This window comes from Sylvia atricapilla, chromosome 1 (genome assembly GCF_009819655.1).
Source record: "Sylvia atricapilla isolate bSylAtr1 chromosome 1, bSylAtr1.pri, whole genome shotgun sequence".
Taxonomy (NCBI): Eukaryota; Metazoa; Chordata; class Aves; order Passeriformes; family Sylviidae; genus Sylvia; species Sylvia atricapilla.
This window is the reverse complement of record NC_089140.1, coordinates 105,674,121-105,781,609: the sequence shown is the minus strand read 5'-3', so window position 1 is coordinate 105,781,609 and position 107,489 is coordinate 105,674,121. Positions and strand designations below refer to the sequence as shown.

At 43.6% G+C, this 107,489-nt stretch overlaps 1 protein-coding gene across 2 annotated transcripts; it reads right to left on the bottom strand.

The window, feature by feature from the left end:
- Window positions 1–8,783: 8,783 nt before the first annotated feature.
- On the bottom strand, window positions 8,784–80,745 carry CABLES1 (Cdk5 and Abl enzyme substrate 1). Of its 2 annotated transcripts, XM_066329851.1 has the most exons (10): window positions 79,728–80,745; window positions 46,517–46,588; window positions 44,164–44,256; window positions 37,462–37,539; window positions 27,479–27,578; window positions 25,797–25,953; window positions 24,897–25,000; window positions 14,725–14,831; window positions 13,561–13,768; window positions 8,784–11,936 (listed from the first exon to the last, which is right to left on the bottom strand). In XM_066329851.1, the coding sequence occupies exons 1-10, from the start codon at window positions 80,249–80,251 to the stop codon at window positions 11,796–11,798; spliced, it is 1,584 nt and encodes a 527-aa protein (XP_066185948.1). In that variant the 5' UTR covers window positions 80,252–80,745; the 3' UTR covers window positions 8,784–11,795. The 2 variants fall into 2 exon arrangements, with proteins under 2 accessions (XP_066185948.1, XP_066185955.1); XM_066329858.1 differs by lacking the exon at window positions 37,462–37,539.
- Window positions 80,746–107,489: the final 26,744 nt, after the last annotated feature.

The window sequence follows — 107,489 nt, the reverse complement described above, 5'->3', positions numbered from 1 at the left end:
TCTTGGCTTCCAGAGTAGGTGAGAGTAGCCAACTGGCATGATAAATTCTTGATTTGATGGTATACAAAGACTTTCTCTGTGCCCCTGCCAGGCAATGGGTGAAATCCCACAACTACACTCACAGATGTGACTGTGGGATGCCCTGTGACCGCTCCAACTTTTCTGCTTCCTGTTTGCCATCAGCAGTCCTGTACCTTTTGTTACTCTGGACAAACATCGCTTTGAGAAGGAGGAAAATTTGCACATTCATAGGTGAGGCTGGTGAAGACATGGTTGCTCTACCCTAAGACTCATGTTCATTCAAGCACTTGAGGGCCAGTAGAGCTTGGGAATCAATGGCCAGGCCCATTTTCCTGTGGGAGTTTGATCCCTGTTTACACTTAGACTTCAGATTTCTTTACCACTGCTGATGGGGAAAGCTGGTGCACCAACAAGTTTGTTGATGCTGGAGTTGCAGGCAACCAGTGCCTTGTGATACCGTGTAAGAACAGCATCTGCCTGGAGCAAGCTGGCTGGATAAAATAACCAGCACAACCCTTTAGAAACTGATAAGGAGAAGGGTTGTTGTTGTTTGGAGGAAATGGTTATTCAGATTGAAACTGGGTCATTAGGCAATGAAGATGGAAATGAAAAGTGGAGAGCTGGGAATGCTGTTTGCCATGCATAAGCACAGAAGTATCACTAATAACAGTTAGACTAACAAGAGGCTTGGAGTTTCTGCTAAAAGGCACCTGTTTCAGCCATGAAGTTGTTGTTAAGCAGAAATGTTTTGGAGATTTGCAGATGTCCACGTAAGGGCTCTGTGGCTGTAATTAGCACACATCACAAAAGCAGAAAGCATTCACTGACTGGAGTGGGAAATGCCTCGAGGCAGGTATTAGTCAGACCTTCCTTCCTTTGAAAGCTGTGGAGACCAAGCAAATCATCCCCTCTAGTCCTGGCTACAGACAGGAACCAAAAGGGAGTTTTGCTGTTTCTCTGTCTATCTTCTGTGACACCAAGGGATGATGAGCTTGGCTTCAAACATGGAAAACATCTGTTAAGGAGTCACTTCTCCTTTACTGATCACTTAGAAATTGGTCTGTTCTTTGCCTTCTCAGGGAAAAGGTCTCTGTGCCAATTACCACCACAAGTTCACAAATTAGCAAATTAAGTTCCTTCAGGTTTGGGCAGATAGAAGAAATTTTAATTGAGACCCTTCATGCTCATAAGTCTGCAACTCTGTGGGCAGTCCAATGCCAGGAAAAAGATTATCAGCATGTTGCCAAGGATGCTCAGCATGATCAGCCCTTACTGTGAGTTTCTCCATTTAAGATGAACGACAGAAATGACAACCCCATTTCAGTGCCAGTGGAGATCAAGCTGGAGGTACTGCTATTATGTGACTCTGCAGGCTCTGGCTGCCCTGGATCTCACCTGCCAGCACTTGAACAACCCGGTCTACTTGTGCAGGAAGCTTCAGCAGTTAGTCGAGAAGATCCCCATAGCTGTAGTGTAAGAGGCACAATAAATTTCAGCAGGCAGAAGCAAACGGCATCCAAATTCTTCTCTTCTCCATTCTGCTGCCGGCTGTCCCACTGCCAAAGCCTGAGATCTGCAAATCACTCCCATAATGGCCATTCAGAAAACATAGTTGAGCTTTCTTTCAAATGTTATGTTCCTTTCAGTTGAAGTTAATTGTTTTCCCTCATTTGGTGTCTCCAGTTATGGTCAAAGAATTAGGATGTAGGATAGACACAGAAGCTAAAAATTTCAGCAAGGCAGCTTTTATTTCTTTATTATAGTTGCCTGTTCATACTGTCTTCAGCATGGGTGCTCCTTGGTCTTATTATTGATGATGAATAAGAACAGACTGTGCAGAGACTAACACAGATGGCTGTAGCCTCAAGACTTGATGAGCTGTTACCAAAGAAAATAAATCTCTACTTTGAAGGAGAGCCTTACACAACAGAATTTCATGTGGTTCAGCTGTATTCAAAAGGGAATATTAAAATTGCTGAGCTAAGAATTGAATGGCTCCTGTTGTGAATAGCCGTCTGTATGGGTAAGTTGCTTACTGCAGTCTCTCAAATGGAAAAAACTCAACTATAGTGTTTTCTTTTGGGTTAAAACAAACAAACAAAACCATAAAACAAACCCTCTGTGATTCAGAAATGTTTGGAGAGAAGCAGTGTAGCTTACCAGAACAAATGCTGAATTGCAAAGGCAGTGCCGCTGAAAATTTTGACAGAGGAGCCCTTAACCTCCTGCTACAGAAATGTGTAAAAGTTGTAGAATAACTTCCCCTGTCCGCTCAAAATCCCTCTCATGTTTTTTTCACTCTTCTTGCTTCTGAAAACATGACACAAAGGCAGCATTCTGGTTCAAACTCCTCTTTGAAACCACAGAAAGTCAGTTTTAAAGGGGTATATACAGTGGAGAACAGCTGAGATGGCCATGTAACCTCTTGCTGCCAGCATCTGGGACTCCAACAGATTGTGGGAAAATGGGGAGAGTTTTTTAGACTAAAGGTAACTTGGGTCTAGTACCATGTTCTGCACTATGAGCTAATAAGCCAAATCTTTGAAACTGATGCAAATTAAATCTGATATATCAGTCATGTTCCTCCCTTCACTTTGTAAGGGCTTCAGGCTAGATACAGTTCCTGTAAACAGATGGCTGTGCTGATGGGAATGTCTTAGGCTGTGATTTCAGCTAGCAGTCCCTGCAACCCATCCAGTCCATGCAATCATTTAATACAAAAGTAAAGACTGGAAAGGTTTTGCCAGTGTTTGTGCTTCTTAAGGAAAGAAAAGAATGGAACAAGCTCTTCATCATGTTGGTCTCTCTGAGAGACTTCATGAACCCACTTCATGACAAATTCTTTCATGGGCTGGAGATTTGGCTCTCTTGCCTTAGTAGGAAGGTACCAAGTAGCCCGAAATATTTTTGACCACTCCAAAAATATGCTCCTGCCATAGAATTCTATCATTATTTTCCATGTAACAGTTTTAAAACAAACAATCAAACAAGACCGTGGCATGAGATTTCAGCTAGAGCATTCTTTAAGGTTTTGGAATTAAAGGAGGTGACTGGGGGGTGGTTGTAGAATGCATTAAATTTCTGTTTCTTCCTACTGGTTTCATCTTCTCCTGTATTCTGTAGTAGTCTTATATATATACCATAATTACAGTGATACTTTTACTTTGTTGCTACACTGTTAACTGCAAAAACAAACAAAAAAAATCATAGGAGGACAGTATTGCTATTGTACCAATCAGTGGGTTTAAAAGCTGCAATTCTGCTTGGTTTTACAGCTTTTAATGTATTTCTTTTTTTCCCCTAGGAATCCCATTGCTAGGCTTTAAGCTTGGTTGGTATTTGAAAAATCTCTTCACTGATTCACTGTCTTCTGTTCATGGACAGCAGCAACCCAGGTGTAGATTGTTTTGCATGTGCCTTGATGAGCTTCTCCAATGTCTGATCAGGCTTTTAGTAAAGGTGACTTCTCTAAGCTGTTTATGCTAATGAAACTGCAGAATGTCTCCAAGATCCCTACTACTTTCTCAAATCAGGTAGGTGTCATCAGATATGTCTCACATCTTTAAGAGGTGAATAACTTGGATGGTTAGCAAATGTAACATCACAGTGATTGTGGTTCTGTCCTATGTGCTCAGTTTTGCGGAGTTTGAATTCCTGCTGGTGAGGAATATTTTAGTTTTGCAGCCCTGTGGACTTGTAGACGTTTGTTCTTCCCTCCTTGTGACCCAAGGATCTGCTTTAGGTCAGAGACTGTAATTTCTTTCATATTTGTCTGCAATTATTGCACTGCCACCATCAATTAAATTCTCCAGATATTTTTCTTCCTGGTCTCCTGCAGCTTTAATCTGAAACTTTCCATTTTCCTGTCCATGGACACCATCACAGCCTGAACAGGGTCCAATTTTCCATTAATGGACACAGCAGGCTTTTAAAATAAATCAGACAAAGGGTGGAGTCTGCAGCTCCGGATGCACCATGTGAAAGAGTCAGCTGGACTCAACTCCCAGCACTGCATCAGCTTCTTTCTGTTTATCTTTGTACTTGTTGAAATAATAAAAGGTGAACAAAAAGGGGGAGGGGAAAGGAAAATAAGATGCCTAAACAGCAGCAGTCAAGAGAAGAGCACATAACAAGAAATAAAAGAGGAAATGGGATCTAGTTCCTAATCCATCTTCATGATCCATAATTTAAACTGTGATCTGAAAAGTCTTCCTTAGAAAGTACATCTGAATGCAATGCTTCCTATGGTTCACTGACTCATGCAGGTCTGACTTGGCATATTTCTCAGGTTCGAGGAAATGAGGAAATGTACTAGACGAAAAAAGGGAACTTTTTCATCATTTGTTCTTCTGTGTGGGTTGTTGTCTTAATTCACCTCCATTCTATACAGATACACAGGCTGCCCTGGTAGGCAGATGGCTGCTTGCAGAGTTTTGTGTTCAGAAAACATTACTGAACCTCTTGGGCTGTTGTGGGAAATAAGCACTTCGCAGTTCTGGTGTTGGTTTTTTGTGCACTGCCACCTTGGCCCGTGGAAACACCCCAGATGTTGATACCATAGTCTCTGCTGCTCATGGGAGGATGTTGCTCTGGAAGAAGGCATTAAATATTGAGCTTTCAAAAACATGCTGTGCTCTTGGAAGACCTGCATGTAAATGATGTAAGTGCCTTGGGGTTGCTAATTAAGCTGAAGTTAGTCTAGCTTTGGCTAGAAAAAATGTTCTCGACTAGAAGAAACTGACATTGTCACAACCTACTGATGCTTGGAGATGTGTTGGACTTTGTCCACATCAAATGTGTGAGTCTGTGCTTTGACGTTTTGCTGAAATACTTGTGTTCCAGGAGGAGCCCCAGTGCAGTCACTGCCTGGGTTGCATGATGGGAGGCCAGAGCTCAGATTAAGCCCTCTTCAAATAGCTCACCTCAGACCTTGAAGGCAAAAGGAAGGTTGCTAATAGTTGCATTTCAGTCATGCTGGTCATTCAGCACCCTCATTCAGGACCCTCACAGCTGGTGGAAGAGAGGCCAAGTTCTTAAGAGATGAAGATGATGCTGACAGTAATGATGATGATGATGAGTGGGTAGTCGCTGCTTCAGTTCTCCTTTCTTCTTCCTTTTCCTCTGGGGATGGTCACATGGACAATTGTGGTGATGATCTCTTTCTTCCCTTCTTGTCAGGGCTGTGGGTTCCTTTTCAAGGGAAGCTGAATGGGTGTGGGTGGGGGCACAGCCAGGTCTCATTCCAGCTTGGAACTAAGAGGCAACCAATGTATCCATGTGGGAACCAGGTGCACTGTGTGCTCTTGCCCTGCACTAAGGGCAGAATTGCATTTTTCCCGATTAAAAAGGACTGCATGAAGCAGTTTAATGGACAGATGTTAATTGCTTCACAGGCTGTGTTCTCAATCACAGATGCAGAGCAACGTGAAGAAGGTGTCTGGAATTCAGGCTTGTGGTTATGGATGTGCTGGCAAGTGAGGACGGATTGGGGAAATAACATGGTCTAGACCATTAGTTCAACTCAGATGGTAACAACTCAGTCATTTCTGACTGAGTGGGATGAGAGCAGTTCAGAAATAAAAGCATCTTATATGTCTTTTTAAAACTTCACAGCTAGTATTTCTTCACTGGGCTTTTACCTTTTTTAACAAAAATCCCACGCCAATATTCATGCTTCTTTGCTTGCCAACAAAAAACACCACTGGAAACCACAGCCTCCTGTTGTTCTCCGCATATTTATAATTTTGCCAGCCATTCCTCCTTCCCTCACGAAGCCTGTCAAGACTGTTCAGCTCTGCAATTCTTCTGAATCTATTCCTGGCTTTATCTTCCCTCCCCACCCAGAGTGGCTGTTTAGTTAAGAGCATGTTGAATTGTGAAGGGCCGGGGGAGGCCGTCACGAGTGTGCTGCTTCCCCAGCCAGTGACTGCCATGAGCATTCCTTGCAAAAAGGGAGCGAACCAGCATGAAAGTCTTGTGGTTACTGTTTGGTGAGCTTGCTCTTTTCTTAGCACTCTATAAATATGTTGAGATTTGCCATCTTGCCTCTTTTTTATTTTAATTTGGATGTATGTGATGATTGGAGAAATGCAAGAAAAGGAGAAAGCTGGACCTGTGCACTCCCAGGGATTCCTGATACACAAATAGATGGGAAGAAATCTAGGGACCAGAACAGGGTTCTTTTAGTCTTCTGGTCTGGGAGATTAAAAGCTGTGCCAGTCATTTCTGTGCTGCAAAACACTACCTTTGTCCTCTGTAAAAACTCAGCACTGTTTAGCCCTGTGGGCAACATAAATGGTACAGCAACAGGGGAAGAACAGGTGGCTTAAGTTAGTCTAGATGTCTCCAGACCCTTCCTTGCTAGAAGGCTTCAGCCTAAAGAAAAGATTAGTTAAAGCTCTGTCTAAGATCTAAGAGAAAATCCCAATATTCCTAAATTAATGAAAAGAATCCATTCCTGATAAACCAGTCTTGTTTTTGAACACGGGTGATTTAATACTGGTTTGTAAATAAACCCTTCTGCCTCTTCATCCTTTTGCTCTCCCAGTTAACTCTCAAGAGTAAAAACTCTCCAGCTATTAGTAAAGGAAAACAATGGAGAAGAGGGAAATTTGCCCTTTGGGTGGAAGAAGGGATAGAAGGGTATAAAGCCTCGCTCATGGATGCTGCTGCATTGAAAATGAGGGAAGTTTAGTTCTTGTGTCAGTGTTTCTGAAAACCTGACTTGCACAGCTTCTTCCCTGGTACTTGTACCCACTGATGTTAATCAAGACAACACTGCACTACACTTGGAAGCCCCTGGGAGAGGATTTGTTTTCTTGCCTCTACTTTCTCCTTTTAGTGTCTTGCTTAACTAAATTCCAGAACTTTGTTAAGGATTGTTGCTAAGGAGCACCATGCCCCAGAGTTCACTTAGGGGAAAGATTTCAGTTTCAAGTTAAATGGAATACTAACATGAATTCAAAAAATTATAAATTGGTCAGCAATGAAATCTGACTGCAAACTGGAAGACTTCTTCAGGTTTGAGGAATTAAGACCTGGAGCATCAGTCTGAACAGTGTAACAGAGGCAAGGGTCCTAGCTAGCTTATGATGTTTAGCAAGATTATGGAAAGGAGTGTAGGACAAGCTATATCCATGTGTAGGAAGGGCAATTTATACCAGCCAATATTTAGTTTGCTGCTCAAGTCAGCAGCAACTTCTTGGTCCACCCTTGCTTTGAAGGTGTGCAGGCCATCCAGGTTCACAGTTCTGGCTTTCCCAGTACCACGCTATAAGCACCACTTCTCCTACCTCTCTGTTGGTTCTGGTATTTGCTGGTGGGGCCTGGGCAGGGTGTGTGTTTGTTGGGTTTTTTCAGGGACTGAAGAGCTCTCCTCTGAGCTCATCTGGACCATCAGGTTCCAGGCTCAGGTGGGGGTCTCCAGCTGTTACAGGTTCACATGATGTCACAGGAAGTATCAGTTTAGGATTTCACAAAGGCCTTTTTGCTGCATACAACATTCTGTGAAAGGATTCACCTGATGGTTTTTTCCCTTTTTTTCCCCCCACTTTTCAGTACAGACTTTACAATGAGAGATGAACAATGAAGTTCAAATCTGCTTCCCACACTCTCCTCCACTCCCAAAGGTGTAACTTAGGACAGATTTCAGTCTCAGCCAGTGATGTTGGCATTGTTACTCCGATTGCTCAGTCTCTCGCCTCGCTCAACTACTTTTACCTTGTCTGTGTATTTTTACATGTTTATTGTGGGGCCTGGTGCCAAAATCCTTTAGCATCGTGGGAAGGTGCAATCCTCTCTTAGCAAACCACTCCTCACTGCTTCCACACAAGTCTCATGCTCTATATTTTAGAAGGCTGGAGCAATTAGCTGAGGTTGTGTCATTTAGATATATTACAAACTATCCCAAATAAGCCACTGAAAGTTACTAAGTAGTTTAAGAAAATGCCAAGTATTTTTCTGTATGTTTGCATGTTCTGAAGTCTGTGTAAATCATGGTAATGTTTGTATTGTCACAAATATGATTTCAAGTTGTGAGTCTCTGGAGTGATGGGTAAAGGTAGGGAGGCAAACCTTTCCCATAACTTTATTAACATGGAATGGAAATACGAGTAAATGGGTGTGTTTGGTCAGACCACCTAGACAGGCATTGGATTTAGGGGGTGTCATAGGTGTAAAAAACATAGCTTGAATGCAAACACATGGTGAGGATACATCTTCCCCAATTTGGCAATTTGGTGTGCAACACATGAACGTCCAAAACTTAATTTTCAGCCTCCAAAGACGAGCTGTTTGTGAGCTACAACCGGCAGGTGGGCTGGTTGTAAGCTTTACCACCACCTGGACAAAACCAAAGTCATGTATTCCGAATTCTCCTGTGAGCAAGGGTCATGAGATATGGGCAATGCTGAAGAGGCTGCCTGTGCCTCATCCTCTGGCATACTGACAGCTGGGACTCAAGAGACTCTGCTTCTGGAAGTTCCAGGTGCTGTCAATAAAGAAGGGCTTAAAATTCCAACAACTCCAAAACAATGGTCTGGGAAGGAGGTTATGATCTTGAATGGAGGAAAAATGTTTGAAGTGAGGGCTCTGCAGGGAGCTGAACACTAGGAGACGGCCAGGGTCCTTTGACAATCCCACCATCAGCTTGTTAATAAGCAGCTGTGTGTCCCAATGGGGAGACAAAACCAAACGCATTTCCACATACAGATGAGAGAAAACATAATTTTTACATACTGTCACTAGTAGAAAAAGAGTCTGTGTTTTTTCAGTTTTTTTAGAACTTTTATTCATTTTTTTAGAAAAGGAATAAACTCTGCATGGTAGAGTGTACGGTATATAATTTCAAAACAGAACAAGTTATATGGAATGGATTATTTTCCCAAACTACTTGAAGTTGAACCTAAAATCATTTGTAAATCAACACTCATTGCAATGTAAGACAGAGGAAAATAATTAACATGGGTTTTGTTTGGTACAGATTTTCTCTACCTCTTCAGCCTGAATTTTCCCAGGGTTGGGCAAAAAAGGGAGGCAAATCCTGCCCATTGTCCTAACTGTAATTGTACTGACCAAGCTTTGTGCTCTGAGATCTAGCAACATATGGCTTTATATACGTTCCTAAGTGAACAGTGCAACATCATCATCACCACCTTAAGTGTTTATTCCACATTCAAACTGTAACTGAACCTCACTCTTCTCCACCCCCAAAACAACAGTGGTAACAATGAAAAGCAGAAAGTCTCCAGCAATCAGATTTCATCCCAGAAATCTGTGTAAACTGTAGATCAGGGTTGGGTAGCAGCACAGAAGGCAAAAGATGTGACAGCTTGATTCAATAGCATCTCTAAAGACTACTGTAAGACTGTCATTCTTTAGTCTGCATCTTGCAATCACAAATTGCTTTTCCCTTGCAATGCTATAAAGCAATATAAGAAAAAAATCAGACTCAAAAGCAAAACGTAGAAGCCTTTGTGGAAAGGTAAAGCTTCTGCTTAGCCTTGAGTGGTCGCTATTAGAAAGAGATCTCTGCAATCAGAAACGGATTTTGAATGTATATACACAATTTGGGTGGAAAGGGACACGGCCAAGGGTGGAAGCCCTCCTAGCTGACCCACAGACTGTTTTGGATTGTAGGTCCACACTATACCCACTGCCTTTTTGGTCTGAAAAAACCTGCAAGGCAGCTCCAGGTGTGCTCCAGGCTCTTGGCTCCACTATTCCTTGGCTGTGTGGGGACCAGGAGAAGGAGGAAGAGGAGGAGGGAGTAAGAGTACTGTAAAGGGCTCCCCTCCCTTCACATTGCAGCTGGCTGAGTGACGTGTGGGTTGCAGCGACATGGGACGTTACACTGGGAAGGTTTAAGTGCACATTTTTCTCTTCATCCCCTCCTCCCCAATCCTGCTGGAATGTATCTATATCAGTAATCAGGTAAGTATTAATTAATAACTGTAAGCTAGCATAGTCACCCTCCCCTTTAGAATGGGGGGAGAGGACCAGCATCAAACCAATTCCCATTTGTCCCAACGTGTAACCTTTCCAGACCCTGTAGAGAAATTGTATGCAGGCTTTTTTCATACTAGAATTAAAAAGAGTCAAAGCTGGTAAAGAAACTGGATGTTTCCTGGCCTAACTGAAGGAAATAATAAAACTGATTAAAGTAAGAGTGAAAGAAAGTAAGCATTAGTGTGTTTGCATCCTCTGGTATGTCCCACTTCTCTATGTTCTGCTCACAGGCCCTTTCCATACTCTGAGCAAGCACTCCCAAACTTAGAGAGGTAAGGCTTCAGCTGGAATCTCACAGTTGAGACTATTATTTATTTTATAATTACCACAAATGTAATAACTTGACTTTAGCAGATCCATGTGGGGCACATTGAGGGGAAGGCTTGTTAAGTGAACCAGCACAGGGGAAGATTGGACAGGAGTGGAATCCCACATGGTAATGGCAATTAAACAATGTCCATCAGCATGACATTAGCTTAGTGTGGATATAGCATCAGGAGCTTGGATAAAGCCTTTAGGCTTTCTGGGTGTCCAGTCAGAACCAGGGAAGCTGCAAGAAGTTTTTCCATAAACTCCAGCACTGCAATGTCTAAAGGAACTGAATCTCAATGGGCACAGATTTTAGGTTTTGCACAGTCAATCCTAATTAAAACCTCAAAACTATAATGTCTGATGCCCCTGCTGTTGGAGCCTTAAGACACCCGTTATACTGCTGAGCCCTACTCTTTTTTTTTTTTTTAAATAAAACACTGTTTTAAGATTGAGCACAATAAATGTGCTTATTATGCACTCTAACATAGAGCACAGAAATACAACACTACAGAGTGCAAGTCTAACCATCTCCACAGTGGGAAAAGTGCGAAGGTTAAAAATATGCATGTGGCTTAACACAAGATATTTTTAAAAAACATGACATGGAAATCTTATACTAATGCTTTCCTCTTTACCACAAACATGGCTGAAAACTTAAGGTCAGTTGCTGATCCTTCTCTCGCAGTAGTAGTAGTAGTGTAATCCTTTCAAAGGTACAATGTTGGAAAGATCAGAGAATAAAAAAACCCAAGTGTCCAAAAATTATCCCATTTACCACTTTTCCAGTAGTTACGTTCTTCAAGAAGTAAACGTGTAAGGTCACCTTGATCTTCACCATCAGTAACTGATACACTTGGAAACAGCTAAGCCAACCACCTTGGACTGAGATCAGTTCGCTGTCGCACACGCACACACACACGGATACACACACAAATACCCCACAGGAAAAAGTGCACTTTCAATTGCTGATACAAAAATAGATTGGCACATTCTTTTTGACACAGTGAAGATATCTTCTTAAAAAGCTTTTTCACTTTAAGAAGTCCTCTTGGAATTTTGCAGCAGGTCTGTAGAAAAAGCGCTACAAGAATGCACTCAGTGGGCTTCCAGGGTTTGTGTGATGGAGAGAGGGGTGGTCATGGAGGCTGCCCTTCTAACTTTTACCTACTTTAATAGCTGTAGTCCCTACAGCTAGGGTCAGTTGCCACCCAGTTTCAGCACGTGAACTATTTACCAACAGCTCAGTCTTCACCTGCTTTGAGAAAGTAACGATACATAAATTCGTCAAAGCCAAGAGTCGATGCAGTATTTCCTGTAGCCAGAAAAACTGTTTTGGGGCGGGTTGGGGAGAGAGAGTGAAGTGTTAGGAGTCTGATTTTGCATTTCCAGTAGTAACTGCGGCTCGGGAGAGCCAAGCGGGAACAGTCGGGAGCCCCTTCCCCGCAGGGCAGCCAGCGCTAGGAGTTCTGCACCAGGCGTCTGTAGTGCGGCATCACCTCGTGCTCGGGAAGGTGGAGAGCAAACTCCAAGGCCACCAGCACCGGGAACTCGAAGGCGATCAGCTCTCGCCTGTTCAGCCGGAACTTCTCTTCCAGTTTCTGCAAACACAGCCCAGGGGGGAAAAAAAAAATTAAAAAAAAAAAAAAATAAAAAAATTAAAAAAAATGGAATGAGGGTTGGCCTTTCTAGAGCTTTCCCACAAATGACATTATTCAAAACACGCGTGCTGCTGTCATCTGTCATTAAACTTCTGTCCTGATTGACTTGCATGGCTCTCGGTTTAGGAAATCAGAGCTGTGTGAACTGGATGTACTGAATCCTTACTGTGAAGGCGAACTCACAGAGCTCAGCCAGCCATGCTATTTCTGACACGTTCGTCACTTCACTCATTCCACTGTGAGCAGACACATCTAATGATCACAGTGATTACCACTGCAGCAACAGGAAATTCCTGGCTTCATGCAAACATCACAATCACTTGTGTAATGGAAGACATGCATCTTGTAATTGTCCACAAATTTCCTGCACTGCTTGAAATCACTAGTTTTCCTTTCAGCATTAGACTGTGTTATAACGCCTTGTTGGGGAAATTATTTTGCCACAATTTGACCTTAATACCTCAGAGGCAGAAGGTGTCATAAGGAGTAATAGAAACTGCTATCCTCAGGGGATGAAATGGGTTTTATAGCTGTTCTGTGCTGTAATGTACTAAACCTCCCATATGCTCTGCTGTTTTCACTGGATTTGGATGCTACAAGTAGGCAACCAGTTGCTCAGTGATATTTTCCCCCTCATCCTCTTCTTAGGCTCTTCCTGGCTTGCTACTTCTCTGCACACAGGGTCTACTGCAAAGTTCAACATCTTATGGATGGACCAACACTTCAAGACAGCAAGAGAGGCCAGATCTTTCAATTCCCACTTGGCTGATGTTTGTGATTATTCAGAGGGCTTTCTAACAAACTGACTGTCAACCCAGCTCTGTCACTGTGGGAGGAGGGCATGAGTCCAGTCCTGCCCCCCATCCATGATCCTATGTCTCTTCCATTGAGTGAGCTGGTTGTAGCCACATACCAAGACACCAGCCTAACTTTCTGTAGCATTAAATCAGATTGCTACCTTGGTGCTTGCAGAAGATTATGGCATAACACCCTCATGTTACCTCCTTCATGTGAAGTGGGTAGAAGACCAAACATTTTACTCTACAAAAAAACATCTGGAGTGAGCTGTTCTAATGGGAACGCTTCCTTAGGTTTTCTTGCCCAAAACCTGAATTTGATGAAAGAAATACAAATGTCTATTGGACTCCACCTGAAATTAGTATCTGCATTTAACTCCCAAAGGAGAATCCTTACTGACACTCTTGAAAATTATAATTAATATAATTAAATAACATACATAATTAATGACATAATTAAAGACTAATTAAAAGCAAAATTAATTTCCTGAGGGTTCACCTGTTGCCCTGTATTGACGGCATAATGGTCAGATAAAACTCAGACCTCAGAGTATCTGACACCAGAGCCTTCTATGCCATCAAACAAGCTTCCTGCACCTCTGCAGGGATCACTACTATTTCCACAAAAATGTGTAACAAAAAGAGATATTTAGCTGGCTGTACAGCTGGAAGCCTAAAGGAGAGCATGTCCAGTGACAAACAGGCTTGCACAGACCACACACTGGCACTTCATGTAGATGGAACACTGGAGCCCTATGGATACGTACATCTATAAGATGCTTGACTTCATGTTTTCTGAGGTCACTGCCAATTTTGGCTGCTAAAAGAACACAAGCTCCAGCACAAAGCTTTCTATTCTGCTTGTTCAGCTTCCCCTTGAGAGCGAGCTTCTCAAAGTAGACAAAGGCCATGGCCACTGTGGGCTCTTCAAAACCACATTCTTCTTGAGCAAGCTTGCGCATTTCTCTCTTCAAGCTGAGTAAAGAGATCAGAGAAGAATGCTGTGAGATGAGTTTTAAAGCCTTTCTCATTTCACCCTGAGAGCCATGCTTTCAGATGTCTGAAAGCATGATCCTTTTGACTGTTTCCTGTCTCCTTTCCATTTCAGTAAGCAGATCCTGCTTAGTCAAATGGAAAGGAAAACATAATTTACTGGGCAGATATCTTGATGCTGTTTTGGGGGCACTTTTCATGGCACATTTTTACATCACCTCCCCCTCACTGCCCCCAACAGACAGTTGTGTCAAATTATAAAGGCAACCAAAAAAAGCTCCGACAATTTTAGCAGCAGTATTTTATCAGAGGTCCTACGCTGCATGCCATTTGTTCAGTAACAACATTTTGATTACTGGTGCTCTGTATGCAGCTTTTGCTGCTGGTTATGGTTGGTCAAATCCAAACTGACAGTTCTGTCCATGTACTGCAGCACTGTCTGGTTACAGAGCAGTGTGGCTCAGTGTCCTTCTGGTGACTAGGGTCAAATGAAATTATCATTACTTCAGTGGAGCAATATGTACACCAGAAACGGAGATGGAACATTACAACTTTGCTGTGAAGCCAACCACTCTTTCAGCTTCTGTCAAAAGTCAGCACTTCTCTTTCCCCAGTCTCTTTTTAAATTAAGTGCTATGAGCCTAGAGACTCTGTTGTGTTATTTTTCTGGGTATTTTAATACAGTGCATGCCCAGCTCTCAACCTCATCCCATTAGATGCTGTGTTTGACACCTGACCAGTGTGTGTCTCCAAATTCCTCCATCCTATTCACTCATCCCAGTAATCAAAGCAATCATCTGACTTAACTCTGCACCTCTGCTGGTCACTGCTCCTGGAAGATCAATAAGTGCTGTGCTTCCCCTCATGTACAGCAGGAATTGCACTGACATGTGAGACAGCTGCATCACGTAGCAGCCCTATTGAGCTTTGCAACATACCTCCTTATCTTACTGAGGGTTAGCTTGATGTGAGGGAACTTTTCCTTAAAGGTCTCATTCATGTCCTTCTTGAGATCTGATGGCTTCACGTAGTCTATGACAGTGGTCTGTAACACATGTCAAAAGAGAATTACTCTTTTAGTTTGTAACAAAGAAGATCACTTGACTCCCAGAAACAAGGAACACCAAACAAGTGCCAGTCAGTCCCAATGCTTTGAGCAGACAGGAAAATTAAGTCTGAATTAAGACAACTAATTATTTGTGACTATTTATGTGTGACAACTATTTATTTGTGACAAGTCACCTATTCAGCACAACCTTTGAACAACACATATCTCATCAGTATCCTCCAAGTATTGCTATGAGTGAGTTTAAGATAAATGTGGCTGGATGAAACCTACCTGAGAAGTCTTGTAAGATTTAAAAAAAAAATTCATCACAGTAACTGATATGATGACCAGATTTTGGTGCACAGCTCCATGTGGTTCTGAGACCCACTGTGAGTTTCTCTCTGATTGATTCTTTAAAGAAACCACTGGTACAAATGCCTGACTGCTGTAGCATACATTTATGATAAAACAAGTAATCAGCTTATATGGCAGGTCACTCACTAGAGTGGAAGGCAGTAATGCTGTGGTAAGTTAGGCAGTAAATGGACAAAAGAGTCAGGACAACATTCAGAGTGTACAATCTGTTTCCTTTGAGCTTCCTATTCCTTTTTGTTCCAACCTAAGGAATCTCCCCAAGTTGCAGAGGGTTCTCCTGGCCAACACAGCACCAGCATCTGTGGGTGCCCAGCACTTCTCTTGTTCCCTTAGTCTTTGTTCACGTAGCACTTTTCCAAATCATCTGTCACCATTCACCTGGCCAAAATCTATCAGTTCAACAACAAACCAACCTTTATTTTGGGAATGTCAATTCTCTCCCAGGCTTTGGCAGTTCTTCCCACTGGACAGAAGTGGAGAGGAGTCCCAGCTTGGGGATCTGGGGGAGAGCCCGGTCCCCAGGCATCCAGCTCCCTGCCAGCTTCAAGCGTGTAAGAGAGCAGCAGTGGATAGTGCAGTGCATTCACCTGCTCATAAAATAAGATCTACCTCCTAATTTCTGGTTTTGATTAATCTGTATTATTGCAAAGGGTTGTTAACACCAAACAACAAGAGGTGGAAAGAGACACGCAAAACCCTTGCTGCATGTTATACCTTTATAGAAGGTGGAGCTCTGCTGTAATATATCCTCATGGGAATTGAAATCAGCCAAAAAGACTGACTGAACATGCTTTCAGGCTTTTTTCCTATCATTAAAATAATATGTGGAATAGCTTGGGGAATACAAAGTGCAATGGCTCTAGAGAGAAAGCAGACAATTCCCTTCATCCAACCATGTTTTCTGATTCCAAAATAAGCATGAAAGAGAGTAAAACACACCTAACTTTTCCCGCACTTTATTTGGGAGATACACTACTGAATTGTTAGGAATTTAAAACAGAGCAGAGCATATGTTTCCCCTCAATAGTGTCCAGCAGTATTTGAGGCAAACATAACAGAGAGGAAAAACCCAGGTTTTTGCCACAGGGTGTTGTTGTGGTCATGCACGTGTTTTAAAACATGGCCTATTCTGCCACTTCAACGTCTTCAGCCACACCTGCTTCGCTGCATGTGTATGGATGAGTCTGACTGCAGGTTCAGGCAGACAGTGCAGTGCCCCTGAGGTTAAAAATTCATAAGCTGCCTTGATGGTGAAGCAGGCAATGTGCTGCCACACCTGAATAAAAGGAAGAGAGGAAAAGATGGAGGAGAAGCCTTGCCCTACCCAGGATCGGTGGGAAACCCTTCAATGGAATGTGTGGGCCTGCTTGGTTTTAACCCTGCTGAGGCTGGAAGGATGTATGTATGTACCATGCAGCTGTGGCTCTTCACTGCAGACAGCTTTTCACATGCCTCATCTCACTTGGCAGGGCTCAGAGATGAACCATGAAGCACCTCTAAAGAAGAAGAATGAAATTCTTAACAACTACCACTTTTCCTTTGTTTCCCTGGAATGTTGCAGCCTGCCTGCCTGCTCCTTGGTATTGTTGCCAAAAGATCATCAGCAAGCTGGGTGCTGCTAATATGCTGGGAGTTTAATGTATTAAAGGCTTCCTCTCAGTACTGCTACAAGAGGACCCTGAAACAAGCCACATCTAATTTAGACCACTGCTGTCTGCTACTCAGGGTATAGAAACATAGGTCCATGCTCTTGCCTACAGAGCCAAGAGACGCTGACCAGATACATCCTATTAAATGTAAAGGTGATTTTAGTTACTACCAGTATTTTTGGTTGTCTTGGGTAATCCTACAGAGTGAGTGAGCTCAATGTTACCATGCAAAGCTACCTGACATCTGATTTCATGCCTCACTAACAAACTTAACTGCCCACTGTTTGTTCTTCATTACCACAGAGCTCATAGTTTTATCTTAATTAACTTGCCTTCAGCTCTCTCCAGGTTATCTTTTCCTTGTGCTTATGTTCAGAACAGAAACCACTTCCCAACAGAAAGGGTACAGCAGTGGAGAGAGCCCCTCTCCATCCTCTGGGCTCAGCTAAAGGGCTGCACAGAAGTTGCTCCAGACAGCAAGTTTCAGCTGCTTTCTCTAACAAGTGGGTGTCAGGTGGCTCTGGGGGCCACTGTGCAGAAAGGGAGCAAGCCCTGGGCTCTGCCAGTCAGCAGCAGCAGCCCCCTGGGATGCACCTTTCCCCATGGCTGCTCTGCAGGCACAAACTTGTTTTACCTGGGACTTCTCCAGCCTGTTGGAGGTTTGCCAGAATTCAGCTAAATTCTATTTGGAAGGAGAAAAGCTCTTTTTAGAAATTTCATTTAAAGGAAAGTGCTCAGAGGCTTGAGACTAAGGAGACAGCTTAAAACTGAGAACAGTAAAGAGGTATGGTTATTTTTAAACACAGAGATTTGTCAATTCTGTCCTGTTGATAAGGATCTCCCCCTCTCCAACTCTGAATACTGCTGCTTCCTGCGAGACAACAGTCTCTACGGTACAAATCACAATAATGAAATCCAGATGAAAGCTGGTGTGTGCTGGTTTTGATTCATGTAACAGGATAACAGCAGCATGTTTGAACACACTGGCTCTAAGGCAGCTGTCTCGTCTTGTCAGTGCCATGCTGGAGAGCTCACCTAACTGCCCTTATTCTCAAGAAAAGGATTTATGCAAGGATTTTTTGGTTTTGTTGTTGTTCCTTGGTTTATTTTTTTTCCTTTATAGCTGCTGCAGGAGGTGGCCTTTGAGCAACAGGATGCTGCTTGTCCAGCTGGTACCTACAGAAATACACCCTGTGCATGCAGGACCCTGCCCAGCAGAGAGACAGGCAGAAAATATCCCTAACGAATAACTGTTCAGAGGTAGTTTAAAAGCAATGCTGGATTATCACCTGTTAAGTGATCAAATCAGAGCACTAATGAGGCTACATAGGAATCTTGGTCCCCAGCACTGATCCTGCCCGGGGTACCTGATGTGCCCTGCAAACAGCTTGCCACAGAGCAGCAACCCCCACTGCTGCCCCTGCCCACCAGTAAGGGAGTGGAGAAAAGCTCTGGGATGGTCCAGCAACCCAGAAGAACCATCTGGGATCTGACAGGGGAAGGCTTGGACACAACATCATCCTTCTCTGCCTGCTCCCTGCTCAGCATTTATGCTTTTCTTCTGTTTTAGGCCACTGCACTTGAGCCGTCTGTGTCTCCCACACGAAGCTGCCATGTGACAAAAAACACATGACTGTCTGTCCAGGACAATTCTGGTATTGCCTGGGTCAGGGCTCTATCAGTACTGATGCTCCAAATTTCATGAAGGGTTTTCAAATATTTCCCTAAAAGGATCACAGCTTTTCTCTATCCAAACATGCTTTCTTATACATAGTATTATTCCCTACCAGGCGGGTACTCTGTACTCCCAGAGCTGTCAGACACAGGAACAAGGCACTGGGAACTACTAAACTGCCTCTCTCATACTCTAATCTCCAATGTTTTTAACTTCTGTCATCCAGAACCGTCTGTCTTGTTTCTCACAGCTTATTTGCACGGAACACATTTCAGTTCAGCATTCAGCAATCCTCCTTCGAGGGCTCTGTTATGTTCTCTGTATACAAATCCGTGTATGTATATTTTACTTTGGTGATGGAAGCTGCACCAGGCAAATGAAAGCCTTGATATATGGTAGCTGACAGACGCCTGGACAGCATGACAAACGCTTCGGCCCAAGTCTCTACTATGCACACTTTTTGCATGGCTGGCAGTTTTGAACTTGGAGCTCAGCTCGTGTGTTATTCACAAGTGTTTTCGAGCAGCTGCTTTCTCATAGGAAAGCTGTATATATAGTTTCATAAATACGAGAGCAGAGAGAATGCCTGAAATGGTTAGAAAGACTGGCAGGATGAAATATTGTTGAAAATAAATCCTACTTTGGCATGCAACCAGTAAGAGATGATCTAGCCTTGGATGCTTTTATCTCTTAGCTTAAGAAGGATAAAATCAGAATAAAATAGGTGAATAAAACGAAAGACGTTTCTCTTCAGCTGCTGTTACTGTGTACCCCTGATAAATCTACTTCACAGAGAGCAGACAGAAGACTGATACCTGAAACAGACTTTTGGTAGGTCACTGACAAGTTCTCAGCCACCCAAGAAGTGGAAAGAAGTCAAAAAACTCTGCAGTCTCCGACTACTTTAATGCATCCCATAGGTGACCAGCTATCAACTGCCAGAAACCTAATTCATATACTTATGGCTTATGATGCATATGTATGGGAAATCCTGAGAGAGAAGAGACTTTAAACTGTGATGGGAAGTGAGAGTGATTCTGAATTATAAATAAAATTCTAAAAAAGGAAAAGATAAGACTAAAATAAGATGTTTCTGTTGTTACAAAGTTATTAACATTCAAGGACCTTAAACTGAAGGATTTTGAATTTCACAAGGCAAACAGTCTCAAAACTGCCTCTTTGTAAATAAGTACATGGATAGAAACCAGTTTATTTTATATTGTTAACACTCTGGAATGATTCTCATAATAGTTATTTATTGGAGTCTCAGCCAAATATAGCATCAAATGCAAAAAGCACAGGATTTATATATTATTATCTACCACTGCTGTCCTCCGCTCCCTGAGACTTTTGGGTACAAGGTCAGCAGCTGATAAAAAAGCAGTCTGGAGATACTTAATACACAGCTACAGAAGTGGCTCAAAGAATAGGGTGACAGCACTGAAGGACACTGGCTGTAGTGGAGTCTGCCTGACCTTGGTGCTCCTTGTGAAAGACAGAATGGGGCAATGACAGACCAGATGCATTATATCATCATGCAGGGCTTTTGTTAGACCAAAGGGCCGGGGCAGCAAGCAGTTCTAATTTTAAAATCTCACTGGAGGACAAACATTAAGTAACGCAGCCGGCTGTGCTCACCACTAACACAGCACCTGGCAAGTGCAGGCTGGCAGACAGGCACTGCAACAGCTCTGCAGACTTTTGTGACATGCTTCTTGTATTAGTGCTGTGGAGATGTCAACTTGTTTTTATATAATTAAACCAATGCACTGACATTGTAGTTCAGTACCCAAACCTAATTCCACGTGTATCCTTTGAGCACAGATGGATATTTCAGGGATGAGACTACAGAAGGGTCACTCAAAGTCAACGTGCTGCTGATCTGGGCTTTCCTTCTGGTGCTGCAAGTTTTGGCAGCACACAGTGACCAGCTAACATGCTCCTGCGTTCCTGTGTTACCAACAAGAGCAGGACTGCAGGATCAGCCTCAAGCCTGTTGAGAATGAGTTTTCTAGATCAGCACAGAAGGAATTTCTGCTGGAAAGAATGCAGAGAGACAGGGGGGCATTGATGAGTCTGTACATATGCTAGTCAACATTCGAGGAAAGGAATTAATGCTTAGTCTGGTAGATAAAGTTCCTGTTCTAGAGAGATTTAAGAATTTGCACGAATTCCTGTTTTAGCAGTATCAGCCAGGAAGACATCTGTTAACCATGACATGATGTTTCCCTTCCCCCCACCCCCCAGCATGAATTTTTTTCTATCTCTTACTGTTTATATTATGGCAGAGATTGCAGACTCTCCTACAAATACAACCCAAAATGAAATAATTTCTCCAGGGCAAACTAGAATTTAAATACAATTAATACAATTAATAGAAGCCATAGCGTTTGTTCTGGGAAAGCACTGAAGAATATTTTCAGAATTGTCCTGAGACAGGCAATTTGTGGGTATTACTTTAAGAAATGCAACAGGGAAGTGTATGCTCTGTTAAGCCTGGGACTTCACTACAAAAAAAACAAAACAAAACAAAATCAACAACAAACAACAATGAAAAAAACCCAAACAAAAAAACCCTACAACAACAACAACAGCAACAACACCACCCCCTGCCAAATAAACCCCAAACCAAAAAGAAAAAAAACAAACCAAACCACCACAAAACCAGACCAAACCAAAAGCATTTCTGTCTCCCAGAGCTAACCTCAAGGAGGAAGCTCAGCTCCTCCCTGAAAACAGCTGAGGACTTGCAGCTAACACTTCTCTCCAAGAGTCAGGGCTACTTCAGCTCAGTAAAATTAAGACTGTAAAGTCAATGTCAGTGATGATAAACTCAGGCTCCACAAAAAATGAGCATGTAGATCCTATTTGCATGCATTTCTGAGTAAAACCCAAGCCGGACCACACATTTTGTCTGTCTTACGCCTCAGGATAAAGCCTGCAGTGTTTACTGATGCAGCATTCACGCAGACCTCAACAGAGCTTTCCCAGCAGAGAAATCCTGCCCTGCAAAGCACAAGCCAGGCTCATGGGAGTAATATCAGTGAATGCAGCTCTATCCCGCAGGCAGTGACGCAGCCCAGCGTCCACTCCTCTTCCACACCTTCCCCCCATTAATTGCTCTGACATCCATAAAGGAGGGGTGAGGGGAATATCTACAGGCTTGCAGCTGTCAGGCATTAATGCTAAATCCTGGCCAAGGAACGAAACTTTAATTACAAGCTGCAGCTCTCCACACATAAAGCAGTGCTGGGTGCTGACATCAGAGCCGCTCCGAGCCGCTCCGGCACTTGCGAGAGGCGGCAATTCCAGCCACATTCCGCCCAGCACCGCGGCTGCTCCCGGCCTCTGCGGTCGTCTGGCAGAGCTCTGGCATGGCTGCAGGGGCTGTGCACGGTCAGGAAAAGCCCACAGGTCTCTCACTGGCTCCAGACTGCAATTTGCTTTAATTGCAATGTGCACCGATTTTTATATTTGGGGGCAGGAAGAGAATGATTTGAAATGATAAGCCTATTATGCTCTTGCTCACACTGATTTGAACTGCAGGGAGAGGGGGAGGGAATGCCAGTGGAGTCAGGAAAGTCTAAACCAGATGTGAATAAAGTCTCCTACACAGCCAATATTCAGCTCTATGCACAAGTCCTTGCCCAAACTGAAAAACCTCACGTAACTAACCTGCAAGCTCCCAGGACTCCAGCACTACTTTTTCTCCTTACTCTTGGCTGAAAGAAACACCAGCACCTTATAAAATCTTTCAGTTGAGCACTGATGAACAACCATCAGCCTCTCAGTTTCTTGCAAAGCCGTGCAGCTCCTGCACAGCATCACAGCCTTGCTGCTTTGGCAAAGCCCTGGCAAAGAGAGCTCCTGGCACCTGCCTGTGATCCCCCTCAATAAAAGAAACAGAGCACATAATGTCCTTCAACCCATCCTTAGATTAGTGCCTGCCTTCAGAAAGGGAGATGGGAGTCCCACAAGCCCTCAGGCAGTGCTGAAGGAATGATGTCTGGAAGGTAAATTCAGGGAAAAAAACCCAACTGTCAAATAAGACATTATTTCAGACACAGCAGTAATTAACCCCTAGGGAAAATGAAAAAGCAGGGAGATCCCTGTCAATGCAAATATATTCTAAATAAACAATGACATTGATTTTAACAACTGCCCTTAAAGTACATTTTTCACCTTTAGGGAATCTAGTCAAACCCCTTGTCAAATCCCCAGGCAACTCCTTTTTACAACAGAAGTACAAATATAAGACTTTGAAATGCTGTGGTCCACAAACATACAGAGAAAAATGGCACTGCATACCCACTCCTGGATGGAGAACTCCCTTTCAGGATGCCATCCTGGCTGCCCCATTTTGACTCATTTAACCATGTCCATGAGAATACCAAGTCAAAAAGGGATCAAAGGTGATTCTAGGGGACTTGTACTGCCTGGCAGACACTCACAGCCTGAGGAAGGTCACAAACACAGCCATGACTGCTAGAGCTATGTTCCCTTTGGATGTTAGCTAACAATGTCTTTCACCTTGAGAGAAGACAGTTCCCTGTCCATGACAGTAACCATATCAAAACCTGATAAATATTTTCCCACTCAGATGTAGCTGCTATAAAAGGCTGTCACTTTGTGGGTTGGCAGCTGAAAAATAACTCATCAACCCTTAAAGGAAAACTGGCAGCAAGTAAGCAGAGGGCATTCTGGACTTCCCATTTGAAATCTAGAATAAATACAGCCTCAGAACTCAGTTAAGTGGTAAATGCTCTGTCTGTGTGGGACAGACAGAACATTCCTGCTAGCAAGGAGATAATCTTCAATCCACATCAACATAGAGCTTATTTTGAAGAAGGAGGACCCAAGAGCCAAATTACCCCTGGGGTGGGGGGCAGATGAGAACATATAAAGGCTGTATCTTTACATACATTAGCAGTTTCTTAAATAATGTATTCTGTTCCAAACAAAACAAGACCATGGACAACACTTTAGACCTCTGTTGGGGGTTAGGTTTGGTCCTTTTTACTCTAAAGAATTTTTTCCTCATAAGTTACCAAGGAAACTAAGTGTTAGATACTTCAGACTACTTAACAAAAAACAAAGGGGTGGTCAAAACTTGGAGGGGGAGATGACACAAGTTTTGGGGCAGGTAAAGGACAGAGCTCGAGGCAGCTGGGCCCTCTGTCTTTCCAGCATTTTTGGGGAGAGAGGCCCCTGCTCTGCTGGGACACCCTGCCATCCCAGCTACCAGCCCGGGACTTCTCCACTGTTTCCAGCTTAGTGCTCTGAGGATCCTACAAAGGCACCAAGCCAAACTGCCCTGGGTTTTTGTGAAGCAAAGTCCTCGAGGTTCTTGGTACTGTTTTTGTTATTAATGCTGTAGTTGGTTTTGGGGATTTTTGTTGTTGTTGTTTGCTTTATTATACGTATTAATAAAGAACTGCTCTTTCTATTCCCAAATCTTTTGCCTAAAAGCTTTAACTGCAAATTTATAATTGGAAAAAAAAGGGGGAGGGGTGGTTTACATTCTCCATCCCAAGGGAACTCCAGCTTTTCCCTGGCAGATACCTGTCTTCCCAAACCAAGACAACATCAGTGTTTCAAATCCTATCATATCTGTAGATAGATAAGAGTAGTAGGTCACCACTTTGGGGAATAAAAAATCTTTTCCGTATTTCCTACTATTACTCTGGATGTAAAATCCAGACAGATACATGCTCACATGTGTATGACTGCACTGCAGCTTGCAACAGTCCTGCCAAAATAATCTACAGACTTGGAGCAATCAAAAAATTAGGCTACAGAAGTCTCTCACCACAGAAAGCATTTAGTCAGATCACAGACCATGGAACAGTTATGTGTCTGTATTGTTAAGGGTTTGGATATGGTGAGAAATATACAGACTCTTCTTGTAATTGCTGCAATTAAAGGAAGGACTACCCCATGATGAAATAAATACCTGGGAAACAAAGCTGTTCAGAGGAGTGAATGATTAGCATCAAAACACAGAGTAGCTTCATGACTTCAGAAAAACCCCAATGGGCATCCTGCTATTTTGTAATAGGTGCCAGTTTGAAGAAGTATAAATTTTCCTATGAATGCCAGAGAATGAGTGCATTGTTTGAACAAGCCTTTCATCTAAAGCATTTATGAAATACAGTGGTAATAAAAGTGTTTGCTTTTGTAATACCTCCATGAGTTTGTTGTAACATGTCTTGAGAAGAAACTGTCATTTAGAACAAAGCATTCCAAACAGCTCTTATTAGTAGATTAAAAATAATAAGAGTCTTCTTAAAATACAGCCAAACAAAACCTCAACCTTCAGGATTTTGTTACTGGAATTTCTCTGTCCTACAGAGAATCACTTACCATATATGAAGGAAATATTAAAACCCGCTTATGTTTGCCACACGGCCACTGGGGATCATCTAAAAGATTTGGGTCGTATTCAACAAAGTCTCCCAGGTCGCTACCTACAAAAGAACAGTTTAGATACAGAGTTCTGTAAGGAATACATTACATCACAAAATCTCTGGACTTAACAGAAGTGGCAAATGAGTTCACACATAATGCACAATATTATCTCCATTCAAGACTTTTTAAAGAGATTAAAAATTGCTCTAAGTCTTGACAACTCTAAGTATTTCTATACCAACATGATTTGCCAAGATACAGAGGACCCAGAGCTTAGGAATTACTTGGTAAATGTGAATTTAGGGCTTAGAAAACTGCAGAATTATATAAAGCTTCACAACTACTTTTATTCCCGGCAACAAGTTTTCATCTGTTCAAGCAGATGTTTTGATTTGTTTCATTTATCACGCCAAAATATTTTAAGCATATAGTGCTTTGGCTTATGTTTTGTGTCCGGTTTTGTAAACACAGCCCTTTCCAGCCTAACAAAGGTCACAAGTGGAATTTACACCTTCAGCTTATGACTACTGTGTTGCCACTGTAAATTTTCCATAGCAAAGGAAGGTAAGGACAAGCCTGATGCAGGAGGAACAAACAACGCTGATGACAGGAGGAGGCACGCTGGGTGCCATCAGGGCTGTCACTCCGACCAACGAGCTTGTTTATTTAACTTCCATCCTCCACAGGCAAGCTTTCTAAGCAAATATGGAATAAGCTGTGCTTCACCCACAACAGAAGACTGTGGTTTATTTAATTTAAGCTAATGGGGGGACTAAAACACATGTTAGTCCTTTGCAATAACTGCCTACCACCAGGGTATCCAAGAATATTAAAAGGAGCAACTTGGGAAGTTACCTGCATCAATGCTCCCCTGGGTGCTGTTAGCTCTTCCCAAAGAAAGGCTACGATGGCTTGCATTGCGAAATTGGGAGAAAGATGAGGTGGAATCTATCGTGTTCCTCCGAGTTCCCAGAGCATTGGTGGGAAATAAGAACTGTGTATAAGAAACAGTCTAAAAAAAAAAAAAAAAAAAAAAAAAAAGGTCAGAATGGACAGACAGTTACTTTCAGCCCAGCTTGGATGCAGTGGGATGCCTTTGGTGCATTCCAACTGGAAACAAGAGAAGCCAAATTAATGGAGGATTTTCTGGGTTTCATAGTTAGGCACAGACAAATAAAAACCAGTCACCTACAGCTGCAGTCAGTTTATCCATGCAGAAAAATGCTTTTGCAAAGGCACTAATTCTTCAGCAAAACAAACACACATACACACACAAGCTCGCTGTAATACACTGGATTTACAAAATCCTTTTCAAGGGTCAGATTTAAAAATATATCAGTTTGGTCAGTTTTTTTCCAGTGGGCCTTCTCTAGCACATTTCAGCAGCTTCTTTACTCAACTAGCATCATCTATATGGGTCCCTCAGCACACAGCTGCCAGAGGCAAATCACTTAAACATTGCTAAACTGAAGCACTTTCTCCGCTATTTTTCTTTCTCAGGACTTTCTCTGGCAGAGTCTTATTGCTGTAATAAGTGAGTGAGCTCCAATTCACAGCAATGGTTGTGGGAGATCATTTACTAACCCCCACCAACATAGACTAAGTGTGAATGAGTAACTTGTGACAAAATTATTTTTAGAGTGCACTGATTCTCTGCTTGTACCCCTGGCCAAGAAAAAGCCATGCCTTGCTTCTCGTTGGCTCATTTTCCAACAAAAACATTGCACTGAAGGAAAAAAAAAAACCTCTGAGTTTGAGACTCTAGACTGGTTTACGAGGAGGTCAGAACAGGTATCAAATAAAACATGTGAGCTTTCATTATTTATAAGCAGACAGATTGTCCTCAGGAATTTACAGCCTGTGGTCTGGCCTGACACCTGGTTAGGTGAGCACAACATGTGTAGCAGCATTGACCCAGGGCTTTTAAATCCACACATGACAGCAGACTGAGTAAAACTGAACTGTAGAAAGTAAATCAGGCTTTCAGGAAGAAATGTTTTCTTCTATGATTAGAACTGCCTTTCCTCTACATATTTCTTTAAAATTGATCACTTCCCTAAAGATTCATATTTTCTTATTCTATTCAAGTGAATGAGCTCCTGGAGTTTGAAAGACTCATCAGATCTGTGCCATTGTCTTCCTGCTCTCTGGAAAAACACTAAGCAAAATGTTACTAAATACAATTGAAAGCAAACAGAATTACAGCTACAACTCTCACCAGAAATTATTCTCAAGCTCCTGACAATATACCCTGCAGTAATACCTCCTGCTACAGTCAGGGGAAAGCTATGTAATTCAGTAATGCTTTACACACTCAGATATTGCCAGAGGCAAATTTCTTCAAGGATACAGAGTTGTCTGCGTTGACAGCTTGGACAGTCCTCCTGAATTTCTGCTAGGCTTATTTACAGTTGCACATACTGTGCTTTAATTACTCTGTTACACTGCACGTTACATTTGCACTTGTTATTAGTTAAGCCATTTTCTCCCCTTAGAAAATAAAATCTAAGGGAGTAGGAACTTAGAAGCATCCCCACCTTCCCATCTGCTCCGAGCTCCACACCTTCAAGACCAATTATCTCTTTCAGACACACTCCAGTAGAATGGCACTGGCGTCCACCATCCAGCTTCATATCCCTGGGAAGCAGAAAGAAGAGCAGAAGCAGCTCTTAATACATGTGGCTTTGTTCAACTTCCACCACCAAATGCTGAAATAAGGTGCAGCATCAGTCCAGACATGCCAATGCAAAGCACAGACCAGACAACCTTTCCTATGGCAAGCACCTGTGTTGTCTAAAACACTTTACAGTGAAAACCCCCACTTTGTTCAGAGTTGCAGCTCATACCCCAGCCTATGGTAAAGAGTAAGGTTTCCCCATCGCTGGGTACCTCTGACAGAACCTGGCACTGGGAAGGAACTGGAATTCATTCACACTTCAGGTGAGATACAATAATCCAGCCTCAACACTTGACTGCCAGGTATCCAGCAGAAATACACGTTCCCAGACCACATACCCACATTTCCCTAAGTGAAACAGAGAAAATTTCCTGTGGAAGGTTCCAGGAAGGATTCCTGCTCTTCCGAGATCATGGGAGAGTGGCCAAAGCCCAGTGACCATTCTGCTGGAGGCTGACAGGAGAAAGTCAGTTTTCCATGACCCTGGTATGGAAACTTGAGGATCTACTTTAGAAGGACTGACCCACCTGGCATCTTCCATTTGGAGATAAATGAGATGCCTGAGACAAGCAGGCTGTATCTCATGCCTTAGCCTCGTGATCAAAACGTGAGCAGAGGTAAAAAAGACTAGGAGCAAATCTGAGCTCCACAAATGACAGCTGCATAAAACTCCACAACATTTATCTTTTCCTGGCTGATTGTTGCTGGGATCCAAGTGTGTGCTCAAAAGTCTGTGGGGGAGAGATGCTGACATGGATGCCAGGAGAAGCCCTGCAGGCTCTTCACCCAGTTGCAGGCTGGGCTATCTCCTGCTGTGACATACAGTACAGCCTCCTTCCTTGTCTTTCCACTCCAACCTATCACACATTTTATTTCTCTGAAACATGGCTATCCTGAATCCCCAGTAAGTCATGTACCTCACTGCTGGAAAAACCCAACACATCTATCTTCTGGAAAACATACTTCAGTGACAAAGGGAAAGACTATCAAGTTTCTAATCCCAACAAAGTCCTCTTAGTTTCTTGATTGGAGTTCACTTAGCACAGTGTCACATTATCATACTTGTTTCCTGATATCATGTTACTGAGGGGTTGGACTAATAATTTTGTAAAAATAACTCTCTGTCAGAAGCATGGTATTAGCCTCTCTGCTCCTGTGCAGAAAGTGCTTAAGGGAACTACTTCTCACAGAGATAAATGCCAAATTGTAACTATTTCAGCACATCTTATGTATGAAACAAACACATAACCTGAAGAAGCCCCTAAATTCCAAAATGAAAACAAATATCTGAACTACCTGAAATCAGAACAGTGTAGTTTCTTCCCATTCAAGACCTTACAGACATAGAACAAGAAATAATGCTGTTACAACTCTGAAAACATGCCATGAAGAAATTTTTCCCTGTAATTAACAGACATGGATAGGTAATTCTGCCATTCATCAAATGGAAATCCATCAGCCTTTGAAGAGTCAGCAGCTTCAAAAAATAAAAAGCAGCTCTGAGGTCTGGAAAGAAATCTGTGCTTTTGAAGCAGGCTGCAGGGTGAGCTGGCAAGTGTGGGCAAACACAGGAATGATTCCTAGACATTAGCTGAAGATCGATGGATACTAATGCCTCCATTTCCCCCTCTTTCTGATGTTTCTAAGGAGGATTCTCCTTTCAGGACTCTGTGAACAACACTGCAGTAATTCTCCCTGTTTTGCAAAAGCTAGTTGGGGTGTTCCCCTTCTCCACATATGCTCTATATTTCTAGAAAGTATATGACTGCTTGTGTTGTAAAATGGAGTAATAAAGTGTTACTGTTTGGAGAGAAATCTGTCCATGAAACAGAGAATTAATCTCCCTCTCTTGAGGAAAATCTTTGCTAAACAATGTGCCGTTTCTTACGAGCATATAAATGGAAAGGCTCATCTTGGCTTATACACATCCTCTCTCTTGTAAAAGACCTTGCTTAACACCTCATAAGGAATTCCTAAGTAACTTTACTGTATCCTTTTTGAGTTCCTTATCAGTATGATAAACAGCAAGCTAATAAAAATTTTTGCATGAGAAGCCTTTATTTTTTTTTCCCTCACTCCTATTAAAGATGAAGAGCCCAAGAAGATCTTGGCAAAGCTATTGCTAGGAGAGCAGCCCAAAGGCTGCCAGAACATTGCTTGGGGGGACCCCAGCCAGCACAGCTGCTTCCTCCACACTGCACCAACATCCCAAGAATAACTAGGAGAGATCTGGGGGATGCTTTCCCTTAGACCTCTCCACGTGGGTGAGTCGTGCCTGGGGAAAGGTCAGGTCAGTTGTTTGGGTACAGCCACTCCATCAGTGTGGCCATCCACTGCCACCAGGTTTTCTAGGACACGTCCTTACATGGCACTAGAGTCAAGAGGTCTCACGAAGCAGGAGAACACAGAGGACAGGTACTTCACAGAAAAAGAAAATCAAGCTTTCACTGTGTTTAACTTATTTGAACTACTGATGGGACTGAGGAACGGCACAAACCAATATCCAGTAGAAAATGTGGCTCAGAAAATGCAGAGAAGGAACAACAGTCCTTGCCAAAGAGACACTTAAGTAAAGAAAACTTTCTTCCTCCTTTTCCTCAGTTTTGATTTTCCTGCTTTATTTCCAAAAGTGCTTTTTAAGAAACTTCAAGGAACTCAAGCAGACACCCAAAACCAAAAATAAACCATGGGAACTTAATTTTACTACCTTCACTTTATTTGAGCAGGGAAAGCTTGAGAAAATGAGAAGACAGGGGATAACATTTCCTTAGGAGGCAAAAAGCTAGATCCCAGTTTCTGACAAAGTTTGGGGAATAACCCTGATTTACATCAGTGACAAGCTCTAGATATTCAACTCATGGATACCATTTCTGGAAGACTGAACAGCATTAGAAACTACCCACAAAACTAAACATGTTGTCAGTTATCCATGACTGCAGAATGTTGGGGAATACATGGGGTCCAACCGGCCAGGCTCACAAACTGCAGGCTGAGATGCAGATTGAAATGCAGAGCTCTGGGCAGGAGCCTGAGAAGAGAGGCCATGGACTGCCAGCCTTTGGGATAACAGAGGGCATGATGGTGAGTGACAACACACAGGTGAATGGACAGGGAGAACACAGGAGAGCTGGGAATTGTGGCCTTTTGGGTAACAAGGGAGATGGAAACCAGTGAGCCGGCAAGGTGGATGGATGCAAAGAGGGGGCAGGAGCTGAAGACTTGGGAGGAAGAGGAGATTGCTGGAGACTGTGAGGGCATAAAAACCCAGGGGGACCTTGGCTGAAGATGCTCCTCAGAGGCACCAGCTTGGGCTGTTTCTATGTTACTGCTCTGTGAAAAAATGGGTTTATGGAATGAGACATCTGAGACTTTACCATGGGAAACCTGGTCTGAATGGAGTGTGTGAGGAGTCAAGAGGGGACCCATCGGGTCACTGGAGCCAACCATCAGGCAGTGGCTTCAATCCAGTGCTTCAATCCCGGCACTGGAAGTCTCTGGCACTGGAATGTGACCAGCAGTCTCCGGAGTAGTCAGACTGGTAGTCCTTAGCAAGAAAAAAAAAAAAGTGGAAGTTTCTCCATCTAACAGAGTTCACAGATTTTCTTGGAACCATACCAGGTGACATGGGATCCCAGATTTGTTGTCAGATGGTGAAAAGCTTTACTGAGCAGATAGATAAGGATCAAATCAAGCAATCTCATCATGTCTTTTATTAGCCAGGCCAGGATTAACAGAGTATAAATTGGATGCTGTTACCTTCAGAAATATAACACTTCTTTAACGAACCAAATGTTAGGCTTTGACATGATCTACAAAGTCCCATGCAACACTCCTGCTGGGCACTTGCTCTTTAAATGACAGTAACAGTTGAGCGCTCTAACCTGTGAATAATTTAAGAGTCCATGAAATATTAAACAGACTTCTAGATACATGAAAAAGCCTTCTGCTTATTGCAAAAAGGTATCTGATAATTGTTGTTTAGAGATGTCAGCCTTCTGTGCCTGCATTCTACGCTTAGCTATTCCTCCCCATTGCTAAGATTTATTCTAAAAGCAAAAGAGGTTCATGAGACGTCAAGAAAAGATGCCGCTCTCATCTATCAGTGTAAATAATTCCTACTTATCATCTCTGTTTATAGAGACAAGGACAATGACAGCTCTGGAAAAGATGCACTGCCAGTCAGACCAGCAGCAGATCTCCCACTGCCTGAGACTGCCTACTATAATTGATCAAGAGCTTTCAGATCCTAATGCCACTAGTGTTGCCAGAACAACTCCAGCTGCAATTTACAGGGAGAAGGAGCAAAAAACCTCCTGGAAAGATGGCTCTAATGGGCCAGCCTCCTTTTTTTCTCTCCAAAGATATTTAGCTGTCAGCATGCCAGCTCTTTTCCTGATGTTTTGCCCAACACAGAGTAGAAGTCCAAAGTTTAAACTTACTAGCTCTTGGAGATTTGTTGGTCAATTTTGATCTAAGGGAACAGGGCAACTCACAAGAATGAACAATGGTGGCGCTATAAAATTCATACATGAGATGATTAGTTTTGAAATGTCCTGTTGTGAGAAAAAAAACTTCTGATTTATATGGCTTTCTGTAAAGCTAATGTGAGCTTGGTTTCGTTTTTTGTTCAATTTGTGAGAAGCAGGGAAAAATTTGTGAGAAGCAGGGAAAATAGGCAATGGTAAAGAAATGCAGGAGTATTTCAAGTATTTCAGTTTCCCTGTTACAAGTGAAAACCAGATAGTTGTTCCTTCCCAGGTCTACAGAATGATAAATGCTCAGGAAAAGCACTCAAGATTGATGACTTAATCAAAGCTGCCTTGCATACAAAATCTGTTGGGGAAAAACAGCAAGAAACTTGGTAACAAATCTGAAGGATGTAACAGAGTATCCTGCTTTGCTGTCTGCTTATTGCTCCTATCCACATGGCAGTTTACATGCTCTCATTTCTCCTGTAAATATTGCCCTGTTTTCCACACTCACTAACCTGCCAAATAACTGATGGCAGCAAGAAAACCACACGAGTCCTTCCTTTCACCTCGTTTTGCATATGACTTTCTTACCCAGTTTAAATACTAAATATGAACAAAGATTGCAGAGTTTAGGTAAAGAAGGCTGTTGGACTAGTCCTGGATTAGTCCAGGTCTGTGGACTAATCAATCATTTTGATTAGATAGTATTTGGGGTGATAGTATTGAAAATCTCTTGCTCCTGGCATCACTGAACATATTATTGTTCTGGCCAGCATTTAGTTAAACTCGAAGTTAAATTCAGCAGTGAGTTATCTTTAGAAACTGGATGAAGCTGGTTAGCAGCATTTCTGAGAAGGACACAAATTCTTTTTATCTAATGATTTGCTGCTTTACTTCAGAAGAATGGTCTGTTTCCTGGGCTTCAATCCATTTGATTACTCATACTGCATTATTTCCTTTAGCTGGAGGCAAGTTTCGTCAGAAGAATACCTGTATTTTTGTCAAGACAGCAGTATTCAGCAGCTATGCCTGCTGCAGGTGACTTTCTAACCACTTTATGAATTCAGTGCCACAAAGAATAAAAGATCAGGTGAATTGGCCACCTTTATATGGATGTGCACTATCTGATGCTCTGAGTTTTCTGTCCTGTAGCTTATCACCTCCAGCCCTGCTGTCAGTCAGTCACTGCGAGCCCAGGTCTGAGTGCTCCATGTAAGACTAACCAGGCTGCAGTGCTGCATTTATGTCATACTGCCAGCTCTCCTCCTCCCTCAGGTCCCCCAGATTCATCTTCTGGACAGGATTTCACAGGAACTTGGAAGCTCTTAAAACAGTTCTTACAACATCACAAAAAGCATCATTGGAATAGGTATGATTTCATCTGTAGATGCTTTTGCCATTGATACAAACAAGCCTGAAAAGTGCCTTTTCCAAAACACGTTTTTAAATCATGAAGCATAATGGTGTGTGCCAAAGATAAAAAACAAAGCGCACATCAGAACTGGAAACCCAACTAACTGCAATACCTTTTATTCTTGGGGTGAAAAACAGTACCTTTTTCCTCCTTTATAACACCTCTAACAGTGACAGACAAACATTGAATTTTTTGATGGAGTACAGTAATGAGGACTGGATTGCTCTCACTTGGCTGCAAGCATATGCAGACCATTTTTTCAGGACACCACATCTTGCTGGCCACATGGAGCAACTTCGACAACATCTGTGAGCACTGCCAGAGTTGCACCATCCCCTTGGAAGAAGTGGATGGAGAAGTGGTGCCTAGAGAAGCTTCAAGAACAATGGAGAGTAGGCTCCCTTCTCCCCTGCCCAGGGTATCTGCTTTTTCCAGGGTAGGCAGAGCGGAACCTAGTTCTTCTCCATCCTGGCTGAGGCCACATGGTGGGTGCACAAGGCACCTTTACAACACATCACGCTGGGGAGTGGGATGGGCAGAAACCTTCAGGAACGTTCCCAGAGAGTCTGGCTCCTCTTCAGAGACTTGAGTGTCCAGAGCATGACCTGCCTAATGGCTAAAAGGATAATATCTGCTGTGTCTGATCCCTGTCTCCTGTCTCAAAGGGCTGAAATCCAATTCACCTCAAACCATCTGGAGCCTATCTCCAAATGAATAATTCCTTCAAGTCTTATTTAGTCCATCTGCAAATGGTTTCACTCTTTGGTTTGCCATGACACAAATCCCCTCTGAGGGCCCAGAGTGGTGAGCATGTGGGTGTACATGCCTGTGCTGAGGGTGTGTGTGCTAGGACAGCTACCTGCTGCTGACCTGAGGCATCTTCCCCTGTCCTGGAAGTGGAACAGTACCAAGGCTCAACTCCATTTGCTGGGAGCTTCCACAGTGATGACCAGCCTCTGACAGAGGAGGTGTGTGTCACAGCAGCTCAGGGGATATACAAGGTGCACCTCTGATAAAAATGGGAGGTTAACATCTCCATCCAATTTTCTGCCCACCTACAAAACTAGATGGGGATTCATGCTTATTTATGGCAAGGAAGATATGAAGGGGATACTGAGGCAGTTTCAACACCATTTATGAAGTAAATCTTATATCTTTTGGAATATTATATTTAAAGAAGAGCGAGCAACCCTTTATCCATTAAGGTTCCCAATGCATTGAAGAAAGAGAGTTAACCACACAACCCAAACCTGCAGTACTAGCACTTGCCTCTAACCTGTGTATCACACAATGACTTTCTATGTCATAAAGCCAAACATTCAGACAATCTTCCTCTGTGTCTATAAAATTAAGAACAGAGGAAATAACACTGCTACACGTATTTTCACATCACCACTTCACATCACCACCTTAGCTACCACTAAACCCTGCCTAGGGTCTGAAAACCTTGGGCTGTAACATCAAGAGATTCTGTGGGGCAAGGGATGCCAGCAGAAAATGTGCTCAGCATCTCCTTCAACTCCTGACTTGCAGTGAAGCTTTCCTTAAGTTGTTTCCACCTGCTATATCTGCTCTCACACTTGCTCTGCTGGCCTAGATAGTGGAAGAAAAGTAAGCTTTTAGGGAACTTATTCCAGGGGCACCTCAAACTTCATCCCCTCATGTACATCTACAGCTCTCTCCCCAGACCTCCACTTAAAAACATGGTTTGGAGGTTTTTAGGGAAGGTTCTTCCTGTTGCTGTTTGACCTCTTCATGGAGGACAGGCAAGTGAGGGTCACAGTCTAGAATCCACCTCTCACACCTCATTGGTGAAGGGTGAGGCTGCCCCATCTACGCAGGAGAGGTACTTAGGAGTTGTGACTTCAGAAAGTACCTTTTACCACCTTTTTATAACGGATCTGTTCCTGCAGACTGTATCTACTAGCACTGGTAGAGTACAGCTCTTCTGCACTGCCTCAAGTGCAATATGGGCTGGCAGCCTCCACAGAACAGCTGAGCCTGGACATTTCCTCACTGGCCACAGTGTCTGTGAGCTGGAGAAGCAGCAGCGACTCCACTCTGTGCTCCTCTCACAAGTTCTTCCTGCCTGCTCACTCATCCTACTCTCCCACTCCTGCTGGAGCTTTCTCCAATTCAAATTTCAGATGTGTCCATGGCTCTCTGTAACAGCCTGTTTCTGTTCATTAACTGTTCAGGGATATTTGCAGAACACAAAGCAGCTGGGACATCTTACTGGGGGACAGACATCAGCAATCCAGGGATTCAGAGAAAGCAAAGCTAAAAGATGCTGTCATTACAGCATACGAGTATCCAGTGTTTCTCCCCCTGCCTACTTCACACCCAAAATGTGCAAGTAAGCAATCACTGTGCAGCCTGAACAGAGGGGTTACAGTTTATGCTATACTGCCTCATCTGTTCTTTGCACCAGCTGTTCCTTGAAGGAGGTGCCACTGAATTGTTTCTCTCTTCCTCTGATGCTCTGGAAGAAAGACAGAGGGCACTTTTTAAAATCTTGGCATTTTAGCCAAGGAACAGGGTTGTATTATTGTGTACTGGCACTTGTTATCTTCTCATCCCATGCCCATGCTTCTTGCTGTGCAAGCACAGTACAAGACATGACATGCTGAAATAATATTTAGTTTTGCAGCTGGGCTCATTACTGCTGTAATTTAGAAGGTATAACCAGTCATCAGAATTTCAAAATATGTTCAACTTTCAATAAAGAGGCAATTTCCACAGGATGATGACCATAAAAGAATGACAGTGTACTCAAGAACAAAGAACAAATCTCCCAGTCTGTCAAGATTTTGCCTGATGTGTCATCACAGTTTAATTAAGGGAAAAAATTTACTGTAAGAGAGAGCAGACAGAGTCAACCCTCTGACAAAGGTGCTTCCTTTTCTTTGTGCATTAAAAATAATCTCCCTTTGTTTTGAATTACTGGCACACAAGGAGATTGTAACAAATCATTCTCCAGAACTAAATAGATGGCTGGAAAGTATGAGCCAAATTTGCCTTTTATAGAGTGGATAGATTTGACTGTACATGGTTTGTGGATCTTTCAAAGCCCCCTCAGTGTATCAACTGACTATTTCCCATGCATTTTGTGCTCTGCAGTCACTGAGTCAACCACAAGGACTTCTCAGGTCCCTGGCAAGTGGGCACAGTGGCCATGCTTTTCCCCCCTGTCCCAAGGTCACAGAGCTGCTGCCCACCAGCACTGCCAACCCCAGCCTTGCGCTGCCCCTCTGAAGGCACCCAGCTGGCCATCAGAGCCTGCCAGGCCACGTCTTCCAGCCAAATCCAGTTTCTTCCACTTCTGTGCTTTGAGTGGAAGAGCTAAAAGTTTTCTCAGTCTTTGGAGAATTACTTCATTCCAACTCCTTTTCTATCAGAGTTGCAGTGTCTCAGCATGTCAGGGGATGCGAGGCAGCTGCTATGAACCTGTGTAACATTATGGCCAAAGTAATGTTTTCACTGACTGAATGAGCTGACCAGTGACTAGAAGTATTAAACCAAAATGTATTCTGTTTAAATCCAAGTATTTCTTTATAGTTCTAGAAATCTAGATACAGTAGCACCATGTTTGCTTGGGAGAAAGAGAAAGCCAAGATGGCTTATACAACTGCAGTTGTGCTGTCTAAAGTATTTATTTTGTCAAAGATGAGTGAAACCAGAAGAAACAATAAAAAAGTGCATTTATTCAAGAACACTGATTTCATGGGGGTAGTTTTCTCCAGCTTCAAAATCAAAGATACCACAACACATATAAAGTGATGACTGAGAGCTGTAGTTGAAACCTGTTAATGGTCCACAAAGCAAATACACCTAAGAGCATTTATCTCTTCTCAGAGCAGACAAGTAAAAGCATTAACCTCCAACATGCTGTTGTCTGTTATCAGGTCTACATGCAGGCCCAGAAAGACTATGCAGTACACGTATAAATATACATACCCGACTTGGGTACAGTCTCGATATGGCAGCACTGAAAATATGCTACAGAAGGATCTTCTGCTGCTGATAAGGACTATTCTAAAATATAAAAGAAAATAAAAGAAATCAAAGACTAAAATTTAAAAATCCCACCACAATAAGCAAAGCAACCATTGATGTTACCGTTGAGGAATTTGCAATCTTAAAACCTCCATAACAGACGATTTCTCCGTCCTCTTTTACATCTCACAGATATTGTGCCACAGAGTCTTTACAGAAGTGCTGAAGCCCGTGCCGCAGCAAATGAGCAGTGAATGAGTAGCAGAGCCCCCTCTACAGGCTTTCTCAGAAGACTATTTTGAATATGTGACTTGGAATCCAGGACAGATGCTTTCCTAGTGAAAGAAGTCCACCCACAGAGGCACGGGAGCATTCTGTCAATGCACTACAATGGCTGAAACTCAACAGACAAACCCAACAGCAACCCAGGTGATACACACCAACAATTACAACTGATACACACTCCGGCTGATGGTTATGACCTTTCTTTGCTAAACAAAAGGACTCCCTTGATTGTCCACTTCTTGTTCCTGAAATAGGCTTCATCCATCAATCGGGCTAGGTTTGCTATTATCCTAAGCTTTCAGATCCTTTTGCCGTTTTCAAGCTTCCTCCTTGAGTCTTCTCCAGTTTTGCAACTTTCTCAGTCTCCAGGCATTATCCTTGACTTCAGAAGTTGCACATCTCCCAGTCTTACCTTTAAGATCAGTGTCTAGCCATGACACTCTGCCAGCTCCTGTGCTCAATAATCACATTAGCTCTCTTGGTTATGATGTTGCATTGACACTCTGGCATAACCGATCCCACAGCTCCCTGCCACATCTGTCTCAGTCACTGTCAGGGCTGAACCCCTCCTCCTCTAAGCATGGCTTGCCTTTGCTCCTCATAGGCAGTTAGCCAACATTTGGCTATGTGAAATCCTACATCATCTGCCTGCAGAGTGCTTATCTCAGAATCCAGGACACTCTTAGACCAAATGCCTTGTATTTCTAACCAGTCTCCAAATCTCTGCAACATCTGCAAAGTCACTGTGCGATACTGTCCTGGTTTTGGCTCAGATGGAGTTAATTTTCTTTAAATCAAATAGCTTGGAGCAACCTATCTGTTACACAGCCACACTGTTGCCTTCAGCTATCAGGCTCTGACATATTAAGCAACATCAAAACCACCTTGAAGTCAGGACCAATCTCCCATAAAACAGTAGAATGCCAGCAGCTAAGCTAAAGTTTTGGGAGATGCAGACTTGTAAAAAGCCAAGAGAAGCTTGGTCAAGAAGATATAAAATGCCAATAAGTAACTGCTTACAAATATACCCTTTTTCCTTATTACCTTTAGGACACTGAGAATTGTACCATTGTACAACTGACCATTCTTCCCTCTAAAGTTGGCTAACAGGCTGCACCATGTCAAATTCCTCTAAGATAGAGTAACAGCAATTTGTGATGTTTTCTGACCTGATTAGTGTTAGAATTTACTGATATTTAATCTCTCTAAAAATCTCCACTTGTGATGAAAATGCTAGGACCTACCACTACATTACCTGTCAGGGCTATTGCACTTCCTTACTCTGCTCTCCAATGTTGATTTTTCTGACATTGTGTCCCACAGGAGGGGGAGGATTTAACCTGAATTTTTTTCATCCTTTGTCCTGCACTGGTCAAAGCCATACAACAAACCCTAGCAAGCTATTTTGCTCTTTGTTGTCTGAAAACCAGCACATGCACCTATGAATCTCATACAGTTACACTGTTATTAGAACACTGTTTCCTTAAGGGACCAGCTTAGTCATCGTTCTTGGAAAAGGTTTAGCTCCCCAAGAGAGCTGCTGCACATAATCCTTGGAAAAATGCAGAATGATCAATTTTCCTTCTCCTGGATTACTCTGTCATAGCAATCCTGTTTTCCTCCTTAAAAGCCTGCTTGAAAGCAAAGAGGGATTTACCCCTTAATGAAGAAGGGTTTCTAATAATAAACACGCATACAGCTTTAGGAAGTTCTCCTGCAGCAGATGAAGCACAATTTCATTGCTGTCTGAATGCTGTAACACTCCTTACCTAAGGGAAATGTCTCAGATCCTACAAGATGGTCTCATGGTGTGGCAGTGAGTTACAGAGCAGGGAGGAATAATTTTTCCCATTTGAGAACAGCAATCCACAAGCAAAAAACCCTGGCATATGATTAATTTTGTGCTTGCCACTGCTTACTGCTGAATGGCTGCTACTCACAACAGCTTGCTTGTTCACTGGAAGCCTTGTTTGCTGATGTATGAAACTTGGCACAGGTTTCGAGGCTGACATCAGAAAGCATCTTTGAATTCGGAAAACCACAGTACCCACTAAGCATATTATCCCCCTCCCTCTGGTTGCTTCTGGAAATACAGCTCTTCCACCAACGCCCTGCACCTCCCTAAAAATACCACTCAACTCTTAATACTCAAAAGAAAAACAAACTGGTGCTTCCATGTCCACAAGCAGAGACAACAGTAGGAAGTCACCACAGAACTGTGTGTATCAGAAGGAATCAGACAAGAAAGGAAATAAAAAGCACCAGCCCAGCCTGTATTTTTTTCAGATTTCTTTCCCTTGGGACCCAAGTATTGCCTCTTTTTCCATTAACCAGCAGATCCTTTTCACACAAAGATCTCCCAGGCAGAGCATGAGAGGAGTCTACGGCCTCCACTGCCAGGATGCCACAAAACCTCATCTGCAAATCTGCTGAGGGAGAGTGATGCAAAACAGCTTTAGGAGCCGGACTGGAAAGGAAGCAGGGAAAGCAGTGGTCAGATACTCATCATGGAGGGATTTAAAATGGCCTTTTATGTATAGGTCTGATGACATGCATGGAGGCAAAAAAATCCAGGCAGCCTGCAATGGTCTGCTGGGGCAGAAAGTCCAAAAGGTTGCCACAAAGTATGCTTTGGAGAAGAAGTTGTGGTGGAAGTCCATTGCTGTACAAGAAAATCCAAAATTGTTTATGGGAGAAAAGTATTTTCCTGGTTTCAACTCTTCAGCAAAGAGTTGCCACCTAGACATGCTTAAAACCACTTCACAAATAGGTTTTCATTCTTTAATTCTCACATTTCCCCAAAAAGTTGTACTAATTACTATGGTTCAGGGCAACCATTGCATCATTTTGCAAGAGAATTCTGACAATGTGCAAAGGCTATAAAAGCTAATCTTCCAATTTCTTTATGAAGTGTATACTGCAAAAAACCCCTTATGAGCACAAAGCTCTCAACAGAATCAGTACTTTTCAAGACTTGAAGAATAATGCCTGCTTGTCCTAGCACCTGTCTAGGTTTGATTGTGTTTCACTAAAAGGCTGCCATCAGGCAATGTGATACACACATGATATATATCATCCATATGTGGAATACTGCAGCCTCTTTTCTCATTCCTGATTGATGATTTTTAACTGCCAAGGCTCTGCTGCCCTGAACACAAAGGTGAACACACAAACCATGGATGCTGTCAGGGCAGCAGCCCTTAATTTGGAGTTTCAGAAGTTTAAGAGTGATTAGAAGGTGGCTGAGAGTTATCATGAACTGTGGGGGTGCTGCTAGTCATCAACCTCAGTCTGCATGTGCGTGCAGTTAAGAGAGCAGCAAAAGAGACAGTGATTTCATGACGGTGTCTAGCCTTCACTTAGATGCGTTTGCTCACAAAAAACTGAGAAAGCAATGGCATGGGGGTGGGAGAGGAATGTTGTTTTACTGCTTTTTATACCGGGTATATATGATAACTCTAAAGCTGTTCTTGTCCCATTCTCACCAGTAACTGCTCAGCTGGCACAGGTTGCTGTTTCAGTGGCTTGTTTTTGCTAATCTTCTGCTTCAGTGTTTATGGAGGATATCACCAATAAACCTGCTGAGTAAAGTGGGTAAAACCATATTCTGATGGCTACCTGTGCTGCAACTACGTCAGGACTGACTTGTCTTTGGCTTTAAACGGGAAAAATTATTTTGTGCTGTTTTACAAGACTGCTTTGCTAACACAGTCTAGGAACCCTAATCTTCTAACTCCTTTAATCAGCAACGACCTAGAAATCCAAAGAAACCGGTTTATCCAGTGATCAGAACTATCAACAAGAAGCTTTACAAGGACTGGCTGATTAAGCTCCAGTCTGTGTATTTTTCTGTATGCTTTCTCTCTGTGCTAAATAGCTGAACTCCTATTTTAGCCACAGCAGGTCCTGCCTTGCTGCAGGACTGCCAAAGGCTGGACCCAGATCATTGCTGCTCAACACGTGTCATCCCTGAGGCTGAGAGGGGAAGAGCTGTCAGTGCCAGGACAAGGACACATCTCTTTACAGGTTGAGAGGTGCAAACGAGCAGCTAGTAGAGAGAGGAGCCCTGAGCTATTGCTCACACTAGGGTTTTCTTTGCTGTGACAGTCACAAGCCAGTGAAAAGTTTCTGAAAGTGCCCAGTCATCGAATTCACCACTCAAAAGTATGTTCAGGGTAGATGTTTGCAAAGCTGGGTTCCTCATCTTAAGTGAAAGACTGACATGCTGTGACAGAAGGGTCAGGGGTTTTGGAGGCAGCTCAGAGCCTGCATCCTGCACAACTATGCATGAGCCACCTGAGACAAGGAGCCCTAGGAGGGTTTTCTATCCACTGCCAACACCTCTGCTCCTCTGCGACACAGGCAACTGGGGAGGACATCAGCTTCAAAGATCTTAATGTACTCAGAAACACTGTTGATTTTAGGATGACTACATCCTAAAATACATGATCCACCTGTATTTCTAGAGGTCCTTTTCATCCAGAATGGCTATTAACACCAGTGACTACATCCAGATTCCTGGGAAAAACAAAGTCTGCAATCAAATTACTGCTAGGCATAGGGATGACACAAAATGGTAACTCTGCATTTTATTTTTAGCTATTATCATTGTGGCTCTACAAGCATAGAATGAAAGCTATTGCCAAAACTGTGTCTCTCATTCTTACTGTATTTGTGTTCTAGATAAAGAGATTTTTATTATGATTGTGGAAAGATTCTGGAAAACTGTGTCTGCTGACACAGATAAGAAGCCAGTTGAATAACAGAAGCTTCCTCACTGCTTTCTTAGCAAGAAAAATATTCAGTTATATTGTCAGACAAAATGACTGATCTTTGAATTAAGGTAAAATGTTGCATATATGTCACAAATACTTTTTGCAAAACATGGAGAAAGGAGTTTACAAATCAAAGATTTATTAATTCTTTTGCAGGTATTATTTCTATCAAGTTTATGTCTAGATTTTATATACACATCCCAGAAATTGTTCTCTGTGGAATTTGTCTAAAACCTTGTACGCATATTTTGCTGTAAGAAATTCCCAGAGCATATATCTACTTACGTACAAAATGGACTAAAATTAAAGGGCTGCTTTTCAGTGTTTGATTCCACTTGTACTTGTTATGAAGAAAATAATCAGCGGCTAGTCAGACAATAGTCAAGTCAACATTCTGCATGTGTCTGATACAAAAGTTGGGTCTAAAAGCTGTATCTAAATCTCTCAGGGCCACCTTGTACAACATTTATGTTGATTACTACCTTTCACTGCATTCAACTGTGTGAGAATAACAGTGAAGAAAACTTTTCTTGAGCCAAGCAACACCTATCAGAATTTAATTCATAAAACCTGTGGCTCAATGCAATGTTAGAATTTCTATTGATGTGGTTCCATGTCTGATGCAAATCAAAGGCTACAGGCACAAATCAGTCCATCAGAGCATACACGGTTCTCAGCCATAGCAGTTTTATGAGAACAGGCATGTGCAAGGGTCAATTCTCACTGGTATAGTTTAGTCTACATGCAACCTATTCATGTGGCCTAGTTCAAACCTACTCAGATTAGGAAGAACAAGAATAAAAAAATCATGAGGCACACAGAGAAACTGTCTTCAGAAAAATCAGAGAGGACAGGTATGTTCTTTGTAAGCAGGGAGGAGTCAGTTTCACTTCTGAGCTGGATATTCTACCACAATACAGAACCCATTTTGCTGGTGGATACACCTTCAGCTGATGGGAATACCATGCCTTTGTAGGAAGCCAGGTCTCAGCCAATGGCTGCTGTACAGGTCCCACCAGTGCCTATGGCTGTAACCTGGGCAGTCCCCATCCCAGTTCAGGGTGTGCTGCAGACACAGGTGCACCTCTCATACATCCCCTGGAAGCCTGTCTTCCCACATCTGCCATGGAAACTAGGATCCCATGCCTCCTCTTGCCAAAACCACCCTTGGCTGTACATTTACCAGCACGTTGTATCCACTAATAGATGTTGGCAGTATGCTTGAACCATTGCTAAACTTGGTCTAGGCAGGTTCAGCTGTGTGTCCCTCACACTTAGAACCTGACAACAGCCCTGAAGAAATGCACCCAGATGATGCCTAGTTTACTCCAACACCATCACAGATTTTCCTTTCATGCAGGTATTTGTATTGAAGAGACACAGGTCTTAAAATCTATGGGCTAGCACTTCCATTGACACGTACTTCCCTGGGGGACAGAGCATGTGCTGCAGCCTGCACCCTGACAGATTATTTGAAAGACACATATTGGGAGATATGTGGTGAGTGGCAATGGCTGTGTTCTTGCAGGGGGACGCTGATCCTGCCCCTTCCCTCACCTCCCATGAATTGCCCTTGCAGAGGTGGCCTTTGCATGCACAGTACCTGCCGTTTCTGGTATCGTGTTGCCGCATGTTCTTGATAAAATGAACCTTCTTAAAGTTCTTTGGTCTGGGTGATCCTGAGAGTGTCCGACATCTGAAAAATAAATCAGTTGCAAGGGAGGGGAGGGAGAAGAAAAAAAAAAAGACTCTCAGTTCCCTGCTGTACCGCCAAGAAGTCTACACAAAAGCAGGAAGGAAAGACGAGACAAATGATTCAAGTCACCCTGTGCTAGGAATCAGCAAGAACAATAAAGACAATAAGTCTGGAAACATGACAGCTCGAACAAAAAAAAAATATTTAAAATAATAGTAAGAAAAGGCAACATCCCCCTCCCTTCATGACAAAAAAAAAGCCACAAAAAAATCTCAGCAAAGTAAAACTTCCTGTAATCTGCCATGACAGCTTAGCCCAAGCTTTCAGAAAAAAAAATAAAAATTAAACCAAACTAAAACCTAGCAAACATGCAATTTTCCCCACTCGCACCAACACCCACACATTTGTATGCTCCTCAGCTATTGATTAAGGAGCCATTAAGGGAACTTCTTTCTTGTTTTAATTTTAGAAAGATTTAAAATCTCCTATTTGTAATGATAATTCCTATTTGATTTTAACACTAAATATTACTTTTCATGTTCCTGGCAATATACGAAACAACTGAAAATAAACTACCCCAGGAAAAAAATAATTGTTCTTCAAAACATTAAGCCTTAAATCTATTTTACATCTGAATGCGCTTTATAAATTGCAGCCACAGAAAGAAATTGCCAGAGGGAGGAGAGATGAGACAAACAGGAATATCCTCCCCCTGCCCTCCACCCGTGCTCTTTCTGATCAGCTGAAACCACAGAGCCTGTGAAAGCGCTCTCTGTCTCATCTCAGGGCTGTTTGTGGCCAGGCGAGGCAGAGCTCGCAGGCACTAGGGATGAGTCCTGTGCTCGCAGTGCGGCCCGGGCAGGACCGCGGCCCCTGCATCCTCTGTGGCACCTACAGGATCAGCATCCTCTGCCTGGGCATGGGACCAGCACAGTCCCTCAGTGCTAAGCTTACCTAACCCATCTTTTCCATCCTCTCCCCTGCACAGGCAGAGTTCAGCAGCTTCTCCAGCTCCAGAGGTCATTATGTTAGTCTGAAACCACAGACCACAGTGCCAGTCCCTACCACTGTACCCAAACACCATCGTGTTGCACAGGCACACCCTGAGAAAAGCACCCCATCACTGCCATTTCTGCCTTCCTCCTGCTAGTAAAGGCCTTGAGATTCCCTCACCCTCTGTTGCAATTAGCCTTGTTAGCTTCTTCACAGAAAAATGGCACCAAGAGAGACATTCCACCACCAATTCTGCAAATTAGCAAGTAAAAATACTGCCTGGCAAACCATACTTTGTTTGTATCTTTTACCAATTATACATATTTGAATCACTTATGGGAACACTTCATAAAGTGCTGGTAGGCATGCAATAGTAAGCTTTGTAAAAATAATCAAGCTTTGGTAATAAGCCAATTGGTAGAGCCTCTGCTATTCTTTGCTTCGAGGCAGGGAGAGACAGCCAATCTGCATGTGGATAAACAAGGCTATAGGCTAAACACCAATATAAACCAGCTGAATTACAGGTCCTAAGATAAAGAGGCAGTCAAACTTAGGTTGATGTCCTGCTGAACAGCTGACCTGGAAGCATTCCATGCACTGGTCAGATTACTGACCAGCCAGTTTCGGAACTGTTAAGCAGTTGCTCCATTTTCCATCACCCCAGAGGATCGCCTAGCGACTAACTGCTGTGGACCCCAGAGAGGGAAGCTGTGGTCTCCCAGATGCACAAATCAAACCACACTGAAGCTGCCAATATAATGAGGATGGGAGCAGATTTATTAGTGGGGTGGCAGTCACAAACCTACCAGCCAATGCGCAGACAGTAATGCTGGTAACCAAAATAAGATTGCATGTACTGAGAGAATAAACAGCAGAAATTTATTAAAAATAGTAGCCTTCAAAACCTTACTATATTAAAACATCTGTACATACTTTTTAAATGTACCACAGATGTTAGGATACTACTGACTAGGGGCTAGACATTCATTCTGATTACAACTAAACTTTTCAATTAAGCAAATCTGGCATTTTGATTCCTGACATTTTGTCTAAATACTCCTTTTTGTTTAATGACCTAAAGCCAAGGAACATGCAATTCACATCTGCCACCACCTCGCAGGGTGTGAGAAGTTTCAACACTTCTACTCACTATGAAGAATATCTGAATGTGAAGACCCAGCTACTTTTCAACATGAGAAGGGAAAGCAAGCCTCCCCATGCATGTGCTTTACAGACAAGAAGCCAGAGAGAGAGTAAATAAAATGACCTCCGCAGTGGGGCATTTTCCTCGATGTCCTCCAGAGTCTCCAGAGAAGATCGCTGGGAGATCAGCCGACGTCTGCAGAGAAAGCAGAACACAAAACATCACTGCTGATTAGAGGGCACAAGGAAGTCCTCAGAGCTGTTATTCAGTAAAGATCACAAACCACCCCTCACTAGCCAAGCTATACCTTTGGATATGAATCAATTTTGCTCTGCTCTGCTTATCTGAATCTATTTGACTCCACCCAAAACCAAACTTACTCCATACAAGCTGCTACAGCCAAGCAGAAGTTACAGCTTCGCAACAGCTCCTCCTCAGTTTGTGCTCCCCTTCCTTCAAGGGTTTAACACCCATCTAACACAGTCCCACATGTGCTGCAGTACAGCTGGCAATGCTACAAGCACAGAGCTTTGACAAAATAATGCAGACATAGATCCACAGAGACTGCCTGTCCTTCACACTGCTACAGTGGACACTTCTCTTTGCCCCTTGCACTTTCTACCAAGCAAGTGCCACTTGTTTCTCCATGATGCCCATCGCATCGCTCCTCTGAGGAGTGTCTAAAGTGAGATGAAAGATGATAGTGCCAGCAACACTGGTCATAAAGCAGCAGTTTAAACAGAAGCTCTGACCATCCCCATGAGCAGCACAGGTGAGCTAAGCTATTTTAAACCATTTTCCTATGTCTGAGTCACATTCTTCCTCCACCTTCAAAGAAATAGTTATGGAAATCTTAGCATTACAGGTTTTCTGGCTGTTCTAGCAGGCAGGGAAGATGCCACAGCACAGGCTTTGTTTCAGCAGCCATTGCTACTGCACAACCTCCAAACACCCTGACAGCAGCACAGAACAAGGACTGTGCCCAACCCTCTGAAAAACCACCATAAATACCAGAAATGAATGTGTAAGACACAGCCCACCCGCAGGCACATAAAGAGAAATTAGGCTGGCAATCATTGAAACCACTCTGTTGTCAATGGGCGTCAAAACAGCAGAGCTGTGGCACTGTGCCCCAGCACCCAGCTGGCAGGAGCTATGCCAGCACCCATCCATCCCCAGGGTGAGGCACAGAGCACCTCCCCAGTCGAGTATAAATGATAAAAGTCTTCAAAGACTATCACTGTTTTTTGTCCAATTCCCACTGAGCTGCCTTACTCCCTTGATCTGCATGCAAAGTTTCAAGAATGTAATGAGCACTCCTATATGCTTGGAAAGGTGCTCATTAATTTATTTCTGGGCTGTATTTTCACAATAAATTGTTTTCTCTGATGCCAGCATAAGCAGTTCCTAATCCTTCCTGCAATTCCCTTGCCCCTCCAGTTGTGCTGCTACAACTGTTCCTGCAGCCGTGCTGCAAATCTGATTACCAAAATGTTTTTCAGTTCAAAATAAACCTGAGGTTCAGTGATTCCATTTGTTATTAATTCAAACACCAAATTTCTATCACCGACCCACAGACAATGCATTTCATGACAATTTGTGCACACAGCTTTTTCTGCCCTTAGAAAATCACAGAAAACCCCTCAAACGATTTACAGATCAACTAAGTGTGAAGCATAATCCTCTTAGGAAAAATATGCAAACCTAAATCTTCTCAGGCTTTGTCTAAACTAGGATTTTAGAAGATCTGGTGCAAGATAGGATACACCTTCAAAATGCTAAAAACAAAAAGGTCTGCATTTCAGGATGTGCTGGCATAGACAAAGAAGAGACCAAACACGTGTCCCTGCACCCATGGGTGCTCCCATGGCTCCATCTGTAATCAGAGAGGACACAGGAATGCTCCTACTGGGAGAAATTCAGATCAGGAGGAGCTCCACCTTTTCCAGTTTCACTGATCCACAAGCAAAAGTTGGAAATTTCAACTACCAGCACCGCTGGTAGATGACATGGCAGAGGACAGCTGTTGGCTTTTTAATATTTCTTTACACATCATTAGCTTAGTAACACAAATAATGGCACGCTCCCATCTTGTGGTGTTACAACACCAAAAGACATACTTGGCATGTTGTTAGTCAAAGAGAGATAAGCAACGGTACAACCTTGCCACCTTCTTCATATTAAATTTATCAAATTAGTCATGCTGTATTTCCTGTAGGTGCCAGGTGCTTGAACAGCACCAGGTACATATTCCAGCTGCCAGTGAAGCCTTTTTCCAAGACTCTCTTTGCCCAAAGTTATGCACCATCCTCAACTTCATTGCCCACAGTTTGTCAGAGCCAGGTTTGAAGATCCTACATTTGCATCTGCCATGAAGGCAGATGTGCTGGGTGGCAGGACCACACACAACTGCATTTCACCAGCTGCTCATCCAGTTGCCTGCTGGAGTCCTCTGGCTTCCCTCGCTGGTCTCAACTTCTTAAACCCGGCACCATGGATGCTGCCTCCTGATTTTTGCTTGCTCACCTCAAATGCAACATAGACTGGATGGAAATCACCGCCTCCATCCCTCTTGGCATGAAAGACCTCACACTGATTTTCACCAGTACTGACTTTGGGTACCCTACATGCCAAGTGAATCAGCACAAAGGAGGGGGGGAAGCTCTTTGTTCACCCAGGCTTGGGAGAGGAGCACTGACATCTGAGCTCCCTCTCAGCTGGGGCATAATACAAGCATAACTCTGGATAAATCCATCCAGGAAGAAAGGAAGAAAACACATAAAAGGTACTGGCACAAGTAGCATTGAGAGCAAGGATAAACAGCCCAGCCCCCAACCCAGCTGAAAACTGCCACATCTTTCACCTCTCCCCAGAATTATTAGTTTTAATCACTTCAACTCCCAGCACTGTCAAAGGAGCACCGGAGGGGAGGATTTGGAACAACTCTGTTGAAATCAGTTCATACTGCCCAGGAATCACACCATCTTCTCACTGAAGAAGCTCAGCTGTAATGAAGGATGTGCAATTACTCCACTTTATCTTAAATCTTTATTTCAAGGCCTAATTAAGATGACCTAAATATCAGTATTTTATAAGCTTTCCACAGCTGGATATTATACTAGAAATGCCAACTAATGAATCTACCTGCTGTGAACAAAGTCACATCCTGTGCCACACACACAGGATAAAAAACAACTTTGAAAAAGCAAAGCTTTTGAAAAGATCTTCCTGGGAATATAAGAAAAATCAGTTTTTCATTGACTTCATTAAGAATTAATCACCTCAACTGGTGTTTAGTATTTAAATTAATCATCTTTCTCTCTTCAGGCAAGCAGCCAGGGTTTGTCTATACAACTCCTAAAAGGGTTATTTTTCAAAAATTGATTAACATGCTATAGCAGCTGGTATATGTAGACACTCGCACTGAAATAACCCAAACTGTTTTATATCACATATCACCATCATTCTGATGTAAAGCTGTGTTGATATCTATTTTGTATTTAAAAATGCCCTATTTCAATAATAATTATGGGAAAATTGTTCTATTGTGGAGGAAGAATATATGCAGAACAAAACAAAACAGCACTATGTGACTCACACAGCATTCAGGCTTTGGGATAAGTCTCTAAGCGATGCAATTTCAATATAAAATGCTTTAGAACTTTTGTGGAGCAAATGTCAGTCAACTAACACACAAAAATATAATTGCCCTTAAGAACCAAATAAGACGTTTCAATAAAAATGTTAATTTCTGCTAGTCCACAGAAAGCCTTAAAAAATTCCTCCTAGTTTAATCACCACATTCTAGGTATACCAAACTCACCCTCACTCTCCACAGCCAACGCACACAGAAAAAGGCAGTTCAGCACTGGAAAGATGATGACCTCCTTGTTCTAATGATGAGCCTCTATAGGGCAATGGTCACAGTCTCATGCAACTTACAGACTTGTTTTGTTTAAAAAACATATAGTATCACTTTCCCTTAAACATCTACCTAAAATATTTTTTGTCTTTTTCCTTGCTGATGGTTCCCTGTGCATGTCCCCAGAAATAACCAATACCCAGCAATCAAATTCCAAGTGCAGACCAAAGAAAGAAACTAAAGAGACATCTGATGCCATGGTATTTTAAACGGCTGTTTTCTAAGATACTCATGACCCTGCTTGCATAGTGGATTTATCTTTGACCAGCTGTCTGGATCTCTGTGGAAGTTGCTTAAAAAGCTAAAGTGTTGTCTTCATTTCCCCTCTCCAAAGTCAGATTAATACAGGGCTCAGTTGCAAAAATGAAATAAAATACAAGGACAAAAAAAAAAAAAAAAAAAAAAAAAAAAAAAAAAAAAAAAAAAGGGAACTAAATACAAGGAAAAATACAATAAGGCAAGTCTGTAATGAAAACAACAAATAGCCAAAGCAGCTAGACTGCAAATATATTCACTATAATCACCCCATCAATCAGTGGAATACTATCTTTGCTCTCAGCTGCTGCAAAATATTCAGCCCAGTTATGTTAAACATACAAAATGTTAAGCCACATAGACAGGAGGTGATAAAAAAAAAAAAAAAAAAAAAAAAGAGCTGCAATCAGAACACTGGATAAATTCATCCAGGAAGGAAGGAAGGAAGGAAGCCAATGATAATCCAAGAGATAAGGAAAAATAAATCCATGTGTAATGACTTTCTAGCACAGCTACAAAATCAGGAAGAAAAAGCTGCATTTTAAATACAACTAATTTCTGTGAAAGTTGGGGGTGTGATTTTCCCCCTGCTTCTCTTAGGATTACAAACCTGCAACAGCTGAAGCCAGCAGTGTGGGTGCTGCTGGCTCCCAGAACAAAAAATACCCTTTCAGGACAAGCTTCTTCACTTTATCTGGAACAACTGCATCCCTTCAGAGATGCAGTGACATGGGACACACAAGTGTTTATCATTTGAACACCTGCTGGGTGCATTAACTCTGATGGGAGAACTTGGGAGGACAAAGACATTTCCAGAGCCGAAGACTGCTGGCAGTTCCCATTTCCACTGGGCTACCTCTTCCCTTCAGGAGGAAGGTAAAACGGGCAAACCTCTGAGCTATTACCTTCTGCTCAAAGCTGTGTTTATACTAATGTGGCCTGGAAGCATCAGAAAAGCACAGGACTTCCTGACACTTTGAAAACGCTGGATTCTTTATTTCCACTGTGCCTTCATCACAAAAGATGTATCCTACACACAGAAACACTACCCCAGATAGGTGCAGAAGCAGAGTGAAAAGAAAGTAGCCATAAAACTTACAGTGATTGGGAATGAGATCAGGATTCCTGTCAGGATACCTCAGGGCCTGTCTAGAGGCGCAAGTGAAGGGTCTCCCTTTGCATCCATCCACCCCCTGAAAGGTGCCAGCTCCAGACTCAAAGAGGTCTTGCTCAAAAGCCACCCTGTCCTTTGCAAGCACTCCCTGAGGAGCTGCCAGAACATACTCTGGACTTGCAGTTCCCATAGGCCAATCCAGGGAAAGCATCACCTTGATCCTGTATGGGAGCAGCAACACTAGGGCTGGTTTTTTGGGCTTCATATTGTTCCTTCCAGCACCAAAACGGCTTGAACAGTAAAAGGAAAATAAGGAGACTATTCAGTGAGATCTAAGATCCAAGGCCTCCATGCAGTATGATGAAAAAATCTCCACTAAAAATAAACAAATAAATACATAAATATCTGTGTATATTATATATTACAATATTATGGCTACAAACATATCTTGCAGGCTAGTCTGAGTTTTGAGTAAGTTATCATTTGCCACTCTCTTCCCTAACTCATTTGGAACAGGACTTGGGTATGAACGTAAGTGCAGCTGCTGGCTCTCTTCCCCTTCCAGGGCCAGGGGACTGGTATAAGCAGAGCTGCCAGACACAGGCCATGTCCTGTCCCCAGCAGCTCCAGCCCCTTTGTCACTCCAGGGAAACTTCAATGCTACTTCTCTCCAACTCCTCCTCGGCCTGCCAGCGGAACACCTCTGCCCGGACTCCCAGGCTAAGCTGTGACAATTAATACACTCTTCTGAAATATTATACCAGACATCAGCTGTGAACGAATCCCCATTCACTTCCTGACCCCTGACTTCATGCCCCAGCATGAACCCAGATGAAAGACCCGCTAATGAGTCACCTCTCACCCTCCCTCTGAAGTTTTTACTGGGATTCTTATGTCCCAGCTCATTTTCTTCCTATCTTTTGCCAATATTACAGGAAGACAAACACAGGAAAAACAAACCCTGAGACTATTGAAAATTATTAAGGGAAATAGAATTTCCAGGAGCTACCCAAAGCAATATAAAGCCGGTTTTAATTGTGTGCTATCATAATTATGCAGCAGAGCCATTATCTGCAAAGAACATCAAACTCCATTTAGGACTTCCACACTGCTCAGTGTATTGTCAAGGCTGCCCACAACGGGAGTTCAAAGCATCTGGCACATGCTGAAAATGGGCTATTCTGTTAATTCAGCAACTCAACCCAAACACACAGAGAACATACTGAGAGCCCTCCACTTAGCTGTCACCTACGTGCAGGCAGGATGCCTGCACAGTCTAAGACCACAGCTTTCTGCAGTGGGCTGTGAAGAATGGCTCTGAAGCAGAGATCCTGAGTTAGCAGGACTCTCGACAACCTGCTTTCTTGGGAAAAGCACTGCAAGGAGACAGACCTTCAAATCTAGCGATAGCCAGGAGAATAATATCATGCCAAACATCTCCACAGTCTTGATCAAGCTTTTGGGCATAAGCAGGAAGATGGACAGAAACAAAGAGATGACAGGAGAGCTATGGCATGAACATGGCTCCATGCTACACATTCCTAAACCAGGGGTACCCCCTGCACTCAGTATTTCACCTACATTGTCATCCAACTCCTTCCCCAAGCCTTATCCTCCTACAATATCCAAGGCAGAGGCTCTGAAATACACAGTACTTGAACTGCTGCCTCTTGACCTGTCTGCATGTAACATCTCAACATGAACAACACTTACACTGCTGTCACAGAGGTAGGATGTAAGTAAGAATTAAGTAAGAATGAGATAAGAAGTTAAGAAACAATGAAGAAAATAAACACGACAATACTGAAGTATCCCACTGACCTTTCACAATGCAACACAATGCTCAGTTCACATATCATTATGTAGCTTTACACATGTGATCCTTCAAACAACACACAAAATTCTAGCCCAGCCCTGTCCCAATGCCTCAGAGGGATCATCTGGGCCTGATTAAATCAAATATAAAATCAAGATTACCAGCACTCCAAAGAGATAAGGAACTCTCACTGCAAGTGCTGAGTAGCAAGCTGTTCACTGACAAAGCCTCTGTGTAGTGTGAATGTGTACATGCAACTGCGCAGAAAAACAGAAGGTATGGGGTGGAACAGGATTTTTGAACTTTTGGGCTTTTTCATGCACAATTCAACTTGACACACTATCAGTCTTACTAGAAGACATGATTTCAAGAAATCTCTAATGAAGGAAAAAAACCACCAGTGTTGAGAGCAATCACCACATGTTAACTTGGGGAACATTTAATTTTCACCTTCCCCAGTAGGATTCCCAATCTCCAAAGATGTATCTTGTTTGAAACTACCATCATGGTTTAGTGGTGGATTTAGCAGTGCTTGTTAATGCCTGGACACAACGAACTTGAAGGTCAATTTGAATGATTCCATGATTCAATGATGCTATCTTCTCTCTGCAGGAAGCTCCCTCTGCACCTAGTGCTCATTCTGCTGGCTCTGCCCAAGCCATAATGAGGAGCTACAGCCACAATTCAGTAAGATTAATTTAAAGACAGCAGAGCTCTCACAGAAGCGCCAAAAATCTACATCCTGTTACCTTTAACCAATGACTGACAGATTCACTGCCTTCACTTTACTGACTCTGCAGCAGTGTGATAGCTTTCAGAAGGCTCCTGTGCAGTGATTTATTCTGAGTATGCCTGAACACTGTCAAAGCTATATTTTTCAGAAGAACCATTACCTCCTAACCTAGCACACATTATCACAGTAAGACATCAATGGGCATCAGCTTAATTAGAGACACTCAAAACTGGGAAAGAAGCAAGCAACAAGATTAATCATCTGACCTTACGAAAACAAGGATGCTTGCCAAAGCAGATACAATAGCACTGTACAGAACATACAAATTGTTCATCTTTACGTCCTTTTGCCACAGTAAAACCCACACCCTAATATATTGCCTTTGTTGGATTAACATGAATCTAACAGATGCTTCATGTATCATTTATCCCTGACAAAACCCTGTGCATTGCAAAACAATGAATATTTAGTTCTGTTCAAAAGTAGCATTTCCCCTTAAATATTGCATCCCAGGGAAATGAAGCATCAACATTTAAAACAAATATTTGAGAAAAATCACACGCTGCCAAGAGTGTGTGCAAGTCTCTAAAGTATCAAATCACAAAATGTTGTATTCCACAACACCCTAAGTCCTGTAATTAACTAAGAAATTCTCTTGCAAGTCAAAGCTATATGCAGTAGATACCAGAACACATGGAAACACAGACGTGCACTACTAAGTAATCTGAAAAAAAGACTTTAATTCTAGCCTGCATACATAACCATGCAATTAAAACTCCAGCCTTTTCCTCTTTCAAGGTGGTTTTTGGTTTGAGGTGTTTGCCTGGAGCCCAACCTCATATCCCTGTCTTGCTTCCAGACACACATGTGCTATCTGGGAGGACATATTCTTCAATCTTGCATCTTAATATTCTTAGAAGAGATCCAAACATGCAATTAATTGCGCTGCTAAAATAATATATCCTAGACACTGTGAATGGTCTGGATAGAGTTCCTGGCAGAGAAAGAAAAGCCCCCTGTGTGAGCAGGGCACAAAGAACAAACAAATAGGAGAAAGCTTGTTAGCATGAGGCATTTTGGGCACGAGATACGAATGCTGGCACAGGTGGTGGAAATCTGAGCGTTTACTGGTGCGTACTTTGCGTTTAGTTCTGGCTACACCTGCTACACATACCCTTGGGATCAGGCACTTTTCCCAGCATCTCATTACATACCCCAGAGTCAATGCCCTGCTTTCCCTGGCCATTCATTGCTGAAGACCAAGCTTATGTATTGTTCAGAGATCAGCTGTCATATTGGACAGCTTAGACATCTCAACTTTTTGATATCTGTGATATGGTGAGACAGTCCAGTGCCATAATTTTAAATATTATTACATCTACAGGAATTGATGCCTTGCTACTTGTTGGTTCATGCACAGTCAGTTTCAATGCCAAAGGCCTATGAGTTCAAAAACATGTATTTACTTAAAATATTGCATTTGCTTATGCTTTACTAAGAAACATACTTGCAATACAGGAAACTAGTTTCAAACCCAGTACCACAAGATCCATTATTAGGGTAAAGGCAGATCCTTACTGTCCAGGAGAACTGCTTCAATGTACCAATGGGCTTGTGGACCTGAGTCTTGCAGGGGGAGAGCTTGATTCTTTCCTGCTTGTCTCACTAGGGACAGATCCTGGAGCCACTCAGCATTTTTCACTCTGGGGAAAGTGAACATCCTCCTCTTTCCCCCATCCCTACTACCATGACTGGGCAGAGCATCTTCCTTGGCCACTTGGGTTTCTGCTGGTAACAAAGGGTTGGATCATTTTCTTCTCTCTCCTTTCCAATCCTCTGCTCAGCATGGTTACAGTTGGCTCATTTCCAGTCTGAAGTTACTCGCTACCGGTACAGAACTCTAATTAAAATTTAAATATTTTCAAAAACCAGTTTACTCCATTGTGAACATTTAGTTTTGCAAGGTGAAAGACCAGCTACAGACTGAACCCCATGGTTCAGCCTATCACAGGTGCACAAAGACTAATGGTGGTTTAAAAGGTGACATTTGAGAGACTGGATCTCCACAAGGAACCCTTGCTTCTCCCTACTTCCAGTAAGGAAGTATTGCAGGAATTCTCAGAACACTGGTAACATTTGGTTGTGTAGCTCTATCATTGCTCTCTTTTAAGGTATGGAGGGTACAGTCGTGTCCAATATTTAGAGAAGCTGGCCAAGAAGCCTCCCCACCTGTTTCCACAACAGAGAGAACCCAGCAGTCACCCTAATGAACATTTCATTGACTTGGCAAATGCAGCCTACATCTGCAGGCTCAGGAACTGCTTCTCCCAGGATCAATACTCCCCCGAGAGCACACACAGCAACTGGCAGAGGCCAGAGGCTAGAAAGCACTCCCCTAACTCTGTGCTGTGAACAGCCTCTTTCCGGGGCACCATCCCCACTCATTCAGGGAACACATGCTGCTCTGCCACCCCACAAACAGCGGGATATGCAGACTTGAAAGGCTCCCAAATTTATGGCCTTTTGCCTTCTTATATTCCCCACATACTGTCACAGTGCTGGGTTATAAAATGTGATCTGAGCAACCTCCTGCTTAGAAAATTATTGGAGAACTGAATTTCTGTAGGTGTCAACAAGTTGGCTGGCTAGGAAATACCAAGCAACGAGATATCAGTTTCCAGTCAGTTTTTGGGGAGAGAAAACCCACCAAAAAACTTCAATAAATTTGGACAATGCCCTTAACGACATGCTTTAACTTTTGGTCAGCTCTGAAGTGGTCAGGCAGTTGGACTAGATGATCCTTGCAAGTCCCTTTCAACTGCAATATTTTATTCCAATTTACTCTATAAGTGGATTCATTAACACATCAAAAGTGAGGAAAATCGCCAGAGCACTCTGTTAGACTGAGTCTACTGATACTTTATATTATCAGAATGATAAAATAGCATCTCAGAGTGACAAAGCTGGTCAACAACAGTTTAGGGGACTGATATTAGAATGCAGCACAAGACACAAATTTCACTTTTTCCATTTTCCCCTGTCTTGGTTTCTTCATGCTGTGCCAGAAGGATCAGAGGCAGCAGCTCTGGCAGATGCAAGAGCAGGCAGCCTCCTTAAAGCACCACTGACTGCTGTATCAAACAACCTCAGTGATGATTCCTGACTTGCTCAGCGATTTGCCCGCACATCCAAAAGATATGCTACATTCATATTATGCAGTGAGGAAGGGTAGATGCTGGCTGACCAACCCCAGCGTTCACAGTGATCCACTTCAAATCTGTGTTGAACCCTCAGTTTGATCCAGTCTATAGAACATATAAGCAAATAAATAGATAAGGCAATCATTAAAGCAAAATAACCACCAATTAACTCGTTGCAAACCCATCTCCTGATAGAGATGATTAATTGAGAATGGGGTCACACCCTGACCTTACAGGAAGTCTGGAGGACCAGAGTTATTGAGCTCTCCCAGCACAAACAAACAACACAACATTAAACTATGGTGAGTTTATATAACCTGTCTACATTACTTCAGACATCTATACACCACAGGAGGTGGGGGCAAAAGGTCTAAAAATAATACTGTAATACTGTATAAATACTGTAAGTCCCAGGACAGGCAGTTTGATAGTGCATCTCCTTCCTCCTCTTCTGAGGCTCAGGAGATGCAGGGATGGCTTCCATAATCCTGCATTTGATGAAGGACCTCCTCTTGTCAATAGCTTTACTAAAAATGCATTCAGAAGGGCATAAAGCACCACTCAACATTATCAAATCTTCCCAGCGGTCAAAGCTGGCTGCCTGAGGTCTCTGTCTCCAAATATCTGGGAAGCACAGGAGCAAATCACAGCACCAGTCCTGAAAAACACCTGGCATGAGACCCTGAGCTGATGCGGTGCTTGGTTCTTTCAAAGCTGAGGTGTGGTCTGCTGACTTAGTCTGAAATGACTCATTTTGAGTGATTTTCAGGACCTGGAAGAGTAGTGCTGTGGCTATAACTGTAGCCATGCTAAGTACAACCTTAGGCAGACCTTGGGATGGCAAGTGCCGTGACCGTAGATGCAAAAACATATTTAATTTTTCTCTGGTGGAGGAGGCCCTTTTTTTGCGTGTGTTTTGTCTTGTTGGTGTTTAATTTCTTTATATACATGCACTTTTTAAATGGTTTTAGGAAGAAAAAACACTAAGCCAATACAGAAATGGATATATTTGATTTTAAAGGCTCTGCCTATCTACGTGGAACAAATCAATCACACTACCATTTCCCTAGGGTGAACAGGCATACAGACAGAACCTAAGATGATATAAGACTTCTAGTTTTTCTGGCCTGCCCCTTACTTTCTTTTCTCAAAATCTCTGCACTTCCACCAGCAGATTTAGAGACAAAGGGGCTGTGACTTTTTTTCGGAGCTGCATTACTGCCTAGTCCTCCCTTAGTCAGAGGACTTTTCTTGATAACATAAAACAAGGCACTTTGTCATCTGACTCAGTGGCAATTTTAAAGCTCTGCAACGAATTGCAATGAATTTGCAGCTCATTAGCAATGAATTAAGTGATGAAAGGTCACAAGGAGCCAAGGACAATTTTTACAAAGCATCTCCAGGCAGTTTTTCCAGATCATCAGCTCTCTTTTGCTAACCCAGGAACACATCTCGCACTCTTCAGAAAGCCAACTGTCTGTTTCCCCATAAAAAAATCCCGAAGTATTGCCTAATGAAACACACAAAGAGTCCTTCTCAAGCTGTGGGAACACATTTCAGGATTCTGCTCACATGTTTTTTACTCAGGCATGCTTTGATGTAATAGCAGGGGAGAGAAATTTTGAAGGATTTACAGATTAATCAGCCAGAGCAAGGATGTAGGTTAGGACTATGAGAACCATGTTCCTCTGGGATATTATCTGCAGCTCAACTTACCCAAGATGAAACGAAACGCGCTTTGGGAATGCAAATGAATTAGGATGTCACAAAAAGTAATTCAATTTGCAACAGTGGGGTTTTGAATTTGGTTAGTTACCTACAAGATCTTTATTTAACTGTAAGCCTAGTACAATACTTACTATGATTTCTGATTTGAAATTAATTTTACTGCACTTTTAAAAATCAGGCCTGATAACCACTAACAGATTTTCAGGTCATGTCTCTATTATATGTATGTATATCTCAGTGCCCCTGCACATTTATGGATGCTCTGCAACAGATCTGCACAATAGTGGGATCTCTCACACATAAAAACAAGGGTAAGACTTCCATTCATTTCACCACAGTGGAAGAGGTAAGTGGAACAAGACAGCAAATTAGTCATTTTCCATTTCAATCCTCGATAACCACAAAAAGAGCTTGTTTTTTTACTGCAGGCATTGTCTTACATCAAACAATTTTGTAGATATGAAACACCAGTTCTCTTCCTGAAGGCACATATGCAAGTATTTTGATAGAAAAGATGAAACAGCATTAGAAATTAACTGTAACACTTCTTCCCTTAACTAGCCACCAGAGTATGTCCATTAGGACGCACTGCTAATACACAACTGTATTATCCAGACTGACAAATTTTGCACAGTCTGCTGTTTTGGTACCACAGAGCACAAGCTATTACTAGCTGACTGCCTCATTCAAATGAAACAAGACAATTATCAGCTGTAACTTACACAATTAATAATACTGCTGCCAGCATTTTCAGCAGAGATTTGATTCTTTTATAGCTCATTTGAAGTCTTTAGGGAACATGTTATTAGTACATCTGTCCTGCTGTAAACATAATTATCATGCAAAATTCCATTTATCATGCTGATCAGGAAGCACTTTCCATCAGCCTTTCAGCCTGGGAACACTGATAAACAGGCTAGGGAATTTGCCCCAGCTAGGCAGGAGTGTGCTCACTGCTGGAACCATTGCCCTTTCCAGCTAAGCCTGAGACAATTTTCTGAATAAGCATAAGACCTCTGACTTTGGGGTACATCATCTTTAAACGTAGGGTGCATCGTACTGGACACTGCTTGTTTGTATCATCAGTTGATTTTACATTCTCCTGTAATTCTTTGCTCCTCTCCAAGACCATGCTCATAGGTGGTTCAGGCTTCTGGAGCTGCTGCACAGGGAGCAGGCAGCAACTGGACTCACCATGATCACAGCCCTTAATCAGAAGCATAAATCAAGTCCATGCCACAGACAACAGGCAGCATCTGCTTCAACAGAGCATCGCTTTTAATACACAAAACTGGGCTGGGGCAGGTGTAAACAGACATCAGTCAAACAGATGTCAACGAACAAGGCACCGAATTTCGGCTGAAAAGGGTAGGAGGTTTTAAAAAGTGAATACCATCAAGACTTATCAAACCCTGATACCTTACATGCAGAACAGCCCACAAGTGCAGGTTTGCTGTGCAGAGAAACTGTCTTCATGGACAACTTAGCCCTCGGAGACCTGCACAGTGTCCAGACATCCAAGTAAGATCAAGCAAAGTAAAGGTCAGCCCCTGCACAAACCTCCTGCAAACTACAGCTTCAAATTGGTTTAAAACAGCCTTATTTATACTAATTAGCTGATGCTGTGACCAAAAGGCACCATGCTGCTTCAGCCATCTACCACCCCCTGCATCACACCAGCAGAAGGTCTCCTGTCACCAGCCAGGTAAGAGAAGCACACAAACTATTAGTGATCAGCTTCTATTGGGTTTTGTGAGGGAGGAAAAGATCTGCTATCCTCAAAGGGATCAGCACAAAACAATCCTCGAATCACAAGTTCCTGCATCCCGGAAGGCTGCTCCCATAGCTGCTGGCTGTCCTCACATCTTCCTCCACTGCAGCTATGGGTACCTCCTTCAACTCAGCCAGTGAGCAGCATCTAAAACAGCCACAGGGAACAAGCTGGACTCCTTTGAGCTCAACAGATAGAGATGTCAAACAGGCTTGTGGCTAATATTGATCACATCCAGTCTTTGGAACTTAACCTTTTTTTTCTATTGGTTGAAACATTCTTTTTTTCCCCAGTGTTCAAACATTGCCTGACAGGATGTAAGGGACCTCCAGATGCCCTGAGGTTGATGGAATCATACTGCTGCAGCAAAGGGGAAAGGAGGAGGAGACCAACTCCTGATGATATCAGAAAGCAAATGTTCTTTCCAAAAGAAATTATTTGACTGCTGATAAATATGTGATAAAGTTATGGAGTTTCTTTAAATGTGGGAGAAATTAATAAATCTAACTCAAGAAAACTGCTACTGCAGGCTGACATTGGTACATGCAGAGCAGCTGCACAACCACAGAAACTCCTAAGTTCACTATGTTAATATATTGAGCCATTATGGATTGTATTTTAGGCAACTTCTTTCCAGATCATTCTGATGCTTCATTTAATTGTATTAAGACAGGGTGACTGTGAGAAATGAGTAGCACAGTGGTTACATCAATTACTCTCTTTAAATTCAAGAATCATGCATAACCAGATTGCTAAATTTCTCCCATACATCTGCATTTGCATATCTTTCTTCTCTGAAGAGCTTTCAGAAGCTCAAGTTTTAATCAAAGCACTATTTTTGATCCTAATTTTCCAAGCTGCAGTAAAGCTGCTTCCTGACCTAATCTGATGGCAAATCATTATTATACAGTGGTTTCTAGCAAGTTGTACAATAACTAGTCATAATGTTTCTTATTTTTAATCACTGATAGTCCAGGTGCCTTGTGTCTAGTTAGAGGTATCAATCTGCAGACATGGCTTTAACTCAGACTGGCAGATGACTTGTTGGAGCAAGCACTGCCTGGGGTGAATAAAATACCCTGCAGGGCAGTATCGGCACACCAGCCCCCTCAGACACCCCAGCACACCAAAGCTGCGAGCCAAAGCAGCTCTGCCTCCTCATACACCCAGCTCTGACCTTCTGCTTTTAGTTTTGACACTATTCACAGCCAAATCAAAAAATCTCCTATTTCATGGGGAACGGAGCATTTTGATTTGCCTGAAACCAATGTTTCCCTTCAGTTTTTTGGGGTTTTTCTTTATATACACACAAGCATACATATTCATCTGCACACATGATACAAAAGATACATAGTCAGAAAAACAAAATAATGTTTCCCACTGTTTGGACATGTCTCCTTTCTGAAGAATTTTGTTTTCTGAAAAAAAGTTCAGAAAAAAGTTCTGGTTTGGCTTAACAGCTTAAATGTTGTGTTTCCAGACAGACAGAAAATCTGGCTTACCCACAGCTTCCCCCTCTCTGCTCCACATTTAACAGGTTGCTGTTGTAACCACAAAAAAGACGGCAACCACTGCTAAAACTTTAATCTCCCCCAAAAGTCGTAATCTTTATATAGCAAATGTAATGAGCTTTCTCAGTGACATACTTCAACAATGTTTAACAGGATTGCATAAGCAAAGTTATATTTAAATCCACTGAAAATGCAACCCAATTCTCCACAGTCTGCTGTGGTGATAATTAATGACAGATTTCATTAATATTCACTTATCAAATTTTTTTCCTTGTAGAACTGTGTCCTGCTAACACAAGGACAGCAGAGAAGAATTGTCTTCTATTAAAGAAGCTCTGTTAGGCATCACAGATAACATATGAAGCGTGGCCATGCTGTTCTCTATCCTCTATTACCCCTCAATTTTATTCTCTAGAAATTGTTTCAGCTGCTGGTTCCAGGCTGTAACTAGAGGAGGAGCAGGAGGTATTCTGCCACTGCTGTCAGGCAAGCCAGTGAAGGACAGAAAAGGGAAAAAAAAAAAAGTTTCAAAGAATTTTGCAAAGTAGTCAAACACTTGGAGGTGGCAAGGTTTCACCAGGTTGCACCAAATTGTCTATCCTATTCTTAAACAGGAACAGTCAAGAGACACCTTTTAATGTTATTGAAATTTCAGTTTCCCAGAGCAACACAAGGATGACACCACAAGGATGGTATCACAGCAGCCTGCCTCTCTAGGGCTGGTATCAGAAACATTGTCCCCAGCTCTGCTCTTAAGGAAAATGTAGGAAAAATCACATGAAGCCATATCCCCCAACCACTCTCAGAATCCACATCTCACCACAAAACAAGTCTTGAGCCCAAATCTCTACAGCATTTTGAGATCCTCCCAGCTATGGAGGAGGACAGGGAAGTGAAGAGGAAAGTGGGAGGAAAAAGGAAACAGCTGTTTCCCCTTCTGAACCTGGTACTTCCTCTGAAAGTTTTGATCTCCACTTTATACACAGTGTGTAAAACGAGATACTTTCTTTTCCTCTGTCCTGGAAAAAGATGGATGAAAAAGCCTTACCTTTCTTTACTCTTGCAAATCATCTACCCTGTTCCTGTCAGTTTTGCTGGGGAGCTGAAGCAGCATCTTTTGCTGGGCTGCAGAACCCTGTGCAAATCCTGTGCAGAATCCTGTCACTCGCAGCATTTAGTTTAAATTCCCATTTGAAGCCCAGTGAACTACTCCAGAGCATAACAAAATGACCATTAAACTTTTCACAGAACCAAGTCTTGAATTTGAAAAATATTTATCTTGACCTCAAAGATGCTCACTCTAACTTCCGACCCCATGATTTGACAAACCATACATACATTAAAAAAAATCAGAAATTTAAAGTAAATTCAGTAACACCAACCTCCCAAGCTATGGACTGGGAAGCTGGCCATAGAATTGCCTAATTTCACAAATATTCAGTAGGACATACGACTTTATTTCAACTCACAGATTACAACAACAACTGGAGAGAAATTCTTATAAATACGGCTCACAAGTTCAAGGAGCAGCTGTTTGTCCCATCTCAACATTAAGTGTTGGGACAATCCTGCAGTGCTACTGCTCAGTTTTCAAGGGACTTTTACTATTGTCAGTAAATGCGTTACTATCAAAGACTGTTAGGTCAACCACACCCAAGCATTTTAATCAGACACCACACAGCTGGATTCATACCCCAAAGCAGGACTGTGGGCAGCTGTCAGCCCCACAGGCACCACAAAGGGAGCAGCTGCTGTTGGGACAAGTTTCAGCAAGAGCAGGCAGCGAGCTACTCGCAGGCACCGCTGTCGGTACGACCACAAAACAGGTTAATTCTGAAAAAGCTCCAAGCTTTATTTGAACATCTCAACCCAGCAGGAGATGACACCCCACCTCACGACAGGTTAACAACCTGTTGGGGCTGTGGCATGCCCCAGAGCAGCTGGCTGGTTTCCTTGAGACAGGCAATGGTGCCCCTGAGTCACATCCACAGAAGAAAGGCATTTTTGAAACAGGAGGCAATTCCCTTGCTGAAAATGAAAAGTAATAATAAAAAGAAATAAAATCACAAGTCCCTCCTGCTGGAGTTCAGTATCACAAGTTTCTGGGAGAAGAGAACAAAAGCTGTTCACACATCCAGACCCTAACCTCAAATACACTGGATGGGTGGAGGATGCGAGAACAGTCAAGTAGCCAGAAATCCACCGCTCCCCTTGCATTTCTCTACACCTCCTCCTATAAACTCAGGAACCACACTGCTGATCATCAGGATGTGGTGGCCTGTTTTCCAGTTTCAAATCTACCTTGCCCTGGGGTCCTGCTGTGTGAGATGCCAGACAACTCCCCAGACAGCCCTCCCTACTCCTGGCGTCTGAGCTGCCCCAGCAGCTGCATCTTCCCTTGAGAGCAGGATCAAGGCAGACACCAAGACCAAGGCTAAAAGCGGCAGTGCAATGGGACCAGTTGTTCCCACTTCTATGGTGATATCCAGCATTTTCAAGAGAGCCTCATCTCTATGAAAACATATACACAAGGATTCTGCATGTGTATATGCTGCATTCAGTACTCATTGCTGACACTCTGAAAGTGGAAGGCATGAGAGACCTGTGACTCTGTTTAAACAATGAAAACAAAGCTAAGACATATTAAACATTCATGAATTTCTGTGAATCCTTAATGAATCTTATTCTCTGCCTTCTGTTATGTAGCTTTTTAGGGGTACATATTTCTAATTGTTTCTTTTTTTTTATCTTGAAAGCTAGAAACTTTGTCAAAATGCAGAATGCAAGGGGATTAGACTAAGCATCTCCACCTCTTCTCAAGCTTCTCTTGAAAAGCTTCTACCATAGACTGGAAAACTTTGGAGCTGGAAATACTGGGATAACTTTCCCTGCCACAAAGATGGAGAAGAGACATGGAACCCTTCAACAGGTCATGTGACTCAGAAATGTTGTTAATGCCTCCAACCATCATGAAAAACCATATTAAAATCTTATGCAGAAAGAAATTAAATAAAGCTTGAGTCCCTGAAAACTGATAATATTGATCTGGCTCCCCTACTCCATTCAATCAATTAAGCTGTGTACTTCTGAAAGCTGAAAAAAATTCAGCGTGGGGTAGGTAATATGACAGCAGAGGCAGACCTCTGCGCTGGCTTAACCCAGCAGCTATTTGAGTTTAAGGTGATACTTTAGGTTGTGAAATAAAAGTTTGGAATTTTAAACACATTTGCTTCAGTGAGTCTCTGCTTTGGGGCCACTAATCCCTTTAATTGCCCCAAATCACCTAGAGGCACCTCCAGGCAGAAAAATCTTTGCTCTATAAGCAGCATTACGCAGACAACAAAACCCTTAAATCTAAAACCAGCTGAGGAAAGTCTGACAGCAGCTCATCATGTCTTCGTAGATTAAATATATTAAAAAGAACATAAAGCATGAAGTGTCTTTAAAAAAAAAAAATCTCATTTTGACCCCACTTTGGATAAAAATGACTTTTTGTCACAGACTTCAGATTCAGCGTCCAGTATTCTCGCAGGCTACACTCAGCTTTCAGCATTACAAAAACTAATTGCACACTTTCATTTACAAGAAGATCTCAAACTTTCCCTCTAGGATTTCAGAATATACCAGCCTAATAGCGCAAAGAAGTTACTTATATATTGTTCCAATCCTGTAAAAACTCACGCACTTCAGTATTCTTAACGAAGGTGTTAACTGCATGACTAATGATGCACTTCTGCAGAAACCTCAGCTGATGGGGCTCATGCTCTAATCAAACTACAAAACTACTCAAATTTGACTATTTTAGGCAATGTCTTTATGAGCCAAAGGCAACAAATTACCTGGAAAAGTAAGACTGAACATATCTGCAAGTGTTTGCAGGATTAGGCTCTATTTTTATACAGCCTTTTATCAATGACAAAAGCTAATTTTAAAAACTGCCTCTTTCAGGAGATGGCACTAAATATAATACAAGGAAGATTTACTTTATAACAGCCTCGAGGGTGTGTTAAAACACACAAAAATCTATCTTTTAAAAAGGATTAAGACATATTTAGATGGCACAGACATGAAACGCAGACCGAAAAACTCCAGTACAGATACTAATCATGTGAAATGGATAACCTCATAATATCACACATCTTAGATCATCTGACTTGTGTGTCTGTCTGCATATTCAACATCACAGCCCCAAGCTGAAAAAACACAGACAGAGAAGAAAGAGATTTTTGTTTCCTGGTAAAGCTTCTTGCATTTAAGAACTGAATGCAGGGCAAAAGGCCCATTCAAAAATGTGTCACAAAACACTCCACCAGAGACCTAGGAGCTTTGTTGTGAGAGGAGAAAGGAAAAAAAAAAAAGGATTTTGAACAACAATATTGACTAATGGGATTATGTATATACAAGTTTCTCATTCACAACACCCTCCCGGGGAACTGAACACAAGCTCAATTTTACCTGCGCCAGTAACAGTTACATCATTTTATGGCAGATATTAAGCCAACAGGGTACAGACCACAAAGCTTCTACCAAAAATACTTAATCTTCCAAGGAGGATATCAGGCAGGCAATTAAAGAAACAGTAATCCTCCCCCAAACACTACGTTTTATCATCTGTAAATATACATCTGTAAATTTTTCTCTCTTTGCTTCAGGTTGGAGCCCATGAAACATACAGTTTTGCAGAGTATTTTTGGTGATTTAAAGCTTTCAAATTATATATAATGTAATACCTGGGTAAGTAATACACAGAAAATAGTATCCTGATGACAATATAACAACACATGAAGACAAACTGTTCACGCTCCTTTTGAACTTGCTTGCATAAAAAATCTTTTCTGTATTCATATGAGGGAGAGTATAGAGAAAGAGGCTCTAGAGGTATTCCTTCTCTTCTCTTTTAACATATGAACTAATTTTTTACCTAACCACAACAAGCTTTAAGGGTTTTAAGAAAAGGGAAAAAAAAAAAAGGGAAAACAAATTTGGGAGTAGAACTGCTGCAGTTCTAGACAGGAAAAACTATGTTTTAGCAAAAGCTCGTGCATCTCACAAAGAACAAATACAGCTATGAATACAGAATAAACATCCTTGATTGTACTAATAAGAACAAATATAATGTAGACACACAGCTATTGTTTGAAGCAAAGCACACCCAAAGCCATCACAGTGACAAGTCCAGCCCCCTGCCACGCTCCAACAGGCACTGTGCAGTGCAGACATTGCCAGGACAATGTCAGCAAGGAAAAGGGATGCTCAAGCAACGTGATGGTCACCACCATGTGCCTGTGGTGGAGCTTTCCAGGCAAGAAGGTGTCAGGAGGCTGCAGCAGTGGGGAGGGGAGCAGACACGGGGTTTGCAGCAAATGCTGAGGTTCCCCCACAGGTGCTGCTGTGGGGCAGTAAGTAGTGCCACCAGCAGTGGCAGCTGGGATAACTCAATCCTGACAGCAGGAAACCACCTCCACAAATTCAACAAGCAAAATGAGGGATGCAAGTGCTAACAGAGCAGCATTCAGCCACCTGTGACAGAGCAACAACGAGAACTGTGAAGATTTCCTCTCCTGGCAGGATCTGCTAACTGTTGTTTGGAAAACAGGACATTCATATGCCTTTATTTTGCATTTTGAAGCAGCAGGACCTTAATAATCTTTCCAGATATGGAACCAAAACTGCACTTCTGTTGCTTCTCCTCAACTGTCCAAGAACCCACAGCATTTTCTGTCCTTCCCACATGTCTCTGCAAAGGAAGAAGGTTGAACAAAGTGCCACTATACGAGGGGCCATGGCCCCCACAGCAGCAGGAAAAAAACCAAATTATGCAAAACTTGTACTGTTTTCCTTCTGCCACCCTTTGCCTTCTCAGACCTGAACAATAATGAGCTTGTCTAACGTGGAGGAAAGAGTGGAATGGCTTTGTGCTTGGATGGGTCAGAGCAGATAAATGCAGATATGTGCTTGCCAAACACCACTTCCATCTGGCTGGGTTGAGGAAGAAACACAAAGGTGTTTCTCACAAGGGTGAGAAGCTGCAGACAGCAGCACCAAGAGAAGATCACCACCCTCCCCCTCGGTGTAAAACCTTGGTGTGGTTCCCCTTTGCCAAATCTCTGGGGGTACACGGCATGAAAGCTCATTTGGCAGCCACTTATATAGGAGTCACAGGCAGAATTTTGCTGTGACTTATTGCTTCCACTGAAAGTGAAATCAGCTATACTTTGCATTAAAAGTGAAGCTTTTTATTTTCTTTTGATTAAAAAAAAAAATAGCCCTCCCCTTGCCAGACCACACAAACAGAAACCAGTACTTCCTCAGTCACTGCATGCTCACATCTAAAAAAAGCCTCGGACAAGGGTAAAACCATGCTGGGTATGACATCAGACCTCTACATTGATCAAGCTCACAAACTGCCATCAACATGTGACACACAATTTTGAAATTTTGGTTTTCCTGTTTCACCTTTCCCACTAAACAGACAGGAAACATGTCTGTTAATGTGAACAACTGAATTTAAAACAAAAAGCAATATCTATTTTTTCAGAATCACCGTATTACAAAATTAAAATCTAGGGTGCCCACAACTGACCAGTAAAGAGAAAACAGATGTCTCCACACTTCACCAGGGACTTGACTTGAAGTCAAGTTTTCACTACCATAACCCCTCATCTTGGGAAAGTGGATGTGAGGGTCAAGAGCCTCTCAAAAGATAGCTTCTTCTAACATATGAAAATGACACCAAAAAAACAAACAAAAAATCAGACAAGACCATGTTGAAATATTTCTGGGGAATCATACAAACAAAGAACTGCAACAACTGCAAGGCAAGTGCCAGTTACACAAAAGACCATGCCACCCTTAACTGTTGCTATCACTTTCATTTATCCAGTAAGATATTCAAGATACGCAATCGCTCCACTGGTTGGAAATAGCACCTCTGCACTTAAAATAGGAAAGACAGGACCGATCCTGTTCTCATTTGTACCAGAGCAACCCTGCAATTAATTCAGAGGTTGCTCGTTTTCAGATGCCTTGATCTTTGCAAACAGGCAGTGGCTTAAAAGTGCTTTTTCACGCCAGCCTCTGTGCTGCTCTCAGCCCATCCTCCCCAAGGGAGTGAATTCCAATTACAACCCACACCCTTCTGCAGTGCCCTGTTGCACTATACAGGTCTTGGGCTTGGGGCTTAACTCCTAAGGAATATGGAGGAGTAATGGCATTTTGTAGAGCACTGAGCACAGCACCGGTACCACACTGGAAAAAACATCCTCACCCCTGCTGCAACGCTACACCTTCCAGGAGAAGGAAGCCTGCCAGCTCACAAACATGCTACAAGAAAATACATTTCCATTCACATCATCTATTCAACCTTCTCCCAGAGCATGAGGACAGCAACAGAAAACACTGCCTTGAAAGTGCCTGTTTAAGGGTGCTGGCAAATTCATACAATTTGCGGTTTGTGTTTTCAAACGTGTCTGCTCAGAGTTGCTCCCTGTTGAACCCTAGCACTATCTTTGACTTGAATAGCCTCACATCAATAAGGAAACTAATGAACAAACAAGAAACAAGCATTTCTAATAATCTCTGTAAAACAAACAGAAGCAAAAGCCTCGGACAATGAAGTCTGCTCCTTAAAGCAAATGCATGCAGATGCCTGCTACTTGCAAGGCTGCTCTTGAGTTCTGCAGTACCTGGAGTGCCTTCTAAAATAGAAGAATATTTTATCTTGAGGCAAGTCATGCACACGGAAAAATATGGATTTTCCAAATAAATCTCAATGGTCACAATGGAGGTACTTGACAGTGGCGCTTTGTGTTCTGCTGTAAATAATTCTGCCTTTTTAAGCAACCACCTCTGAGCTGCCATTTCTTCTGGATTAGCTTATGTTAAAAGATGGGATTCTACAAAGCAGCGAGCATCATCAGTTAAAAAATCAAACCCAGATTTGCTTTAGGAAATCAGCCTCATAAAATTAAGGAGGTTCCACAATGCTGAAGAGAGAGGGTTAAGTGAACTCTGTTTTTTTAAAATACAAACACAAGCATTTGTGCTTTAAAGGCCACGCTTCCAAGGCTATTAATACCAGACAGAGAGCTTTCCACACCTTTTTACATAACCTGATGCAGCACCTGCACGACTCACCTACCTAAGCAGTTAAACTGCACTTTGCACTGTAGCACCTGAAAGCCGTTCTGCCTCTCTTCCTGTCATCCAAAAAACATCTCCATGTTTTGCAGTCAGAAACGGTATCATTCACTTAACTAAATTTAGGGAACTAGGGAGTGTGCTTGTAACTACCAAACCTCCTCAACAGTGCCCACGTCCCAGGTATCAAGATGGGTGTCTTAATTTTCAACTAGCTATCACCTAATGAGGACTTCACTCCCTATTGTGCACATTCACCACACCCCATGGACATGTGGGCAATACTTCTGTCACCCTGCATTTATCTGGGTGTAGCTGATTGCAGCCTTGACTGGAAAAGGAGGAAATTAATTTCCTTTTCTGTTGGATCTGTAGGTACTAACAGAGGCGCAGAAGCAACAGGAAAATAATAGTTTGACAAAACACAAGGAATAAAGTAAAACCCCAGAAAGATATTTTCAAGACACATTTCAGACCACAGCTGACATCTAGCTTCTGCTTTATGCTACACCCTTCACACAGGCTGAGTACAGTGGGGTGGGGAGTGCAGGTTCCTAGAACACATCCTTGTGTACAGGGAGCAATGAGACCTTTATGAACTGTAGGTATGGGGTGCATTTGCACATACACAAACGCACATACGCGATCAAGCAGGCCTAAAGGCAAATGTGACACTCACCTCCCTCCTTCTCCATCCCTACGTGTGCTGGGGGTACTGTACGAAACCAGACAATCCTCCAGCTGCCACAGAGGTCCTCCCTGAGTGCCTATGGCATCCCATCACCTTGGAGCAGTGAGGCTCTGCTCTCGCCTCCTCCAGCACCATGCACCCAGGAAACTCAGATTAAGCAGACTTCTTTCTGAAGCAGGCTGGGGAAGCTCTGCTGCTTGCACCCTTCCTAAGGGCACATCACGAGGCTGGGGGTAGAATCCACTTCTCTGATAGCAGCTGTAATGGGCAAACAGACTGCTCCAGTGCTTGTGAGTTATCTCTAAAAAACAATGGTAATATCTGGTCCTTCAATTGTGATGAAACTAAATCCATGCCACTGTGCCAGCATGTATACCTCTTGTCAAAAAGGGAGAGAGCTCAGCTCGGGGTCTCTTGCCTTGTCCTCTCCAATTTCTGGTATATGAACCTCTGTGTCATCCAACTTGGTTGAAGGGCTGGGACATCTCCCTGCACATCCACCCGTGGCAGACCTAACAGAAACAATGATCCTGGAAATGCTGGAGCCATTCACATTTGTCCATTCAATTTCCTCACCAGGAGTTACTAACCCTGTCAGCCACCTCTAGTGGCTCTTTCTTCCTCCTGGAATGGGAAAGGAAACGATGCCTCACAGAAGGTAGAGAGAAACCGGTCACCAGCCTTCCCATGCTGCAGAAGACACAAGCAACAAGGACAGCAACGCTGCCTGTGGTTGGTACCTACTGACGCTGCACTGGTACCATCACCCACATCCCAGTATCACTTCTCTGTCCTTTGTGTACACAAAAAAAAATCTACAGGTATAACCTGCACAGTCATGGGTGAAGACACACACAGCAGACAGCACACGGATGGCAGAAAGAAACAGCTTAGTGCAAGCAGGCTGCTAACCCAGTGGCACTGATGAACTCTTGGTGCACAGCCTCTTACCCAAAGTCCAGAGAAAGGGAAAAGCAAGCTCAAGAACTTAATCCCTGTCTGTTTCATACAGCTCAGTTCCAGCTACATGGTGCAGAAAGAAGTCATCATAATGTCACCTTGCAGATTTTTCCTGTTACACAATAAGGGGATTTTTTTTTTCTTTGCAGGAGAATTTATGCTTCTTTTGAATGCCTTTACCTATAAACTGATGTGCCTATGTCAGATTTGCCTTGACAGCTTGTAAATTTGAAAACTTAATCATATTTACCCTGGTAATATGATTACCTCTAGGAGCACCAAAACACAATCCATTGTTGACTGAAAAAATTATGATAAACTTCTCAAAAAATGGAGCTTTCCATTTTTTAATCCCACCAATACCATAGAGTCAAATCCCTGATATTGCAGAGATTTACTTACTAACAAAACATCATACACTGGTGCTTGAAGTAACTGAGCAATTTTATATATAAGTAAACATACAGCCCAGCCTTTCAAGGATCCCTTGTCAGAGAGGACATACGTTCCTCTGTCATCCAAGACAATGAGTGGAAAACACATTTCAGTTGTGGTGAGTGAATCTTTCCCCAAACCTCAACTGCTAGCCTGATCTATAACAACACTGGGAAACAGCACTGCTTGCTAAAAACATGCAATTGTGCTTCATATTCATAGATGAGGTGAAAGGTTATTTTTAAAAAAAAAAAAAACTTCTTCTGAAAAAAAGATAGCCTTTGCTTCACTTTTCATTCATTTCTCAATTTTCCACAACAAAAAACCTTCCTTAGGCAAACACCCTGAAAAACTGCTTCTAAAAGCAGTGCTGGCTTTAAAATTCATCATGAGAACAGAAAATACATTTAGCATGGATGACAGGAAAGCAGTTGCTATGAACATAACACAGTAGCCCCTGCAAAGGGACCTCACAGTTCCTTAAATATGTATCCCCCTCAATCTGCATATTGCACATTGAAAAGCAAGTCCCAAGAGTCCTAGAAGTCTCCCACTGGCACATCACAATTTCTCCAACAACCATTAAATTTTCTTCTCCTAAACACTCTATCAACTCTATCAGGCTTTCTATCCTGCTCTTGCAGGGGAAAAAAAAAAATCACCACAAAACCCAAACAAACAAAATAAACCCACCCCAAAATTCTGAAAGCCCTTCTTATGAAAACAAATACCATTCCTTAAATTTCTCAGCATGTTATTTGCAAACGACAGGCCAGCAAGCAGATACTCTCCATATGCCAAATTATGTCATTTCCATTTTCTAGAAAGAATACTTCTCACAGCAAACTGGCAAGGGTTTTTTCAGTTGAGTTGTGAGAAGAGCCAGCTCTGTGTCTTGCTGCACCTGCTGCGTTGCTAAGTCTGCTATCTGGTGGCAGCCCCACAGCCATCCATAGCAATTCTGGGTCCAGAAACGAGTTTGTCATAAAGGCTGAGTACACCCTGGCAAACGTCCAGGAGTGAATTCTGTGGATATTTGCATATAGATTTCTGTAGACATCGGCTTGTCCCATTTGCAAATAGAATCTGCTTTCCCACACTTCTCAAGGGACAAGCTGGTACCTACAGAAGTTTCGGTGTACCCAAGTCCCAACATACAAAGCCAAACTTCTGCGTTTTTAGGTTAAATTATAAAGAAGAGCCTTTTCATTTGTGTAGTGGAAAACTTGCACTACAAGAGTAATGCAGCTGAAATCAGAGGGAGAAAAAAATTAAAGAAAATAAATAAATCAAGAGATTTGGCTCTGCTTCTCGTCTTTACCTTCCATCATACCTGCTGCACTACTGAGTCTCCAGACAGCCCACCTGATACTTACTTTTTTGAAACAAGGAAACCACAGAATTACTAGAGGATTGGGGGTTTTGGGGTTTTTTTGATTTCGTTTCAGAGAGCACACTTGGCAATCGCATATTTGTGTTTTAGGTGTTCTGAACTGTTCCAAGCTAAGTGGTATCTTCTGCCAGAAAAGTTCTCGAAGTCATAATAATTGCAGACTAAAGCATACTTCATAGGCAAAAGCTATCATCAAACTATGATCTGCCATTATCCTACTTATCTACCAAGGAACTATGTTTTTGTGATGGTCTGGAGGGCCAGTGACTCACATGGCTGCTACCAAACTTCATCATTTCAAGGTGCTTTCAACACCACAGCACTCCCCATGGCAGGGCTGGATCCAGAAAGCTTTGAATTGGCAGTCAGTGAGGACAGCCAACATAAACATGACTTTTCATGTGTTACCAGCTCAGGTTTCCTCACAGGGGTTAATGTGCACCCACCCAGGTATATCCCTCTCACTTGTCCAGCTCTAAGGCTGCCTCACTCTGAACCTGCAGAGTCCTGAGGCTCTGGCAGACACAGCTGTCTGTCAGCATCTGGCCCTCTGTGAGGCTCTCTAATTAATTCCCTAGTACTCATGAACACCATGTTCTGTCCCACTATTCTACTCTTCAGAATTGACAGCAAAGGGCTTTTTTCCTTGTCTGATGAATATTAACCTTTTTTATCTGACAGAGATGCTCACCAAATAGTATAACAGGAGCCTAAAATATGCCAGAGCAAATTTCTGGGGCATTTGTTTTTAAATGCTTGTGTACTAAGAGAACAAGGCTGCTCCATCTCTGGTGTCCCATTGGAGTGTGTCATCATACTCCAATGACTTCTCAACCACTTCTTCAACTAACACCTGGAAGATGACCCTATTTCCACCGGTTTCAAAAAAAGAAACAAAGAGAGGCAAAAACATCTGTGCCCTGAACAAGGGAAATGGCTGGTAGAGACCAGGGGTGGTGAAAGCCAGTCTGTGCAATATGGGGCTGGCCACGCTCAGCGTGTGCACAGCTCAGAGAACCCAGCAGCATCAGAGACTGCCCCTGCACAGCTCCTGGTGGGCCTGAGGACCTGGACTCTCAATGTGCTCCTGCTGAAGGGCAAGGGTGTGCCCAGCCCTCCTTACAGGACTCACGGAGGAGCTTGTACAAGTGCTACAAGTAGCAACACTTGTCCTGCGCTACTACTGCTACAGCCCTTATTACGTGAGTCTTAACTTTGCTGTTGAACATTCCCCCTTCAGGGTGGCACAGGAATTTAGCCTCCTGAAGTGACAGCTGAGCATTCCCCTCTTTAGAGCCAGCAGCTACCAGTGGTATACAATGTCACACACCTAAGAAAAGACTTTGTTTAGCATGTGCACTTCCCATTGACTTCTCAGACCATTAAATCGCTGTTTTCATGCTATGCTTGTATACATCATTCTGAAATTCAGGCTGCCCAAAGGGCTTTAGGTTCAGTGAATAGCAGAGTGTCTACCATACACAAAAGGGCTGATGTGTTTCCAGTGGCTCACAAACCACCTCCTGATGCTGGGATGACCCTACGGGGTGGACATGTGCCCTCAGCTCTTTGTTCTGCTCCCCTTTCAGTGCCTGCAAGACACTCCTTTCTGAGAGACTCTTCTTTTGTACCTTCCGTGTTCACTTTTGGAGGCATCTTCTGCTGTGGGCTGAAACTGCAGTGCCTGCCTGCCCAAGGCCAGGGGAGAACTGGATTCTGACCTCTCAGCCCTCCACCACAAATACTTAATGGCAGGATTCAGCCCCTAAATAGCATTCCTGGAGGCTTCCTCCAGCATTAACAAGCCCTGGAACTTCGCAAACCCTATGAAAGTCCAGCAAGTCAACCATTCCAGCAGCTCCCTTCATTGCATCTCTCCAGAAGATAAATACTGAGGTCAAATACAGCTCTGTCCTTCTAACAGGTAGAAAAAAAAAATTCATGAACTTTACTAACTGTAATTAATTTTAGAATTACTCAGGAAATGAGATTTATTGTATGTCAGTAAATTCTAAAGAAAAATCTATTTGGACCATAATAACCTCAGTGTCCTTTTGAGTGGACCTCTCTCCAGTGATTACTCAGCAGATACTCTCTCATTGCTTCCCAGCACCTGCTGCTTCCAGAAGGAATTCTCCTGCCCATCTCCCTTGAAACCTGACATGGTGACACACACAAATACAACTGTAAGCAATGTTTGAACTCCAAATCAAATCACCAGTTTGTTTCCTTAGGAAAACAGAAAAAAAATCCAAAACAAAACAACACCAAACAAACAAACAAACAAAAAACCAAACAAACAAACAACAAAAAAAAAAAAAAAAGGGCGCTTGTTTCTAACCACCTGGCCCACTGGAAAAAGCAAACTTCAAATATGGAAACAGCAATACGTTTCCCAAAGGAAACTATGACAACAAGAATTCTAGGACTACATAAAAACAGATACCTGGACCATCACCTAATCCACAGGATGTGAAGTTATTTTAAAGCAGTGTTGCTGAAACCTGGTTTCACAGAACTTGTCATAATTTCAGATTATGCTATTAAAAATTAATTATAATTTCACATGAAAGAAACTCTGGCCCTAGTTTCTAATAAACTCATGTCCTTGTCCATCTCTTCACCACAAATTGAAACAAACACTTTCTGCAGGAAAATAGGAGCCTTTGGCACCAACCAGCCAACTTCTGAACGAGCCTATTTTTTTGCCATTTACATATAATTACATACTAGTCTCCAAGCAGCTAGAAGCTCCATGTTCCTTTTTTATATCACTTGTTTCTTGTGAATACACATAGAGCACAAACCCAAACCACATTAATGATAACCTTGTTAAATATAAACTAGTATGCAATTATGCAAACTGCTAACACAAACAAAAAAGCCAGGGAACTCTGATTATGTGTTCACATTGGTTTCTGCAAACTAAACAAAAATAACATCATAAGGCAACCTGTCTTGCCTGATACTGTAACAGAAAAAGGTTTCACATTATAATTTACGTCTCAGCACAGAGCACTAGTCTGTCAAGCAACTCCTCAAACTCAATTTCAAGCTCACTTACTGCAAGGAGAGCAAAAGGGTAGGAGGAAAGGCAGCCAGTGCATACGTGAACTACCAAAAAGATCTGATTATCCTCTCTGCCTCATCCTTCAGATGAGCTAATGCCTGTCCCTGGGCAAGGTGCTGTGACTTTCTCTCTGTCGCCCTGAGAAGGGCTGGCTATGTGCTGGGGACTTGGCTCCCTCCTCTCCATTAAGAGAGCAGCAGAAGGGCTGCTCGAACCCTCTGTTCCTGGGCTTGTGCCAGCCCGGTGCATGCCTGTGATTTAACTTCTGTACAGCCAAGGGTGAACCCAGCAATCAGAGCTCCTACCACACCTTTTCATTAAGAAGATGAGGCGCTAACGTTCTGTGCAACCTCTCTGGTCCGCAGCTGCCCTTCCCCAGTGTTTAAAAATATTTACCTTTTCTAGAACAGAAACAGATCGATTGAATGCAGGCCAAGGTCTGCCCCAGAATGCACAAGTGCAGCATCAGACAGCCAGCAAATGCAGGGGACATTACCCAGAGCTCTCCTGTACCTTAAGTGTCAGCCTCAAGCAAGTGCTACAATGGAGAGCCTCATACTTGTCAGTGGAGTAATGCAAAGCCTCCACCGCAGCTGAATCTAGCTCTCAAGGAAACAAAACAGCATGAGAAAACCAGCATTTTCCTTGTAGCCTGCATCACAAGAAAATATCTGGCACAAATGCCAGCGGCTATAGGACTGGAGGAGCCTCCCACAAAGGCTTCCTCAGGTGACTTCCCTTGCCATGGACTTGGGTTATCCGTTTAGTTTTTGCACGCTAGTAGCACAGCTGAACTTGCAAGACTTTGAATTTCTAGGTTGTAAACAAGAACAGTAATTACCTTTCTTTCTCAAACTCCACTCTGTTCTCTCTGTTCTCATGTAATAAAAATAATTTAAAAAACCCAAAAATCCCCACACCAACAAAAACCAAACACATAGGTTGTGGACGGAAACATTCAGAAAGTGGCAAGAAAGAGCAAGGGAAAAAAATGACTGGAAGAGGAAGGGCTAAGTGAAGTGATACCAGTGAAATCTAAGCAACCTTCCCGGAACAAAGCATAGGACCAAACCATGGAAGAGAGGAAAATCAAGGATGATCCCTGAAAATCCAGAAAGGTAACACTGGAATCGTGCATCAATAATCAATTCACTAAGTAGAAGGTCGAGAAGAATCCAGCCTCTTGAACGCTAAGTAAGTTCAAGAGTAGAAAAGCAATGCCCAGATCATAGTCTGTGGGTCATTTCTCCCCCACAAGTGTACATTCTGTGGGCAGAATCACATCACAGACTGAAATTCACGAGTGTGTGTGTGTGACATAGCTGTGCAGTTGATCCACGGAGCAATTAGAGGGTTGTCACCGCAGAAAATGTTTTGAGAGACACATGACCGGGAGAAGAAGGGTGCTAATCCACCAGCAGGCATTCTGCTTGGGAATGTGGGGCTCCCTCCAGGACAGCACCTGTAAAGGGGCTCAAAAAAGCTACCACATGGAGGGGAAAAAAAAAAAAAAACAACCCAAACAAAAAAACCAACCAGCAGTGGGGCATGCAGCTAAGATAACTTTCTCCTGGAATACCTCCAATACCTCCAAGCTGGTTGATTTTGAAAGGGACTTTTCTACAGCGATCTATGCTCAATTACCCTTATAAACCCTTGCAATAACATGTGACTCAAAGTCTACCTATTTGTCCAAGGGAGAAAAAGGAGGGAGTGTGGCAAATGGGGAATGTGGGAGTGGCTGCCGATGTGGGCTTGGGGAGCACAGTCATTTCCTCCAGCTTCTTCCCTGCTTCTTCCCCCCTCCCTCCGTCTTTGATAACTGAGCATGTTGTTGAGGAAGTGAAGGAAGGTGATTTTGTATCCACAGGCATTCACGCGTTTTTACATGATTGCACCTTCTTAGCCAGAAGTCTCAGCTCGAGGGCTGAAGCAGGTGAAGTTGTTCCTTTGGGAATTAAAAGGCAATAGAGTACCCGGCGGCAAGAAACGACCCAGAGGAACACAAAGTGCTTGGAGATAAAGAGCTTATTCAGGGTGGTAGCGAGACGCTGCTTAAACCATGCGCTCGCACCGTAATCCGTGGATTTCGATGCAAAGATCTTCCCCCTTGTGGGCTACCAGACCTGGCTACAGCTCACTTGACTCAGAGCCGGTTTCCCAGCCTGCTGTCAATAGGACAGGCGGCACGGCGGGCTGAATCCACCATCAGCCGGGACAGCGGGGTGACAACCCTGCGCGGCCGGGCTGCGGCGGGGCACGGCGGCCGTGCAGCCCGCGCTGCTGAGCGGGAGACAAACTTTCAGCCACTCGAGCCCAGGCGGGACCGACCGACCGCCGGGCTGCTGCCGCCCGGGAGGCTCGGGCACCGCCGCCGTCCTGCCCCTGCGCGCTGGCACACCCCTGCCGCTGCTCCCCCGGCCGGACGGCAGCGGAGCCGGGCCCGCGGAGGGAGGCTCCCGCCTGGCGGCTATCTGGCCTCCCTTCCCCACGGCTTCCCCCGGCGGCCGTGCCAGCCCTTCCCGAGCCCATCGCCATCCTGCGCATCCCTTATCCCCGCATCCCGAGCATCCCTCATCCCCGCGGCGCGGCTTACCGGGACCGCTGCAGCTCGAAGGCGGCGGCGGAGCCGGGCTGCCCCAGCTCTCCGCTGCCGCCGATGCTGCCCTGGGGGCTGGTGCGGCCGAAAGGCGCCGGCAGCACCCCCGCCGTGAAGGAGTTGAGGCGGCCGCGGCTGCCCGCCGCCGCGGCGCCCAGGAAGGCGGCGGGCGGCACCTGCACCGCGGCGAAGGCGTCCTCCTCCTCCTCCTCGTCTTCCTCCTCCTCCGGGGGCTCGGCGGGCGCCGCCGGGGGGCTGCCCAGCCTCGGCGGCGGCTGCGCCTGGCGGGGCCGGGCGGCGGGGCCGTCGTTGCCCGGCGGCGGGGGCCGCCCGTCGAGGGAGATGCTGGTGAGGAAGGAGAGCGCGGCCTGCCTGCGGCGGGGGTCGCTGCGCGCCGGCGGCGGCAGCTGCGGCGGCCCCGGCGGCGGCTGCGGCGCTTTCCTGGGGCAGGGCTCCGCCGGCGGCGACAGGGGCCCGGCGGCGGGACTGCCGGGGCTGGCGGCGGTGGCGGCCGCCGCCATTGTCGGCCGGCTCCCCCTCCCCTCGCCGCCGGCCGGGCGCTGCCTCTCGCTGCCGGCCCGTCAGGCGGGCGGGCGGCGGGGCACGGGCGCCGCGGTCCCCGCGGGGTGCATGGGGGTGTCGGGGGGTGCGCTCCGCCCGGCCGCGCCGCGCTGCCCCGCGCCCCCGCCGCCCGCCCGCTCCGTATTTATAGGTGCAGCAGCCGCGCCGCCGAGCGCCCTGTGCAATAACACGGCAATCACGTGTGGGAAACGGGGCGCTGGAGGAAAACAAAAGCCCGGCCAGCAGCCCGGAGGAGGAGGAGGAGGGAGAAGGGTGGGTCTCGGCGAGCTCCCTCCTTTCAACCTCTCTCTCTGCTTTTTTTCTTCCCTTTCACCCCCTTCCCTCCTCCTCCTCCTCCTCCTCCTCCTCCTCTTTTTCCCTTCCTGGATGCGTGGGGGCGGGCGGGAGCCGCGGAAGGTGGAGTCTGTGCCCGTAGTACTCGGCACATGGCCCTCGGAGCGCGGCACGGACCGCCCCGGCCCCGGGGCTGCGGCTCGGCCCGGCCCGTCTGCGGCACCGGGAGCTGAGCTGGGAGCGGCTCCGGGATGCAGCCGTGCCGTGCCGAGCGGCCCTGGCGCTGCCCGCTGGTGTTCCCGGGTGGGGACTTGTACCCGGGGCAGGCGCTGGTAGTGCCCGATGGGCACGGAGGACGGTCGGGGACAGGGAGCGGCCCGTGGGATGCTCTTGAAAGCCGACGGTGCGTTCTGCGATGCGGCAAGCCTTTGCTGTCCCGGCCCCTGCTGCCCCTACTGCAGTCTGAGGCGTGCGAGTGCCTCTGTGTGTGCAAGTAACATCTCACGGGTTCCCTAAACCATTAAAACAACCTCCTCCCCAGCCTTTCCCTCAACTGCCTCCCCAAGCCTTTCCTCTCCCCTGCACCAGAGGAAGCACATTTACTTTGCTCTTTCCCAAAAGGGCATATAGCCCAAGCCCCAAATATCCGTACTCGTGTCGTCCCCAAAGCGATGGCTGTTGAGCAGCAGACTGCAGGTCCGCACGCTGCCTCTGCCTCTGTCTGCAGCTGTGGCTTGCGAAGGCGGGTGGCCCGTCCCACCTCAGCATAAAGCTCCTTCATTCCTTCGTTACTGTATTGTGACCAACCCAACCGTGCTCCGAGTGTGCTTGTCCTGTGATGATAATTTCATCAACGGCTTATGTAAGGGTTGGATAACAGATACATACACGCCGAGGAACATATGGTTGTCGCAGGATAGCAGCACGTGCTTTCTTCATAAAGCATTACAATGGCTTGTATTACATTCCAGGAATAGCTGGTGGATGATTCACAAGCCATCCCAAACTGTCACAAAATATTGTGATCTACGGTTTCATCAAAATTCTGCTAATTTGATGATTAAAAAAAATAATGATCAGAAAGGAGAACCTAATCCCATTGTTAGAGGAGCCCTGTGGAACCCAGGTATCTCAAAAGTGATATTTTAAGCATTCAAACACTTTAGAATTGAGCTCTGTGGCTTGGATTTATTCCTGAACCTTTGGCCTCTAATGAGTACCAAACCCTCCAAATTTAGGCACCAAGTCTCTGGGATGTGCAACTTTCATGGTAAAGACACTGCATGGGCAGCATCCTGAGCAGGAAGCAGTGAGGAAGGGAAGGGGAAATGATGGAGGAAAGAGATGTTTTCCAGATCACACTTTCTTAGAGAGGTAGGTGAATGCTATTTTGAGATGGACCTTCTCATTTCAGTCTCCTCTCTTGAGGTTTACACTGGTTTTGTCTTCACACTGGTTTTGTCTTTCTTATCAGAGGGTACTTCTGTGCCTGTCCCTGTGGCATGTCAAGGATGGATCATGTAGATGGAAAGCGAGTAGGCCAGAGTGCTAAACTCTCCTCTCCAGAGAAAAGCCTAACTGACATGTTAGAATCTGTTGGAAGGATGCTCTGTACCCCTGTGGTTGCAAAGTGGCTCCTTTAAACTTCCGTTTTGGAGAGGAAGGCTGAGGAATTTCAGTTCTGCCACCTTCTTTTGATGACAATGCCTTTTTCTGACCAAAGACATTGTTCCTGCAGTGGCAACCAGTGAGATGTCTGGGCATTGATGCATTTGGCTCCTGTGGAGGAGTTGCAGGCTTCTTTTGAGACTACCACTTTTAAAAGAATTCTGCACTTTTTGGAGGAAGACTCCTGGGTCACAGAAAAATGTCACAGCTCAGTAGCCTGGTAGTTGGTTTATTATTGAATGCTGATCCCTGGTCCAGGGACTGCTACCAAATGGTAAATAGCTTGTGAAACTCACGCCTCCCACCTTAGAACTGAGTGAGATATACACTGGCATATTTTTTTTTCCCTCTTGCATTTCTGAGGGAAGCAGCAACAGTGTCTTTTCCTCTGAAAATCTGTATGGCAACTGAGTGCTGGTGTGTATTTCCTAAATTCGGCTTCTCACAGTACATAGGTCTGGGAAAGAGAACACCACCAAAATGCCAGATGGAGTTCCAGAGGTTGGTTTAACTTAGGTCATTTTTTGTGAGTACAGAAATGTGCACTCCTTTCACAAAATTACTCTTGTGATGGGATAAACTGGTATCTGTTGGAAGCATTATTTTAAATGAAGCCACAACCTCTCTTCTAGAGCTCATCTACAGCTGACCCAAAGGGAAATGTTATCCCTTCCCTTGTCCACATGTGCATCCCAATAATTTTGGCACCTGAATTATACAAAACCATTTTTTTACAGTCTCTGCAATCTGGAACACTTATGTGAGTGGTTGAGCCTATCAACTTCCTTGCATCCAAGTTAGAGTGGTCAGGATAGACTGAAGGTCTTTCCTTGCCTGGCTTATCCAGCTGAGCCACTTTGTCGCTTTGCAAAGTCCTTGTCTGTGCCCGCCAGCCCAAATACTCTCATGGACCCAAACAGATGCTCCTGGTCTAATACGCACAAGCTGCCTCTGGGGGCAGCTTGTCTTTTCCAAAAATCACACTGCAGGTTAGTTAAAACATCCCTTGCGTACTGCAAGTGAAAATAAACCTGTTTGAGAAAGCCACATACAAGAAGAAAATGACTTTTTTCAGTCTGAAGTGAACCTATTTTTGATAATGAGTGGGGTACCACAGTACAGAGATAATTGGCATGTTAGAAATACCCAGTTCTCTAGACCTATTTATACATTTAGTGGCAAATTTAAATTAATGCGCACAACATAATGTGACTTTTTTTCTCAGTTCCTTATGTCCTCTTGATCTGTGCTTAGCAAAACTTTAAGTGATTGCATGAGCTATATAAGTCCTGTGTGCTAGAGGATATGTGAAAATGTTAAACAAATTGATTTTGCTGGCTGAAACTTTTTTTGTTTGATGGGGAAGCAGTGGTTGACTAGAGGAAATAGCAAAGTTGAAAGGAAAACCAAAAAGGCACATTCTGGAAGCTTGCTTCTGTGACTGTTTTTTCAATCATTTCCTTCTCCAAGTTCTCTTCCAACCAACCAGCTCTACCCAAGTGCAAGTAAATGTTTTTATTTCAGAGGTCACAGGCTTATGTAAGCAGTTAGATGACAAGTGGTAATGGGAGTGGTGGAGCATGATGGCTTTTTCACCCAGTGTGCCAAGACCTGCAAGAGAGACTCATCAGTTGGGTGTTCAGAGGCAGCGTGGAATTTGGGGGGCCTGTTAACACGAGTGATGGAGAGGCTTTCTTTATAGAGATTGGAGGGAGTTTGGACAAAAACAAAAGCTCAGAAGTTTACCATTCTGAGGAATGGGATTAGAGAAACAGTGCCTCTACATACCTGTCCTCAGAGGAAAGTTAACGTATAGAATCCTCATGTTGTCTTTAGTTTAGTTTAACTGGTGTGAGTGCAATCCTGCTTCGAGGCAAGTGTGTGGCCAGTAGGATGTGAAAATCCAAAAGGCCACAGACCTTGAGCTAAAGTCGGGGTCCTGAGTAGTTTGTCAGGCCAAGCTTAAAATAAGCTTTGCAGGTGAGTTGAAAACTTCACCCAGAATTTGAGTTAGAGGCAAAATTTGTGTTATACTGAGAGTTAACTCCGCAGGAATAACTGGTCCTGAGTCACCAGTGTGAGTCACCAGACTAGCTCTTGAGTGGCCTCTGCACAGTGCTTGCCTGCTTTGGGGACAAAAACAAGTTTCTTCTTGTCACTGGTACTCATGAGAGCTGCAGGAGCTAGGGGAAGAAAGAGTAAATGCAATTGTTTCTTGCAATTTTGACAGTCTTGTTTTCTGACTGTCAGGTAATGCTGATATGCAAAGCTCAGCAAAGATGTCTGGTGATAATGCTCCTGTAGGTGAGAACAGAGATCATTATTACCAGTGCTCTTGGATATCACTATCAGATCCCCATGGCCAGGCACTGTTCCCATAGACTGTGAGTACTCTAATCTTGCTGTGCAAGACTTTGAAGAAACAATCCATATCCAATCTTTATAAACACTTTCTTTTTCCTTTACTTTGCAGAAGAGAATTGCACTTCAAAAGGGGAAAGCAGTTGTAACATTGGAGAAAGATTTGGAATGTGAATTTAATAATCCTTCTGCTTAGAAGGAGTGTCTGGCAGAAAAAAAGTTGGGGGAGTTTTAAAAATTTCACTGAGGGCCATAGTTAAGAATGGAAATTGGATAAAGACAGTACAAATTCTTTACAAAAGACTAATACTGCATCTGGATAGCAAGACCTGTTTTAGTGCCAGGCCCAAACCTTCAGTCTGTTGTAAATTTAGTCTGATTCTCGGAAATGCTAAGTGCTTGTACTTTTCACTGGTGATTTTTCAGGAGCCTGAATGTTTTGCTTGTTAAGGGTCACTTTTGCTAATTGAAATATGGTATTTTGACACTAAGAAGAGTGTCACCTTCTTGGAAAAGCAGTGTTCCTTGGGCAGTATTGGTTCACACTGGCCTCTATGTGCAGAGCCTTATTTTGCTTGCATCATTCCTGGGTAGGTGCCAACATTGCCAAGTTGACATGAAACCAAATTCAAAATACAGTAGTGAGAAAGTGAGAGAAATGTGTGAGCATGAACATCATCATTGGAGGGGTGTTTGTGACTGTGGGGAAGGACCCACACATAGAAGCGGGGGCCCTCAGCAAAGGTGAAACAGTGTCTCCCCAGATCAGCTGAGGTGTGCATGGTCAGGGCTCCCAACCTGCCAATTATTTCAGATGTCAGAGGTGAGGCATGCATGGTGTTTGTGTTGCAGAGTTTCTGAGATCATCAGTGAGCTGGTAGTGCACACACAGGTGGTAGAGCCAATTTCATAGTTGTTTGTCTCTCAAAGAATTTAGGGCAGTCTAGTTAAGTCAAAACTGGCCTCTGTATCATTGCTCCAACTTATTGCATCTTCACTAAGGACACTCAATAATTGTCATTGTCAGATCCATGCTGTATCCGATTCAGGCAAAGCATTTATTGGAAAACTGGTTAAAAGGGTTATGTGAGCTCCAAGGGCAAGACCATGAAAAACATCACTTTGCCCACATTAGAGATTCTTATGACCTCTCCTTTGAAATACCTGAGCATCCCCACAGTGAGATAAGAATTTCGGAGGTGGGCTTTTGTGTCTTAGGTGGGGCTGGGGACTGAAGAGAGGGTGCCTTTCCTGTCAAAATCCACCCACCTTTGTCCAGTTTTAAGCCTTTTGAATCATAGCTCACATGTGCTCGATAGAGACTTATTGCTGCCTGGCAGCTAAGACTGCCAGTGCCTGTGAATCTTCATGGAGTAAACTTCAGGCTTCCACCTTTGCAGAAGGGGCTGAGCACATGCAGTGCCCTGAATTACAGGATCACTGGGAGGGATGTTCCCAGCTGCTCTGGAGCACGCTGGAGGTGGCTGCTGGGTGTAGAGTGGACAAATGGAGTGGAGGAAGGATCAGCCTGTTCATATGGGAAACAGGCAAGGAGCTGCAGGAGCAAAAAATACCATCCTTGGGTGGGATGCATGCACATGGCAGGGGGGCTGAGGGCTTGCACATCCAGCATGAATTCCTCTTCACTTCTTTCTTGCATCCTTGAATTTTTAAAGTTCCTCATTCAATTTAAGCGGGCTTTGAGGTTTTCTGTTGTTGCTGCTGTTGTTTTTTACACTTTATGTACTGTTGGATGCCTTAAAGACCCACACTAAACTGGAAGCTCCATTTTACTGGATGCTGCTAAAATACTCTCCCATCTCTCAGTGAGCTTGCAGGATAACTAGACAAAACAAGGAAGGTGGCCATGTAAGAACTGCAACTGGAATGTGGCTGTTGCTGGCTCCTACTGGCTCCTACTGGAGTGATTAAATGGGAACAGGGCCACGTAGCTCCTCCCTCCCTCCCTTGAAAAACAAAAACTGTGGGCAGTTGTACAAAAAACAACCCCTGTTTCTGTTTGTCCTTGTCTTCCTGCAGTTTTCTTCTTTGAAATCAGTTTGGGGTTTAGGTTTTTTTCAGTGTCATAATAAGCTAACCTAGGCGTGAGGTTCCAAATGGAGTCATCTTTATTGAAACAAGGAAGGGGCAAGTGTCCTGTTTGCTTGGAAATCACCTTAGGCAGTGGTGTAAATAAAAATCAACTTCTAACTGCATTAGAACAGAATGACTCGTTGCTAAGAAGAGCTGTTTTAAGGTTTTCATTAAGTGACAGCAATGATTTATCCTGTCCTTTACCATTCTGAGGCAATTTGGAATCAAGTACAGAATCACTGGACATTAAGATTTCAGAGGGAAGCCTGGAAGAACATTCATCTTTGTCACAGTGTCTGTTAATTTTTAATCGCCTCGGGATAATTTTAAAACAGGCTGCAGGTTTCTGAAACATTCATGTTGGCAAGTCTTTTTAGTTTGCTGGTTGCTGAGGGTAAGAAACCCTTAAGAAACTGTCCTCCACTTTGCAGGACAGTCAGACCAAGAAGCTGGATGAGAAGGAAAACGCTGTTGACACCTTCTCAGACACAGTCTTCAGTGAGTAAAACCACTAAATAAATAGAATCTAAAGTTCCCAGAGGGACATGCTGGTGGAGTGTTTCAGAGACTCTCCTACAAGTTCAGCTTGACTGGAAATATTTAATATCCAAGAAAAAAAAAAAAAAAAGTTCAAAGGATTTTTTTTTTTCTCCTCTTGAAAATATTCAAGGAGTGTGACTCCAAGGGGAATGAAGAAAGCGAACGGAAAACTTCTGGTGGCAGACACTGGGTTTTTGAGTTCAGCTTCTTGGCATTTTCCGGTCTGCAGGCAACATGATATCCCACGAGCACCACACTTGCTTCAGTCCAAAATTTCAGGGAAGGTTTCAGAGCCGTTTTAACTTTGGAAGATCCTCAGTGGGTAGTGTTCATTACAGGTTGGTGTGGAAAGCTTGCAGTCAGAGGGGAGAAATAGAACCTGTGCCTGCATCGTTGCAGTCTGTCACCTTGGGCCACCTGCATGGGAGTCCCAAGGGTCTGCAGCCACTTTTCCTTGCTCACAGGATAGGGCACAAGTCCTGCCTGGATCCCCTGAACAATATTCCCAGCTAAATATTTGCCACTGGCAAATTTCCAACGTGATAAAACCCAGCCAGGTCAGGTCTGCCTCTGTTCCACAGTGGTCAGAAATCTGGCACAAGTGACTGGGCTCCTGAGAAAGAAGGTGAAATGGCAGTGACTTTGGTGGCAGGGAAATATGGGTCCAGCCTCAGCTGCAGGTTGAATGGGAAGAGGACGATGGGCAGCTTCTCCCTCCCCGGACCTGTGAGCTGCCAAAGGCTGATCTGGCATGTGCCTCCCTGCAGTTCTCTTCACAGCCAGGTCAAGTCACAGGCTTGCCATCACAGCCCTCCAGAGGTCTTTCACTGCTCCCTGCAGCCCTGGGCCACGGCTGTGCTGCTCGTGTGGGGCTCCACTTCTCAAATCCTCCTGCCTGCCTTCATGCTGCAAGGGGAGGGAGTTCAGCCACCCGCTGGAGGAGCAGCAAATTTACCTCCAGAGGAATGGCCGTGGGTGCCCCAGCTGCAAAGTGGGCTCTGCCAGGACCAGGGGGCTGCCTGTAGAGTGGGGATGTCTTGCCACCATTGCAGGGGAAAATATCACCTCAATCCTACCCCAAATAACCACAGCTTGCCCCATACATGTTTTACATAGTCTGATAGCAATTAAAGCTGCTAAAAATTGGTCTGAAAAGCATACATTTGTGCTCTGAATGTTTTGGCAGGAAAATTTTTTAGCAACAAATGGAAACTACATAAATGGAAAGGCAGTCCCCTGGCAAGACAGATCCAAAGTTTTCTGTTTTCGCTGCTCAAATTGAATAGCACCTCGGTGTAATAGTTTTCATGTTGAGATCAATGAGGCTGTTAAAGAAAAGAAGCATTCAGGTGTAGAAGAAAGTAAGGGAAGAGAGAGATGACACTCAACTTGGAAGACTAAAATTCAAGTTTCCTTGAGCCTCAAAGAAAGAATAAATACATTAAGTTGTGAAGAAACAAGACCTGGAAAGAACCTGTATGATCCATTCTGAAACTTAAGACAGAATAAAGCTTGGGGGCCAGAAAGGAAACTGAAAGAAATGGCAATGTAGCAGGAGGGTACAGCTCTCCTGGTATGGCATTTGATACATATTTGGTACATCTGCAGGTATCTCTGTTGGGATGTTTGACACACTGGTGATTCCTTCTTCCTAACTAGAAAAGAATAATTTTGTTTTCACTTACTGCAGTGTCCTTGGAGGTGGTTGTTTTCTGGGCCAGTCCCTCAGGAAAAAGAAAAAAAAAAAAAGTAAATAGTTCAGCTACACAGCAAAAAGAATTAACAAAATTTTAGTTCTCTCTATGTGTGTTTGTGTTTGTGCATATGCATATATATATATTTCACTTTGCCCTGTGGGCATGTAATTCCAACTGGATATAATAGGACATAATACATACACTCAAACCAGAGCAGTGGAAGGAATACATAGCAGAATTATTCTGCTGGCTGATTTCGGAAATGTTTGAGCTGTCTCCATGTGGCCAGTGTGACTGTGTTCCTATGGGAACAGGCTCCTCCAAAGCAAGAGGGTTCTGAAGCAAGAATACATAAATCCTGGCTAAAAACTTGGTGTTTAGCACAAAATTAAATATTCTGTAATTATGAAGCATTCTGCAATATTCTAATTAAATTCACTCATTTTCAGAACGAATTGAAATAGTTCTTTTCTACTCTGCCAATGAGGCAAGATGCAATCAGTCACATTGAAACCATCATTAGGACTAATTAGGACATCCAAGGTAGTAAGAGCTTGTTCGTACTCTCCACGCAACCACAGTGTCACTTCTCAGAGCTGCAGCCTGGTGATGCTAATCCCTTACTGCAGGAAGAATCCCATTTGCTTTAATGGGACTACTGCTTGATTTAAGTACTGTTCTGTGGGAAGGAGTGCATTGGAGTCTGGCTTTATGTTAATGTTTGCCTTAAATGCAGATTTCTTCTGACAAATAATGTCTTGCGTTGAATATTTTAAGTGTTTTATGTCGTATCCATGTTGACTTATAGCAGGAACAATGCTTATAGAAGAAAAGCCTGGAACTTCAAAGCTCTCTTGGATATTGTAAACACGTTGTGGGATGGGTGAGCAGCTGCTCAGGGGTTGGGTGCAAAGGGTTGCAGTGAATGGGGTGACATCAGACTGGGCAATCACCAAGTTTGACATGTATGTATGTATGGAGTATGGAGTTTAACAAGGGCAAGTAAAGGATTGCACATGGAACAGGGCAACCCTGGATTTGTGTACAGACAGGAATGAAACTCTGCAGAGTGGCACTGTGGAAAAGGGGCATGAAGGCCTTGGTTGATGGCAAGTTGGATATGAGGCAGCCAGGAGGGGCAGCTGTGTCCTGGGGTGCATCAGGCACAGCATCACCAGCTGGACAAGGATTGTCCTGCTCTGTTCTGCACTGGGACAGCCTCACCTCGAGCCCTGTGTGGGCACCACAACATATGAAAACTCCAAAGCTGTTAGAGAACATCCGAAGGAGGCTCCAGGGGGAAGGACCTAGAGGGGAAGTCACTTGGCTTGTTCAGCTTGGAGAAGAGGAGGCTGAGGAGAGACCTTATAGCAGTGAACAGCTTCCTCACAAGGCAAAATGGAGGTGCTACTCTCATGTCTCTGGCGACCAGGACCCAAGGGAGTGGCATGAAGCTGTGTTAGGGGGGTTTAGGTTAGATATTAGAAAAGAGTTCTTCACCCAGGGGTTGGGACAGGCTCCCCAGGGAAGTGGTCACAGCACCCAAACTGACAGAGCTGAGGAAACATTTAGACAATGCGCTTGGGCACATGGAGTGATTCTTGGTGTGTCCTGTGCAGGGCCAGGAGTTGTACTTCAATGAGCCTTTTGGGTCCTTTCGAACTTGGGATATTCTGCAATTTTTGAAAAAAGAGATTCTGAGGAAGAAAAGCATTCATCTGACTAGTTGACCAGAGATCAGAGTGATTGCTGCAGCTACCTGAATACTTATTTGAATCTGTATTCTGAGTGTTCCTTCCCTGATCTGAAGCTGATCAAAGGTATCTGTGCTTTACTTTTAACTCCAAGCTGCTACAATTGCCAGCAAAGTAGTTTTTATGTCTGTAAGTGATATGAGAGACACAGAACTTCACCTGCAGTTCTTTGCCAGCAGGTAATGGAATGAATGGGCTGGAAGTTAGAGGGTGATTGGAACTCAGATTTCAAGGCAAGATTGTAATTTGGGGGAAATACACAGTTAAATGGAATGAGAAGTCCTGTACATCAAGAGTGGATCTGTAAATGAAACCCCAAGTGTGGTCTCATTGTGTTCCATCTGGTAGTAAGAGTGCCGAAATACCAGTTTTTCTAATGGAAAATAAATGAACTAAGGATGTCAGAGCTGTGTCTTCCAGTCAGGTTCTTATTACTCCCAGATAAGACCCCTCTTAACCACTGCTCAAATATCTTCTCTAGCTCTGTTCTTAGTCCTGATTCATCTACATCATCTCTGCTGACATAGCCCTGGTTTGCCTCGCTGCTGCTCTTACATCAATACAGCTTTTCTTGCACCCTACTTGAGGTTCTGAGGGGCCAGAGTGAGACATTCGGAGGGGCCACACATGCTACAGGCATGGGGACCATTTGTGAGTGACATTTCCCCTGTCACCTTTAGGAAAGAGTGTGGTGAGGAGGCCCTAAGAAGAAAACACTAAAGGTGCCTAAGAAACCTTTATGTTTAAGGCACCAGTAAAAATATTCAAGGAGGTTTCTGGTCATGATGTGGTAGGATTGACACTTGATGCTGAGAAACCTGAAGCATATTTCAGGAGCTGTCTTCACTGATTTATGTGGTACTGGTGTTTTTTGCCACCTCAGCAGCTCATGAGGGGCCTTGAGGTGCCACCTCCCTGCACAGTTTCACCTGACTGATTGTATATTTTGAGAGGTGTAGGCATGTTTGTGACAAAAAAAGTGAAGAGGAACAGGCTATAGAGAAATGTTTAAAATGGCAGAACTTCAATTAATGTTGAAATTCCTCTTTCTAACATCAAGAAATTTCCTGGTTTAAATTTTATGCTGCTCTAAAGAGTAACGACATGTTGTCACCTCTCCCTGTTTTTGTTCTTAAGAGTGCATAGGAATTTTAAGCTGTCTGACACCTAATCAGCATTGCAGTGGACCAAATGCAGTATTTGATACTATATCATGAAGCATACTCTGCCCTTGGAAAAAAACAATTTGTAGTTTTTATCTTCAGAGCAACCCACAGCTCACAGGAGAGCCACACAGTGAAAACACGGGTGTGTCAATCCTTTCTAGGCTTGATAAGACCTGAATTTGTTTGAACAGCCATCTGCTGGTCTTGAGCCTTTAGTATTTGCTTGCCAATAGAACAAGATAGGTGAGGGATATGTTGTTTCTATTGCTCTGTACAAAGCATACCTGGATTGCAAAGAGAAGCAGGAGGATGATGGCCCATAAAGGAGGACAAATGTATGTGGGGTAATCTGTCCCAGGACTTCAAATGCTCCAATTCAGCTCGCAATTGTTTCTGAAGTGGACATTTCTAAAGGGCATCAAGCCAAGTAATTTTAGGCCAAATCTGTGGCTATTTAAGGAAATACATTACAGAGCATTGAGTGACTGCCATGAAACAGCATTTTAATTATGCCCGAATCTGTGCAGTTTTGCCCCACTGTAGAGGCAGAGAACCATTGAGACAGGGCACTGTAGTGCTCAGTGCCAAACGGAGTGAGAGCCAAAGCTCTGAGAGTAACAAATCACATTCACAGACGGTCTTTGAATATTTCCTTACAAGTGTTACAAAATATAAAATCAATCGCCTGATGCGGGTGAAACCTAGGAAGAGCAAATCCTCGTGTGAAACCTGCCAGCCCATTTGCAGAATAAACCCTGCTTTGTGCCAGGGTGACCCGCTTTGAATCGGGAGTTTCCTCTCCGCAGAGAACACCAGCGTGGGTCATCAGCATTTCCCTGAGGGTGTTTTTAGAGGAGAGGAGGTGAGCAGGTGAAGAAAAATGGTTTGCAAGAGAAACGGGACGTGGTCCCTGTCCTGGGCATTGGTCCCCGCTCAGTCCCCTGCCCTCCTGCAGCATCTCCTGTGGCAGCAGAGTGGCACTGCGTGCACAGCAGATGATTTCAGCAGGCTCTTTGAAGTCCGTCAAAGCGATCCTTAACACAGTGTGACCAACTTACGGCTTTTTTCTGCTGCATCAAGTGTTTTGTGTTAGCTGCATGAGAAAGACAGCACAGCCGTCAAATGCAGGATGTGACAATGTCTTGCCCCTTAGGAGCACGGGAGCTTTATCAGGACAGACTGCCAGAGGAACATAATCTCTGTCCTGTCGTTCTTCCTGACCAGAGCCGATGGAGCTGCTTTTTCAGTGGATTTCCAGCTAGGATATTAAAATAAACTTCTCCCCAAAATCTTCTGCCTTGAAGCAGCCGCCCTGTATTTGCCTTTGTTCTATAACTCTCTGATGTTCACTGGGGCTCTCCTCTCCATGGCTATCCCCTGTGCAGCGGAAATTAACCCCTATGCAATCTTACAGAGCACTGATATCTCTCTTCAGTCACACCATGACACTATTTGAAGGATTTAGAGGCATCCTGTCTCTGTGACAGTCTTCTGAATGCTGCCCATCAGGTACATCATAACCCGAACTGGATGTTCTGCTCTGCCTCACAAATATTTTGTAATTAAGTCACTAGGCAAGAGGGTTGAGTTTTGTATTTGTTTTGCTTTCTTTGTGTTTTAATCATCATTATTTGCACCCAAATTGTAAAGTCCGTGGTTAGGGCACGTACAGTCAAATTTCCTTTCGCTCTTGCTGAGGGGAGAGCATTGAGCCATGACCTTGTGATCTGAATATAAGCAAACAATCTGTTGTGACAAACTCACGGGGAGATAAAAAATATCATGATTCAAGGCAACAACATTCTCAACCTGAGCTCATCATTTTCGCAAAGGCAGGGGGTAACAGCTGCTTGTTCATCAGAGGATTATATCTTCCTGCTGTTACTGCTGTGACCCTAAATAAAACCTCTAATGCCAGCGCAGCAGCGTGGCCGGAGAACAACACAGTGATGGCAGGAATAAGTCCCTCCCTTCTGCTCTGGGGAGGTTTCTGTGGATAGTGTTGTCTTTCTGGAGCCTTAACTGAACAATATTTCCTGTTACTTCCAGAACCCGGAGATTCAAATAATCTCTCTCCTATCACAGATCCCTTTCTAAAATCAGAAGTGAGGTGTTCCTGTCCTGCTGAAAGCGTAATTGAAAGGCATATACAAATGTAGTGTCTAATTCCAAGATTTTCCTGTATTTTGATTAAAAACCTCCTGGATTCTAAAGCTTAGGTTGTGCTAGATATAAAAACACACATTCATCCAAGAGCACAACATGAATGAATGTGAGCATTAAATTCTGCTGACCGTTCACTTAATTTTTTTTTTCTGCCGCATGTGATTCCAGGACAAATATTGATTGAATAACCTCTGTGTGTGTGTGTGAAGTGTGGTCTAACACCCAGAGTGACCTTTCTCTTCCGTGTCTAATCACCAGTGATAGCTGTAAGCTTCCTTTTATATCAAAAATCTCGTTTCATAACCCAGCTCCCCTGCTCTTTGGAACCTGAGTTTCTCCATTTGTTTGTTCAGCCAGTTGAGGTCTGCTGGGATATTTCTCTGTTTGATTGCTTGTTAGCTTTGGTTGCTGGCTGAAATGGCCCGGGGATGGTTGTTCAAGGCCTTTGTTTTCTTTTCTGGAAGAGTTGGTGGAGGGTTTTGTTCTCCCCAGGTCAGGCAGCGTTGCTGCACGTGAGGTTCCCCTCGCTGCCCTCTGCACACCCACCCGGGCAGCACACGCGTGGGCTCCAGCATCGCCCCGGCCTCTGGGGGCCTCACCCAATGGCTCTTCCTTTTCGTTTACCAAAGCACCGGCTGATGTTTTGACATGCTGATTTTTTGGGCCACAGCCTGTCTCTTTCCCTGTCTTTCCTCACAGAGGGGCTGAGCCCCTGGGGCAGATGGAGAGAGAAGCGAGGTCGGGGCTGGTGTTTGTTGGGACTGGCTGAAGCAAAGCTGGGGGAATACGGGGTGCGGCAGAGCAAAGGAGTTTGAATGAGAGACCTGCTTGCTCTCTCTTCCCCTCCCCCTTTCTTAGAGATGCTCCTTATTACAGGGAAAGAAGACAAATATGATTATTGTCCTTATAGTCACTTTCCACATTCACAGAGTGCAGTGTCTTTATAGAACATGTGTGTCCTCTGAAAGCTTCTCATGAGAAATCTGGGGAACAACTGCAGCCCCCACTCACACTTCTCCATACCCAGCCACCCTGCTTGCCTTCAGGACACAAGCTATGGTGGCAACTGGAGCCTGGATTTAGCAGTCTTCCATTTGTGCCATCATCAGAACTATGATAGTTCAGGCCTCCAGTTCCCACCAGGGGTGTGTGCTATTTGTGTGCCCACAATTGCTCCCTTCCAGCCTAAGAAATGGTATTATTTGTTCTCATGTTAACTAAAAATACTCATATTGGTTTCTCCTAAGATTGTGATTCTTACTTCTCTACACAAATATATATAAATAAACATGCACTAAATATATATTGGTAAATATATACATCTATCTATCTATCTATATGCGCACACACACATATGTATATTCCTTCCCTCCCCTTTCCTTCTCTTCTCACAGTCTGAGCATTCCCGGAGAGAGGACAGTAACTTTCCATCACAAATGCTTTTCCTGTGACTGTTTTTGTTTTCTAAGCCTGCCACATGAAAATAGACATAATATTTTCATTTTGGTTGTCTGTAAATAAATGGAAATTTGACTTCCAGAATGTGTTCCTAGAGCAAATCAAGTTGTTTCAAGATTGCTCCCTTTCTAAATAATACTTACAATTTATGTGCAGATAACCCCCTAATTTAAAAGTACCGTCATGGTGAACCGAAATCTCTGTTTCAGTGGTTAATTACAAGAGTTTCAGTTTTGGTTGGCATTTACTCCATTAGTTATTCATACTGCAAACAAATATTCCAACAGCTATTTGTTATATTCTCTTAGAGACGTGATTAAAACCAAATTTTAGCCTTCACAGATCCAAGCCTGTGCCTGGAGCCATGCACGTGCCAAAATGAAGAGACAAAGGGCTGTAGGAAACCCACTTCCTTCCCCTGTCTGTCCTATCCAGCTGGTCTTCTGGTGAAGAGATTTCAGCTGCCAGCAGGGCTTCTCTGGGGACTGCATCCTCCTCCTCAGCATAATGGCAGGAGATTGCTTTCCCTGAGGGTTTTTCAAGGAAGCAGTCTATACTTTTAACATTAGTTCAGCTGATGGAAAGCAGCAGTGCCCCAAGCTGGCACTATGGTTTTCAGGGAGAAAAGTACCTCTCTATGACTGAACATTGCACCTCCTGAGATCCTCCTGGAAACCTCCAGGTGGGTCACAAGTCACTGTGGTACTGTCAGCTTCTGCTGGCTAGCCTGCTCCCTCTCCTTGGCTTCGAGTTGTTGCTGGACTACAGCTCATACCTTCTGCTTGAGGGACCAAAGTGAGACTTAGGAGGGACTTCGCATCACCTGACACTTGGATTTTTTCTGCTGTGAACAAGCATTACCAAATTAGCCCCACAGCACAGAGGCAATCTCAACAATGTGAAAGGAAAATGTGGAAATACTTCCTTTAACATGCAGCACAGGGATCCTGCTATTGACTCGCAGCTTTAGCTCACTCTAAGCTTCACAAGCATTTGGCAGGATGCTGGTGAACCTTGGTGTTGGGGCATATAAGGTGGCAGGGTTTCTTGGAGATATTTTGTTCACTTCCACTGAGATATCTGCTTATTTCACATGGGAACAAGCCTCCCTCCTCCATGGAGGGTGAGAGCAAGCTGTATACCCAGATCATGGTCCAATGAACAACCTCTGGTACAAGAAATCTCTGAACTTCAGAAAGATGGAGTGCTGTGCTACAGGAAGAGCAGCTTGCTACACTTTACCTGTGTTCTTTTTCTAGACTCTTCCTTCAAGTCACGGGAGTGGTTTAGTGGAGCTGCTCTTCCTACTGCTACCTTTAAACATATGGGGCAAACCTTGGAGCTGCCTTCCATTCTTAAAATTTCAACTGAGGTGAAAGGGGAGGTTTGTCAGGGTCTGTCTCTGAGTGAGGAAGACTGTCCCTGCAGCATGCATGGATGCTCAGTGCACTGGTGTGGAACAGATCGTGCCAGACCGTTTTGCATTTGGGTCACTGTATTGACTGCTTACTTTGACCTGTGTGAGTCACTGTCCCTCTCCCTGGCACATATTTTAGAAACTCCTGCTCCAGAAGTATTTGCCTGCTGAGAGACTGAATATTAGGTGGAGGCCAGAGAGATCCTTGTTCCTTTTCTTACAGCGTGTAAGAGGCTGTGGTGTGTTGATATTGGCTGGATATCAGGTGTTCATCAAAGATGCTCTAACACTCCCCTCCTCAACTGGATAAGGGAGACATAATGTAAGAGAATATATAGAAAACTCATGGGTCAAAATAAGGACAGAGAGATCACACACCAACTACTATCACAGACAAAATAAACTTGATTCCAGGAAATTAATTTATTACCAATCAAGTCAGAGTAGGGTAATGAGAAATAAAATCCAAGCCTTAGAACATTTTCCTCCCATCCCTCCCTTCTTCCTGGGCTTAGCTTCACTCACAGTTTATCTCCTTCTTTCCCCAAGTGGCACATGAGGGTGGAGAAGGGGGTCTGCAGTTAATTCATCACACTGAATGTTGTCTGTGCTGCTGCTTCCTCCTATGTTGGTCTCCTTGACCAACATAGTCACTCCTTGACTCTATGAGTGCCTGTCTGCTGCTGTGCAGCATCTTCCTCCCCTCCCTCCCCTGTCTCTTGTGATTCCCTGACCCCATGTTCATGGATGCTCTGCTGTCTCAAGGAACTAAACTAAGAAGGAATTGCTTATCTAAGCGTGGGAAGAGATAAGGGACCATAGGTCTTTCTCCTTCCCAGTCTCAGGGAAGAGAGTTCAGACAAGGTAGAAATGCTCTGGCATTAGAGAGGAGATTGGGATACAGACACAAGCCAGCAAGGTGTGTGTCTTGGGATCAACTGGGACCAGTCTGAGGAAAAAAGTGCTGTGTCTTTGTGAAAAGTGTGTGAAAAGCTGCAGAATGTGACAAAATACTTGCAAGGAAAATCACGTGGTGGTATTGGGCCCTGGCAGTGTTGTTCTGGGCTCCATGTTACTCCATGCAGCTGATGCATTATCCACAGTTCCTGTGTTATGAATTTTAAGTTACTGCACTCCTCCAAGTTTTAATCCTTTTCTTATCATGAGGCTGTTGGGTGGAATTAAATCCTAACACACACCCATCTAGGGGTGAGGCGGTGTTTGTGTGTGTGAGGTTTTTGTTTGGTTGGTTTGGGGTTTTGTTGGTTTGTTTTGTCTCTTTCATGGAATACATTAAAAATCAGGAATTAATGCTTTCCTTTCCTTTCCTTTCCTTTCCTTTCCTTTCCTTTCCTTTCCTTTCCTTTCCTTTCCTTTCCTTTCCTTTCCTTTCCTTTCCTTTCCTTTCCTTTCCTTTCCTTTCCTTTCCTTTCCTTTCCTTTCCTTTCCTTTCCTTTCCTTTCCTTTCCTTTCCTTTCCTTTCCTTTCCTTTCCTTTCCTTTCCTTTCCTTTCCTTTCCTTCCCTTCCCTTCCCTTCCCTTCCCTTCCCTTCCCTTCCCTTCCCTTCCCTTCCCTTCCCTTCCCTTCCCTTCCCTTCCCTTCCCTTCCCTTCCCTTCCCTTCCCTTCCCTTCCCTTCCCTTCCCTTCCCTTCCCTTCCTTCCCTTCCCTTCCCTTCCCTTCCCTTCCCTTCCCTTCCCTTCCCTTCCCTTCCCTTCCCTTCCCTTCCCTTCCCTTCCCTTCCCTTCCCTTCCCTTCCCTTCCCTTCCCTTCCCTTCCCTTCCCTTCCCTTCCCTTCCCTTCCCTTCCCTTCCCTTCCCTTCCCTTCCCTTCCCTTCCCTTCCCTTCCCTTCCCTTCCCTTCCCTTCCCTTCCCTTCCCTTCCCTTCCCTTCCCTTCCCTTCCCTTCCCTTAAAAAGTAATAAAAATGATTAGTTTTTAAGGGAAAGTGAGAGTGTGGACCAACTACTCACACCTAGCAATTCTTGCAGACAGAAACTGTCTCAACTTGGGACCAAAAGGCAGACAAGGGGATAAGGCTGACCTGCTTCCACTGTGTCATTTGTTATCCTGGTGGGAGGACATGAGGCATCACCTGTACAATTTCCTGTCTCAGGAAACCCACAGTTGGGCAGTGGGTCTGGTTTTCCAAGCAGCATCACAGCCAACCCAGCCTGTCATCCTAGCGGGTGCTGAGGGGACATTTCTGCCTGATACCACAATGCAGGAGTCTGAAAGGGAATTTTAAAGGGTCTTGGGGATTTTAAAGGGTTTGAAAGCTTTCCATCATTCTGCTTTCAGAAGAAGGGGTTTACTGTGCTTTGATGGCTTTTACGTGGCTTTGATGCTTGGAGCAAGCACATGCTTGTTTAGAATTAGGTCTGAATTCCCAGACTTGTAGGAAATACTCCCTGCTTTATTTTGCACTGCTTAGTACCCAAAGCTAACCATGCAAACTGTCCCTGTGAAAAGTCTGAGCTGTTCCCCCACCCAGGGCACTTCTTGTTCATGCTGAGAGCTCTCTTGGAGCATAAGCAGTCAGAGACCATCTGTGCATGGGCTGGAGAAACTTATGTAAATATTGCTGCTTTGGGCTGGTATTTAGAAGGTGCTGCGCTAAATGATTTATTAGTGTGCTCAGTGCTAATGCTGAGAGGGTTCTCAGGTTGGCTTTTATCACTGACACCTCCTTATGGGGTCTCACTGGAAAATTCCTGGTAACTGGATAGTGGGAGGGACTGCAGCCCCAGGTTATGTATCTTATGAACCTGTGCTGGAAGCTGTGCAATCCCTCACAGCATGAGAGAATGAAACCCACAGGCACGGCCATCCTGGAGGCATGGCCTTGCATTAGTTAAATTTGATGGGAGAAGCTGCAACCTCTACACTAATGGCAGCTAAAAGTTTCTCCCTCCATAATTTGTTTCTCTAATTTTTGCATGGTGGCTGTGCAGCAGTCAGAAATTACTTCCCCCTGTACAGGTCCTTGAGCAATAATCAGCAGAGACTGGGTGGACTCCATGTGCTGTTAGCCTTCCCTGTATAAGAAAAAATCCTTCACTTAGAAACCCCAATACTCTAAAACTCAGTAAATATCAGACTTAAGGCCACTTATTCATTCCTGTTGCATTCAGTAGAGCAGAGACCTGGACATGTGGGATTGGAGATCGCCAGCTTCAGCAGCCCAGCAGGTAAAATTAGTCTGTATGCAGGCTGGGTATGAATTCCAAATTGGCACACACACAAACTCTGTCTACTTGTGGCCACACACCACAATCCAGTGTTGTGGTTTAAGCCCAGCTGGCAGCTCAGCTGCTCACTCACTCCCACCTGGTGGGTATTCAGTCACCTCCAGGAAAAGCCAGACTCCATCACACCTGATGGTGGCTTGGGAAGACAAACTCCATCACTCTGAACATCCCTCCCTTCCTCCTCCTTCCCCCAGCTCCATATGCTGAGCATGATGCCATATGGTTTGGGATACACCCTTGGTCAGTCGGGATCAGCTGACTCCTCCCAGCTCCTTGTGCACTCCCAGCCTCCTGGCTGCCAGGGTGCAATGAGGAGCACAGAGGGCCTTGACTCTGTGTAAGCACTGCTCAGCCAGAACAAAAACATCCTTGTGTTTTCAACACTCTTCTCAGCACAAATCCAAAGCACAGCCCCGCACCAGCTTCACAGAAAAAATCCACTCTACCCCAGTTAAAACCAGCACTCTCAAAAACCACAGCATTTGCACAAGCAGCACTAAAGACTTCGTCCTGTCCCCCTCTGTGTCTGATCCACACAAAGACCTGTGTGTTAGATGTACAGACACGACATGTGGGCAGGAACTGTCCTCACATATCCAATCTATCCAGTACCTACTGGCACCTGGGGGCACACGAGCCCCCAGAGGGCTCCAGCCGCACTCACTTGCAGGGACAAATACACACACACACACACGGGGCTATGGAGTCGTCCTGTAACCAGTCATGGACACCCAGCCTACCTGCAGCTGGCCCTGGATGCTCTCATCAGGCTTTTGACACACACACATGCAGACAGGTCTCACAGTGAACCCCAGACCTCACATTCCCCTCTGTGCCTGGCCTGGATGAGTAGCCAGGTCCTCCAGCTGTTTTGCAGGTAGGGATGGAGGAATATCTGGCCCAGGCTGATATCTGCTTTGCTATCTGTCTCCCAAGCCACCTATTCCGTTTGCCTGCCAGCAACAGTAGGGAGCCTCTACGCAGGGATGTAGCTGGACACAGTTTAATGAGCAGACAGGACAGATGGCAGCAATGGGGGGCAGGGCATGGCCAGACAAGGGTACTGACTAGTCTCTTATATCCCTTAACTCTTGCCTACTCATTATTCTTCAAACCACCATGATCCCTCCCTTTTGCCCCTTCTGATTCCTCCCCGTAACATCCTCTAAGTTTGTTGCATCCCAAGCCATTATTGCCCTGCACCCCATAGTGTGCCAAAGCCCTCAGGTGAGCCTCTCCTGTTGTCTCACCCCAACAGATGTCACCCTTGGCCCAGGGCAAACATTAAAAAACAGGAATTAATGCTTCCCTTCCCTTCCCTTCCCTTCCCTTCCCTTCCTCCCTTCCCTTCCCTTCCCTTCCCTTCCCTTCCCTTCCCTTCCCTTCCCTTCCCTTCCCTTCCCTTCCCTTCCCTTCCCTTCCCTTCCCTTCCCTTCCCTTCCCTTCCCTTCCCTTCCCTTCCCTTCCCTTCCCTTCCCTTCCCTTCCCTTCCCTTCCCTTCCCTTCCCTGTTCCCTGCAGTCCTGCAAAGAGTGGACAGTCCTGCAAAGAGTGGGAAGGGATCATATCCCCAGTGACGTTATCGGGGTCTCCCTACCTTTTGTCACATAACAATACCAGGTCTGGCATATGAAAACCTTTTTATCCTCTCAGGTCACTTTGAAAGCTTTGCTTAAGTGAAAGCAGTATATGTATACAATCTTTGGATTTTAGGGGCTGCAGCTTTGTTGATGTGACAACCGTGGGCTTGGTGGTGAGATCAGGACCCTCAAAAGCAGTGCAGCAATGAAAAGAGGAAATGGTCAGAAAACACGACCAAAATAGCTAATTGCACACACATAAGGGGTAAAAGAGGAAGATCTCAGAAGTGCTGGCAGTAGGCCAGGAACACACTGGAATTTCACATGTTGAAAATTCATCAAACCTCCTTGGTCTAAAGTTACATGCAGGCCACTTCTGAGCAATAAATAAGTCTGTATTATCACAAAGCCTTAAAAAATTGAATAGGCTAGTGAGTGGGAGCTTGGAAATCCTTCCTGAAAATTCTTCCCTTCAGCTTCAGCCGTGGCCAAGGAATAGCAGGTCTTTTATGTTTTTGATTTTTTTTAGCTTTCAAAAAAAAAAGAGATGTGCAAAGCAGCAGATATTCTGCTTGAGGAATGCAGAGACAGCAGCCACATTCATAATCACATTATTTTATTTTTCTACACTTCATCCTTGATATTTTTCCACTTGCACGATTTATTCTTGGCTACTGTATAGCATAAATCTATACAAAAGGTGTAGTTCCCTTTGTGTGAGTGCTAAAAACACAGCAAAAGAGGCAGTAAGATTTAAAATTCAGTAAGCCAATTCCAAGCATTTGATTCAACAGCCACCAGTTGCACAATGGCACAAGGAAAGCTACCAGAGTAGGTTAATACAGGTGGGTGAGTTTTGAAAGTGGCGGTAGAGTAGGACAGGATCTGGCCAAAATGGAGCTAATGTTAACATGCTTCTTTGAGAAAAAAGAAGATTTTCACACAGAACTCCCTGAACATGAGTCGCCCTCTGCCAGTGCCCCAACAATGGGATGTGAGTTACAGCACCTTGCCTTCTGACTGCTGAACTCCATCACATTTTAGAGCATCTCGAGTCTCTTGCCCTTTGAAATAAGATCCCCTTTTCAAAACACCTCAACTTAGTCTGAGCTGAAAGCCTGAATCCAGAACTGTGGGAGAGAGGGGGAATTGTGAGGGAAAAGATTTCACCACCAGGAATGCAGGCCCTTGATGGTCCTTGGCAGGCAAGCATCAGTTTTGTTCCTGGAAATGAATATGCATCTAGAACTTGGAAGAGCTGAGCAAAATAAAGCAGGATGCTGCCTGTAGGTAGCAAATTAGAGTGGCAGAAAGAAAAAACGTTTGGTTTTGGGAGTCTCCTCTGGGTCTCATAACTGCATATCGAAGGCAGTTCCCTCTAGAATGACTCTCTGCTACAGCTCATGGGTGTCTTTGCTGGTTGTAAAAGAGCTGCCATTGGTTTTGGGAACATGGCTGATAGCCCCTAGAGGAGGTCAAGTCTACAGACCCATTTGGAATAATAATTTGTAGTCTCTCTGGGTAAAAAATGCCTTAAATCTTACTGTTCCTATTCTCATGTCCTTCCCAGGTCAGTCATAGGATAAGCAGATTCTGCAGAAGTTTTCTTCTGAGAAAGCCCATGAGAGCTATTTTTATATATACTGAGATGGAAATTGTTGACATCGCAAAGGGAAATATATTTTAATAGCAATTGTTTCAGTGCCAGTTCACATTTGCTTTAACATAAATGTCTTTTTATAAATTAACCCAGTTCTGTGCAAAGATCATACAGTAACTTCAGTAACTTCAAAGAGCTGGCACAGCCTGGAGAGCACCAGTCTCCACAGCACATACCTGTCTTTTTAAAGAAATACTGAACACATTTTATGACTTGTGAAATAAGTCATATATTTCCACAATATTATATCAGAACAACATGGCCATTAAATGTCTTGACAAAATTTTCAAAAAACTCCTTTGCTTATCCTTGGGGTGAAGAAGAGCCTTAACAAAGTCTTGGTGAGTGGCATTCTGGAGGAGCTTTACCAGTAAGTGCCACTAGTCCCAGAGCTCCCTGGCTCAATGTTCTCTGTTAACCACAGCAGAAGATGGAGCAGATGAGACACAAATGCAGCTCCTTTCTCGGGCATCCATGATACTTTTCCAGGATTGCTAAGAAAATATTCTCTGTCAATACTCAGAGGCTGAGGAATAAAAAAGGCTTTCTGACACCCATCCTAAACAATTAACTCTTCCAACACAAGTTTGAGAAAAAGATAATCGTATTTCCAACTATTTCATGTGCTTCTCTGTTACTGACCAAAAAAGAAAAGGAAAGTATGGCTAAAAAAATATTCTTTGCAACTTTTTACATTTCTTTTTTTCCTTGCTTAAGTGTCAAATTATTAGGATTAAGCTTCAGAAGTCCCATTGGTTTCTCTGAATGGTTTGCCAAGCATTTAATGATCTATTAGCAATTAATGGACTGTGCTTGGCAGGCTAGCAAGCTGGAAAGTATTCATTTCATATCCAGCAAGCAAAACACTTTAGAGACACATATAAAGAGCACAGTGATTTCAGAGAGGGTTGTCGTGATGGGTTTTGAGTTTCTTGCCTGCTTCTATTAATTTGACAGTAACGATATAAGTTCAGTTCTAGGGCAGAGTGAAATACTTCAAGAAGTCTAATATTTCAAACCCAATTATTTTTTATTTCATTTAATGGAAAATTTTGCCATTTTGTTCCGAGCTGCATGACTACTACAATTTGAGATGCAGGATATTTCCGTGGAATAGAAATAAAAAATTAGGTTTTCTGACATGCAGCTATTAGCGTCTTGGTTGTAATTACATTCATCCTTACATTTTTGTGAAAGAGAGTACCTGTACTTTTGCAAACTGGATTAAGTAAAAGAAAATTTGAATTAAAATAATTGCCTCTTCTAGGACATCTGTTCAACATTAGAAGAGCATCAACTCATTATCTGATACACATTATCCAAGATAATGTTAGCTTTTTTTTTCATTTTATGCTTCTTTTCGATTGCAGCTTAAATTCCCAAGCTTTCTGAAATGGTGAGTCATTAGGAATGTAATTTCAAAGACTGTATTTAATCTCTTTATCTTTTCCCACAACTGATTTACCCAAGGGCACAAGTAAAGCACACAAAACATATTCCTAAAGGCCCCTAAATTGTTATTTCTTTCTTATCTAGCTTTATTTTATTCTCACTTTATTTAAAACTGTTCTAAAAAGACTCATAGAGTTGGTAATTATGACTGTGAGGGAATTGAGCGGCTTTTATCACCACATGGATTTGAGCTGACGACTAGATCTGAATTTTGTCTCCTCTGTTTCTTGTTCCATGTGTGTTTGATCCACAGCACTGGATCCTGTCTATTCCTATTGGTTTTGGAATACAGGCATATAAAGATTTTGTCCTTTTTATCACTACATTTTTTTTCTTAAAGCATTCTCCACATGAAATTGTCGTCTTAAGTAGAAGCCATGCCAAGTAAGATATTAAGTAACTGAAAATAAATTAATTCAAAACAGTTATTAATGTTAGTGACTATCAAAAATTTAAAAACCCGAACACAAACCAAAAATCTAACTGATCTCTACTTTGAAGTTTAAAATCCTGGGTAGACCACTTAGAAATAAGAAAGGGGAGAAAAGGGAGATCTTATGTTGTTCCAAATTGTTGTTAATATTATATTTATTCTGGTACAGTACCTGAAATATATTAATGTGCATCATCACCACATGTGTGCAATATCTTTGTAGTGGTGGAATGGTGTGGAATAGGGGTGGACATGGAACTCCTCCTGCAATTATTTCTGGGAATATTTTCCTCACTTTTCTTGTCTGAATATGTCATGTATGTCAACAGTTTGTATTGAAAACTTTGTTGTTGCTTTGGTCAGTTCCCACTGTAGTCACTTACCGGTGTAGAAAGTATGTACTAAATGTTACCATTCTGATTTGGTAACATGTTCTAGTATGAGGATGCCTTCCCAATAAATACACACTTCTAGCTTAAATCAGCTTTCCCATCTGTAATGAAAAAACCTTTCTCCCATGTTGACCTTAAGCTCTAACTAATTTTCCTAGTGAGATGCTGAACAGGAGCCCTGGCTATAAGTGAGACTGATAAACTTTGTTCATGGCCACAGCTGGAATGCAGACAAAAGCCACCCAAGGATGAGTGGTCTTCAAATGTCCTTCTCCAAGTTCCTGCTGGGCAGGGTTATCTCCCACCACTGCTGAGCGTGGGAGACTGACCTCACTGCCCTTGACTGGAGGCTCTCCTCACAATGAATGTGATACGGTAACTCCTCCCAGGAAGTCCATGTGGCTCTGCTTGCACCTCAGGCACTGTGCCCAGGATGCCAAATGTCTAGCCATAGATGTATCCTAAAAGGTATCCTAAAGAGGAGTAGCTTTTAAAAGAGTGGGATGAGACATAAGACACAATTCAGAAAAAAAAATCTCATCTTGATCATTGAGGGGAGATTTATATATAGGAATCATAATTTTGAACTTGATGATCAAAACAAATTGTGTATTTTTATAGCACATCCTTGTTCTGAGATGCAACAACCCAACCTGTGCTGTCACTTTGTAACCTGTAAAATAATTCACAGAGGACAAGGCTGTTTTTATCATCTACAGCATGTATTTTTTTTTTTTTACATGGCGACATACAGGAATACAGATTGCAATGCACAGACTGAAGAAGCAAGATGAATTCTGAGGAAAGCACTCTATATTTCAGGTTTTATTGAAACAAAGTAAGGCTAAAGTAAGCATGGTCTGTCTTCCAACAAGGTAAACTTTGCGCTTATTTCTGCAGTGTCTTACTCCCTCTCCTTCATAGTTAGCTATTCATACTTGCACACAGAGAACACTCCTTGAAAACTTTATGCTCTGTGCAGGAACACAACAATGACAGACTATGTTGAGACCAAGCCATCTTTCTACACTAAGAGAGACACAGGACAAAGGAAGTGTCAGCTTCTTCTTCCAAATGTTCCACAACTGATTTATTTGAACACAGCAAACCCCTTCCCCTGAGGATCAGAGTTGACATTTATTATTTCTAAAAACAGGAGTCCACGGATACTCTATGATGTACCAACGAGAACCTCATCACTCTTCTGCTCTCTCCTCTGTTCTTCCCTGACCTATGATTTTTCTGCTCTTGTAATACTTTTTCTTTAGAAATGAGTTCCTCATTATCAGCAAACAGACCCAGTTTTCCTTCTACTTCATTAGAGACAAAGCATTCATCCTTTCTGCATGAGAAAGGCAAAGTTCAAAAGCACAACTAATTAAAAGCAACTAGCAACCAAGTTTTCCTCCTAGGTGGCACAGGAAACATAGCTTGCCTGTGGGCATTTTACCAAATGCACATCTGACTTCTGTGTTCCAAGCAGGCTGCCCTTTTTTTTTTTTTTTTAAATGAAAGTCTTCCTTCTCAGGCTGAGATTTTTGCAGAGTGGACAGATAACACTTCAGAAGTGCTAAAGCCATGACTTTGCCACCTTTATGTTTTTAGGAATGACACTAAGCCACCAACTTGAATTTGTGCAATTGTTGGGTCTACACCAGTGTCTGGATGTCACAGGCTGGAATATATGCTAAGAATCACTAGGAATGTGCTGTACTCCACAGAAAATAAGCTCAGCAGGAACCCAAGAGATTTACCTTAATCTGAGTTCAGAAAAACTGACTTTCAGAAGCCCATTGCAATTTTCAACCCGTTCCAGGGA

Excerpts from the sequence above, each read along its gene's own strand:
- CABLES1 (XM_066329851.1), bottom strand. The coding sequence starts at position 80,251 with ATGGCGGCGGCCGCCACCGCCGCCAGCCCCGGCAGTCCCGCCGCCGGG. Across the intron at positions 46,589-79,727 it reads TTCGAGCTGCAGCGGTCCCG|ACGTCGGCTGATCTCCCAGC; the intron begins GTAAGCCGCGCC and ends CTTTCTCTGCAG. Across the intron at positions 25,954-27,478 it reads AGCTCGGAGCAGATGGGAAG|ACTGTTTCTTATACACAGTT; the intron begins GTGGGGATGCTT and ends TTTTTTTTTTAG.